Genomic DNA, 144,179 nt, shown 5'->3' on the forward strand with positions numbered 1-144,179 from the left:
AACTCCCCTCACTGTAGATATATTATGTCCACTCGATATAACCATGATTAGTAAGTTAACCGTTCATAGGTTTTTCATAATAACGACTGGATCGAATCTCTATTTTACCCCCGAAATTACCTCTTGTTCCTTAAGTCTCACCAATCCCTAATAAACAATTTATTTGTGACCCAATCAATAAATCGAATCCCTCTCGGGCTAATGAGAGGGTGAGGCCTTTTGTTCAAGACCCAGAATCAGCACTTGAAGGGAAAAACCTCTCTACTAACCCAAATCGGGTAGGAGTGAATTTCGTCTTACACCTATGTCCCCAACTATTCATCCGATCGTATCCCCAAAATGGGAGGCTTATTGAGCAGAGACAGTTGGTCTACTCTCACCGTTTGCTGATCAAAGGATAATCCCGAACAAACAGAAGTTCATAGTTAGCTCAGGATTAAGATCAAGTTACCTAGGTCATCGCTTTAAAATAGTCATACTTAAAAAGTAAACAACGTTATAAAGTACGAATGACTGATTTCGTGGTCCGATCTTGCACAAACTCATTTGCATAAGACACCCCCACGCCTCATGTCCCAACATGCTTGAATTAGAATCACTTTGTATGTAGCACTTTACAACTCTTTGTAATAACTACAAAGTAGGTCGCATCCAATAGTGTTACTAGAATAAGGCACCCAACGTTATTCATATACTATAGATCATTTTGACTATTTACTCGAACCTGATCCACTTGTATGTCTCTACATACTCATATAGTAGTCAAGGGAATTAGGTTTATTGGATTTCTAAAAAACAATATATTCAATAACAACTTATTGAATTTTCAGAATAAATTCTATTGTTTACATACCACGAGTCTTATGACATAAAACCCAATAAACTCCCACTTGGACTAAAACTCCAGTGGTAACTTATGATATATAAGACTGAGTTTCTGAGTTTTATAGAGAAATACAATAAACTAGGGCATCCCATACCCATGGTTTACCATTCGGTATTGATACCATATCCCATACCCGATATTTCTCCCACTTGCCCTAGGTTATTAACCTGGTATTTCTAGTCTTACTAGGTGATTCTCAAACACTTTAGCCAAAAGAATCATTGTAAACATATTAGTGTACAATACCCTTTTTATTAAACTATATAGGGAATGCATTTAATTCTCAATAATTACCAGGAAGCACACTTTCCTCCCACTACATTGAGGTACTCTCAACTCTTTGAGTAAGATACGTCTGACCTGTTTTAACAAATCTTATTAACAGTCAGATCTAGAAATCTTTAAACTTACTATACTTTGATCTTAGCCGTTTTAAATATCTGAATATTTGCAAATGGCTTTTAACAATTTGATTCTTAACAGAAGTTGCTATGAGATAGAACATATATATATATTTCTCTAAAAATGAACATTTCATTCAAAAAAAAAAAAAAATATGTACAATATGTTCATTACATGATCACAAAAGTAGGTAATATCATCATCAGTAGCAACTTCTCCCACTGGTCGAGTTAAGCAAACGGTCCCCAGGAACTAGTTAGTTTGTTTACCTTTCTCTGCTTTCTTCTCAGCAAGATATTTAGAGGAATTTCTCTTCCAGTGCCCTTGTTCGGTACAATGGAAACATTTTCCTTTCTCTGCAGCGGTTTTCTTACTTTTCTTGTCAACAGGCTTCTTCTTCCCTTTCCTCTTGTCTTTCTTCGCTGGAATATTCTTACTTTGAGAATATGAGGCAACATCTGGCTTGGAGGACATTCCTCTCTTTTCAGCAGAAGCAACATTTACTTTTGGTTCTAGACCCTTAGTTCTCAACATAGTTTGGAAAGCCTATAGCTCATTCAGCAGAGTAGTCAAGTTATATTCAATTTTATTCATTATTGCATTTGTACAGAATTGCAGAAAACTCTTTGGAAGATATTCTAGAATAAAATTAATTTGACTTCTCTCATCCATCACAACACTGTTTACTTCAGCCACATTAAAGTGGACCATCATGTCCAGGACATGTTCACAAACTGAGGTTCCCGCTTTCATGCGACTGTTATAAACGTATTTGATAGCGTCATGCCTTAGGATAAAGGACGATTGTCCAAACATCCCTCTCAGAGATTCCATAATCTCTTCAGCAGTACTCATATTCTCGTGTTTTTTTTTGCCAAAACGTCAGACAAGCTGGCGAGAATATAAGCATGAGCTTTATCATTCGTCCTGATCCATCTATTAAATGCTTTGTGAACATTTCGGTTGGAATTAGAGCTAGGAATGGGAAGACATTCCTCCGTTAAGATAAATCTCAAATCGTCTATCATAAGTATCGTGTTCAAATTCGATTTCCATGTCACATAGTTATCCCCGATCAGTTTGTCCGATGCCAACAATTGTATAATTGAACTCGTCATTTTGAAATTATAAACAAAATCTATAAATGAATTATTTTTAAATCCAATCAAGTTTTAACAAAGTGATAATGTACCCATAATCATTATTTTTGCAACGATACTTAAGTGATTTAGAACAATTACTACTGAGGGGCAGTCAAGAATTCCTTCACAAAAGCCAGACAGTTCTTGACTAAATACTATCTCCAGAATAACACATATTCTGATAGTCATTTAGTTATTGTTTTTGGTCAAGATCTTTACTAACACTTAGTAATTCTTGTAAGTGTGGACCCACCATTTTTAGATCTTACAAAACGGTATGAGTATGCCTCCGAAATAGAAGACTAATACCCAAGATGGAACTATAAGACCTTATTCATTTTATTGAAGCCTGGGTTGTTCCGAATCCTATGTTATAACCTTTCGAGGGGATCGTCGTGGTTAATGACTAGCTAGTGCCGCCTAAAAACGACAGCAGACGCAACATAGAAATCTCACTTTTCAAACTAATGGAGGAGACCGTAGGACAATGTTGTCACATTTTCTTCACCCACTTATTATGAACGACTTCCTTCATTCACCTTGTTATTGACCCATACAAACACTTTCCAAATGGAGCAGTCGAGATAAAATCGACACGAAGCCGAGCATGGATCTCACGGTGTTAACTCTTGAGGACATGAGAGCTAATAACAGTTTATTCTCCCACTAAAGTGTTCTAAATGTTTGGGTAAATTTATACTTAGATTCTTTTTGGCTAATAAAAATAACCCTAAGTCTAGATGGTTTATCCATGTATAACATTTATAAATGGATTTAAACCTATGATGTCTATGTGATAAACCATTTTTATTGTCTCACACTACTCACGTATGCTCATAAAACCATTTACCAACGCTCAGTAATTTGGCCATAATCCCCAGGTAGGAGGTGTTCCGTAGACCGTCAACTTAAGTACCCCCAACCTTTGACAAGATTATATACCGGTTGAGTTTGTTGTTGGGGTTTGTGCCCTAAAGTCTCGCGTTCTATAGTTTGTAAACAACTTTGTATAAATGCTTGTGATGTATAATACATATGATATTTTCTTCACTTATTGACTTTGCATATTTAGATGTTTTTATTTTACCACAAACCAATAAACTTAATATCCCTGGTTGTTTTTATGTAACTTAAATATGTATTTAGTGACATACAAGTGGATCATGTCTTAAGTGACAACCAAAATGGTCTGTAGTATATGGATATAAGAGGGAAACCTTATCCTGGTAACACTACGGATGCGGCCCGCTTTGTGGAATAATTACAAGTTTTATGACTTATCACAGATGGTTTGATCCTGATCATTCGTGTATGGGACATGCAAACAGGGGTGTCCTATACAAAGAGTTTGTATAAGACCTGACCTCAAAGTGTTAACATCTCGTCATATAACTCCGTTCATGACAACGACTTCATTTCATTAGGATGACCATTGGTAACGTGAACTCAATCCTGAGTGAGTTGGGAACTCCTACAATTGAGGGCGATATTTTGATTTGCATGGGTGCGAGTGGCCAAAGTTCTGACTCAAACCTACCACTTTGGGGATTTGTCTGATTTGGGAGTTGGGAACTCAGCTTCACAAGATGGAGTTCACTCTTTCCCCGAAGCAGGGGCAAGTAGATAGATTACTCTTTTAAGGGCTGATCTCGGGGCTTGAACGATGTGGCACCACACACCTTCTCATGGCCAGAGAGGTGTTCACACATAGTAGGACTATGTTGTATTGTTCTAGAGGGATCAGTGGTACTTAAGGAGTAAGATGTAACTATAGAGGCAAAACGGTGAATTAGACAACTGTACTTACGAGCATCTGTGAAGGGTCATCGTACTGATGATTGGTTATATCCAATGAACATAGAAATATATCTATAGTAAGAAGAGTTTAACTGTTAGTCTTTAGTGGAATGCTTGGTAGTTAACGGATAGTGGATATCGTGGCTAAAAAGTTTAGTTAGTTATTCACGTATTGTTAAAGCTTCAAGCTATAGGTCCATAAGGTTCCCTTGGTAGCTTAGATACAAATTGAGAATCAGTTTTTGGGTTAGTTTGAAATGTTCAAATTGACAAGAGGGAGTTCGATTATATATGATATAATTGAACTAGTTAATTATATATGATAATAACTTTATGTATGAGATACATTAATTTGGAAGAAATTGGATATAAATATGATTTATATTTAGTGGAGGAAAAATACTATGATTAATATATGATATTAATCCATAGGTTATGAATATGACGACGTCTCTTCTTTTTTCATAACAGATGAGTAAGTTAAAGAATCACTTTGAGATGCTTAAATAGTTCATGGTGTGTTAAGCATTGGATGTGCGGACATTGTGTTGAAGAGTGTCATCGCTTAGCAAAACCTGTGCCTATATGATAGTGCTTGAACGATCACTTACCTATACGATAGTGCTGAGCCATCGCTTAATGCTTACACCCAAGCGCACTATTTACTAAACGATCGTTTAACTTTTCCTAAGCGATCGTTTAGTTCCCGATATTTACTAAACGATCGTATAGATGATCACTTACCTTTTCCTACACGATCGTATACTTCACCTAAACGATCAAGCATTTTGTCTATACGATAGACGAGTCTATCTCCCACTTGCTTGATCGTTGTATACGATCTCCCTTCCTCCTTCCCTCTACCAAATCCAAACAAAGCCCATCCTTTGGATTCTCACTTCAAGAATACTGAGGGCTCTGAGTGGTGGTGTCGTCCATGTTTCCTTTATTTGTGTGGATATTGTTCGAGGTAAACAGTTGGGTTTTGTTGAGCGATAGCTTACCATCTCAGCGAAAGCGAGATTTGCTGCGAAGAATAAGTCTTCAAGTGGTATGATCTCTCGATCTCTTATTTATTGTTCCTTTGAGCATGTCAATAATTTAATATTATGAATGCATATTAGTATGTCTGAATGTATATGTTGAAATTTTGTCATAATGAATTGGAAAGATCCGCTTCCGCTCGTAGGTACTCTTGAATAAGAGTTCCTTCATTTGTAACCCTAGTTTTACAAGTTTAACGACCTATTTTAACTATTAAAATAAGTGGTTAACCTAAGTGAGCATGCAACTGTTCTTTGTTATGGATTTTAAATGTCTAATTCAATTTTATAACAGCTTACAAAATTTTAGACATGCTAAACATCCACGAAAAACAACAAAGGCATTCAATATCTAATATAACTATTATATTAAATAAAGGAAACCCTAACATGCATACTATATATTATAACATTTTATAACATACTTTCAACGCATGTAACATGTTTCCTACGGTGGGATTTTAAATCTACATGGCATACTGTATGCACATACAAGATTTATTTAATTATAACATACATCACATGCATAAATAATTAAACACTAATTGATATGGTTTTAGTTTTGGAAAAAACAAGCAAACAAAAACTTAATTATTACAAAACATGTTCATCGTCTGAACCGCTCGAATAATTAAACATGCTTTCGCTTTCGCTCGAACCACTCAAATAATTATTACAAAATACATCACATGCATAAATAATTAAACACTAACTGCTTCTAGACCGCTCGAACCACTCCAAAACGAACTCAAGTAGCTTGAATCGGACCCGAACTGTCTGAACCAGACAAGCCAAGTATGAACCAAAACAACCAAAAACCATTTGAGGCTGAACTGGACTGGACCACAAGAGAAATGATCGAACCGGTAGCTCTCGCTTTCGCTTAAAATCTCGCTAAGTCTCATCGTTTAGAAATGACGACCATCGTCATGCGTTTTCCTGATTGTTTAGTGTTTGTGTGATTGCTTAGCTACTATTTCATAACTCCTGATCAAGGTATACGATCGTGTAGTGTCTGCGTTCTATCGTATAGTGTCATCGTCTAGTGCCGGAGGGCGTTACACGATCGCTTAGTGTCCAACACTATCGCGCAACTCCATCGTTTAACACAGACAATTACTACACGATCGCTTGGCGCCATCGTTTAACGCCTGGTCTTGATCGTTTAGCGCGTGCTCAAGGTAAGCGATCGCTTAGTGCTTTCGTATAGCAATCAACGCATCGCCCAGTTGCCACACATAGGTAAACGATCGCGTAGTGCTATCTCTTAGCATCTCACCGCATCGCTTAGCTCCCACGAAGTTACAGGATCGTGTAGTGCCATCGCATAGCAATACAATGCATCGCTTAGCTTCTGCAGGTATACAATCGTTCTAGCGTGAAGGATCTCTTACCGAAGAGTTTCATGAGCGCGTTCGGATCGCCACGATCTCACAGTGATCGAAATACAACATTATACATTCATACGAACAGTTATGCAAACAAACACTAATTATCGGCGTGCTAAGAATAAGATAAATAACAAGGGAGAGAGTTTCTTACCCGTTGAAGACAATCTTCAATCTTCAGAACTCAATGCAGCAGAACCCTCCAAGCAATCTACCAACGCCCAACAACAGCGTCAAGAACAGCAGCACGAACAACTACACGAACACGAATGCCTTGGGGACGACACCACTAGTAAAGAGCTCTGGGTATTCTTGGAGTGAAAAACCAAAGGTGGTATTTGGTGAATTTGGTAGAGTAAGGAGGAAAACCAGATCGTGTGCGATAAGCAAGTGGAAGGGAAGAAGACGCTATTGCATAGCAGACTGCTTATTGTTTAGGAGAAGCTACGCTATCGTGTAGGATTTACTAAACGGCCGTTTAGGAAAAGGTATACGATCGTTTAGCTAGGCACACTATACGATCGTTTAGAGAAGCTATGTGATCGTGTAGGCGACAGTGTGTGATCGTTTAGGCTCAAGGAGGATGATCGTTTAGGCAGAGAAGACTATCGTATAGGCTCTTGTTTTACGTAAGCGATCGTTTAGATTTTCACCAATGCGCGCTCGATTTCTTTTGGACGATTTCAACAAAAAATGAAAAGTATTTTCATTTTAATTCATCAGTTACAATAACCGACGCTGCCTCACTAACCCATATCTGAACGTGAATTTTTGGATTAATTATCATATAATTAATCAATTAAAATATTAATAAATATAATCATATTATATTTTTAGCATATAGTTTGATATCACATATCTACTATAGTATTTCTCTTTTACTTGATATAAATCATATTTATATCTAATTTCCTCCAAAATAATGTATCTCATACATTTAGCCAATTATATCATATAATTAACCAGTCCAATTATAACATATATAATCGAACTTCCTCTTGTCAATTTGAACATTTCAAATTAACCCAAATACTGGTTCTCGACTTTATCCAAGCTACCCCGGGGACCTAATGGACCTGTGGCTCGAAGCGCCAATGGTCCGTGAATAGCTGACTAAACTCTTTAGCCACGAGATCTACCATCCGTTAACTGTCAGGCATTCCACTAAATACCAATAACTGAACTCTTCTTACCACAGATATATTTCTATGTCCATAGGATATAACCAATCATGAGTACGATGACCCTTCACAAATGCTCGTAAGTACAGCTGGGCCAAATTACTGTTTTGCCCTTGTAGTTACATCTCACTCCTTAAGTACCACTGATTCCTCTAATGAACAATACAACATAGTCTAACTATGTCTAAACACCACTCAGACCAAGATAAGGTGTGTGGCACCACATCGTTCAAGCCCCAAAATCAACCCTTAAAGGAGCTATCTATCTACTTACCCCTGCCTCATGGAAGAAGTGAATTCCATCTTGTTTAGTTGAGTTCCTAGCTCCAAAATCAGACGAATCCCCAAAATGGTAGGTTTGAATCAGCGATCTGGCCACTCGCACCCATACAAATCAAAAAACCGCCCTCAATGGCAGGAGTTCCCAACTCACTCAGGATTGAGGTCATGTTACCTATGGTCATCCTAGTGAAGTGAAGTCTCTATCATGAATGGTGTTATATAACGAGACATTAACACTTCGTGGTCAGGTCTTATACAAACACTTTGTATAGAATGCCCCCGCTCGCATGTCCCCAACACGAATGATCAGAATCAGATCATCTGTGATTGGTCACAACATTTGTGACCATTCCATAAAGCGGGCCGCATCCGTAGCGTTACCAGGAAAAAGTTTCCCTCCTATATTCATATACTACAGACCATTTTGGTTATCACTCAAGACATGATCCACTTATATGTCACCACATACATGCTTGAGTCACATATAGAAAACCAGGGATTTTATGTTTATTGGTTTGTAGTAAAGCAAATAAAACAAGTAAATGAGCAAAAATACAAGATGTGAAGTAAATATCATATATTAACAACACAAGCATTTGTACAAATTGTTTACAAACTACAGGACATGAGACTTTAGGGCATCAACCTCAACAATCTCCCACTTGTCCTAAAACAAAGTGGGGTGTACAAAAAAACTAGTACAAAACAATAAACTAGGGCATAAAAGCCCAGTACAAGAAAATTTCCCACTTGCCCTAGTCCAGCCGCGGGCGATCCTGTAGACCCATGCTCCGTAGGTGACCCTCAAACACTAGCCGTAAGAGCCTTCATAAATGGGTTAGTAACATTAAAATGGCCTAGGTTAGACTGATCCATCTCATATCCTTAACCTCTTGAGGCGTCTTAGGACACATGTCCTTAGATAAAGTAACTCCATGCCTGAACAGTAGTAGGCCCCTTCTAGAGTCCTATATCGAGTACTTGAGCAACATCTTGTCAATGTACGATGCCTGAAACAGTGCTAGCATTTTATTCTTATGATCCCGAAAGATCTGTATACCTAGAACAAATTGAGCCTCTCCTAAATCTTTCATTTAGAATTGGGTCGCTAGCCAGTTCTTAACTGTAATCAGTAAACCTACATCATTCCTAATAAGTAGGATATCATCTACGTACAACACTAAGAAGACTACTGAAGCATTGGTGATGTTCTTGTAGACACAAGGTTCATCAATGTTTTGGTCAAAGCCATACGACTTGATCGCAGTATCAAATTGTATATTCCAAGATCGAGATGCCTATTTCAGTCCATAAATGGACCGAATCAGTTTGCAAACCTTTTGCTCTTGACCTTGGGCTATAAATCTCCCAGGTTGCACCATATAAATGGTCTCCTCAAGATTCATGGCCTTGACCCATTCTTCCCGGTCAACATCCTCCATTGCCTACTTATAAGATAACAGATCATCAACGTCGCCATCTGCTTCCATAGCAAGGATTTCCGTGAAACCCAGATAGCGAACAGGTGGGTTTGCAATCCTCCCACTACGTCGAGGTTCCCTCAACTTTTGAGGTGGAACTGACCTACTGAATGAACTCCCATCAACAACTCTTATTGATGTAGCAGACTCTTCAACAACTCTTGTTGAAGTTTTAGTAGTTTCATTGGAAAGCTCACGCAATACGACTTTGTTTTGTGGACTGTGCTCTCTTATATGATCTTCCTCCAGGAAAGTAGCATTCGTTGAAACAAACACCCTATTTTCCGTCGGATCATAAAAATAACCCCCTCGTGTATCTTTGGGGTAACCTCGACCGTGGTTCCAACTTCTTGGGATTAGCCTCAAGCACATGTGCAGGGCAACCCCAAATGCGGATGTGACACAAACTAGCTTTATGCCCGCTCCAATACTCCAGAGGTGTTTTTGCAACACTCTTGGAGGAACACAATTGAGTATGTATACCGCAGTCTCCACTACAAACCCCAAAACGAGTTCGGTAAGAAAGCGTAACTCATCCTCGAGCTAACAATGTCTAACACATTCCTATTTCTCCTCTCTGCTACACCATTTTGCTGAGGTGTACCCGGCACTGAGAGTTAGGAAACCGTTCCATGTTCTATCAAATAGTCCTAGAATGCCGAGTCCAAAAACTCTCCACCTCGATTCGATCGAAGTGTTTTAATCCGTCTATCTAATGCGTTTTCCACTTTAGCCTTGAACTCTTTGTACTTTTCAAAGGATTCAGACTTCCGTTGCATAAGATAAACATACTTGTACTTGGAGTAATCATCAGTAAAACTGATAAAATACTCATAGCCACCTCGGGCTCGCACATTCATAGGACCACAAAGGTCAGAATGTACTAACTCAATAGGCTCCTTGGCTCTATAACCTTTTCCAGTAAAAGGTTGTTTAGTCATCTTACCCTCAAGGCAAGATTCGCACACTGATAAAGAATTTTCTTCTAACTCACTTAGAAGTCCATTCTTCACCAATCTCTCAATCCTATTGAGATTGATGTGCCCTAAATATAGGTGCCAAAGATGGGCATTTTCTTTTGGAGAAATTTTTCGACGTTTTGATTGAGTTACGACAGTTCTGAACAATTCAGTATTATGGAGGGTATTAATGGCTAACGGCCTTAGTACATATAAATTTGATTCTAGATTTACTGTGCAAATAAAAACACCATCTTTATGAATAAACGCTTTATCCACATTAAACGAGTAGTATATTTACATTGCAATAAACACTTTACAGAAATGAGGTTCCTCTTTAGTTCAGGAACAATATATACATTATGTAAAACAAGAAACCTATTATGTAAAGCTAACCGGAGTCCTCCCACTGCCACAGCTGAGACGACATGCCTGGTGCCTATTCGCATCGTCATCTTACTAGCCTTCAGCTGTCGCTAAGATCTAATCCCCTGAAAAGAAGAACAACATGGTTAGTGGCGCCTGAATCAATTATCCAGGAAGAATCATCATTCTCCATTAAACAAGTTTCAAGCACAAGTAAGTCACATTTACCTTTATCCGTCTTGGCCTTAGCCTTGGCTGCTTTCTTCTCTTTCAGATATCGAGGACAATTCCTCTTCCAGTGTCCATCTTGGTTGCAGTGGAAACACTTTCCCTTAGCAACCTGTGGATGCCTTCTTAGGGTGACAGGCGGTAGGTTAGTAGGTGCCTTCCCTTTACCCTTACCACCCTTCTTTTTCTTCCCTTTTGCAGAGTTAGAAGTAGAAGGTGTAAACTTCGTTCCTGAGGTCGAACCTCTATGGAATGTCCTGAAGGATGAAGCAACATTTGCCTCACCCTTCTGCCTCTCTTTACTTTTCAGTAAAGATTGGTATGTCTGCAACTCGTTGAGAAGAGTTGTAAGGTTATATTTCACTTTGTTAAGAATCACATTGCTAACAAAATGCAGGAAGCTTTCCCATAAAGAATGCAGGATTATGCTAACCTGGCTGCCCTCATCAATAGTAGGCCCATTCAACTCCGCCACATTAAATGAATCATTATGTTTAGCACATGTTCATGAACAGAGGTGCCTTCTTCCATTTTGGAGTTGAGTATGTATTTAAGAGCCTTATGCATAAGCTGTTCAGACGGTTGTCCAAACATCCCCCCATAGAGACTCTATGATCTCACGCGCTGAGACCATAGGCTCATGTTTCTTTGCCAAGACTTCAGAAAGACTTGCCAAGATGTAGGATTGGGCCTTCTCATTTGCCCTTGTCCATCGCTCGTATGCCTTCCGAACATTTCGAGCATTATTCGGAGCTGGAATAGGAGGACAAGCCTCCGTGAGAGCAAACATGAGATCCTCGATGATCAATATCGTTGTGATCATGTGTTTCCATGTTGCAAAATTATCGCCAGTAAGTTTTTCGGCGCTTAGCAATGCTAACGTAGTTGTTGCCATTTTGAAAATGTTGTTGAAAATATGAATAAAACTTTATTAGATTTTGCTGAACCACTTTTAAACCAATTAGTTTTGTAAAATAGTTTCAAGTACCCTAAGTTATAAACTTCTATTTTGCAATGATGCCCCAGTGAGGTAGGATAAACGTCACCGGTGGGGTGATCAGTTGCCCTTTCGCTAAGATGAGACATTCTCAACCATTAGGCAGAACCAACTCTTGGAACTGAAACTAACAACCACCATTTTTCAGTCCAGAATTGTTAACCTTTAATTATTATGCGTAAGTGTAATCCCTCGCTTTCGGTGCCAGAGTCCCGCTCTAATAAGCCCACCATAGGGAAGAAGTAGATTAGGACAAGAGACTAAGTTACCATATCCTCTTACAGGAGATCAAATAAAGAAACGTGCAAAACTGCCATCCTTTAGGGGGACACTTCCAGGGTGCCTCGAGGCGATGCGCAGTAACTTTACTCAACCTAACGAGGGAGACCGAGGAATGTGCTGTCACACTTCCCGCTCCCACTTACTATGAACACTCTCTCCATCCACCTTGATATTGACCTACCCAAACACCATCCGATGGGGGACACGCAAAAGGTGCCGCGAGGCCGAGGGTAGATCTCATGGTATGGACTATTTAGGAGAAACGTGAAAGGTTTAAGTGAAGCATCTTATGCCCCAAATACCTCCCACTGAATGTTCTACCTAGGGATGCATTAACCTAGACAATCCAGCTACTGATTTTAGTCTAAGTCGTCTTTTTAAACTCTGCTCATAAACAACGTTTGTCTATGAAATATGAACAAGTTCAAGTAGTCACATTTAAACACTTTAATGGACTGTCCTTAACTTGCATGCATGCATCAAATCTATCTAATTCACCTTTTCAGGTAAGTTCCCAGGTAGGGGTATTACGTTTCCATCAACTTAAATACCCCATCCTTGACAGAACCCATCTTAGACAAAAGGTCCCTTATAGATAGATTTGCTACACTTTAACCTTTTATTAGCCAATTTAATCCTATTAAACTTATTAAAAGATTAAAGCCTTAGGGTTGCTAATCATATTAGAACCGTGATCTGAGGTCTATGTGATCCAAGTTTTAAACACTTTAAAACCATGAATTAAACCTAAGTGAGCATGCATGCCTATATTATTTCTTTTAGTTCTAATTTCTCTTTAACTTTTCAAAAGAAACAACTAAAACCATTGTGCACAACGAGGCATTTATAATAGTTATAAAATAACCTATGTGTCATGCTTCATGCAATGTCCGGTCATTACTATATATAACTTTTATATAACGCATAACAACCAAGCAAACATTTTATCATTCACCCTTATACTATAACAATTATAATATAAAGATGATGCATGTCAATGCTTTTTATGCATTCATAAATATAACCCTTATATTATATGATGCATGAGCATGCTCTTACATAATTAAATCATGTTTTTCTAAATTATAACCATTACAATAAAAAGATGATGCATGACCATTGCATAACCTAAGGTGGGATTTACTATATGTGCATACCATATGACATATAAAAAACATACATCGCATGTAATAAATAAAAGATTAATGAACCGGGATGAGCCTTTACAAAAACCGGAATGAAAAAACCCTATCTATTACATTTTTCATCGAGCAAATCGGTTCACAGGTGAACCGGGTCTTGAACTGCTAGGAGGTCTTCATCATGTAGTAAACTCTAGTAGGTAGATGATTGTTCAGCGTGCACTAGACGATAGGAGCATAATTAAACGATCGCATAGACGACGACGAGGCTGCAAAGCCTGATCGTCCATACGATCGTGTAGTGCGACGATAGGTAAATGATTTACCTTGCATTACTAAGCGATCGTTTAGTCAGTTACTAAGCGATGAAGCTTGTTGACTTAAATGATTGTCTAGCGTGCGCGCTTTAAACGATACGTGTGCTTCTCATCGTTTAACCGATGCATGCAACCAGGTAAACGATTTACCTTGCGTTACTAAGAGATCGTTTAGTTAGTTACTAAGCGATGAATCTTGCTGATCTAAACGATTGTCTAGCGCATGCACGTCAAACGATACTCAGTGATCACGTACCCGATCGTTAAAATGAAACGATCAACTGTTGATCGTATACCTCATCGTTTAAACGATGTGTTCATCAGTGATCGCGTACCACATCTTCTGCATGATGCGATCAACTCTAGATCGCTCCTTCTTCGAAGAATAGCAACGCTTGCCCAGAACTTCGATGAACGACTCAAAACTTCAAACAAACTTTGAATACAGACTCGATAACGATTATTAATGCCCAAAAACGCAGGGGCCTTTACAAACAATCGCAAATATAAAAGGATTTAAATCAAATCAAGGCTTATCATCCCCAAAACATCCATTAATCCGCACATCCATAGCAAAGTTTAACTATTAAACAAGTGTAGAATATGCACCCATCATGAATGTAAATCTAATTTCGTTGCAACAAATGAAATCGAAGTATGCTAACCTGGCTATGATACCAATTGAAAGATCTCTTACCGAAGAGTTCTATGAGCGCATTTGGATTGCTCTGGTCTCACAGTGACCAAAATACAATATTATACATTCATACAAACAGTTATGCAAACAAAGACTAATTATCGAGATGCTAAGAACAAGATAAATAACAAGGGACAGAATTTCTTACCAGTTGAAGAAAATCTTCAATCTTTGGAACTCAATACAGGGAAACCCTCCAAAAGATCTACCAACGATTAGCAGCAACGTCAAGAACAGCAGCACGAACAACTGCACGAACACGAATGCCGTGGGGACGATACCACCAGTAAAGAGCCACGAGTATTCTCGGAGTGAAAACTCAAAGGGTGGTCTTTGGTGAATTTGGTAGAGGAAGGAGGAAAACCAGATCGTGTAGGTGATGTGTGTTGTTATACGATGAAATAATGGTACATAATGTAGTTGTGGAATATACATTATGCATGCCAGTTTTCCCAGCAAGACCCAATTATAAATCCTACATAGTTACCTGGTAAGCCCAGGGTCGAACACAGAGACTAAGGAAACAATATGCGATGGTAATTTTAGATCTCTTTGTAGTGGCAAATAAACAATGTGTTGGTTGGTTTGTTGTTTATAGTATAAAGTGTATGCAGCGGAGTTGAGAAAAGAGTTAATAATACGAAAGATACGATGAGTATGCGGGGGAACGGGTTGAGAAGGGGTTTAGCTAACACTTCCTAGGATTAAGTTCATGTTATGCGATCATGCTACATACATACAACAACAAGTCATCTCTCAATGCAAATTCTATGGCTTCTAGTTTTAGAATGCATGCGATGTATGCGATGGTGTCTATAGGACCTACGTTTAAGCATCTATCCTTGTCATGTGATGACGAATGACACACACATACACAAGGCGACCACATACTATCATAACCTATCTCTAGGGTACATGCGATGCATGTTGGCAAATAGAGCTTATCTCTAAGTCTCTATCTCTTGCTTATGTAGATCTAATCTTGCTCTCTTGAGTCTAGATTCTAACCTAGCTCTCTCAAGTTCTAGGTTCTTTGTTTAGAATCTCTCTCGAGTAGCTCTAAAGGGTGATGGGCGCAACATAAGACAAGATGATCACATGCAATGAAGATCCTAGGTCATGTTAGCTAAGTACTTCTCTACTCATTCGACAGTTTTAGCTACTCATGGGTATTTTAAAGAGAGTGAACAGATGTAGAAATGCAAGTTCCATTCTATATATGATGTCAAAATATAGAATGATAATGTGAAAAAAAGATAAAGAGCATGGTAGCAATTTCTTGCTTCCCAAGGCTTTTACACTGTTCTTCTCTACTATGCTCAAAAGATATTCTTGCTTTCACAAGAGTCGGCCCGCTCTCTGTTTTCCACGCTCCTTGGCACTCTCTCGAGCTGACCAGGATTATCTTCCGATGTCTTTTCCCTTTTCTTGCTTCCGTCTTCTAAGTATAAGAAAACTAAGAACAAGGCTAACTATCGTCTATATGGTGAACTCTAAAACTGGGCGAACTGAACGAACTCGGTGAACTCCTTAAACGAAGGTGGCCTTCGGTATTTATAGATCTTCAGGGTGAAGAGCTTTTTCTCTCATATGATTGCACTGATGGGATGACATTAATTCTCTGTCTGATGCGCTGGATAATTGTCACCAAAAAGTTGAGTGTATTTGCTACAATGTCGTTAATAGCTTGTCAACTTAATTCAGAATCGACCATCATCAGCTTTCTGTCCCATCGTGATTTATTAAGCTTTCACCTTGATGCGCTGGCTCTTATGTAGCCACCTTCTTGAGCAAATTTTCGTGAGCGCATATGATCACATAGCCTTGCGGCCGCAATCTCTTAATATTCTTGGACATTAATTTCTTCGGATCGTATTTTCACTTTGCATCAACGCATTTTCTGCACAAAATACATAAGTTAGTTGTTTTAATGCGATGGACGCATGCGATCGCAATGTTTGAACTTAATGCTTTTGGACGCAATATTGTATATTTTTACCATCGCAATCCTGCATTGTTTTATGACTTTGCGCTGTAATAACGTGCATTTCTGCCCGTTATCACGCCCCCAAATTTAAAACAATGCTTGTCCTCAAGCATAAGCTAAAGACTTTCTCTAGCAAATCAACCGCCTTCTTCTTTCCTTGATTTCTCAATGTTGCCTTATTCAAATCCTATGCACCAAAATCTCCTTAATTCTTATCCAGGCCTCTTAAAATATTTCTAAAATTTAGGGACCGCAAGTTTAACCTTCAAAAAGACTTTACTAATTTTCAGGGCATCGCATGATTTATTTCATAAAAAAAACTTTTTCAACTGGGGTATTTTCAAATGATTTTTATCCTTGCGTATTTTAGATATATTTTTTTCTATGACCTTGCGTTGATCCAAGTGCCAAGCCTTCATTTTGCCTTGCCCCCACGTATAACATGCGGACATCCAACTACGAGTAAGGCGCTCTTCCTCAATCTAAACTCATGCCCATTTGGCAGCGGAGTTGTAATCATTTTATTTATGCGTTGATCACGATTCTTACCTTCGTTTTGGCTTGCCCCCATGTGTGTCATGTGGATATCCAACTATGAGTAGGATCCGATCGCAACATTTTTTTTTGTTATACCTAAAAATAGCAAGGTTGAAAAGAGTACCGCACCCCCAAATTTAAACGCAGCAATGTCCTCATTGCTGAAATATTGAAATAAGTCATGCGATGCTCTTAGGAAGTTTAGTAAAAAGTCCATTTGAAAGAAAGCTGGCAGACCACTAACTTTTAGAAATATTTCATGAGATGACTGTCCTAAAATTAAGTTGACTCTAGTATATACGAAAAAATAAAGGCATGCATTTCATCATTGAAATCATAATTGGCAAAGAGAAATAATGTGATGACTTACTAAATTAATCAATGTTAAATGATTGCGCCGACTAAAGAGGATGCGATGATGAAATTTTCAAAGTTAAAATGTGATGCGAGAGTGCAAAATTTGGAATAGAAAAAGTCAAGAAGAGATACAACCCCCAAATTTGCTCTGTCGGCCACATTATTTGTGAACGCATCCTGCTTTGTGGCGAACTGCTCTCTTCGATTGCGGTGACAGAATGAAGTGGATACGTCTTTCGTGTAGCGCCTCTGCAATCGTTCACCACGATCGTTGCAAAGAAAACATCGAGAGGGTCAAATAATAGACAGAGTTAACAAAATCGTTTACCACGATCGTTCAACACGATTGCAGCGCCTTTTTTTTTTAGATGCAAAAAGATAAATAAACGATAACAGAAAAAAGAAAAGTAACGAAAGTTCATGAATCATTGATAGGAAAAAGGATATTCCAAAAGAATTGCGTCCCTGATGAGTTTTAATCGCATAGTAACGTAGGGACTGCTTATTTCCATCTGGGCTTTTTACATCCAAGGCGACTTTCTCTTCTTTTCTCGGTCTTCTGGGATCTTGATTGCCTTAATCTGGAGCTTTTCCCTATTGACGTTCATTACAATCTCCCCCTTGTGCACATCAATTTGAGTGCGACCGATCGAGCGGAACGGTCATCCCAATATGATGGTCGCATCTTCATCCGCTTTATAGTCAGAATGATGAAGTCTGTCAGTAAGGTGAATTTTTCAATTGAGATTGCGGCATCTTTCAACTTTCCCTCGGGATGTATTCGGGATCTGTCCGCAAGCAGGAGAGTCTCTGTCATGGGCGTGAGTTTGCTCATATTCAATCGTTTGAAGATTGATAGCGGTATGACGTTTATACTTGCCTCAAGATCGCATAGTGCTTGACCGATGTAGACCCCTCCAATTGAGCATGGTATCGTGAAGCTTTCTGGGTCGCACATTTTTGGTGGGATCATAGCATTTTGCGTTACTACCATAGCGATCTTTCCTTCATTATTCTGTTTCTTTTTCAATCTTTGCAGGAATGGTGGTAGTTGTACTTCTTCTACCTCGTGTTCTAGAGGCATAAAGGTGGACGCAACTTTTGGGTTTATCTTCTCGGGCTCTTCTGAATCATATGTCAATGGGTCCTCGGTTGTCACCGCATTCGAGTTGGTCATGATGGGTTTTTCCCCTACTTCCATTGTCATTTTTTCACTTAGCAAGGAGACTGCTAGGCATCGTTCCTTTCTCGTACCCCCAGAGTTGCAAGAGAGCTCAGTTGAGCTCGGCAACGATCCTTGCGGTCTATTTTTGAGTTTGCCCGCAATCTGTCCCATATGAATTTCAAGATTGCGGATGGGCGTCGCTTGATATTGAAGCACTATTTCATTCTTTTCAATATATTGCTTCAGCAAACTCTCCAAGGATGAAGATTGCGGCGCCTGCAAACTGCTGGCTTGATTATGCGTTTGACTGTTTGTTCGCGGGAAAAATCCTGATGGCCCTTCTTTTTGCGCCATAGGTTGAAAGTTTTGTTGATTTTTCCACGCGAAGTTAGGGTGATTTCTCCACCCGGGGTTGTACATATCAGAGAAAGGGTTATTCTTTATGAAGCATACTAACTACGGATTCCTTGGGCATTCTTCAATCGGATGTGCTTCTCCACAGATGACACAACTCGTGGTCATTTAAGCAATTGCGTTGACCTGCCCTTTTTACGTTCCCGCGTTATTGATTGCGATGCCTTGTATTAAACTCATCATTGGGATGCGATGGCCTCATTGTTCGCGTCATTGTCTTTGATTCTCAATCTTTGATCGCTTTCTCTCCAGTCCTCATGTTTTTTGGAAATGCGATCATGTATATTTTTTGCCTCGTCATATGTTTTGTCCAGCAGACCACCAGCTGCTGCCGCATTGGCAGCTGTCTACGATGCAGGGTTTAATCCGTGATAAAAAATCTCCATCTTTAAGTAGTCTGGTAAGCCATTATGCGGGCAATCTCTTACCAGCCTCTTAAACCTCGCCCAAGCGTCGCTGAGCGATTTGTCAATTTCCTGTTCAAAATTCATAATTAACTTCCTCCTTCTTGCATTCTCTGTTGGAGGGAAGTATTTCTTCATGAACTTTTTCACTACTTATTCCCACAATGTTATCTCCCCTAGTTCGAGAGAATATGTCCATTTCCTTGCTTGATCACATAAGGAAAATGGGAACAACGTTAATCAAACCTCCTCAGCGGAGATATTTGGGAACACAAAAGTGTTGCAGATTTCAATGAAACTCCGGAGATGGGCGTGCGGATCCTCGCCACGCCTTCCACCAAACTATCTGCTGTTTGAATCATCTGCAACATAGCCGGTTTCATTTCAAACCTCGATCTTTCCAGAGCTGGCCTCATGATTCCTGGGGAGAAATCATATAGGTTGGGCGACGCATAGTCCTTAATGGGTCTAATGCAGTCATTCTCCAGGAGGATGGGGTTGACCATTATATTACTTATGTTTGCCGCCCTCTCTTCCTGTTGTTCTGCCATTCTTGGAATCTTGTCTTGTTATTGGCGGTTATTTCTCAATCTTCATCAGAACGTTCTTTCAATCTCCGGGTCAGAATTCGTTAGAGATTGAAAGCTGCAAAGAAAATAAAAAAATTACTGTCAGCACAATGTATTGTCGTAGTCCCCGGCAATGATGTCAAAAACTTGATGCGTGTTATTATGCGATGAAATAATGGTACAGAATGCGGTGGTGGAATATGCGTTATGCATGCAAGTTTTCCCAGCAAGACCCAAGTATAAATCCTACTGAGTTTCCTGGTAAGCCCAAGGTCGAACACAGGGACTAAGGAAACAATATGCGATGGTAATTTTAGATCTCTTCGCAGTGGAAAATAAACAATGCGTTGGTTGGTTTGTTGTTTACAATATAAAGTGTATGCGGCGGAGTTGAGAAAAGAGTTAATAATACGAAAGATGTGATGAGTATGCGGGGGAACGGGTTGAGAAGGGGTTTAACTAACACTTCCTAGGATTGCGTTCATATTATGCGATCATGCTACACACATACAACATTAAGTCATCTCTCAATGTAAATGTTATGGCTTCTAGTTTTATAACGCATGCGATGTATGCGATGGTGTCTATAGGACCTACATTTAAGCCTCTATTCTTGTCTATGCGATGAAGTATGACACACATATACACAAGGCGGCCACATACTATCATAACCTATTTCTAGGGTACATGCGATGCATGTTCGCAAATAGAGCTTATCTATAAGTCTCTATCTTTTGCTTATGTAGATCTAATCTTGCTCTCTCGAGTCTAGATTCTAAACTAGCTCTCTCAAGTCTTAGGTTCTTTCTAACTCTCTCTCGAGTAGCTCTAAAGGGTGATGGACGCAACATAAGACAAGATGATCACATGCAATGAAGATCCTAGGTCATGTTAGCTAAGTACTTCTCAACCCATTCGACAGTTTTAGCTACTCATGCGTATTTTAAAGAGAGTGAACAAATATAAAAATGCAAGTTCCATTCTATATATGAAATCAAAATATAGAATGACAATGTACAAAAAAAGATAAAGAGCCTGGTAGAAATTTCACTGTTCTTCTCTACTCTGCTCAAAAGATATTCTTGCTCTCGCAAGAGTTGGCCCACTCTCTGTTTTCCATGCTCCTTGGCACTCTCTCGAGCTGGACAGAACGATCTTCCGGCGTCTTTTCCTTTTTCTCGCTTCCGCCTTCCAAGTATATGAAAATTAAGAACAAGGCTAACTATCGTCTATATGGTGAACTCAAAAACTGGGCGAACTGAACGAACTCGGCGAACTCCTTAAACGAAGGTGGCCTTCGATATTTATAGATCTTCAAGGTGAAGAGCTTTTTCTCTCATATGATTGCACTGATGGGATGACATTAATTCTCTGTCTGATGCGCCGGATAATTGTCACCAAAAAGTTGAGTGTACTTGCTACAGTGTCGTTAATGGCTTGTCAACTTAATTCGAAATCGACCGTCATCAGCTTTCTGTCCCATCGTGATTTATTAAGCTTTCACCTTGATGCGTCGGATCTTATGCGGCAACCTTCTTAAGTAGATTTTCGCGAGCGCATATGATTGCATAGCCTTGCGGCCGCAATCTCTTAATGCACTCAGACGCTAATTTCTTCGGATCACATTTCTGCCTTGCGCCAACGCATTTTCTGCACAAAATACATAAGTTCGTTGTTTTAATGCGATGGATGCATGCGATCACAATGTTGTGAACTTAATGCTTTTGGACACAATATTGTATATTTTTACCATCACAATCCTGCATTGTTTTACGACTTTGCACTGTAATAGCGTGCATTTTTGCCCGTTATCAGTAGGTGATAAGCAAGTGGGAAGGAAGATCAGGATCAGATCAATGCCCGTTATCAGTAGTCCCCAACACGAATGATCAGGATCAGATCATCTGTGATAAATCACAACACTTGTGACCATTCTACAAAGCGGGCCGCATCCGTGCGTTACCAGGATAAGGCTTCCCTCCTATATCCATATACTACAGACCATTTTGGTTATCACTCAAGACATGATCCACTTGTATGTAACCACATACATGCTTGAGTCACATACAGATAACTAGGGATTTTATGTTTATTGGTTTGTGGTAAAGCAAATAAAACAAGTAACTGAGCAAAAATACAAGATGTGAAATAGATATCATATATTAACAACACAAGTGTTCGTACAAACTGTTTACAAACTACAGGACACGAGACTTTAGGGCATCAACCCCAACATAGCACACAACACCTCAACGATCAACGCCTAAAGCTACACGATCGTTTAGTTTTTCTTCACATCATCTAATGCATCAAGCTAAACGATGACATTAATAGAGGTTGATTTTCTGGAATCTGCAACTCGACCTCTTCGTTTATTTCTTCAATTTACAGCTTAATTTCAACTCTAATGTCTCCAAATAAATTACAGACTCTTAGGAACACATATAAGCTCATCAAGCAAGAGCCAATTATAAATTTAAATGAGAAATCAAGGAGAAATTAAAAGCCAAAACTCAAAGAACTATATTAGTACAACAGTTTCATATTACTCATATAAAACACCCACCAAACCAAAATTAAACTGAATTGAATGCTTATGATTCTCTAATACCAATTGTTGGAAAATACCATCATGTAGCGGAAGTAACCAGGATCTATAAGCACTCTAATTCATTATATTTGGCAGAAATGAAAGCATGTTATAGCAGAAACAAATGGGTTTCAAGACATACTTTTGTAGAACTTCCTCAAAGCTTGAAACCAGCTGTTAATCTTCTCTGAATCTTATTGTATACCACCCCAAGATCTTCCTTACTATCCTCTTGGTGCTCTAGATTGAGTAGTGAGACTCAAAATAAGCCTGAATTAAGGGAATTCAGAGACAAGCTCACAGTTGTAACCCAAATGAAGAACACCTTTCTTCTCTCGATTTTTTTCAGAAAAAATTGATTGGTTGTCTTGGTGCTCTAGATACAGCTCTTACTTGGAGTTAATGAAGCTTGAAGATGGTGGGTTGTTAGTGAGCTACTTGAAGAAGTAATGGAAAATGTCAATTTTCCATTTATTGTGATTTTTTCTTCTTTTTTCAATTTTTTCAAATATTGATTTCATAAATCAATTCTTTTAATAAAATTAAAAATATTATTAATTCTACAAAATTAATTTTCTTAATAAAATTAATAAATAATTATTTAAATAATTTAAATAATTCTAATTAATTTAATATCAAATTTTAAATTAATTTTTACACAATTCCAATTGTAAATATTTAAATTATATTTCTCTAATTTTATTTAATTCTAATTTGAACGTTTTAAATTAACTTATCACGCTACTTTAGAGTTATCCATTTACGAGCTAGTAGAGGGACCTCGTGGACCTACAGATCATGGGCTCCAACAATCCGAGATTAATTGGCTAAACTCATTAGACCGAACTAACCCCTATTCATTAACTAATGGGTGATTCCACTAAAGCCCATAGCTGAACTCTCCTTACTGTAGATATATTATGTCCACTCGATATAACCATGATTAGTAAGTTAATCCTTTACAGGTTGTTCGTAATAACGACGGGGTCGAATCTCTGTTTTACCACCCAAATTACCTCTTGTTCCTTAAGTCCCACTGATCCCCTAATGAACAATTGATTTGTGATCCAATCAAAAAATTGAATCCCTCTCGAGCCAATGAGAGGGTGAGGCCTCTTGTTCAAGACCCAGAATCATTTCTTGCACAAAACTCATTTGCACAGGACGCCCCCACTTCTCATGTTCCAACATGCACGAATTAGGATTACTTCGTATGTAGCACTTTACAACTCTTTGTAACAACTACAGAGTAGGCGGCATCCAATGGTGTTACCAGAATAAGGCATCCAACCTTATTCATATACTATAGATCATTTTGACTATTTACTTAAACCTGATTCACTTGTATGTCTCTATATAATGTTCAAGTACTCATATAATAGTCAAAGGACTTAGATTTATTGGATTTCTAAAAACCAATATATTCAATAACAACTTATTGAATTTTCAGAATAAGTTCTATTGTTTACATACCACGAGTTTTAGGACATAAAACCCAACAGGATCAACGCATTCCACCCACTCTTTGCGATCATACTTCTACGATGGTTATCACTGTAGTTGCGGCAGTGCATGCGACCAAATTTTCTTCATTAAGATCAACGCATGTAGTCGACTTCTGCGATAACTACAAAATAGACATTTTGATGCAAGATAACGCATGATATAGGGTTGTGGGAATCTTCAGTGCTAATCGACGCAAGCTCATTTTTGCACATGAATCCTTAGTAATATTAACGAATATTCTGCTCATCAACCCTCATAACTCTAAAGAAAAGGCTGCAATAGCTTGTATTTCTACAAGCTATTAGTGAGAGTGGTCAGATTACCTACTCAACAAGCCTACCATTTTGAGGATTCGTCTGATTGTGGAGCTAGGAACACAATTACACAAGATGGAATTCACTCCTTCCCCGAAGCAAGGGTAAGTAGATAAATTGCTCCCTTAAGGGCTGATTTCGGGTCTTGAACAATATGGCGCCACACCCTTTTCTGGCTCGAGAGGGGTTTAGTCATAGTAGGACTATGATCTATTGTTCATTAGTGGAATCATTGGTACTTAAGAAGTTAGATGTAACTACATGGGCAAAACGATAATTTGGTTCAACTGTACTTACGAGCAATTTGTGAAGGGTCATCATACTATTGATTGGTTATATCCAATGGACACAAAAATATATCTATAATGTGAAGAGTGCAGCTGTCGGTCTTTAGTGGAGTGCCGACAGTTAATGGATGGTGAATAGTGTAATTAAAGAGTTTAATTAATTATTCATGTACCGTTGGAGCTTCAAGCTACAGGTCCATAAGGTCTCCTTGGTAGCTCAATAGGATTTAGTTGAGAATTAGTTTTTAGATTAATTTGAATTGTTCAAATTAATAGAGGGATTTAATTATATATGATATAATTAAATTGTTTCAATTATATGTGATATAATTGTCATAATGTATTTGATACATTATAACTATAATATATTATTTATATTTAATGTCATATAATAAATGTGATTCATAGTTGTTAAATTTATTATAAATATGATTTATATTAAATGTCATATAATAAAGAAAAGAAACTATAGTTTATATTGTATGTGATACAATATTAAAACTATAGGTTTATGTTATATTTGATATAACATATAATTTAATATAAATATAATATGATAAGTTAGTTATCATATTTATTTATAATATATTATTATTATTATTTGAATAATAAGGAAGGGAACTCCCTTCCCCATCTTTTCTCTCCACCCACTTTAGTGGGAGTGGTTATTCTTTATGGCAAGAAGAATAGAAGAAAATCGTTTTCTTCTTCTTCTTCTACGTTGGTGCTAAACGATTGAGAGATTTACAAAAGTGTTCTGTGAGTTTGCCTTGTGTGAAAAAAGTTCTCAATCTTCTTCTTCCTCCACATAAAAGTTTTCCTCCTAACCAAAATAGTCAAAACCCACTACTCTTGGGTTCTCACCCTGAAAATACCAAGGTTTCACTGTGGTAGTGTTCGGATTTTTTGTTCGAGGTTATCTTGAAGAAGGTCTTCAAGTTGTACGTGACTGTTCGAGGGAATTTCGTGAAGAAAAGGTTCTACAAAGATGAGGTTTCTTGAAACCCATTTCCATTTATAGCATGTTGTAATTTAATTTTAAATGCATATCTATTAGTATGTTTACTGTAAACTTTGTATTCAATAATTAATGGAATTTGGTCGATCCACTTCCACTCAAGGTTCTCCTCATACGAGTTCCTTCAATTTGATGCATTACCAAGTGTTTCATGTGTGTATTTAGCTAAAAATAAGTAATTCTAATGTAAATTGATTATGAAATTTTGATGTGTAAGTTCGTTGTAGCATAAAATTAAACCTATATATAGGATATAATAATAGTATTAAGAAAATGTCATATATGTTAAAGATATCATTAATAAAATGTTGTTATATGGTAAAGATAACACTAAAAAAAGGTTATTATATAGAAAAGATAGCATTACGAACAAGTTATTATTCATTAATGATAGCCTTAATAACTAAGGCTATGAAATGTTTTTGTAGCAATGTATATATGTTATATCTTCTTACTCCATTATAGTATTTGTTATAGCCATACAAAAACGCTATAAAAAGTCTTAGACTTTTAATATCTTCTTACTCTATTATAACATTCATGTGCAATTTTAAATATTACTTTTTAAACTATTATATTAAAGATATTAAAAGTGGATTAGTTATTTTATTGTATTTTGTTATTTTTGAAGGTTGTTATTTAGTTACAACCTACTTTCTCTCTTCAATTATATAAATACTATTGCTTCATTAATTAATAAGATAAGTGAGTCATGTATATTGAATTCCATTGTTTAATATGGTATCAGTCGCTTTTAACTAATAGGTTTCTTTCTTTTTCACTTTCCTCTTTTCTTCGTCTTCAACCTCAGGAAACCCTAGTGAAGTTTCCCTTATGTCTAATTTGCCTCCACCTTTGAATTCCTTTGAAATTCCTGTTCCTCCTACCACATTACCACCAAAAAATGTTGAAATTCATTCTACAACCTCATTGCAACCTTCGTACAATCAAATATTTATCATAATCATAACGATAATACCAACTTACTATTAGTCATAGAGCTCTTAATCGAAGAGAACTACGTTTAATGGAGTTGTTCTATGGTGATTGTTTTATCTGTTAAAAATAAGCTCGGCTTTATCGATGATACTCTTCCCCATCCATCTGGTGATCTTATTCCTTCATGGATTCAAATCAATAACATTGTCATTTCCTGGATTCTCAACTCTATTTTCAAGCCAATATCTGCTAGCTTCCTTTTTCCGATTCTGCTAGGTCCATTTGGCTTGATTTACAGGAACGATTTCAAAAGAAAAATGTTTCGTGGATCCTTCAACTCAAAAGAGCTCTTGTGACTCTTACTCAAAATCAAGATTTGATAAGCATGTATTTTGCCAAATTCAAGACTCTCAATGATGAACTCAATACTTACCGACCTGGTTACACTTGTGGTACTTGTCGCTGATGCGTTATTTTATGCGGTGAATTAATGAAAGTAATTGTGGTGATGGAAAAATGCATTATGCAACAAGTTTTCTCAGTAGGACACAAGTATAAATCCTACTGAGTTTCCTGCTAAGTCCAGGGTCGAAATCAGGGACTAAGGAAAACAATATGCGACAATAATTTTTAAGATCACTTTGCGGTAACAGATAGATTAATGGATTGGTTGGTTTATTGGTTAAAGTATAAAAATGTATGCGGTGGAGTTAAGAAAAGAGTTAATATTATGGAAGATGCGATGAATATGCAGGAGAACGGGTTGAGAAGGGATTCAGCTAACACTTCCTAAGATTGCGTTCATGTTATGTGATTATGCTACACACATACAATAGCAAATCATCTCTCAGTGCAAATGCTACGGCTTCTAGTTTTAGAACGCATGCAATATATGCGATGATGTCTATAGGACCTACACATAAGCATCTATTCTTGTTCATGCGATGACGAATGACACACATACATACAAGGCGACCACATATTACCATAACCTATCTCTAGGGTGCATGCGATGCATGTAGGCAAACAGAGATTATCTCTAAGTCCCTATCTCTTGCTTATACAGATCTAATCTTGCTCTCTCGAGTCTAGATTCTAACCTAGCTCTCTTAAGTCTTAGGTTATTTCTTTAGACTCTCTCTCGAGTAGCTCTAAAGGGGTGTTGGGCGCAACATAAGACAAGATTATCGCATGCAATGAAAATCCTAGGTCATGTTAGCTAAGTTCTTCTCAACTCATTCGATAAATTTAGCTACTCATGCGTGCTTTTAAGAGAGTGAACAGATGTAGATAAGCAAGTTCCATTTTATAGATATAGAATTTAAATACAGAATAATAATGCGGAATAAGAATAAAGAGCCTGGTAGCAATCTCTTGCTTCCCAAGGCTTTTACACCATTCTCCTCTACTCTGCTCCAAAGATAATCTTGCTCTCGCAAGGGTAGGCCCTCTCTCTGTTTTTCTACGCCTCCTGGGTTCAAGCTGAATAGGGCGATCTTCCGGTGTCTCTTCCCTTCTCTTGCTCTGCCTTCTAAGTATAAGAAACTATGAATACTTCTATCTAAGGAAAAATTATCTAATTGTCAAACTGAACGAATTCCTTCACTGAAGGTGGCCTCTAGTATTTATAGAGCTTTAGGGTGAAAGGCTTCTTCTCTCTTATGATGGTACTAATGTGATGGCATTAGTTCTCTGTCTGATGCATCGAATATTTGTTACCGAAAAGTTGAGTGTACCTACTACAGTAGTTCGTTAATGGCTTGTCAACTTAATTCGGAATCGACCGTTATCATATTTCTGTCCCATCATGATTTATTACGCTTTTCACCCAGATGCGCCCACCAAGATGTGCTGGCTCTATGCGGCAACCTTCTTGAGCAGATATTCGCGAGCGTAAATGATCGCATAGCCTTGCGTTAACGCAATCTCTTAATGCGCTCGACCGTTGATTTCTTTGGATCACATTTTCCGCCTTGCGTCAACGCAAATTCTGCACAAAAATACATTAGTTAACTGTTTTAATGCGATGGACGCATGCGACCGCAATATTGTGAATTTAATGCTTTTGGACGCAATCTTGTATATTTTTATCATTGCAATCCTACATTGTTTAATAACTTAGCACTGTAATAACGTGCATTTCTGTCCGTTATCACACCCCAAATTTAAATAATGCTTGTCCTCAAGCATAAGCTAAAGATTTCCTTTAGAAAGTCGACCGCCTTCTCTTTCTTAGATTTCTCAAGGATGCCTTATTCAAATCCTATACACCAAAATTTCCTTAATTCTTATCCAGGTCTCTTCTTAAAATATTTCTAAACTTTAGGGACCGCAAGTTTAACCTTAAAAAATGCTTACTAGATTCCAGGACATCACATGCTTACTAGACATTTTTTTTTTTCCCTCGACCTTGCATTGATTCAAGTGCCTCGCCTTCGTTTTGGCTTGCCCCCACGTGTGTCATGCGGACATCCAACTACGAGCAAGACGCTCTTTCTCAGACTAAACTCATGCCCATTTGGCAGTGGAGTTGTGATCATTTATTTCTGCGTTGATCACGATTCCTACCTTCATTTTGGCTTGCCCCTACGGGTTTTATGCAGACATCCAATTACGAGTAGGATCCGATTGCAACGTTATGCAAATTTATTTTTAAGTAAGGCTAAAAATAGCAAGGTCAAAAAATGAATACCGCACCCCTAAATTTAAAATGTGGCAATGTTCTCATTGCTACACGATTGAAAGAAGTCATGTGATGCTCTTAAGAAGTTTCGTAAAGGGTCAGTTTTAAAGAAAGCTAACAGACCACTAAGTTTCGTTATTTTATGTAGTGAATTAATGAAAGAAATTGCGGTGATGGAAAAATGCGTTGTGCAACAAGTTTTCTTAGCAGAATCCAAGTATAAATCCTACTGAGTTTCCTGGTAAGTCTAGGGTTGAACTCAGGGACTAAGGAAAACAATATGCGACAATAATTTTTAAGATCACTTTGCGGTAACAGATAAATTAATGGGCTGGTTGGTTTGTTGGTTAAAGTATAAAAATGTATGCGGCGGAGTTAAGAAAAGAGTTAATAGTACGGAAGATGCGCTGAATATACGGGGGAACGGGTTGAGAAGGGACTCAGCTAACACTTCCTAGGATTGCGTTCATGTTATGCGATCATGCTACACATATACAATAGCAAATCATCTCTCACTGCAAATGCTATGGCTTCTAGTTTTAGAATTCATGCGATATATGCGATGATGTCTATAAGACCTACACATAAGCCTCTATTCTTGTTCATGCGATGACGAATGACACACACACATACAAGGCGACCACATATTACCATAACCTATCTATAGGGTGCATGCGATGCATGTAGGCAAACAAAGCTTATCTCTAAGTCCTTATCTTTTGCTTATGCAGATCTAATCTTGCTCTCTCGAGTCTAGATTCTAACCTAGCTCTCTCAAGTCTTAGGTTATTTCTTTAGACTCTCTTTCGAGTAGCTCTAAAGGGGCGTTGGGCGCAACATAAGACAAGATGATCGCATGCAATGAAAATCCTAGGTTATGTTAGCTAAGTTCTTTTCAACCCATTCGATAAATTTAGCTACTCATGCGTGCTTTTAAGAGAGTGAACAGATGTAGATAAGCAAGTTCCATTTTATAGATATAGAATTGAAATACAGAATAACAATGCGGAATAAGAATAAAGAGCCTGGTAGCAATCTCTTGCTTCCCAAGGCTTTTACACTATTCTTCTCTACTCTGCTCCAAAGATAATCTTGCTCTCGCAAGAGTTAGCCCTCTTTCTGTTTTTCTATGCCTCTTGGGTTCTTTCTCGAGCTGACCAGGGCGATCTTCCGACGTCTCTTCCCTTCTCTCGCTTCGCCTTCTAAGTATAAGAAACTATGAACAAGGCTACTTCTATCTAAGGAAAAATTATCTAACTGTCGAACTGAACGAACTCCTTCACTGAAGGTGGCCTCTGGTATTTATAGAGCTTTGGGGTGAAAGGATTCTTCTCTCTTATGATTGCACTGATGGGATGACATTAATTCTCTGTCTGATGCATCGAATATTTGTCACCGAAAAGTTGAGTGTACCTGCTACAGTAGTTCGTTAACGGCTTGTGAACTTAATTCGAATCGACCGTCATCAACTTTTTGTCTCATTGTGATTTATTATGCTTTTCACCCAGATGCACCCACCAAGATGCGCCAACTCTATGCGGCAACCTTCTTGAGCAGATATTCGCAAGCACAAATGATTGCATAGCCTTGCGTTAACCCAATCTCTTAATGCGGTCGACCATTGATTTCTTTGGATCACATTTTCCGACTTGCGTCAACGCATATTCTGCACAAAAATACATAAGTTAACTGCTTTAATGTGATGGACACATGCGACCACAATAGTGTGAACTTAATGCTTTTGGACGCAATCTTGTATATTTTTATCATCGTAATCCTACATTGTTTAATAACTTAGCACTGTAATAACGTGCATTTCTGCCCGTTATCAGTCCCTGTGGAGCTCTTCGTGATATGGCAGAGTTTTTGCAAATGAAATATCTCATGGAATTTCTTATGGGACTTAATGAGTCTTTCTCCCACACTTGAGCTTAATTACTTCTCATGGATTCTCTTTCATCTCTTACTCGTGCTTTTTCTCTTCTTCTTCAAGAAGAAAAACAACGATCTATCAGTTCTTTTCCTTCTTTGCCACCCGCTATTGCATTTGTAGTGACTACAAATTCACAGAAAAATTCATCCTTTAACAAATAGCATAAAGAATGGGCAAAATGCCCGCATTGTGGAATTCTTGGCCACATAGTTGATCGTTGCTATAAAGTTCATGGCTATCCACTTAGATACAAAACCAAATGACAACAACGAACAAACAATACAGATTCTTCTGCCAATACTATTAATTCAGTGATTAATCAGTTCGCTGATGCTAATAGTTCTTCTCAAACTACTATTGACGCTCTGTTACAGTACCAGAGCGCCCTTACTCGACTTTAATCTCAACTATCTGTTGTGGCTTTTAATAATCCTTCTACAAGTGGTTCTGCCTCGCATATTGTAGGTTTTAGCCCCTTTACTTCTTGGATTATTGATTCAGGTGCTTCCACACATATCTACTATTCAAAAGAAATGTTTATGTCTATGATTCCTTGCTTTGCTTCCATTAGTCTGCCTGATGAGCAATCTTTTGAAGTTAAATTTGTTGGCTCTATTTGCATATCACAATCACTAGTACTTAACAATGTACTTTATATACCTAAATTTTCCTTCAGTCTTCTCTCGGTTAGTGCTCTTACAAGGGAATCACCAGTCATTGTTAAGTTTTCTACTAATGATTCTACGATTAAAGACAAGTTCACTTTAAAGAAGATTGGCAATGCTAAGCTTCATCATGGCTTGTACCTATCTGATTTACATACTCTGCCCCTGTTACACAGTCGGTGTGCTGTCACAGATAATAAAGCTTCTCTACGGCATCAAAGGCTTGGTCATCCATCCTCTGAATGCTTAAGCTCTCTAAAAGATGCTCTGCATCTTTCTTCTTTTTTGTTTGGTAAAACTTGTTCTTCATGTAATGTTTGTCCATTAGCTAAACATAGACGTTTGCCTTTTCATTCTAAAACATTTGTCTCCCAATCCCTTTGATCTTATTCATATAGATATTTGGGGACCTTTTTCCACTGTAACACATGCTAGATATTCATTCTTTCTCACAATTGTTGATAATGTTACTATTTACATGGATTTTTCTCCTCAAACACAAATCTGATGTCTCCTTGAATATTCCTTAGTTTTTAAAACTAATTGATACTCAATATGGCAAGCCAATTAAACAATTCAGATCCAATAATGCCTCTAAATTGAGATTTATTGAATTTTTCAAGGAAAGATGAGTTATTCATCAATATTCATGTGTGAATTGTGCTCAACAGAACTCGATCGTCGAAAGAAAACATCAACTGTTAGGATTTATGTCCTAAATCTCATAGTCTGTGTAATTTTGTAAATAAAGTGTTTGTTTAATTAATGAAATTTAATTAATGAAGTATTATTACTTTACTTTGCATAATTAAAAATCCAATAAACTAAGATTCGGGGTTATTGATTGTAACTTGAACAGTATGTGCTTGACATACAACTGGATCGTGCTTAAAGAATAACTTGAAAGGTCTATAGTATATGGATAAGCTCAAAGAATAACGTGAAAGGTCTATAGTATATGGATAAGGTTGGGTACCTTATCTTGGTAACACTATGGATACGACCCACTTTGTAAATATTACAACAGTTGTAAGGGTTACAGATGATTTGATCCAAATCGTTCGTATGATGACATGCAAGTGGAGGTATTCTATATATTGAGTTTGTATAAGACTGAACCACAATATATAATCTCTCTTTATAACACCGTTAATTGAAGAGATTTATATTTCAAATGATAACCATGTAACTTGATCTTAATCCTAAATGAGTTATGAACTTCTGTTCATAAGGGTTGTACTTTATATTGTATTAGTAGGAGTGGCCTTAGCTGTCGACTCAATATGCCTACCATTTTGAAGACGATACCGAGTGAAGAGTTGGGAATATAGCTACATGGGATGAAATTCGCTCCTTCCTGACTTTAGGGAAAGTAGACAAATTGTTCTCTTAAGTGCTGACTCTGAGACTTGAACAATGAGGTCTCACTCTCTTACTGGCTTGAGAGGGACTTTGTTTATGTAAGGACCATAAACATAATTGTTCATTAGTGGATCAGTAGTACTTAAAGTACAATAGGTAACTACAGGGGTAAAATGGTAATTTGACCCAACTGTAATAACGAAAATTTGTGAAGGGATGACTTACGAAAAATGGTTAATTCAATGAACACATAAATATACTGTAGTTTATAGAAGTGCAACTATAGGTTGTTAGTGGAGTGCTCTATAGTCAATGAATGACTATTAACTTAATTAAAGAGTTTAATTAATTAATCATGAATCATTGGAGCTTATAACTCTAAGTCCATTAGGTCCCTCTGCTAACTCATAAATAGATTAAACAAGGATTTTAAGTGTGAAAAAGTACTAGAGTGACTCGCCACTCGTTATATGGATGTTAAACAAAAAGCACTGATAACCACTGAAACAACAAAAATACTAACAACAAGTAAATAAGTAGAGACACATAGAAGTTGGTAACCTAGTTCGGTGATGGACCACCTATGTCTGGGGGGCAGTGTGCCCAGGAAAGATAATCCACTAATATTAAAGAGTTAAGTAGTTTACAAGATAGTACTTATTTGTAATACACGCCCACTACAGTGAGCCAAACTCACTGATCACCTAGGCTCCCTCTAGATGTGAGACTCCCTCTCAAGTGAACTTAGGCTCCCCCTAAATTAGTGGTTATCACCTCAGCTTTCAACGATAATTGAGACTCCTCTTACTATGTTATCTTTTCTCAAGTCAGCGAACTCCCTTCACTGGTGAATCTTGGGATCCCCTTAAGATGGAGAACTTCTTCTTCGAAGCTGAATCTTAGGCTCCTCTTAAGACTGAGAATTCCTTCTTTGGCAGCATGGCTTAGGCTTCTCCTAAAAACGTGATTTTTCTTAAAGTGTTGCGTTTCAATGAATGAAGAACTTGCATAGTGGACTGGTGAACAGCAAGCAAGAACACAAAGATGCACAACAATGGTCGTAGAGCAGAAAACGTCTTGCTTGGTCAATAAAAGCATCAACCCTAAAGATCAAAATAATTCTTCTTTAATAATTGAATCCAATAAAAGAAACAGATCCATATTTAGAAAAAAAAAATATCGCACTTTGATAAAGAAAACTATCAGACAAAATGTTATACCCTGATATTTTCAGATAAGGAAAATATTCTACATGAAGATACTCTAATGTTACAGACAGATGTTAAGACTTTATTTGAGAAATCTGCAAAAACCTTTTCCTTAAGAAAATATAAAGCCAACTAAACAAATCCCAACAAACTCCCCCTTTGGCTTATATTTTTTATTATTATTTTGTTTTTTTTACTGGTAGAATAAAAGCAACCACCCATATATCAATAAGAAAATGATGTCTAAAATAAAGGCTTAATAAAAAGTATAACACCATCGGTAACAACACAAAACAAGCCCAAACAACAAGGGCTTCCAGAGCCAATAAAAAAACATAAACCATAAGTCCAGAATAGCATCATACACAAAACAGAAGCACAACCAAACTCAGCACAACCATACAACCAAAATATCCCTCTTTCTGGCTATATAAAAAATCAACTCCTTAGTTGAGACGAAGACGCGCCAGAAGATCTTGCCAAAGTTACACGCATTGTCTACAGCATCCCAACAACAATCTCTCTACGCACCTAAAGTTTCAGATCATGATCATTAATGTCATTGACTTTAGAAGACAGATGATGCAGTACACGACTACCAAAAGAAAACTTAATGAAAGCCTGACTTAGCCCATCAACACAAGTTTCAATAGAAGTAACAACAAGATCTGGAACATAAAGGTTTTGTAGAAGCTTAGGGTGGATTGAAATGAGGGCGGGAGCAGCACCAATAGGCTCATCAGCATTACCTAGATCTGGTTTCTGAGCAAGCAGGACTCCAAAAATCAGGCGAGGATGGCATATGGGTAACTTCAATGCTTGAAACCCAATGTGCCGTTTGATTTGATTGAGAACAAAATGTCTAAAATCAAAAAGAATTTTAGTACTAATATGAAATAATAGTATAGCAAAAGAAATAGACAGGCCAGATTTGTGGGAGGAAGGACACCATGTGAAGATTCAAATTCTATAAAGTACAACATATTTGGAGCTCAAAAACAGCAGTGGATAATTATCCTTTCTTTGGCCAAGACGACCTTGCCCCTTTGGTTAATTAAAAAACCAACTCTCTCAAAGAAGGTCATTTCTCATAAACATCAGCAGGCACTATTCGATTGAGGTATTTATTTATAAGGTTTACAGTGAAGATAAATGGACATCTACACACATGAACTTTGTGAAAGTCAAGACTATTTGGATTGTCAAAATATGGAGAGAGGTTGACAATAAATTCTCGTAATAGCTGTGGGTGGAAAAGACCCAAATTGGGCACAGTCCTATTAAGTTGAGCTTGAAGAATTAGATTAACAAGATCAAAGCAGTCCCGAGTTCTATCATAGAGTTCCTTTTTATCAACAATTTTCCTTTGAACCACAAATTTCCACATGGTAGCTCCTAACTCTGTATGAAAATACACACCATCCAATGGAACATATAACACATTCAATGAAGCTGATATAGAGGAAACAACTTTCTTCCCTCTAGATTTGATAGAAGCTCGAGTGACCTAACTTGGAGTAGACTTGTCAACAAGAAGAACTCTTCAGATCATTGTCTTCTGAAGAATCAAGAATGTCCTTAAACTCATCTTGATTAGACTTAGACTCAGATGTCTCAAAAGATCCATTGCCAACACTTATGAAAGCCTCGGTCTTTTTACCAGTAAGTTCAGACAAAGGAACATTATCATCAGAGTCAGATTCGTGGAAAGTCTTGAAAACATTCTCCTTCTCAGTGCTTATTTCACAAGACTAATGATCAGCAACAGACTGAACACCATTTTTCAAACCTTCATTAGTGTGAGAAACCACTGGAACACCATCCATTTCAGAATGCACAACATCCTGATCAGTCGAAGCAACTGCCTCGAGGAAGATGATGATACCTTCTCAATAGATTTTACAAAGTCATGTGTTCATGGTTGCGTGATGTGTGCTAAGAGTGTATAATGAGTGGAAATGGAAGATAAGATTGATGTGAATGAAGATGAATGGTGAATGACTTATCTAGGTGAGAATAATGGATGATGCGTTACACTCATGGATGATACGTACAAGCTTTACCTGAGCTAGATCCAAGTATAAATCTAATTCAGGTTCCTGGTAAGTCCAAGGTCAAACACAGGGATTTAGGTCAGACTTACACAAGCCTTGCATTGCACTGATGTAGAGGGGTTCTAAATAAATGCTGGAAAATGTTATCTATATTACTTTAACTATAAACATACGAGAAGAAACAGGAGTTCAAGTGAAATATAGGGTTCAATGAAGGAATGATGCTAAGTGATAAGTGAATACGTTGATCCAAGTGGGATGGACAAGAAATAGTGGGTAAGAATGAGGATGAAGGATGCGTGTTTACAATTGTGTATGTCAATGCATTGGGTTTCTGTCTAACTAATCATTTAACATTTCTCAATGCAAATTCCACATGTTCCTATCTCTAGGGTGCATGCATTGGATACAGAAAACAGTAAACCACAAGTATCTCTATCTCTAAAGCTACTGTTCATTCTGACTTGATGCGTTTCTAACTATCCTATTCTCTCGAATAGTTTAGCTGAGATAACTTCCACCGAAATGATCAGAATGATTAAAGCATTTAGAGTTTTAGCATGCACAAAGTCACAAACACATTTAACACAACAGATTGTAAGTAGAGGTAAGTGGATGGATTAAATGCACGATTTTATAAAGATTGAAACTGTCTTTACAATAAAACACTTAATCGCACGAATGATGAATGGAAATAAAGTAAAAAAGAGAAGAGTCAAGCCATAGAGTTCAATTTTTTGTCCTCTTTGGCTTGATCTTAATGTGTGTACAACCAACTTGTTAAAGAATTGAAGAAAAGTCCTCTCTCGAGCTTGGTTCTCTTCAATTCTCCTTGATCAACAATGGTAATGGTTCTTTTCCTTATGTGATCTTCTTGCAGCAGTAGCACTACTAAATTCTAAGCTCTCTATGTTATGCTATGCTATGCTTTTTACGCTATGTGTTTTATTTTTCGAGTGCAAGTCTCTATTTATAAGCGTTCTCCCTCAGCAACTTGTGATATGACAGCATTAATTTTCATACCCTGGTCAGTCGCATGCCATTTCAGTTGCTTTTCAGACGCTGACATTCAAATACCTATACTTGCAATTAGTGATTTTGAAGGATCTCTTACCGAAGAGTTCCATGAGCGCGTTCGAATCGCTCCGATCTCACCATGACCGAAATACACAATATACATTCAAACGTACAGTTATGCAAACAAATAGTCAATTAAAGGCATGCTTTGAATAATAATAAACAAGGGAGAGAGTTGTCATACCAGTTGAAGATGTTCTTCAAACCTTGGAACTCAATGCAGCGGAAACCTCTACTCGATCAACCACGCCCGAACAACCGCACGAACACGAACGCCGTGGAGACGACAACACCAGAAAAGAGCCCCGGGTATTCTCAGAGTGAGAACCCAAACTATGGTCTTTGGTGAATTTGGTAGAGGAAGGAGGAAGCACGGATTGTATAGGGCAATAAGCAAGTGGGAGGGAAAAAGGCGCTATCATATAGCAAAATACTTATCGTTTAGGAGAAGCTACACGATCGTATAGATTTTACTGAACGACCATTTAGGAAAAGGTATACGATCGTTTAGCTAACACGACACACTATACAATCGTTTAGGGAAGCTTTCCGATCGTTTAGGACTTAGTATGCGATCGTTTAGGTGCGAAGTGGGCGATCGTCTAGGCGTAGAGTGACTATCGTATAGGCTCTCAAAATACTTAAGCGATCGTTTACGATTCACCAGCACGTTCTCTCACTTTTTCGGACGACTTTGACGAACGATTCAAAAATGAAACCAATTTCATTTTAATTCACCGGTTACAATAACCGACGCATTCCCACTATCCTACATTCGAACGTGATTTTTGGCTTAATTATCATATAATTAACCAACTAAAATATTAATAAATATAATCATATTATATTTTTAACCTATAGTTTGATATCACATATCTACTATTGTATTTTCTTCTATACTTGATATAAATCATATTTATATCTAATTTCCTCCAAAATAATGTATCTCATACATTTAGCCAATTATATCATATATAATTAACCAGTCCAATTATATTATATATAATTGAACTTCCTTTTGTCAATTTGAACATTACAAATTAACCCAAACACCGATTCTCAACTTTATCCCAGCTACCCAGGGGACCTAATAGACCTGTGGCTCGAAGCTTCAACGGTCCGTGAATAGCTGACTAAACTCTTTAGCTACGAGATCCACCATCTATTAACTGTCAGGCATTCTATTAAAGACCAACAACTGAACTCTTCTTACCACAGATATATTTTTGTGTCCATCGAATATAACCAATCATGAATATGATGACCCTTCACAGATGCTCGTAAGTACAGCTGAACCAAATTACCATTTTACCCCTGTAGTTACATCTCACTCCTTAAGTACCATTGATTCCTCTATTGAACAATACAACATAGTCCAACTATGTGTGAGCACCTCTCGGGCCAAGAGAAGGTGTGTGGCACCACATCGTTCAAGCCCTGGAATCAGCCCTTAAGGGAGCTATCTATCTACTTATCCCTGCTTCGGGGAATGAGTGAATTCCATCTTGTGTAGTTGAGTTCCCAACTCCCAAATCAGACGAAACCTCAAAATGGTAGGATTGAATCGGCGACTTGGCCACTCGCATCCATACAAATCAATGGACCGCCCTCAATGGCAAGAGTTCCCAACTTACTCAGGATTGAGGTCATGTTACCTATGGTCATCCTAGTGAAGTGAAGTCTCTATTATGAACGGTGTTATATAACGAGACGATAACACTTCATGGTCAGGTCTTATACAAACTCTTTGTATAGGACGCCCCCGCTCGCATGTTCTCAACGTGAATGATCAGGATCAGACCATCTGTGACAAGTCACAACACTTGTGACCATTCCATAAAGCGGGCCGCATCCGTAGCGTTACCAGAATAAGGTTTCCCTACTATATCCGTATACTACAAACCATTTTGGTTACCATTCAATATATGATCCGCTCGTATGTCACCACATACATGCTTGAGTCACATATAGATAACCAAGAATTTTATGTTTATTGGTTTGTGGTAAAGCAAATAAAACAAGCAACTGAGCAAAATACAAGATGTGAAGTAAATATCATATATTATAATACACAAGCATTCGTACAAACTGTTTACAAACTACCGGACATGAGACTTTAAGGCATCAACCCCAACAATCTCCCACTTATCCTAAAGCGAAGTGGGGTGTACGATAAACTAGTACAAAACAATAAACTAGGGCATAAAAGCCCAGTACAAGAAAATCTCCCATTTGCTCTAGTCCAGTCGAGTGCAATCCTGTAGACCCTTACTCCGTAGGTGACCCTTAAACACTATAGCCGCGAGAGCCTTTGTAAACAGATCAGCAACATTGTGCTTCCGAAGCGATCTTCGTGACGATCACATCCCCTCGATGCACTATCTTGCGGATCAGATGATACTTTCGTTCTATGTGTTTATCGCGCCTGTGACTCCTCGGCTCCTTGGAATTCGCCACTGCCCCACTATTATCATAATAGAGGGTAATGGGCCTAGACATATCTGGAACAACTTTCAGTTCTGTCAATAACTTTCTGAGCCAGACGACCTTTTTAGCAACTTCGCAAGCTGCTATGTGCTTCGCCTCCATAGTGGAGTCGGCGATGCACCTTTGCTTAGTGCTTTGCCACACTACAGCTCCTCCATTAAGAGTAAAGACTGGCCCTGATGTGGACTTGTAAGAGTCCTTATTAGTTTGAAAGTCAGAATTCGTGTATCCAATAAGGATCAAATCCTTAGAACCATACACGAGCATGTAGCCCTTCATTCTCCGAAGATACTTGAAGATGTTCTTCACTGCGGTCCAATGACCCTGGCCTGGGTTAGACTGATACCTACTGACTATGCCCACTGCATAGCAGATGTCCGGACGAGTACAGAGCATCACATACATAAAACTGCTAACGGCAGATGCATATGGGACCCGTCTCATCTCATTAACCTCTTGAGGCGTCTTAGGACACATGTCCTTAGACAAAGTGACTCCATGCCTGAATGGCAGTAGGTCCCTCTTAGAGTCCTACATTGAGTACTTGAGCAACATTTTGTCAATGTACGATGCCTGAGACAGTGCTAGCACTTTGTTCTTACGATCCCAAAAGATTTGTATGCCTAGAACAAACTGGCCTCTCCCAAATCTTTCATTTGGAATTGGGTCGCTAGCTAGTTTTTAACTGTAGTCAGTAGACCTACATCATTCTCAATGAGTAGGATATCGTCTACGTACAACACTAAGAAGACTACTGAAGCGTTGATGATCTTCTTGTAAACACAAGGTTCATCAACGTTTTGGTTAATGCCATATGACTTGATCACAAAATCAGACCGTATGTTCTAAGATTGAGATGCCTGTTTTAGTCCATAATAGACTGATTCAGTTTGCAAACCTTTTACTCTTGACCTTGGGCTATGAATCCCTCGGGTTGCACTACGTAAATGGTCTTCTCAAGATTGCCATTCAGAAAGGTCGTCTTGACGTCCATTTTTCATATCTCATAATTATAATAAGCTGCAATGGACAGGAGGATGTGGATTGACTTTAACATGACAACACGAGAAAGTCTCCTCATAGTCAACTCCCTCTACCTGGCTAGAACCCTTTACCACAAGTCAAGCCTTGAAGGTCTGTACCTTTCCATCAGTACCCCATTTGCACTTGTAGATCCATTTACATCCTATAGGTCTTACCCCATCAGGCTGATCTACAAGATCTCATACATAGTTGAAGTACATCAACTCCATTTCGAGATCCATGGCCTTGACCCATTCATCCTGGTCAACATCCTCCATTGCCTTCCGATAAGAAAACAGATCCTCAATGTCTCCATCTGCTACCATAGCAAGGATTTCTATGAAACCCATATAGCGAACGGGTGGATTCACAACCCTCCTACTACGTTGAGGTTCTCTCAACTTTTGAGGTGGAAGTGACCTACTGGATGAATGCCCATCAACAAATCTTGCTGATGTAGTAGGCTCTTCAACAACTCTTATTGAAGTTTCAGTAGTTTCATTGGAAAACTCACGCAACATGACTTTGCTTCGTGGATTGTGCTCCCTTATATGATTCTCCTCCAGGAAAGTAGCATTTGTTGAAACAAACACCCTACTTTCCGTCGGATCATAAAAATAATCCCTTCATGTACCTTTGGGATAGCCTACAAAGAGGCATAACCTCGACCGTGGTTCCAACTTATTGGGATTAACCTCAAGCACATGTGCAGGGCAACCCCAAATGCGGAAGTGACGCAAACTAGCTTTACGCCCATTCCATAACTCCAGAGGTGTTCTCGCAATATTCTTGAAGGGAACACAGTTGAGTATGTATACCACAGTCTCCACTGCGAAACCCAAAACGAGTCCGGTAAGAAAGCGTAACTCATCATCGAGAGAACCATGTCTAACAAGGTCCTATTTCTTCTCTCCGCTACACCATTCTGCTGAGGTGTACCCGACGCTGAGAGTTGGGAAACAATTCCATGTTCTATCAAATAGTCTTGGAATGTCGAGTCCAAAAACTCTCCACCTCGATCTGATCGAAGTGTTTTAATCCGTCTATCTAATGCGTTTTTAACTTCAGCTCTGAACTTTTTGAACTTTTCAAAGGATTCAAACTTTCGTTGCATAAGAGAAACATACCCATACCTTGAGTAATCATCAGTGAAATTGATAAAATACTCATAGCCACCTCGGGCTCGCACATTCATAGGACCACAAAGATCAGAATGTACTAACTCAAGAGGCCTCTTGACTTTATTGTTAGATCGATATGGCAACCCTAGAGGAGGGGGGAAGAGATGAATAGGGTTTAATTAAACTTTTTTTTCTAAATTAACCCAATTAAACTAATTAATACACTTTTTATAAATAATAAGAAAAATTCAAATTATGCAACAAATAAGATGACAAAAAATGTGATAATTTAATTCTATCAAATTTTAGCAAATAAATAAGAACAAACTAAAACATACAATAAATTGCTTAAATTAATTGCAAAAATAAAAAGAAAAGAGTTAGAGAAGAAGACACCGTAATTTTTATAGTGGTTCGGTCAAACTAGACCTACTTTTACTCTACGGTTACAAGATGCAAGAGCAAACCCGATCCTTTCCACGTTTAGGATCAAACCGTTACAAATGTTGGAATTTTTGAAGAACACAATACAACTCTCACTAGAGTGGATTTACAAGTTTAAGCACTCAACAAGTTTATCCTCACAATACAATAACACTCTCTCAAGAATAAGATGAAAAGAAAAAATTGGGAACTTAGAGAGAGCAATAATGGAACTTTTGAGTTTTGGAGGATTATGAAATGTAAAATTTGTTTGTTTAAAATTTGGAGAGGAAGATGGTTTATATAGAGATGGAAAAATTTTTAGAAACCACAATTAATTTGGACCATTGGATTTTGGAAAAGAAAAATCAATGGTGGAGATTTTAAACTAAACTAGTCGTTAGATACAAACAAAATATAATATTAAATTCCTTTTCTTTTGAAATTCATTTTCTTTTTAAAATTAGTCCAAAAAATAAAAAAAAAAACATACCATGTGTCAAAAACTAGCCGTTAGACACAAACATAAAATAATATTAAATTCATTTTCCTTTTAATTCATTTTCTTTTTAAATTCATTCTCTTTAGAGTCAATCCAAAAATAAAAAATATACCATGTGTAAAAAACTAGCCGTTAGACACAAACATAAAATAATATTAAATTTATTTTCCTTTTAAATTTCTTTTTAATTTCAATTTTTTTATTTTAAATCAATCCAAAAATCAAAAGTCCATCATATGTTAATCTTCCACCATTTAATATACTACCACATGTCAACATGCAAATGGTCTGGTTATGCTATGTCATCTACCACGGTATTTTCTCTATAGACTTGTTTCGGTCATATCATCTTCGTTTTAGCTCCGATTTGAGTGATTCAAGAGGTGTTGGAATCGTTGTTCCGAGCTCTACGCTATGGACATATTAAAACACTAAGATTTTCAGTAATTAAAAATTGAGTTTGTTATCATCAAAACATTGATTAATTAATTAATTAAAATTAATTAATTTGAGATTAAGGGCCAAAAGGCCAACATCTACAACCTTTTCCTGTAAAAGGTCGTTTAGCCATCTTGCCCTCAAGGCAAGATTCACACACTGGTAAAGAATTTTCTTCTAACTCACTTAGAAGTCCATTCTTCACCAATCTCTCAATCCTATTAAGATTGATGTGTCCTAAATGAAGATGCCAAAGATGGGCATTTTCTTTTGGAGAAATTTGTCGACGTTTTGATTGAGTTACGACAGTTCTGAACAATTCAGTATTATGGAGGGAATTAATGGCTAATAGCCTTAGCATGTATAAATTCGATTCCAGATTTACTGTGCAAATAAAAACACCATATTTATGAATAAACGTTTTATCCACATTAAAAGAGATGGTATATTTACATTGCAATAAACACTTTATAGAAATGAGGTTCCTTTTTAGTTTAGAAACAATATATACATCATTTAAAATAAGAAACCTATTCTGTAAAGCTAACTGGAGTCCTCCCACTGCCACAGCTGAGACGACGTGTCGGTGCCTACTCGCATCGTCATCTCACCAGCCTTCAGCTGTCATCAAGATCTAATCCCCTAAAAAGAAGAAAAACATGGTTAGTTGCGCCCGAATCAATTATCCAGGCAGAATCATCATTCTCCGCTAAATACGTTTCAAGAACAAGTAAATCACATTTACCTTTATCAGCCTTAGCCTTAGCCTTGGCTGCTTTCTTCTCTTTCAAATACCGAGGAAAGTTCCTCTTCCAGTGTCCATCTTGGTTGCAATGGAAACACTTTCCCTTAGCAAGCTGTGGACGCCTCCTTGGGGCAACATGCGGTAGGTTAGCAAGTGCCTTCCCTTTTTCCTTACCACCCTTCTTCTTCTTCCCCTTTACAGAGTTAGAAATAAGACTTCTTCACCTTTCCTATATTAGACTGTTCTTCAAATTTTTGCTCAACAAAAACTTGTTGGAGTTGGTGCCCTAAATCTCGTAGGGTCCTATAGTTTGTAATTGTAATGTACAAATATTTTATTTATTTAATAAAATATGAGATGTTTTATTTGACATTTAGTAGCATTAAACCCACAAACCAATAAATTAACATCCAAGATTATCGTCTGTATCTTAAGTATGTGTGTAGAGACATACAAGTGGATCATGTTTAAGTGATAACCTAAATGGTTTATAGTAGATGAATTAGGTTGGATAGCTTATCCTGGTGGCACTACGAGTACGACCTGTTTTATAGGTGTTACAATTTTTGTAAAATGCTACAAATGATTTGATCATGATCATTCATGTGGAGACAACGGGGGTATTTATACAAAGGATTTTGTATAAGACTAGACCACGAAACGATTAGTCTCATTATTTAACACCATTCATAATAGAGACTTAAATTTCACCAAGATGACCATAGGTGACATGACCTGAATCCTGAGTGAGTTATAAATTCCTGCCTATGAAGGAGATCCTTTGATTTGTATAGATGAGAGTAGCCACATTGTCGATTCAACGGGCCTACCATTTTTAGGATTCGTCTGATTGGGGAGCTAAGAACACAACTACACAAGATGGAATTCACTGCTTCCCCGAGGTAGGGGTAAATAGATAAATTGTTCTCTTAAAGGTTGATTCCGGGGCTTGAACAATGTAGTGCCACACCCTCTCCTGGCCCGAGAGGGGTTTTGTCATAGTTGAACTATGATTTATTATTTATTAGAGAGATCAATAGTACTTAAGGAGTTAGATGTAACTATAGGGGGAAAACGATAATTTTGCCCAGCTGTACTTACGAGCAATTTGTGAAAGGTCGTTGCACTGTTGATTGGTTATATCCAATAAACACAGAAATATATCTATAGTGTGAAGAGTGTAGCTATCAGTCTTTAGTGAAGCTCTCGACAGTTAATGGATGTTGAGTAAATTAATTAGAGAGTAATTAATTATTCAAGTACCATTGAAGCTTCAAGCTACAGGTTCATGAGGTCCCCTCTGTAGCTCAACGAGGATTTATGAGAATCAAATTTGGATTAATTTGAATAGTTCAAATTAATTGAGGGAACTAATTATATGTGCTATAATTAATTTAATTTAATTATCTATATGATATAATTACTATAATGTATTTGATACATTATAACATAAAGTTTATTTGAGAAATAAATATGTGAATATGATTCAAATATTAATTATGTGAATTGGATTCATATAAATACAAATGGGATTTATAATAAATATCATTGTTGAAAACTATAGGTTATATTGTATTGGATACAATATTAAACTATAGGTTATATGTTATATTTGATATAACATATAGTTTAATATATATTATATGATGAAGTGATTACCATATAAATATATATTAATGTTTTTATTAAAATTAATTTTATTTTTGAAAAATAATTTTAGGGAGGCTTCCCCTATTTCTCTCTACAACATACAAAGTGGTTTTAGTGATGACCTAATTCTTCTCAATTGAGTTAGAAAGTGAAGAACACAGAAAAATTACTCTGAGAAAAGTTCTTAGAATCTCACATTCTCAATTTCTCCTCTCTCAATTCTTTCCCTCACCAAAAAGTTAGATCTCACACATTCCTGGATTTTCATTCCAGAGAATATAGAGGAAATCAAGTGGTGGTGTCCATTGTGGGGTTTCGAGTTCGTGATTTTTTTAGAGAGGATAAACGTGAAGAAATTGTCCTTTAAGGGTTAGTTTTCATCTCCTTGTTCTCTTTTATTTTTCCTTTAAGCATGTTGTAATTTATCTTAAATGCATAATATTCTGTTTCTTCTGTAAAATTTTGGGATTTGGGTCCGATCCCGTTTCTGCTCAAAGACCTTCAACAGTTCCTTCAGAACCCACATTTTATCATGAAGCTGTCCCTTTTGAACATTGGCGTTCTATGAAGGCTAAATTAAACGCTTTGGAGTCAAATAGCACATGGAGCATAGTCCCCTTACAAGTTGAGAAGAACTCTGTTGGTTGTTGATGGATCTACAAAATTAAACACAAAGTCAATGGATCAATCGAACATTACAAGGCAAGACTTGTTGCCAAAGGATACGCCCAACAGGAGGGATTAGACTACTTTGAAACCTTCTCATCCGTAGCTAAAATGGTGACTGTTAAAACCCTTCTCACCATAGCAATCTAAAAATTGGCCTCTTATACAATTAGACGTCAACAATACTTTTCTTCTTGGGGACTTGTTTGAGGAAGTTTATATGGATTTACCATTGGGATATAAGCTTGATGTTTCAGTTCAAGGAACTCCATGAATCAATCTATGGACTCAAATAAGCATCGAGACAGTGGTTTACCAAGTTTTCAACATTTCTTATTTCTTTGGGTTTTCATCAGTCAAAAGTCGATTATTATCTTTTCATAAAAGGGAAAGATGAAACGTTCTTAGCATTTCTAGTCTACATAGATGACATTATCATCACTGAAGCAAGTAATTTCTATATTCAGCATCTCAAAACAGTTTTGAATGAACAATTTCGCCTCAAGGATTTGGGGTCTTTCCAGTTCTTCCTTGGATTGGAATTAACAAGGTCATCGTCTAGTCTTTTTCTATCCCAAAGACACTATGCTTTATAGTTGGTTGAGGATGTTGGACTACTAGGAGCTAAACCAAATGCTATTCCAATGGATCAATAACATCCTTTGCTAAAATTGTCTTTCTCAAACAATGATGTTCTTCGTGACGTTTCAAGTTATCGAAGATTGATTGGCAGGCTGTTATATCTGACCATTTCACAGCCAGACATTACTTTTGCAGTACATAAGTTAAGTCAATTTATGTCCATATAGGGGGATAGGGCTAAGCGGAGCGAAAAGGGTTAAGTATCTACAAGCAGTTAATCATCTGCTTCGTTACATAAAATGGTCCTCTGGTAAAGGAATTTTTATTCCAAAAGTTCAGGATTATTCCATACAAGCATTTGCAAATGCAGACTGAGGCTCATGCCTTGATACTGGAAGATCAGTTACTACTTTTTGTGTTTTCTTTAGGGACTCATTGATTTCCTGGAAATCTGAGAAACAACAGACAGTTTCACGCTCGTCTGCAGAGGCCGAATATCATGCGATGGTTGTGGCTTCATGTGAGATTATTTGGCTTCAAAGTCTACAATGTACATCGTATCAAATCTAATGTTTCATGAAAAAACCAAACACATAGAGCTCGATTGCCATTTCATTTGAGATCTTGTTATTGATGATTCAATCAAGCTACTGTTAGTTCGATCTTCTGATCAATTAACGGATGTTTTCACTAAGCCACTTTCTGCTGCATCTTTATTTCCACTTCTTAGCAAGATGGGTGTTTGAGACATTTATTCCCCATCTTGACGGGAATATTAAAGATATTAAAAGTGAATTAGTTATTTTGTTGTATTTTGTTATTTTTATTAAATGTTGTTCTTTAGTTACAACCTACTTTCTCTCTTCAATTGTATAAATACCATTAGTTCATTCATTAATAAGATAAGAGAATCATTTATATTGAATTTCATTGCTCAATATATTACTTTCTCGCTCGTCGCTACTAATGGGGTCTCAATTGATCTCCCTTCCTTTAGCTACTCAAATATTTCAGTTCGCTAAGTTTGGGTCATTGAACTTGTTAGGAATATGATAAAAGACCCACATCAATTAAATAAGGGGATGGGCCTAGGTTTATAAGGGAGGACAACTATCTCCAATGGTGTGAGATCTTTTGGATGGAACCAAAAGCAAAGCTACAAGGGTGTATGTTCAAATTGTATGATATTTGGAGGTTTGTTGTCTATAACAAAAACAATTACTTTTGATTTTGGTTAATTTGGGTTCATATTCTTTTTAATCTCTATACTTTCAAAATTTTCATTTTGATAATTATACTTTTAAAAGGTCAACGTTTTAGTCTATTCATTTTCAATTTTTAAGGAACCAAAATAATCATTTTTTAAAAATCAACTAAAATGAACCAAAATTGGAAGTATAAGATTAAAATGAATATTTTAAAAGTATTTAGTCAAAATGAATCAAATTTTAAAAGCGTTAAAACAAAATAAACCACTTAAAAATATGGAACCAAAATAAATCAAAATCAAAATACATGGACAAAAGAATTATTTAAATTATTATAAATATGTTAAATTAGGTGTAATGTAGATGTCCATTAGCCATGTATCACTTATTTATTAGTCTATGTGTTATCCATGTATCTCTAGATTAGATACTATTATGTCTATGTCATCCACCTCTTACCTACCAAATGACCTATAAATAAATAGTGGCATTTGATGGATTTTGGAAGACACATATTCAGTAAATTTCATGAAAATCAGAGAAAATAAAGAATTTAGGAAGACACATATTCAGTAAATTTCATGAAAATCAGAGAAAATAAAGAATTTAGAAAAATTTCTTATCTTATATTTTGTTAATTTATTCTATTTTGTTTTTATTATTATATTATATTTTATCGATATACGTGTTAAGTCTCTCAAGTTCACAACGTAAACCAATTTTTAAAAAACATTCACATCAGACCAAATTTTCATAAGGAGTCTTGTTCACAAAATTCAAACAAAAGGGAAAAAAAGAAAAAAATCAGCGTCAAACTAGTGAAAATTGCAGGGAGCAAAAGGAAAAGAAGCGAAGCCGCCGGCGAACGGAGCCAAGGGGCGTTGCGAGAATCGAACTCACGACCTCTCGCACCCGAAGCGAGAATCATACCACTAGACCAAACGCCCTATACAACTCAATCTCCTAATTTCGCTAGTTAACATGTGATTTCACATTTGGTGTTCTTCTATTTTCGAATCAATTCATGATACTTCCTTTTTTTTGTTATTGATTTTCTCTGAGATTTTCTTTTCAGAAGAATCCAATCTGAGTTTCGGTAGTTAGGTCAAGGTTTTTTTGGTCAGCGATGGCTCATACCAGCAATACTGTGAGTTTCGTTTTAAACCCTAACTTACTGATATTCTATCCCAACTAGATATCTCTGAGTGGTTCTGGTTTTGGTTTTGGTTTGAGAAAAATAATTAAGAATAATCAATAATCTTTACTTTTTCTTTTTGGGATTTTGATGAGATTTGTATTGCAATTAATTTCGGTCGATTTCTTATATATAGGCAGCTGGAGTTGATAATACTTTTAGAAGGAAATTTGATCGGGAGGAGTATTTGGAACGAGCTCGTGAGCGTGAAAAACAGGTTAGGGCTTTTGGAATTTCTCGTTTTCATCGTCACCTTAATGCTTATTTCTACGAGTGTTCTACAAATGTTTCTAATTTTGCTGATTCTGGTGTCTTTAATCTGTATTTCAGGAGGTTGAGAGGGTTAAGTCGAAATGTAAGTGTTTCTTTTCGTGTCTTTTTTATTGTATTTTGCTTTTGTTCACTTGTAATTATTGAAACTAGATTATGTAAACTTGGTTAGATCGTTCAGAAGGATTTAATTTGCCATCTTTCTTCAGTGAAAGGTCCACCAGTGCAAAGAAAACCATTGAAACACAGAGATTATGAGGTAGACCTTGAGTCCAGATTGGGAAAAACCCAGGTTAGTCAGGCTATTTCTCTTTCTGTTCCTTAAAACATCTCGAGTCCATGTGTATATTGGTCACTTTGATGGAGAAACTGTATTGTACTTCTCTTTTGTATTTCTGTAGTGAAGTTAAGGCTGTCTTGAGTTGCTAATTGTTCGTATTTTCATTAACTTTCAAAATTTGTAGTATATTAACTTTGAGGTTATCAAATTTTGGCCTCTGGCCTCTGGATGGATGTTGCTGTAGATTCAAGTTCTATGTGGCATTATTATTTGACATATAAGACTTATTTCTTATTACCTGTACTGCATATAGTTAACTGGCCAGCATGTTAGATTTCCTCTGCAAGACATTTTTATGATGATGGGGAATGACTTTTGTAAATTCACTTTATAGTTTGTCTTTCCGCTGATAGTGATGGAAAAACATTTAAAAGGTTATATTCATCTGCCCTGTCTTGCACACGTTAATGTAATTTTCTCAATCTTAGATTCCAGTTGATGTGATCAATGTCTTATGATTCTGACCTGCTTCATTCTTGTATTGATCGTTAATTCATTCTTGTGCAGGTTGTCACTCCTGTTGCACCTCTAAGCCAGCAGGTATCACACCTGATCATCTTTTCTCTTAGAATTGCTGCAGTTAAATCTTGAATTACATTTGAGCAATTTCAATTTTTAACGACTGTATAACTTGTTGACTTGAAAAGAAAAACTGGAGGAAAAATGAAGGTGGCTTTTCATCTATGGTTTTGGTTAATGTGCTCTTCAATTGAGTGTCCATTGGTGCTGTGTGGTGAAATATAATATCTTATTGCTTATTTTCTTCTTTATATTAATGAATTCTTTTTCAGGCTGGATACTACTGTTCTGTTTGTGAATGTGTCGTCAAGGATTCTGCAAATTACTTGGATCACATAAATGGAAAGAAACGTATGGTATCCCTTTTGCCACAACATTAGCCAATTAAGTGTGAAATATTCAGGTTTTTTATTTTCTTCACCTTTTTTTTCTATTGGTCCTATGCTGTAGATCAGAGAGCCTTGGGTATGTCCATGCGGGTTGAACGAGCATCTCTTGAACAGGTACCACCCTAAATACTCAGAAAGATGAAATTATTTGTCCTCTCTGTTATTGTATATATTTGTGAAATCTCAGTGTTCAAGGGGCTGAAAGTAGCTTTATGTGAAATAGGTGCAGGAGCGGTTTGAAGTTCTTAAAAAGAGAAAAACGCCAGGAAGCTTCACAGAGCAAGGTAAAGCTTAAGAATTCAGAGTTAGTTTTGATGGGGGAAAGAATAGGATTTTCCTCTCCATGCTAATTTCATTGATGGATGACACTATTATTACCATGCCATGCTTTTGACTGCACAAATATATTATTAGCATTAGCATCCAATATTATCACTATTCTTTGTCTCATTTTTTAAAATTATGTTTTATGTACTGATGTTATCTCCTGTTTTTCCTATAGATCTTGAAGAGCGTATACTAAAGCAACAACAAGAAGAAGAACAACGAAAGCGCGAGCGTCGAGAAAGGAAGAAAGAAAAGAAGGTTAGTACTATAATGTCATGATTTTGGTATCATGTTGGCAAATCAATTTCTATCATGGAAAGAGAGGATCACATTTTACACTTTTGTTATCCTTTCGGAGTGTAGAAAGAGAAGGCTGCAGAAGAGGAACCTGAAGTAGATCCTGATGTTGCAGCAATGATGGGATTTGGAGGCTTCCGTTCATCCAAGAAGTGAAAATTATAGGTTCATCTTCTTGAACTTGAGGCCTGAGCTTCTCCCTTGTGATCCTTATGGAGTTCTTAAAATTTGAATTGATGTGCAAGGGAAGTTCTAAACTTGTGCTTCGCGGCCTCTTGGACTATAAGTTGTATGTTTTGAAGATTTTAGATATGAAGAATGAAGAATTAGAAGAGCTTAATATGGCCTTTTTATGTAACATTAAATTCATATGTTACATACAATGTTTCTTCATGTCTGGGGATGAAATTAGTTGCTGGGGTAGATTTGAGATGAACTTGATCCCAAAAATGAAAGAAAGTATATACATATTCTTGTGTTTTTTGTTTTAGGTTCTTCAAATTGGCTGTGCACAACCTTTGTGAGGTTGGGTGGGTGCAAAGGTGAGTGATGTTCAAGAAAATTTTCTATACATGTGTTTTTTGTACAAAGAATGTGGGGGTTTGGAGGTGGTCAAGTGGGCTTTGAATCCCATTTCAACCAAATCTCAATATTGAAAATTGAAATCTCATAATCTGATCAGTATATTCGTAATATTGAAATTTCAATCTTTGCTGGTCTATCTATTATAGGTTAGAGTAAGGATCACAAAAGATAATTTTTATCGGCTTTCAAGTATAGTTTTATTCTTTGAGTTAATAGTTACAGATCTAGTAAGAAGATAAATTGACGTCCATTGGAAAACTTAAGTTTACGGTTTTGGAAAAAAAAAAAAAAAAAAAAGGACGATCCGAGGAAAAAAAAATGTAGGAGGGGCCTTAGGGCTACGGATCTAATGAGAAAAAAAACATATAGACGTCCATGGATGCCTTAATTGATAGGATTTTTATAGGATGACCTGAATGGTGGAGAAACAATGAAATTCGCTTCACTTTTTTAAAATGAGGTTTTTTTTTTATCCTTTGTTGATAACAAATTCTAGTAAAATTATTAGTATGAAACCCTCGTGCACGTAGATTGACTCTCTCACTCTTACTCTCTTCCCTTTCTTCACAATCTCGTTATCCTCTCTCCTTTCTCGCTTGATCTTATTCTTAGATCTCGCTTTTTGGCGTTTAGTCTCGTTCTATAATACAAACTAAAATAAGGGAGAGAAAAATACTCGTTGGATCTAGAGGAAGCTGGTCGTGCATGTTGGATTTGGTTGCTCTTCGTTGGAGAAGAAAATGTGAGGAAGAGATAAAGAAAGTGGGGGTAGTTTTGAAATTTGCAAGGTTAAAAAACTTAACTTTTAAAAAGTGTGGCAAAAATCATTTTAGATTTGAGAAATGAGTCTTTTAATCAATATCTCTACATCGATATTGAACTTGATACTTCAAACATAGAGTTAGACTTGATAATTCAACTCTACCTAACTCAACTCAGAGGGTAAAATCAAAATGAAACAAACTCGAAGTTGAACATCAAATAAGAATGGTCTAAAGAAAAAAAAATAAAATATTGAGAGGGTATTTCGGGCACTGAGTTGAATTATGAAATCTAGAATTAATAGGCTGGTGTTAGGAAATTTTTGTTTGGGTTGCCGAGTTGTAAGATGAAGTTCTTCAATCAATGTACAAAGTAGATAAATGAAAAGTAAAAGTAAAGTTACTCAATAAATGTATCACTTTTAATAATGATTAAGTTTAAATGCTTCTTTGATCACTATGTTTTTAACTTTAGCTCACTTTGGTCTCTACTTTCAAAATGTTCATTTTGGTTCTTGTTCTTTCAAAAGTGACCATTTTTGCCACTTCCTTCTCATTTTTTCTTTATTTTTAGGATATCAAAATGATCACCTTTTGAAAGTATCAAAATGAACATTCTGAAAGTATATGGACTAAAATAAACTAAAATTAAAATTATAAAGACCAAAATAATTTTTTAAAAAAATACATGAACTAAAATGAACCAAAATCAAAAGTCAAAAGTGTAGTATTGAAATAAGTATCAGAACTAAATAAGATCGTTGGACTTCCCAAATCCAATTGGATCCGGTGGATGGATGACCCAAAAGTTGGGCAAAAGATGTGAAATGCCCTAGTTTTTTAAAAAAATGTCGAACGACCCTTTGTTGACGTCAAATTGGGGTAAAATTACCAAAATATACTCACACGCACACGAAAAAGCAATCTCGCTCTTGCACGCAGAAAAGACCCATTTTTCTTTCCCTTCTCGCTAGTCTCGCTCTTCCATTTTTCACTGGTTTCGCTCTTCCTTTCCTCACACAGTTTTGCCAGGCACTCGACATCAACAATCACTCTCCTCAGAGCTGCTCGTGTGAACTCACTGTACCGAAGAAGAAAAAAATGCAACAGAGAATAAGTTGGAGAAGAAGATGCAACGGAAGAAGTCGGGAGAAAGGACGAGGAAAAAGAAAAAGGAAAAAAGGAAAAAAGAAACATGGAGAAAACAAGAAAACAAGAGACAATATTGTAATTTCACATCATTATAATATCATCAAAGAGTCATTTGATATTTTCTTTCAAAATTTAGATCATTTGACATTTTGGAGCTTTGACAATTATCTCAATTCCACTCCCCGCCAATTTTCATACTTTGTAATTCTCTTCTTCTTCTTCTCTCCAAATCCCGTTAGCAATCTCTATAACATGAACAAGAACTGTCTGGAGATCGAGCGGAGAATCCTCCGCCTCCTTCACGGCGAAAAATCCCGAACCCATCTCACTGAAATCCACGCCCACTTCCTCCGCCATGGCCTCCACCAATCCAACCAAATCCTCGCCCATTTCATCTCCATTTGCGCCGCTTTCAATCACATTTCCTATGCCAGTCGCCTCTTTTCACAATCCCATAACCCCAACATCTTCCTCTTCAATTCCATCATCAAAGCCCACTCCCTCTGCCCCCCCTTCCAACAATCCCTTCTCCTGTTTTCCTCTATGAAGAATCACAGGATTGTTCCTGACGAGTACACTTTTGCGCCGCTGCTTAAATCCTGTGCGAATCTTCGTGAGTATAGTCTTGGTCAGTGTGTGATTGCTGAAGTTTTGCGTCGTGGGTTTTACTGTTTTGGGTCTATTCGTATTGGGGTTGTTGAGTTGTATGTTTGTTGTGAAAGGATGGAGGATGCGCGGAAGGTGTTTGATGAAATGCCTCATAGGGATGTGGTTGTTTGGAACTTGATGATTCGTGGGTTTTGCAAGATGGGTAATGTTGATTTTGGCTTGTATCTCTTTAGGCAAATGAATGAACGTAGCCTAATTTCTTGGAACACTATGTTATCCTGTTTAGCTCAAAGTAGATGCGATGCTGAAGCTTTGGAACTCTTTCAACAGATGGAAGAATGTGGTTTTAAACCTGATGAGGTTACTGTGGTCACAATGTTGCCTGTATGTTCTCGTTTGGGAGCTCTTGATGTTGGACAAAGAATCCATAATTATGCAAGTTCTAAGGGAGATATGGTAGATAATACAACCATTGGGAATTCGCTTGTCGATTTTTACTGTAAATGTGGGAATGTAGAAAGGGCTTACAACATTTTTCAGAAAATGACTTGCAAAAGTGTTGTCTCTTGGAATACAATGATTTTGGGTTTTGCTTTAAATGGGAATGGGGAATTTGCTATTGACCTTTTTATGAAGATGGGAAAAGAGGATGTGAAGCCTAATGATGCAACATTTGTAGCTGTCTTGACCGCTTGTGTTCACTCGGGATTGTTAGAAAAGGGTCGAGAGCTATTTTCTTCAATGGCTGATAAGTATGAAATCCAGCCAAAACTCGAACATTTTGGTTGTATGGTTGATCTTTTGGGACGTGGTGGATGTTTGGAGGAGGCTCATAACTTGATTAAAAGCATGCCAATGCAACCAAATGCCACTTTATGGGGTGCTTTGCTTGGCGCTTGCCGAACTCATGGTAACTTGAAACTTGCAGAAATGGCAGTGAAAGAGCTTTCCAGTCTTGAACCATGGAACTCTGGTAATTATGTATTGTTGTCAAATATGTTGGCAGAAGAAGGAAGATGGGAAGATGTTGAGAATGTCAGACGTTGGATGAAAGGAAAGAGCGTCAAGAAAGCACCTGGACAGAGTGCAAGTGGGTAACTATTAATCTTGATACTTATACCTCTTCAATGGGTTGTAACATACAGGCCTTGAGTTCGGTTCAAGCCATAATGTTGAAAATATCTGTTGAATTAGATTGGAGTTCAGCATTTTCAGCCATCTCGACCTGCACTGCTCCAACGTGCTTAGTAATGCATAAACTCTAAAGCGAAAGTAGTCATTGACTATGGATTCCTCTCAATTCGTATGCCGAACTTGTCTCAATCAAATGGAAGAGAAGAGAAACCTCTATGGAAATTGGAATCCCTTCTCTAGTCCATGTTTAAGTTAGACATGGTAAAGCTTCTAGTGCTGTTTCATGCTAAGTACAAAGCTTTTACCTTCGAGATCCACTGGATTGTTTCTCTATAGAAGATTGATCTCAGAGGCTCAAGAGTCAAGAAGGGTAAGTAAGAAAGAAGAAGAGCAAGAAGTAAATGGGAACACGTTCTTACATGTAAAAAAGAAGTTTCCTCGTTGAAACTTCAAACTTTGACCCAGAATGTAATGGATTGGTACTTTGTAGAGTTCAATAAGTAGACTTTTAATTTTCAGTTTTCTCCCGTTAGGTAATTTTGACCCAAACCATATCAATTAAATTACCTTTTAATTATTGTTATTTTTTTCTTTTTGGTTTTGGGTCCTGAGTCCTGATGATGCTGAATGAAGCTGACAAAAAAAAAAAAAAAATGGAGTTGCAGGGTATCGACATCCATACATCTCACATGCTAAGTAGCGTTTTACCATTTATGGTGATTTAGATCCCCATCACTTTTTATCCAACTTTATGACTAACAACATCAATTTCATATTTTTTTTTCTTTTGAGTGATGGTGATGGGTACGAAAATATGACAATAAAAAACATTTGGAGATGTGGGGTATCGATCCCTATACCTCTCACATGCTAAGTGAGCACTCTACCATCTGAGCTACATTCCCATTGTGTTGAGTTGGATCAACATTTTTATTATCTAATTTTAACACACATAATATAATTTACCCTGCAGCTTTTCTTTTGAGTTGGTCAATGATGGTGATGGGACAAAGATAAAGGTGTTCACGGTTTGGTTCGGTTCGGTTCGGTAACCACAGATTTTAAAGTGTATTTTCTGAAATCGAACCAATCGCATGTTTCGTTCTACAGTTTTTGTATGTTTTTTCATATTTTCTAAATTATAAGTGGTTCGATTATGTTTGATTTCAAGTTTTTTTTTATTTTTTTATTTTTTTATACTTTTTCATATTTTCTATATTATATATATATTGTTGGGTGAAAATTTAACTTTCAAAACAAAGAGAGAACCAACCTTTTTCGTTGGAGAATCCTACATTGGAAAATTTGGTGTTAAAAGTCTCATTTTATGTATTCCAATCTTGAGTTTTGGGCTTGGGTCCCAAGGGGTATCCATGTTTTAGAGGGAGTGAGGAGATAGACCAATATGGGTTCGGTGGACATCCGACATGCGCGCCGTCGTCCGGTCGGGCGTGGCGAGGCACGTGTGTGTGTGATGATTATTTTTAATAAAAATATTACTTTATTTATTATTATTTTTTTTATATTTTTTAATCGAAAAAGAGGAGGAAATGGTTCGTTCTGTTCCGTCGCATTCGTCCGCCTGTTCTGGTTCGTCCGCCCATTCCGTTCCGTCCGCGCACGTTCTGTGGCGGAGAGCACTTCTCGCTCCCTACGGTTCATCACTGAAGGCCTGTAAAAGGTCTGGCCTTCAGCAGTTCGAGGAGCACAATTGTTTCTTCACTTATCATTTCTTTTCCTCTCCCTCTCCTCCTCCATCTTAGCTTTCTGAGAAGTGAGTTTAGAAAGGGTGTGTGTTCCGATCGGTTATGGTGCATTTCCGATCGGGTTCTTTGGTTGTTTTATCCTGGGGACGACATGGCAATTTTCAGACCTGCTTGCACACTTGGGCAGAGCCGCGAAACGTCTTAAAGAGAGCGAGTTCTGCGACTCAGCCTATAACGAGCTTTTGTTTTGCAGGTTTTGCCCTTCACTTGACCACTATGTCTTGACGGTTCACTGTTCGTCGTTCTGAGGGTCCTGTCGTTTCCAACAATTTTAAGACGCTTTGCCACATCATCAATGGCCCTTAGTAGCAACAATGACGTTATGATATCCAATCTCAACCGTCCATTCCGGTTCGAAGGAGTGAACTTCAAGCGGTGGAAGCAAAAGATGATGTTCTTCCTCACCGTCAAGAAAATTATCAAAACTTGTACCAGCGCTAAGTCGATTGTCCTTTTAGAAGAACCAACCGAACAACAGATAAAAGAAGCTGCTGACTGGGAGGAGAAAGATTTTCTTTGTAAGAATTTCATTTTAAATGATTTAACTGATTATCTGTATGACTACTACAGTACAATGAAGACAACGAAGGAGGTCTGGGATGCCCAGCAAAATAAGTATGACACCGAGGAGGCCGGGTCGAAGAAATATGTTGTCACCCGTTATCTCAAGTTCCAGATAATGGATGACAAATCCGTAGAGGCCCAATCCCATGAACTCTAGAAGATATCTCAAGTTCCAAATAATTTATGTGAATGACTGAATAAAGCGATGAACACTGCAAGGTCCTTATTGACTTGCGTGTTTGATGAATTAAAAGGAAAAATTGGTATGCATTGCGATGATGGGTGCATCTTGTGATAACAAGATACCCTTTGCGTCCATCCAACCCAAATGCATTGTGCTTAGGGGTGTGTTGCGCTCGTATGTATTTTTCGCCCCTCCTTAACGAAGACGTACTAAGTTGAGGTAGTGTTGTGCTAGTAGAAATACCGTGCGCTTGTCCTCTAGAAATGCGTTGAATTAAGGGGTGTGTTGCATTGATACATGCGTCGTTGCCCATCTTCTGCAAAGATGCATTTGCGTTAATGGAAGTGTGGTGTTAATTTTCAATCATGCACCCGTCTGAATCAAATACAAAAGATAAATTCTTCATTCTTTTTCTACATATAGAAGCTAATTCTTGATTCTTTGTACATGCTTTTGTATTGCGTTATTTGTAATTCTTTGTATACTTGGTTAATTTTTAATACAACTGAGTAACAATTCTTTTTGTATGCGTTAGCCTCTTCTTTATCATCCTTTGTCAATTATTGCGATGTTCTTTATCTTTTATCTTGTGTTATTCATTGCGTTGCCATGATGACTTACATGCATACACTTAGTAACATTTCCCACACTTTGTATTTTCTGACTAACACTTAAATAATTCGTAGCAATAGCACTACTTTACCTTTTATCCTTCAAAATTCTGCTCAAACCTTCGTTTCAAAATTTTGACTAAGTGTTTGTGTATTATGTCCAAAACGACACAATGAGGGCCTTGCGCATCTCTAAATTTAGGGGTGGGAAAGGTCTGAGCAGATGCGATCATTAAGAAAATGCATCCATTATAAAAATTTAAAAAAAAAAAAAAAAAACATAAAAAACATACGAAACTCCAATGTCAGCGTAAGAGAAATTCCAAAACATTCCCAACCTGATAAGAGTTAGTTGTGAAAGGAACCTGCTCGTAGTTGGATGTTCGCATGATACTCGTGGGAGCAAGCTAAAACGAAGGTAGGTTTCCAAGAACGATGCAATATGAAAAGAGAAAAAAAAATGAGAGAAAAATAAAAGAATATAAGAGACAACTCCTCTGACCAGCAAAAGTTAAACTTAGCTGAAAATCAAGAGTTGAAGTTGAGATTGGCACACAACCGTAGTTGGATGTTCACATGACACCCGTGGGAACAAGCCAAAACGAAGGGTGTAACCATGATCAATAGACTCTAATAAAACAACGCAACCCGACCACCGCATTTAAGACGCATCAAGTTATTTTTGCAAGAAGAGGTAAACATTCTTTTCAAAACTAGAAGGGAATTTTTGAGTAGAGATTTGTTGTATAGAAGAATAAAGTAGGGCATATTTAGGAATTATCAAGGATAGAAAAAAATTGCGTTGTTAAGTAATGTTGCCTAGGTGGAGCATTTGGAGCAACCAATCGACGCAAAAATTTAGGATAAGAACTGAACAATATTTCCTTAGTAGAAGATATGCTTGAGGACAAGCATATTGTAACGTTGGAGTTATGTTATACGATGCACGCACGGTTTAAGCCAATTGATATACAACAATGCCCTGACTTGACTCAATTCATGTAATACTACTTCTAGATATGCGTTATTCATGGATGTTCCGGTAGTATTCTGTGCATTGTCACAAGTTTTCTTACGTTGAAACCAAGTATAATTTCATCGCAAGTTTCTCCGTATGATCCGAGGTCGAACACAGGGACTGTTTGAGGTTATTACGTTATGTTTATGATACATGCGACCAGGTTTTTCAATCTTTAAAAGTATAGTTTGTGCAAGTATATAAAAATTGTGATAAAGTAAAGAAAAGCAGTAAAAATGCGATAATAAAATAAAGTGCAGTAACCTAAGCTAAGATGGTACAAGATACAGGCTTCATGATACAAGATACTGAGGTCAAGACTAGTTGTGAAGATTCTACAAAGATCATGTAATGCAGCGGCAAGTCTTATGTATGAAACTGAACAGAAAGATAACTAATATAACCATCGCAAGTTCTTAATTGCGTTGAAATGATAAGTACGGTTCTGTTTTTCCCTTAGTGTACACCTTTCAGTGATCGGCCGCGTTCCCATATGTCTGTGGTGAAACAAAGACGAACGTAATGAACGCAAGGTTGCTTCCTTGTCTGGAAGTACTACTCGCTCTAGTTAACGCATTCTTCTGACATTCTCTCGATAGATCAGAACGACATCTTCACATCTGCTCTCACAGGTGAAGATGTCCTCTAGCATGCCTTAGCTAAACGCAATTTATCTCTTTAACACAGATTAAGTACTCGTTTAATTCATATTAACTACCAGGGAATTAAGAACACATCATGAAGAAAGCGATAAACGGAGGAACGGAAATAGACAGAAAAGTGGTGATGAAAGCGATCAAAACATTCAATATATCTATTTAGCGTCTGATACATGGTGTGTGAATGTAGAGATAAAGAAGATGAACTATAATGATGAAAATAGATAGAATAGATACAAATAGCACCAATGTCTCGGCACCAATTTGGATTGGATGGGTTGGACAGATGGATGAGCTTCCCTCTCAGGCTTGCTCAACTGGTAGCAAGGATCTGAGTAAAAGAGCTTCGCGGCGGGGATCTGGCAGATGAACACTAAGACTCACCTCTCGGTTTTGCCTCTTCTTCTTCCCGGATTTCTTCAATTTAACACTAAGCTCAGCCTTTTTCTCAATATAATAGCAGCAATTAGCCCCGTATCGAGTAACCTTTTTTCCTGTGAATTCTATGGGGTATTTATAGGTGAAGATCTTTGACTCCGACCTTGTGGTCCCCACTTGTTGTTATGGAAATTCCGAAGATGGAGGGATATTATTCCTTTTGTTATGCAATCAGACCATCGAATCTGCACAACCGTTAGTTGTACACGTGTCACAATCCTCCGCTTTTGTGTTGCTCAACTGCATCTTTCGATCGAGTGTTTGCATGCGGTGTTGTTTTTATTACCGCATGCGGTTGAAAGTCAGCTCTGGATCAACTGTCGCATTACGCCGTCATTGCGTTTTATCGTCATTTCAATGTTGATTGATGGGCGCAATGTGACAAAGATGCGTTGGTCAGTTCTTCTTGAGCTTTGATCGCAAGCAGTGACTTGGTTTCCTACAAAACATAGTAGAAATCTTCTTTTCTTCCATCTTAATGATGTTAGTGGGTGTAATTGCAATAATTCAGAATTATTGTATTTCTAAGCTAATTTTCATACAATTGGGGCATATTTAATCTCTTTTGGCCGCAATATCTAGATAAGGCAGTACAAAAAACTTGTATTTCTACAAGTTATCACACCCCCAAATTTAGATATATTCTTGTCCTTAAGTATATCTTCTAATAAGGCAATAAAGCTCAATTCCTATCCTATATTTCTGCGTCAATTGGTTGCTCCGAATGTTACACTTAGGCACATTACTTAACATCGCAATTTCTTCCTATCCTTGCTAATTCTTAACAAGCCCTACTTTATTCTTCTATATAACAAAATTCTGCTCAAAGGTACTTTTCTAGTTTTTTTTTTTTTTTCAAAATGGAATGTTTATTTCTTCTTGTCAAAACACTTGATATATCTACATACAGTTCAAAACTTTTGCGTCATTTACTAGAGACAGTTGGTCATGGTTACATTCTTCGTTTTGGCCTGCCCCTACGGGTGTCATACAAACATCCAACTACGAGCAGGCTCCTTTCACAACTAGACTCTTATCAGGTTGGGAACATTTTATTTTTCCCTTGCGCTGACATTGGAGTTTAGCATAAAAAGTTTCTTTTTTTTTTAAAAAAAAAAAAACAGAAAATGAATGCATTTTCTTAAATACTGCACATTTTTTATTTTATCTGCTCAGACCTTCCCCACCCTCAAATTTAAAGATGAGCAAGGTTCTCATTGCGTTGTTTGGATAGACTAGACAAACACTTAGAAGAAAATTTTCAAAAAGAAGGTTTGAGCAGAACTTTGAAAGATAAAAAGGTAAAGTACTGCTAAACTAAAAATTAACTAAGTGTTAGTCAGAATTTATAAAGTATGGGAAATGTTTCTAAGTATAAACATATATTACATCATAGCAACGCAATGAAGAACATAAAAGTAAAAGATTCAGAATATTGCAAATATTGACAAAGGATGATAAGGAGAAAGGCACAGGCAAAAAGTGGAGTGAATATGTACTCATTGTATTGAATATTAACAAAATATGCAAATAATTACAAATTAACGCAATACAAAATTGTGTGCCTGTACAAGAATCAAAGAATTTAATTAACTAATAAAAGAATAAATGAATTGAAAAGAATACATAATGGTTGCATAGATAAAAGAAAAAAATTATGGGAGGATTATTGCTGAGGGGCTGGCGGGTCTGATGGAGGATTTTGAGGTGGTGCTGGAGAAGCTTGTTCAAAATTTAAGTGTTTCCGGAGATGTGGAGATACCATTGGACCATGAAGATATACAGTGAGAAAGTTAAAGTATTCTTGATTACACTCCGCAATCAATCTCTGGTGCATATGGACCTTATAAATGTTGCGATGCATGTTGATCAGCGCCTCTCTTGATGTGGCAGCATTGCATTGAATATCATCAATCTGCTCCATTACCACTTCAAATCTTTAGTTGAAGAAGTGTTGTTGTTGTTGAGAGAAAAGGGATCTCATTTCTACTAACTCAGCATCCATGGAGGTGATGGAGGGTTGTGCCTACGATGTCTCGCCAGCATCGTTTTGGGGTTGGGCAAAGGTGCCTTCACCTAAAATGTGTGGGTCATCAACTTGCGGCAGTGGAATGGGGGGTTGCGGTGATGATGCTATTGGTGAAGGTGGGGCTGCTGGGTAAACAAAGGAGGAGGTTGGGACAAGGAGGAGATTGGTAAAATGTTCGTGTAATGGAGAAAAAGGTTGTGCAAGTGGAGAAAAAGATCGGTAAACTTGCAACGCATTCAAATCGATCGCGGGCCTCTTTGCTAGCAGCTCGGGCCAGTGTGGGGAGTCTTTGAGGAGCAGCCTCAAGATCTTGATGTTGATGAGGTCGTGGACTTCTGGCATGGGCTTCTCATCAATGCCTACACCCATGGATAGGCACAGACTTGAAACGATACACGGGAAGAAGTACTGCCCTTAGATATGCCCCACTAATGATCTGATCTGCCTTGCGATCAACTGCCCTACGTTGATAGAAATGCCGCGTGCGATGCAGTATGCGGCCATGACCCGATCCCTTGATATAGTTCTGTCATTCGTTGTTGGGATCAGCCACTTTTTGACCAAGTAAACCCAGGGTCTTCCCTCCGGAAGCAAGGACTTGGACTCTAGGGTGCGGATGCCTTTGAGCGAAACCGACCACTTTGTGCCCGGTTGCGCTAATACCCTTAGCACATCTTCCATCTGTTGCTCCGTGGGATCATCAATAATCTTGTTCCCTAGTGCATCAGAGTTGTCCTTCATCTGATATATTTCGTTTATGTCCCTTGCGTTGAAGGATACTGGTTCTCTTTTAAAGGTCACCGCATCCCTGTTTCCATGTAGATGTCCATGATAGAAGTCCCGCACCACCTGAGGCACAATGATGGGTGGGCATTGGCAGAATGTATCCCACCTATGTTCCACAATCACGCTTGTGATGAGGTCAGGTAGTGGTGTCAGCACAGGATAGAAGCCCATCTCAATCAACATGTCATCATTCTCCTTTCTTTTTTTATGAACGCTTCCTGGCCGATGCGGGCTCGCTGCTCTCCGCAATTGCCTTGCATTTTTTCTTAATCAACGCAAGGTGGGTTGCTTGTCTTTGTTTCTTCTCTCGCTCTTTGCGTTGATCCTTCTTCTCACGCTCTGCGAGTTCTTTGCCCTTTTTCTTCATTAAGCGCCGCATATTAGCTTCGCGCTTTTTCTCCTTTTCTTCCAATAATGTCCTCTCATCTTCCTCCTTTTTCCTTCTCTCCTCTTTTTCTTCTTCTTGTTCTTCCCTCGCAAACTCTTCTTCAAATTTCTCAGAGGCCAGCAATAGATGTTGTTCCTTCTCGCACCTCCATATCCCTTCAAGTCTTGCAAGCTCATTATTGCTTCGCATTTCTTCGAACTCCAATCTTCTTCTTCTATTTCCTTCTGCGATGATAAGCTTTCCCCTCTCCATTTTTTCTTGCTTCTCCTTCTCTTCTTTTCTTTTTCTTTCTTTTTATTCCATTGCGATAATTAATCTTTGCGAGTCAATAGTGGACCCTTGCAACGCATTCTCCCTGCGACGCTGCATCAGGGGGCTTCTTCTGCTTCTTCTCCTTCATCGGCTGCAACCATTTGCATTATTTCGGGTTGCGCCGATTCCATCAACTGTGCCGTTTCCCCCCTATCTTCCTTCACGGAGGTTGATTCCATTCTTCTGCGGGCTCGCAACCCTCTACTTTTCTTCTTCTGTCATTTTTAGGTGTCTCTCTTCACGCCAGCGCATTTTCTTTTCTTCCTTCTCCTTCTTCTTTTTTTCCTTCTTGGCCTCCACATCTTCATCATCATCCTTTTTCTCTTTGTTCTTTCTCTCCTTGCGATGATGGAAAGATTTAGCCTCTCCCGCCTTCCTTCCTTTTTTTTTTCTTCTTCTTCTTTTTCTTCTCAGCCACTTCTGGTTGTGCCTCCCCTACAACCTCCTCCATCACAACGTCAGAGGTCTCTAACGCAACTTCAGCCTCCTTGGCCTCCTCCACCGCAATCTCTTCCTCCGCAATTTCGGGAGGTCCGTCATAGGCTTCTGCGTTGACAGTCACCTCGGGAATCTCTGGGGCCAGAACGCCTCTTCCAGTTTCTTCTTCAATTACCACTGCATCCTCCTCCACCACTCCTCCTGTCACTGCCACTGTCTCCTTCTCCGTAGACAGTGGTTGATTTACAACCCCTGCCTCGGGTAGTCCACCTTCTAGCTCTAAGTTACTCAGAATGTTGCTAAACACCTCCGTATCATCGCGTCTCTTCCTTTCACTCTCAGTGGAGACGGCAGGTGTTGGAACAAGTATGTTTTCAGTGCTTCCTCCCCTTTTGAACAAAGGAGGTCTAATGGCCAAGGGGTTTCTCTAGGCTCTCCTGGAGAGTCTGGGGGTAGTGTGGGCTTGGGCGACGAGTCTACGACTGGCAGCCAGAAATTTCGCCTCTCGCATGGCGACTTGGTCAGAGGTAGGGGTGGATGGTAAAGCCGAGTGGTTGGAAGTTTGGTCAGCCATGGAAGCTAGCTCGAAAGAACTGGTAAAATGTAGGGATGCTGGGAAAGAAGAAAATCCGTATGCTATGGCGCTAGGGTTTCTGATTGCAAAGATGAGGTAACATTTCCAAAATGAGGTAAGGATTCTATTTATAGGTTTGGTCGTAGTGGGCCCAACGCGATTTTTGCAGCGACAGGCCTCAAGACACTCAAAAGGTGCGTCGCTCGACTTTCTTCATTTATGGGATTTCAAAAAAAAAATGTCCTTTCGTCCGCCGAATCATCATTATTTTGAAATACTAAACGAGTGGACTTCCCCACATTACAAAAAGAATTTTCTTTAATATTTTATTCGAATGGACGCAAGATAAAGATTAACGCAATGTGCTCACCAACGCAAATGCATCTTCGCAGAGGACAGGCAACAACGTATACATCCCCGCAACACACCCCTTAACCAAACACATTTCTGGAGGATACCTCAACATAGTGCATTTAGCTAAGGCGGGCAAAGGTCATATGCGAGCGCAACACACCCCTCAGCTCAATACAGTTGAGTTGGGTGAACGCAAACGTATCTTATTGGTTCAAAATGTGTCCATTGTTGTCTTGCATACTTGTTGTTGATTATATGATTTTATATTTTTTTTTTCATCAACGCAAGTACTATGGCTTGCAGCAATCAATTTTTCTTTATTACTCAATCATTCACCATTTAAAGCTCAACACATTAATTATGGAAAAGCTTAAAGAATTAAAGACTATACGGAAATAAATGCCAAGGAAATAAATGAAGAATTAAAGTCATAAAACCAATAACGAATTAAATAAGCAAGTGAAGACAAAATTCAAGAATTTAAAGAGATAGAAATTTAAGAAAGCATTAAACATAGTGGTGAGATATGGACCGACATATGCGTTTCTTGAATGAGCGCAATCCACATCTCCGTAGGTGTTCCTACTTGCCTGCCCAATATCCTAGGGACATTGCTCCTTTCCTGTAGATCCCGGGGCTTCTAAATTGCTGGGCAACGTTCCTGGTGCTCTGCTTCTCAGCTCGGAAGCTAGCTGACCCACCTAGTCTCCAAATTTCTAATTGAAGACGCCCCCGCTTGCATCACTGTGTCATTTTTATCCATATATTGCTTCAGCAGTGTCTCCAAAGAGCTTTCAGAAGTGTTAGAAGATGAGGGTTGCTGGTGATGCGACTATCTCGGCTGCCCTTGATTTGAATTTTGGTGAAAAGGGGGATTCCCTCGACTGCCACTTTGATGGTTGATTGGCCCCCCTTGGTTGGGATTTCCTCCTCAACCGAAGTTAGGATGGCTTCTCCAGCCAAGATTATAGGTGTTGTTGAAGGGATTGTTCTAGATGGTTGTTGGATGTTCGATGGGCACATTTCAACTGCATGAGCCCCTCAACAATTGACGCAACTTATTGCGGCCACTTGAGCCGACGCAAGAGATTATGCTGATTGTTGAGGGATGACTCCTTTATTAATTGCCATTGATTAGAGGATAAAAGTCATCGCGACCATTTGTGCGGCCAACATGGTCATTGTCTCTGCAGGGACAATGGCAGTTTCATTCTTTCGTCTATCGATGCTTCAGCCTCCATATCCATCATCGATTCAATAGTCCAAGATGACCTTAGCCTCTGTGTATGTTTTATACATAAGACCTCCTACCGCGGAGGAATCAGCAATAGTCTGCGTTGATCTGTTCAGACCGTTATAAAAAGTTTCCATCAGGACACAATCGGGGATCCCGATATGCGGGCAATTTTTCACCAGTCTTCTAAAACGCACCCAGGCGGTGCTCAGGGTCTCATTCTTCTTCTGGTCGAAGTTCAGCACGTCCTTCCGTCGCCTTGCGTTGACGGCTGGTAGGAAGAACTTCTTCATAAATCGCTCCACCAATTGGTCCCACGATGTTATCTCATTTGGCTCCAATGAGTGAGCCCACTTCTTGGCCTCATCCCTCAAAGTGTAAGGGAACAAATATAGTCTTATATTCTTCGGGCTTACGCCAGGTAGAGAGAAGTTGTTGTACATTTCGGCAAAGCTGGTCAGGTGGGCGTGTGGGTCTTCACCTTACAGCCCCTAAATTGCCCGACATTTTGGATCATCTGAAGCATGACCAGCTTAATTTCAAACCTTGCATTCTCCTCAACAGTAGGCCTCGAAATCCCAGGCGAAAAGTCATACAGGTTGGGTGTTACGTAATTCCTCATGGGAATGTTGTGGTTAGCTGCCAAGAAGAAAGGATCATGCGCTAGTCGAACAGCTCCTTAATTCACTACCGATACCGCATTATCGTTATTGTCTGCCATACTTGCTGCCTTCTTTTTCCTAATTCGATTCTGACGTGCCCATGCACGAAAGGTACACTTGATCTCAGGGTCAGCTTCGAATTCTGGTTTAGCACCAGTACTTATAAACTGTCAAGCTGTTTTTCGCGTTGAATAGTCAGTACAATGAGATCTGTCCTACAAAATACCACAAACACACTTAAATAATAAACCGTTAACCATATCCTCAGCAACGGCACCATAAACTTATAACGTTGGAGTTATGCTATACGATGCACGCACAGTTCAAGCCGATTGATATACAACAATGCCCTGACTTGACTAAATTCATGCAATACTACTTCTAGATATGCGTTATTCATAGATGTTCTAGTAGTATTCTATGCGTTGTCACAAGTTTCCTTACGTTGGAACCAAGTATAATTCCATCGCAAGTTTCTCGATGCGATCCGAGGTCGAACACAGGGACTGTTTGAGGTTATTGCATTATGTTTATGATACATGCGACCAGGTTTTTCAATCTTTAAAAGTATAGGTTGTGCAAGTATATAAAAATTGCAATAAAGTAAAGGAAAGCAGTAAAAATGCGATATTAAAATAAAGTGCAGTAAACCTAAGCTAAGATGGTACAAGATACAGACTTCATGATAAAAGATACTGAGGTCAAGGTTGGCTGTGAAGATTCTACAAAGATCATGTAATGCGGCGGCAAGTCTTATGTATGAAACAGAATAGAAAGATAACTAATATAACTATCGCAAGTTCTTAATTGCATTGAAGTGATAAGTACAGTTCCGTTTTTCCCTTAGCATACACCTTTCAGTGATCGGCCGATTTCCCACATGTCTGTGGTGAAACAGAGACGAACGTAATGAACGCAAGGTTACTTCCTTGTTTGGAAGTACTACTCGCTCTAGTTAACGCATTCTTCTGACATTCTCTCGATAAATTAGAACGACATCTTCACTTCTGCTCTCACAGGTGAAGAGGTCGTCTAGCATGCCTTAACTAAACGCAATTTATCTCTTTAACACAAATTAAGTACTCGTTTAATTCATATTAACTACCAAGGGATTAAGAACATATCATGAAGAAAGCGATAAAATGAGGAACGGAAATAGACAGAAAAGTGGTGATGAAAGCGATCAAGACATTCAATAAATCTAGCGTCTGATACATGGTGTGTGAATATAGAGATAAAGAAGATGAACTACGATGATGAAAAGAGATAGAACATATACAAATAGCAGCAACATCTCAGCACCGATTTAGATTGAGACCTGCTTGTCGGATTGGATGGATTGGACGGATGGATGAGCTTCCCTCTCAGGCTTGCTCAACCGATAGCAAGGATCTGAGTAAAAGAGCTTCGCGGCAGGGATCTGGCAAATGAAAACTGAGACTCACCTCTTGGTCTTGCCTCTTCTTCTTCCCGGATTTCTTCAATTTAACACTAAGCTCAGCCTTTTTCTCAATATAATAGCAACAATTAGCCCCGTATCGAGTAACCTCTTTTCCTGTAAATTCTATGGGGTATTTATAGGTGAAGATCTTTGACTCCGGCCTTGTGGTCCCCACTTATTGTCATGGAAATTCCAAAGATTGAGGGATATTATTCCTTCTGTTATGCAATCAGACCGTCGAATCTATACAACCGTTAGTTGTACACGTGTCACAATCCTCTGCTTTTGCATTGCTCAGCTGCATCTTTCAATCGAGTGTTTGCATGCGGTATTGTTTTTATTACTGCATGCGGTTGAAAGTCAGCTCTGGATCGACTGTCGCATTGCGCCGTCATTGCGTTAATCATCTTTTCAGTATTGATTGATGGGCGCAATGTGACAAAGATGCGTTGGTCAGTTCTTCTTGAGCCTTGATCACAAGCGGTGACTTGGTTTCCTACAAAACAGAGTAGAAATCTCCTTTTCTTCCATCTTAACAATGTTAATGGATGTAATTGCGATAATTCACAATTATTGTATTTCTAAGCTAATTTCCATACAATTGGCGCATATTTAATCTCTTTTGACCGCAATATCTAGATAAAGCAGTACAAAAAACTTGTATTTCTACAAGTTATAACATATATCTAAATTTAGATATATGCTTGTCCTCAAGCATATCTTTTACTAAATCAATAACACTGCATGCGGCGATCAATCGAATATGTAAAGAGCAACACATTTGCGGAGGATTCGGACGGATGTACAGCTTTCAGTTGTGCATTTTTGATGGGTTGATTGCATTTCAGAAGGAATATTTACTTCGCCATTTCAGGAACTACCATAACCATAAAGTGGGGACCACGAAGTCAAAGAGCCAAGCTTCATCTATAAATAGCTTATACAAATTCACTGAGAAATATACTTGAATACATAGAGACGTGTATATACTGATCTGAGAGACAGATTGGTCTGAAGCAGTTTCCAGAGTAGATCCGGGATAATCACGAGATAAGATCAAGAGGTGAGTCTCCGAGCAAAGAATCCTTTCCAACCCAAATGCATTGTGCTTAGGGGTGTGTTGTGCTCGTATGTATTTTTCGCCCGTCCTTAACGAAGACGTACTAAGTTGAGGTAGTGTTGTGCTAGTAGAAATACCGTGCGTTTGTCCTCTAGAAATGTGTTGAATTAAGGGGTGTGTTGCATTGATACATGCGTCGTTGCCCATCTTCTGCAAAGATGCATTTGCGTTAATGGAAGTGTGGTGTTAATTTTCAATCGTGCACCCGTCTGAATCAAATACAAAAGATAAATTCTTCATTCTTTTTCTACATATAGAAGCTAATTCTTGATTCTTTGTACATGCTTTTGTATTGCGTTATTTGTAATTCTTTGTATACTTGGTTAATTTTTAATACAACTGAGTAACAATTCTTTCTGTATGCGTTAGCCTCTTCTTTATCGTCCTTTGTCAATTATTGCGATGTTCTTTATCTTTTATCTTGTGTTATTCATTGCGTTGCCATGATGACTTACATGCATACACTTAGTAACATTTCCCACACTTTGTATTTTCTGACTAACACTTAAATAATTCGTAGCAATAGCACTACTTTACCTTTTATCCTTCAAAATTCTGCTCAAACCTTCGTTTCAAAATTTTGACTAAGTGTTTGTGTATTATGTCCAAATCGACGCAATGAGGACCTTGCGCATCTCTAAATTTAGGGGTGGGAAAGGTCTGAGCAGATGCGATCATTAAGAAAATGCATCCATTATAAAAAAAAAAAAAAAAAAAAAAAAAAAAAAAAAAAACATAAAAAACATACGAAACTCCAATGTCAGCGTAAGGGAAATTCCAAAACATTCCCAACCTGATAAGAGTTAGTTGTGAAAGGAACCAGCTCGTAGTTGGATGTCTACATGATACCCGTGGGAGTAAGCCAAAACGAAGGTGGGTTTCCAAGAACGACACAATATGAAAAGAGAAAAAAAAATGAGAGAAAAATAAAAGAATATAAGAGATAACTCCTCTGACCAGCAAAAGTTAAACTTAGCTGAAAATCAAGAGTTGAAGTTGAGATTAGCACACAACCGTAGTTGGATGTTCGCATGACACCCGTGGGAACAAGCCAAAACGAAGGGTGTAACCATGATCAAAAGTCTTTAATAAAACAATGCAACCCGACCATCGCATTCAAGACGCATCAAGTTGTTTTTGCAAGAAGAGGTAAAGATTCTTTTCAAAACTAGAAGGAAATTTTTTAGTAGAGATCTGTTGTATAGAAAAATAAAGTAAGGCATGTTTAGGAATTATCAAGGATAGAAAGAAATTGCGTTGTTAAGTAATATTGCCTAGGTAGAGCATTCGAAGCAACCAATCGACACAAAAATTTAGGATAAGAACTGAACAATATTGCCTTAGTAGAAGATATGCTTGAGGACAAGCATGTATCTAAATTTGGGGGTATGATAACTTGTAGAAATACAAGTTATTTATACTGTTTTATTTAGATATTGCGCCTAAAAGAAAGAAAAGTTGTGTCGATAGTATAGAAATTGGTTAAGAAATGCGAGAATTATAAAATGTCGTCAATACACCCACTAACACCATTGCGATGGTAGAATAGAGTGTTTTAATTTCTGTTTTGCAGGAAATCAATCATCACATGCGTTAATGGCTCAAAGATAAAAGAAACAACGCATCTACGTCGCATTGCACCCATCATTCAGGAATGAAGAGATGATCAACGCAATGACGGCGCATGCGATAATCGATCAAGAGCTTAGCGATCAATGCAAATTCAACCACATGTGGTAATAAAAAATAACACCACATGCGGCGATCGATCGAAGATGTAAAGAGTAATGCATTTGCGGAGGATTCAGACGGATGTACAACTTTCAATTGTGCATTTCTGACGGGTTGATTGCGTAACAGAAGGAATATTCACTCCGCCATTTCAGGAACTACCATAACCATAAAATGGGAACCACGAAGTCAAAGAGCCAAGCTTCATCTTTAAATAGATTCTGCAAATTCACTGAGAAATATACTTGAATACATAGAGACGTGTATATACTGATTTGAAAGAAAGACTAGTCTGGCTCGATTTCCAGAGTAGATCTGAGATAATCATGAGATAAGGCTGAGAGGTGAGTCTCCGAGCAAAGAATCCTTCCAATCCCCGCTGTTGAAGCTCTGTACAAAGGTCATTTCTACCAAAAGAGCAAGCCTGAGAGGGAAGCTCTCCTCTCCATTTCTACCACACGCCGGCAAGCAAAACCTCCGTTCAGAATCTGTGTCAAGACATTGATACTTTTCTATATTTGTTTCTAATCTCTATTTCATCACTTGTATTCATCTTCTTAATCTTTCATTCACACCATGTATTGAATGCTTAATCTTAGTATTAAATGTTATGATCATTACCATTGTCATCTCTCTGTCTATTTCCGTTCATCCATAATCCATTTTCTCCATGATGTTTTCCTAATTCCCTGGGTAAATAGCAAGAATTAAGCAAGTAAATTAATTTGTGTTAAGGAAATAATTATGTTTAGTTAAAGCATGCTCGATGGCATCTTCACCTGTGAGAGCAGAAGTGAAGATGTTATTCTGCCTATCGAGAGAAGGTTGGAAGAATGTGTTAACTAAAGCGAGAAGTACTTCCAGAGATGGAAGCAACCTTGCGTTCATCACGTTCATCCCTGTTTTACCATAGAGATGTGGGAACGCAGCCAATCACCGAAAGGTGTATGCCAAGGGAAAGCGGAACCTTAGTTACATCTTTAACGCAATTAACAAACTTGCGATGTTTTTACTATTCATTCCTTCTATTTTTAATTCATCCATAAAGACTTGCCATCACATACCACGATCCTTTGTATAACTTCACAACCAGTCTCGAACTCAATATCATGTATCTTGTATCTTGTATCATATTAGGTTAGGATTTTATTTTCAATGCAATTTATTTTATCAACGCATTTTATTTCATCGCACTTTAAATTCTTGTATAAACCAATTCTTTATTAATTGTAAAAACCGGTCGCATGTATCACAAAAGTAATGCATTAACGAAAACAACCCCTGTGTTCGACCTCGAATTATTCTGAGAAACTTGCGTTGGAATTATACTTGGTTTCAGGACAAGGAAACTTATGACACGCATTACTCTATCCTATACTACAAGCAAATCATTAACAACGCATATTTAGAAGTAGTATCGCATAAAGAATAAAGATATAAAAACATCGTGTCAAGTTCATGGCATAGTGCACGCATAATAAAGAAAACCATCTTTAGCGTTTACAAGTTTATGGCGCCGTTGCTGGGAACATGAGCTTGTATGACTTATTCTTTCATCAGTAGTGTGCATAAGCTATAACACAGCATAACATTCCATTTTTAACATTACAATCACTACTCCACAAAAGTTGCTGGAAACGGCGAGGTGGAACTGAAGTTTACCTCTGGGAATAGTCTCACATTGAAGGACGTTTTGCACACTCCGGAGATAAGAAATAATTTGGTTTCGGACTATCTCCTCAACAAAGTCAAGTTTACTCAAACTATAGGGGCAGACTTATATACCCTTACCAAAAATAATGTATTTGTAGAAAAAGGGTATGCTACTGAGGAAATGTTCAAATTAAATTTAGACCTTAATAAAATGAAATCTTCTGTGTATATGTTGTGTTCTATGAATATTTGGCATTCTAGACTCTGTCATGTGAATAAGAATTTAATTAGTAATATGATTAGGCTGGAAATGATACCTAAGTTATCCACGATTGATTTTGATAAATGCAAGTATTGTAGTCAGGCTAAAATTCCTAAAACTCCGCACAAATCTGTACTTAGGAATTCTGAGCCTCTAGATTTGATTCATTTTGATGTTTGTGAATTTGATGGCATCTTGATAGGAACAGTAAAAGATATTTCATTACTTTTATTGACGACTGCTCTGATTTTACTTTTGTATACTTGCTGAAAAACAAAAGTGATGCTTTTGATGCATTCAAACTTTTTGTTTCTGAAATAGAGAATCAGTTTAATAGAAAGGTTAAAAGGCTTCGTAGTGATAGGGGAACCGAGTACGACTCGGACAGTTTTAATGAGTTTTTTAACTCACATGGAATAATACACGAAAAAAACCGACCTTACTCTCCTAAAATGAATGGAAAAGCCGAAAGGAAAAATAGAACTTTAGCTGAGCTAGTAGTTGCTATTTTACTTAGTTTAGGAGTCGCGTCTTATTGGTGGGGTGAAATCATCCTTACCGTGTGTTATGTCCTAAATAGAATCCCAAAATATAAAAACAAAACTTCACCTTACGAAATTCTCAAGAATAAGAAAGCAAACTTTTCCTACTTTAGAACTTGGGGTTGTCTAGCCTTTGTAAAGATTCTTGACCCAAAAAGGAGAAAGTTTGCTAGTAAAGCTTACGAGTGTGTCTTTATAGGTCATGCCTTAAATAGTAAAGCCTACAGGTTCTATGATCTAAGAAACCAAGTGAACATTGAGTCAAATGATGTCGACTACTTTGAAGATAGAATTCCCTTTAAATCAAGAAATAGTGGGGGCTTTGGATCAAATAGTATAACCCTAGTTAGAAATCCTAACCGTAGAGAGGAAACTAACCCATAACCTAGAAGAAGCAAAAGAGCAAGAACCACCAAAGATTTCATAAATAACTTCCTGACCTACAATGTAGAAGAAGACCCTAAAGATCTGAGAGTTGCCTTGTCCTCAATAGATGCCAACCTATGGCAAGAAGCCATAAATAATGAGATGGACTCACTTGAGTCAAATAGGACTTGGCACTTAGTAGATCTACCCCCAGGATGTAAGACAATAGGGTGAAAATGGATCTTGAGGAGGAAACTTAGACCTAATGGGACTGTCGATAAATTTAAAGCCAGGTTAGTAACAAAAGGCTCTAGACAAAGAGAAAACGTAGATTTCTTTGACACCTTATCCTCTGTCACTAGAATTACCTCCATCTGTGTCTTATGGAGTTCTTAAGCAAACTCTCTAGAGCATTCACTAAACCAGGATTCACGTGCTAAACCTTAAAGCACGGGCTTTCGTACTACACCCTAATAATACTCTGTGTGAGATGCTGTTAGAGATAGAGTTCAAAACCAAGGGTTACTCTAGTATATTATGAATCATCTACACTATATAAAGGTTCAAGTCGTAAGACACCTTTGCTTATACACAGTGTTGTATAGACTGAAACTGTTCGATGAAAATCTTTTCTCTCTTTTTCTTTTTGTTTAAATTTCCAAATGGGGGATTGTTGGCTGAAAATTTAACTTTCAAAACAAAGAGGGAACCAACCTTTTTGGTTGGAGAATCCCACATTGAAAAATTTGGTGTTGGAAGTCTCTTTTATGTACTCCAATCTTGAGTTTTGGGTTTGGGCCCTAAAGGGTACCCATGTTTTAGAGGGAGTGAGGAGATAGATCAATGTAGGTTCGGTGGACGTCCCACACGTGCGCCGCCCCCCAGTCGAGCGTGGCGAGGTGTGTGATGATTATATTGAATAAAAATATTATTTTATTTTATTATTGTTGTTTTTCTATTTTTTAACCGAAAAAAAAAAAGAGGAAACGGTCCTTCCATTCCGTCCGCGCACGTTCTGTGGCAGAGAGCACTTCTCGCTCCCTACGGTTCATCATTGAAGGCCTATAAAAGTTCTGGCCTTCAGCAATTCGAGGGGCACAATCGTTTCCTCCTCCATTTTAGCTTTCAGAACAGTGAGTTTTGAAAGGATGTGTGTTCCGATCAGTTACAGTGCATTTTCGATCGGGTTCTTTTAGTTGTTTTATCCTGGGGACAACATGGAAATTTTCAGACCTACTTGCACACTTGGACAGAGCCGTGAAACGTCTTAAAGAGAGCGAGCTCCACGACTCAGCCTATAACGAGTTTCTGTTTTGCAAGTTTTGCTCTTTGCTTGACCGCCATGTCTTAACGGTTCACTGTTCGTCGTTCCGAGGATCCTACCATTTCTAATGGTTCAATAAATAGATCTTAACGGTTCACTGTTCAGAGGATCCTACCATTTCCAACGGTTCAATAAGTAGACTTTTAATTTTTCAGTTTTCTCCCATTAGGTAAATTTTGACCCAAACCATATCAATTAAATTACCTTTTAATTATTGTTATTTTTTTCTTTTTGGTTTTGGGTCCTTAGTCCTGATGATGCAGAATGAAGCTAACAAAAAAAAAAAATGGAGTTGCAGGGTATCGGCCCCATACCTCTCACATGCTAAGTGAGCGTTTTACCATTTATGGTGATTTAGATCCCCATCACTTTTTATCCAACTTTGTGACTAACAACATCAATTTCATTTTTTTTTTCTTTTGGGTGATGGTGATGAGTACGAAAATATGACAAAAAAAACATTTGGAGATGCAGGGTATCGATCCCCGTACCTCTCGCATGCTAAGCGAGCGCTCTACCATCTGAGCTACATCCCCATTGTGTTGAGTTGAATCTCCATATAAAATACAAGGTTGTTGACTCTAATTTCAACAAAATACATACATATATATATATAATCTCGTTGCCATATTTGTAAATTTATCGTATAAAAAATTAATTTACAAATATAACATCAAAAAATTGTGTACATATTTATATTTATATGTAATTATCTTTTTATTCAAGTATGTTGGTAGATGATTATCATTGATATACCAAGAACATGATTAAACTATTAACCTTTAAAAAGATAATCAATGTTTTGGTATTATGTAAGGTGGAAGACTAAAATCTTAAACTTCATGTTTGGTCGAGCTATCATTATTAAATACTATAATTAACTCATTGTCTATTTTATGTACATATGTGATAGACTTTTATCACACGTCCTTTAATGGGTCTTTTCAACAACTTAAACGTCAGTAAATTGTTGTGTCTTGCTATTATTTTGAGCCACACTGCTGGGCACACAACTCCACCTATCTTACGGGGTGAGACCAACAATCAACTAAAAGAACTCAAATTAATTCATGTTAATTTTCTTCCAATTGTTTAATCAAAATACTTATTGTCGTTATTCACGTGCAATCAACTTCAATAATTTTTTTAAGAACATTTGAGTGATATGTATCAACCAAACCGAGTTTGATGAATAAAGCACTAATTATCAATCCTAAAGGTCAATCTTCCAATATCTCACCCTGCAATATTTTAAATCAAAAGAAAGAATTTTTTTTTAAAAAAAAAAAAAAAAAAAAAAAAAAAAAAAAAAAAAAAAAAAAAAACCCAATGTGAGAGAGAAATGTCCACTGTCCACAAGTGTATGGGGAGAGAAGCAATGATGAATAGAGTAGCCAGTTCACTACAACATTTATAATCAAATTTTGGTGTGGGGGGAGTTTCAATTGGAAATGAAAAAGGTAAAAAACAGATCTTACCACTCATAGATTCATACCAACAGAATGACAGGTAAAAGGTTGAACAAATAATTTGTTTCTCAGCACAAAGAAATAAAATCTACTTAATGTACTGAGAAAGCCATTTGAAACCATCCCCATAACCCATTTTCCTGACAATGCTACACATGAAAACCTCCAGAGGGCGAACATTTGAGTCAACCAGGCTTACCTTGCCCTTGCCAGTGGTGAAGTTTGTCAGGCCTAAGTTGTACCGTAACTCGTCTTCTGATGCAGCATATGGAATATCAATCTTATTGCCTAGAATCAGAAATGGAACATCGGCTAATGCTTCATCGGAGAGGAGAGCGTCCAACTCTTTCTTTGACTCTACAAATCTCTCCTTGTCATGTGCATCGACCAGATAAACTACTGCATCCACCTTCACACGACGACACAGCATTTTCAGTAAAAGATGTTGACATGTTAAGGAACTATACAATCCGAGCAACACAAGGCTAGACGAACCCAGCCGCCAATGGCATATAAGATCCTATGACAGACCATAAACACAGCTCTAAACAGAGCTTGTCCTTTACAAAGATAGTGTCGAAAAACAAATGATTTGAAACTTGTTAAAGGCCATCTTATAGCCATAGTTTCACAAAGGTAGATGAATTCAACATATATGTTAAACCATAGTTAGCATTTGGAAGCAAAGGTTACTATTTCTCCTCCTTGCACAAGCCATTATAGTAATCAAGTACTTAAGATCTCAAATAAGTTAAAAAGGCATAAGATATCAGTAGGTAAAATTTATAGTTGAAGAATGGTTTTAGTGACAAGAAAAATTTGCGGTCACATACTAAAAGCAGACCCTTTCAATGAGAAGATATGCTATCAGCGAATAACCATGTAATTTCCACCTCCCATGAATCAGAAAAACACAAAAACTGTTTGGCTGGGATTATGAAGGCGGGAAAACATTTTTAAAACAATGAGCATTTTCAGAATTTAGGCAAAATCAATGTATGTTCAAACCCAATTCTCGATCTTTCCTCTACCAAGCAGGCAATACGAAAGCTCAGAACTTGGGATCTTGGGTATGGAAAATGTCATACATAAAATCAACATATAATTTAACTTCCGAAGATTGGTTCCATCAATGAGGAAAATGTATGGTTATGTACTAAAAGCAAACCGTTTCCAGTAGAAGATGTACTATCAGCGAATAACCATGTGATCTCTGCCTTCCATGAATCAGAAAAACACAAAAAATGGTTTGTCTGGGATTATGAAGGCATTATGAAAGCACTAAGATGGTTCAAAGTTCACAAAACTGCAAAGGGAGACAAAACGATGTATGATATTGATAACTGTAGGTAATATTTGAAAGTAAAGCTTTCGGTCCTTTCCACAAAGAAGACAATATTGTAATTCAGCACATTGGACGTCAAATATGGTAAATGTCTTTAAGAATATTGAGTGGGAACAATTATAGTTCCAGAATAGTTTCAATGACAAGAAAAATGTACGGTTATTTACTAAAAGCAGACCCTTTTCAATGAGAAGATATGCTATCAGCGAATAACCATATAATTTCTGCCTCCCATGAATCAGAAAAACACAGAATTTTGTCTGGGATTATGAAGGCAGAACATTTTGAAGAAAGCTAGACAATTCAAACTTCAAAGGTAGACAAAATGGTAAGTCCAGTAACGAAGCGAAAAATGTGCAGTAATGTACTAAAAACAAAAATGTATGGTTATGTACTAAAAGCAGACCCTTTCAATGAGAAGACATGCTATCAGCGAACAACCATATAATTTATGCCTCCCATGAATCAGAAAAACAAAAGGAGGTTAATCCGGGATTATGAAGGCAGAGAAACATTTTGAACATGATGAAATGGCCTAGAGTTAAAATAAACGCAAAGGTGGTCGATAAAATCAATGTATATTAAAATTGTGGGTAGCATTTTGAAGCTAAGGTTTCAATCTTTCCATCACGCCAAAGCCAAAACAGCAATGAGGTACTTGAGATTTCAAATCTAGTAAAAGAGGTATAACATATGCAGTCAATATGACTTGCAAGTAAATGGTTTAAAGGATGAAACAATGTATGGTTATGAACTATAAGCAGATCTTTTAAAAAAGATGTGCTATCAGCGAATAACCATGTAATATTTGCCTCCCATGAATCAGAAAAATACAAAAAGTTTGTCTGCGATTATGAAGGCAAGGAAACATTTTGAGAATGGTAAGAAAGTACATTTAGAGGAACTCAATGTGTTGAAACCATAGTGAGCCTTTGGAAGCAAAGATGTTGATCTTTCCTCGATGGACATGTGTTAACCCAGTACTTTGGATCTCAAATATGTTACATGATGAACGAGTATTCAGCAAGGATTATGAAGGCACAGAAGGGATGCAATAATAATTACAGATTTTCTGCCTCCCATGAATCAGAAAAAAAAGGAAAGCACTCTCTAGGATTATGAAGGCACAGAAACATTTCAAATCTGGTGAGATAGTTCAGAGTTCAAATAGACTTCACAACATCTTGAGTTAAAAATAACACGGAGTGGAAGAATTGCATATCTCAAGAAATTCAACCCTCCTATATGCAGAAAACTATTCATTCCGTCAAATGAAACTTTCAACTCAAATAAAATACAACCACTAAATGGGTGGTTCGACCCATGTAGTTCTCGATATCGGTTTTAAACATCCAGAATCGGGAAGATCAAATAAAGGAGGAGAACAAAATATACCTTAGCATAGTAATCTTTCCAAACTCGGCGAGCAATCTGATGCCCTCCAAGGTCAAAGGCCTTGAACTTGATCTTACCAATACTCAACTCTTCGGAAGTTGGATGCTGGGTCGGCTGGTGTTGAACTAATCTCTGCAATATGACAACAGGTTAACCAAATGAACTCTTTAATTAGCCTTCTAGTAAATCTAAGCAACAAATCAGATTTCAAAAACATCGAGAAATAGGGAAAAGCAACCATTTTACGCTTTCTGAATTCTAAATCCAAACATCTTGTTTCCCTCGAAGGAAAAGATTTCCATATATCCCGTCATGTGGGAAATGATCCGGAACTAAAATATAATCTAGAAACAACAATCAATCAAGATTCGAGACTTGCGGCATTGCTATTTTGCCATGGAATGCATTTCATCGATTTCCAATCATGTACACTGATTGAACAAAATGAATTGAGAAATTAAACTTAAGAGTCATAAAGAAATGTACCTCATCTTTCAACATATGAAGCAAGGTCGTTTTGCCAGCATTGTCGAGCCCTAAGAAAAGGATCTTGGCCTCCTTTTGCCACAACCCAAGGGATGCAAGAACTCCATAGAACCAATCGACCAAAAACATTTTCTAACTTCCGACAGAAAGCAAGCCAACAAAAAGGACCTCGAAAAGCTGCAAAATTTGACCGTAAACCCACCAGATCAAGCCCCTAAAATCCCCAAAAACCAGAGCAGCTTAGCAGTTCTAGGGATTTAGAATAGTACAAATCAAAAAAAATTGAATCTGGAAAACGTAGATATTAACATAATAAGTAGGTGAGAGAGGAGATGGAGGAGAGGAGAACTGTGGCCGCCATTTCAGTTGGAACTTGAAGGAAATGAAGCCCTAGACAGGCCCGCATGAAGGTTTAATGGGCCTGGGACAGGCCCGCATGAAGGTTTAATAGGCCTGGGACAGGCCCACATGGAGGTTGAATGGGCCTATCCCCTTCCCTCGTTGTAGGAGCTAGGCCCATATTTTTGTCAGCTTCCACTTGATATATATTTTGGAGGTGGTAAGAAAAAAGACTACTAGATAAATAGCAAAATTTAAGTTTTTATTGGATAAATAGCAAAAAAAATTTTAAAACTAAAAAAATAGCAAAATGGATTATAAAATTAGAAAATAATTATTCACAATTGTCAAAACTACCCTACATAGAATTTTAAAGGTGTGAGAGTTTCAAAACCGTTTGAAAACAACAAATACACTTTACCTAGACAACTATCACACACTAAACAATGCATTCCGACAAAGTGTCTAATCCACGTGTACAAGAAATAAACTGTTTTCTTCAATACAAACTTACTCTTAAAAAGTAAATCTACTCTAGTGGGAATACAAGATTGAAAGAAATTGAAATCTTGGAAATCAACGATTTCAGTGTTGCCCTCAAGAGGTTGGGAAGAATGAACAATATCTGCTAATTCATTATTCAAATCATAGTGTACTTTCAGTGTTCGTGACAACAGACGAGACATGGTCAACCACTACACATAAATCAATTTGGGGGGACTCTGTTAAAACTAACATCAACCACAAAATATCTTTATCTTCAACAATTGATGACGAAAATTAGTAAACGCAATACACGATGCATGTCTTAGATTATGCGTTGATTCTCATGCATCGGTGGTCCTGCGTTGGAATGAAACTATGCGTTAACGAATGTATACGATGACCATGCATTCCCATCACAAGTTTTCTTGCGCTCACACCAAGTATAACGCGAACGCAAGTTTCTCGGGTGATCTGAGGTCGAACTCAGGGACTTGTAACTAAATGTATGCGGTAATGTGTTTGCGACGGATAAATAAAAGAATGATGGAGGGTATAAGCTACAAACTACTCCTACTCCTAACTAACAGATTAAGCGGTGAGAATACGAATGAGAGGTAGAGATACGACAACTGTTGACGCGTAGTAAATGCGTGGAAAAACAGATAAAATATGGGATGTCTTCATCGCAAACCTAGCTTGACTGCAAGGGAAACCCCAGCCAATGCGTTCATGCCATACACGCCCGTCGTAAATGCACGTGGTTTGTATTAGCAAACGGAACTTAATTCTAAGTCTCCATTCTTGCTTATGCGATCTTAATCTAGCTTTCCCAAGCATCGATTCTAACCTAGCTCTCTCAAGTCTTAGGTTCTTTCTTTAAACTCTCTCTCAAGTAGCTCTAAAGGTGTGATGGACGCATACATAAGACAAGGTAATCGCAAAAGCCTAGTTGACGTAAGATTATTCCTATCTCTAATGAACACTTGCTTACACTGCTTAATGCGACCAACCACTTACCCTCCCAGGAAGTTGGTTGTTGTTGATTTTACTCATAGACAAGTATTGCGTCTGCTTATAAATAAGCGTTTGCTACAGCTTCACACTAAGTAAATAAGGTTTTCTCACAACACTCACGCAACGCACACCTCCCGGTGGTTTGCTACATGCTTCATATTCCTATGCCACATGACTAAGTATGCGATACTTTAACAGTCTCACTAAGTGATGCGATAAAAGTTAAGGATGCTAAGTAAAGGAAGATGGAGATGGAATCGAAGGAAATATAGAAATGCATTGAATCTTGGATGATCTGAAGTTATGCTCAGCGGCTTCTATTTATAGAGCTTGATCGCTGACATCATTAATAGACCTACTCTAATTTTGACCTTCATGATGTGATGGTCCTTTTCTGAATCTCTGCTACTAACGGCGTGGTAGGTGAAACGTCAACATCATCTTTTGATTTTCTCGAGATATGCGTTGATGCTTTCATTCCACCAACCTTGCGTTCATCCCTCTATTATGGTTATCATCGTGTAGCTGCAATCTTGCAATGACCGCATTCTCTTGATTACCACAACTTCTACACGATGACCGCAATCGCTTGACGATCACAACTCCTATGCAATGGACGCATGCGGTCGATTACCGCATTACCCATGCATTGAACGTATGCGTTCGCGTTTGCGATGGAGAATTTCTCCGCATGCGGTCATCTATACGATAGCCCGACTTTCGCATCTGCGTCTGCTTTTTGCATTAATTATAAAGATAGACAATTTAACGCATAATAACGCATAATATTGGGTTAGCCGAAATTCTTGATGCTGAACAACGCAAACTCATTTTCTCATGAATTCCTAACATAATTGTCGCATATTCTACTTAACAGCCTTCATAATTCTAAATAAAAGGCCTAAGATGATGTGTATTTCTGCATATTATCACACCCCCAACTTAGAATCATGCTTGTCCTCAAGCATGCGTATACTCAAGAAATTCTAACTCACCTTCCGACTTTCCTTTGAGATGACCAACCTCTCAGAATATAATTAACCATACCACTGACCATGCCCGCAACACTCTCCTCAACTTCAGCTGCTTCTTCAAAAAGATATTTTCTAAGTTTAAATCTGGCAAGCCTTTGCTCAAAAACTTTTTATCCTTTCACCGCAACTTTGCGTTCAGTTTTTGAGAATGCATTCGTTCAAAACAATTCAAAACTTTGCGATTACTTATTCGAATGCGGTGTTGAACTTGGTTATCCTCTTCGTTTTAGCTTACCCCCACTTGTGTCATGCGGGCATCCAACTTCAGTTGTGTTCCATATTCAACTCAACTCTTGTCTTGCTTAATTCGGCTTGCGCCGAACAGAGGAGTTGCGCTTATGCGTTGATCCTGACGACTTACCTTCGTTTTGCTTGCCCCCACGTGTGTCATGCGGACATCCAACTACGGGTAAGTTCCATTCACAATTTAACTCTTATCAACATGGGTTTCCCCATTGTGTTGACAGTGGAATTGCTATTCTCAAAATATTTTTTTAATTATTTTTTTAACATAGAAATGATCGCAATGTAATGAACACAATTCTCCGATATCACTGCCACCCCCAAACTTAGAGGTTGACAGTGCTCTCACCGCAAAGCTAAAAACAAATTCAACAGGAATGCGGTAATAAATGTTTGAGCAAAGCTTTGCACATAATAAAACTTAAAACTTTCAAATTTTGAAGAAGCTATTAAAAGTAGGGAGTGCCTTGCTTAGTTAGCAGATGCGGTGAATTATACGTACCATCATAGATGCATCACAAAGGAACACAATCGGACAAGGAGAATTTCAAAAGGATAATGCATAAACGATAACAAGAAAAGAACCTTAGGGGGAATAACGCATGTGACCATGCTTTGGAATTCATGCGATTGAAGCCACGCGTTGAAGGATGGAGGGAATTCTTCCGTTGTAATGCACACTGAGGAGAATTATTTTCGCACCTACAAGGAGCAAACACACCACAACCAAGGAAGCAGCCGCATATCCAAAATAACAATAATAAAAATAAACTAAACTAAGAAAGTAAGGTAAAGATAGAGCATAAGACGTCCTTGGAGAAATTGGAGTGATGTTACCATAAGAAGTCTCCCATGCAGAAGGTTGCTCTCAACTGCTTAGGTCAAGAGCTTGCCCTGACCATTGGAACTTTCGGCAATTGTTGGGCGCATATTGCCCACCATGTGCTTAAAATTACCTTCAGCTCATGCGACTAATTTCCCTTCTACTTAGGGTCAATATTGGCTTTCGGTGCATCGCCTACACTTCAATATTGTTTCCAACTTGGTCACACAAGCTACAATAATCCCAAGATAAAAAGGTTGCCTGCAGAGACACAAAACTCAACAAACAATTAGCTTCTAAGTCCCCGGCAACAGCGCCAAAAACTTGATGACGAAAATTAGTAAAAGCAATACGCGATGCATGTCTTAGATTATACGTTGATTCTCATGTGTCGGTGGTCATGCGTTGGAATGAAACTATGTGTTAATGAATGTATGCGATTACTATGCGTTCCCGTCACAAGTTTTCTTGCGCTCACGCCAAGTATAATGTGAACGCAAGTTTCTCAAGTGATCCGAGGTCGAACTCAGGGATTAGTAACTAAATATATGCGGTAATGTGTTTGCGGCAGATAAATAAAAGAATGATGGAGGGTATAAGCTACAAACTACTTCTACTCCTAACTAACAGATTAAGTGATGAGAATACGAATGAGAGGTAGAGATACGACAACTGTTGACACATAGTAAATGTCTGGAAAAATAGATAAAATGTGGGATGTCTTCATCGCAACCCTAGCTTGGCCGCAAGGGTAAACCCAGCCAACGCCAACTAATGTGTTCATGCCAACCCTAGCTTGACCGCAAGGAAGTTGGTTGTTGTTGATTTTACTCATAGACAAGTATTGCGTCTGCTTATAGACAAGCGTTGCTACAGCTTCACACTAAGTAAATAAGGTTTTCTCACAACACTCACACAACGCACACCTCCCGGTGGTTTGCTACATGCTTCATATTCCTATGCCACATGACTAAATATGCGATACTTTAACAGTCTCACTAAGTGATGCGATAAAAGTTAAGGATGCTAAGTAAAGGAAGATGGAGATGGAATCGAAGGAAATATAAAAATGCATTGAACACACAATGTATTAATTTCTTAATCCAAAATGTAACACAATACAATATAAGAAAATGAGAGAAATGGAAAAGGCTAGTGGAAGCAATGTCTTACTTCCAGCAGATGTATGTCAAGGCTACCGGTGGTGCCATCGAAGGGTGATGGAGCTGACTCTCTCAGGATCTAACTCCGACAAAGACTTTGGTCGTCACTCAGAATGGAGGAAGGAGATGAAGAACTCTCAAACTTTCTTCTCATGCATTTGTCTGGATCGTAAGGATCCATCTGAAGGTAGGAACCCTTGGATGATCTGAAGTTATGCTCAACGGCTTCTATTTATAGAGCTTGATCACCGACAGCATTAATAGACTTGCTCTTATTTTGACATTCGCCGCAATCTTGCAATGACCGCATTCGCTTGATTACCGCAACTTCTACACGATGACCGCAATCGCTTGACGATCGCAACTCCTATGTGATGGACGCATGCGGTCGATTACCACATTACCCATGCGTATGCGTTCGCGTTTGCGATGGAGAATTTCTCCGCATGCGGTCGTCTATACGATAGCCCGACTTCCGCATCTGCGTCTGGTTTTTGCGTTAACTACAAAGATAGACAATTTAATGTATAATATTGGGTTAGCCGAAATTCTTAATGCTCAACAACGCAAACTCATTTTCTCATGAATTCCTAACATAATTGCCGCATATTCTGCTTAACAGCCTTCATAATTCTAAATAAAAGGGCTAAGATGACGTGCATTTCTGCATGTCATCAACAATCTTAATAAGATTCAAATTGGCAGAACCAATCTGGTACATTGTCAAACGAGATATAGTTAACTGAGGGAAAAATTTACCTTGGATATATTCCAAAAATTGTTGGACCCATAAATTTGATGGAATATGCGCCTTGAAATTTCACAAATCATGGTAGTGAGAATTCTCATCCCATCAACCATCAAAGATGAGTCTAATCCATTATAAAGTCATAGCAAAAATCGTAGCTTATTGAAGAAACCACAACTAAACCTAAATCGATGAACACTTTGTGTGAGTAACAAAAATTATGATCATTTCCTACAAAGTGATATTTCTTTTTTCCAGATTGTTAAAATTATAGCAAAAACAGTATATAAAACTAATTTATTAAAATATGATAATGTACAGCTAATTTATTAAAAATGTATGTATAAAATTATAAAAAAACAATTCAAAAATTTGAATAAAATTGAATATGTATAAAGTAATGAAAAACCATTCAAAGATTTGAATAAAATATATGGATAAAATAAAATTTAATAATATGTGGAGATTTAAAATATAAATTTGGTAGAAAAATCTGGATATTTAATTAAGGTGAGATTAATTCGAAAAGTGGTTACACAAAATCTAAAATAATAATAAAATATAGATATTATGTTAACTATATGAGCAAAATTAGAAGGGTAGTTGTTAAGGAATATCAACAATTACCTGTAAACATAACTCAACCTTGTTCTCAACCTTGTTTTTGTTAAGGAATATCAACAATTACCTGTAAACATAACTCAACCTTGTTCTCAACCTTGTTTTTTATTCTACAATTACCTTTAGTTTCATCAATTTGGAGACTCTGATAAACTTACATCAACCACAAAATATCTTTATCTTCAACAATATCTGAATTGGAATACATTATCAAATGAACAGTTAACTCAACCGAGGAAAAATTTTACCTTGTATATATTCCACAAATTGTTGGAACGATGAATTTGATGAAATATGCACCTCAAAATTTCGAAAATCATCGTAGTGAGAATTCTAATCCCATTGACCATTAAAGAGGAGTTTAATCCGTTGTAAAGTCATAGCAAAAATAGTAGCTTGTTAAAGAAACCATAACAAAACCTAAATCGATGAACACTTTGTGTGAGTAACAAAAGTTATGTCCATTTTTTATGGGTGATATTTCTTTTTTTTAAATAATAGTAAAAACAATATATAAAACTAATTTATTAAGAATATGAGAATGTACAACTAATTTGTTAAGAAAGTAGTATAAAATTATGAAAAACAATTCAAAGATTTGAATAAGTTGAATATGTATAAAGTAATGAAAAACCATTCAAAGATTTGAATAAAATATATGGATAAAGTAAAATTTAATAATATATAGATATTTAAAATATAAATTTGGTAGAAAAATCTGGATATTTAATTAAGGTGAGATTAATTTGAAAATGGTTAAACATAATCTAAAATAATAATAAAATATGGAGATTATGTTAACTACATGCAAAATTAGGGGGGCAATTATTGTTAAGGAATATCAGTGATTATCCTGTATACTTAACTCGACTATACTCGACCTTGTTCTTATTCTAGAATTACCTGGTATTTGTAGTTTCATCAACTTGGGGATTTTGATAAAGCTGACATCAACCACAAAATTATTCAAATTGGCCGAACCAATCCTCAAAATTTTGAAAATCATGGTAGTGAGAATTCTCTTCCCATCGACCATCAAAGGAGTTTCTATTCAGTTGGAAAGCCATAGAAAAAAATAGTAGTTTGTTAAAGAAACCACAACAAAACCTAGAAAAAATAGTAGCTTGTTAAAGAAACCACAACAAAACCTAAATTGATGAACACTTGTGTAATAAAAGCTGACCCTTTTTTTCGAAGTGATATTTCTTTTTTTCAAATCATTAAAATAATAACAAAAACAGTATATAAAACTAATTTATTAAGAATATGATAAATATACAACTATTTTATTAAGAATATATATAACAAAAATTATGAAAAAAATTCAAATATTTGAATAAAATTGAATACATATAAAGTAATGAAAAATCATTCAAAGTTTTGAATAAAATATATAAAGATAAAATAAAATTTAATAATATGTGGATTAAAATATAATTTGGTAGAAAAATCTAGATATTTAATTAATGTGAGATTAATTGAAAAGTGGTTAAACAGAATCTAAAATAATAATAAAATATGGAGATTATGTTAACGCAAAATTAGGAGGGCAGTTGTTCTTGAGGAATATTAGCAATTACTATGTATACATAACTCGACCTTAACCAGATAAGGGCAAATTAGGGATTTAGAAATTTGTGGCCATGTGCATGTGACTTACCATAAATCTTATTTCTGGGTGGTTTTGCCATTTTTGAGAATGAAATCTTAAATTGTCATACGCTCCAATTCCCCTAAGAAAAACAAAATAACAATGTTTGTTTATTTCATGAGCTTTGTTAATATAATATCGTATAGAATGAAAAAAGTAAATCTTTAACTTTAAGATCGATAGTACAAATTTTGTATTAGATGAGTTGTGCTCATTTCGAGTAGTTTATGAGCTTTGGGCTCATTTCAAGTAGTTTATGAGCTTTGGGATTTGAATTTTATGGAATAATTGTACTGATGACCTAAAAATTGGACCCAAAATGTCAAATGACCCAAATTTTCAAAAAAAGTCAAATGACCTTTATTTTGGTTTCTTTTCCTTTTTCTCTAGATCTCATCTCCTCTGCATGTCTTCTTCTTCGACACGGTGAGTCCACGTGAACAGCTCCAATGCAGCCAACTTTGGTGAGCAAGAGCGCAAGAGAGAAGTGATTTTGTGAGTGAGGAAAGGAAGAGAGAGAGCGAGAGAGATCGAGACTGAGAGAGAGCGAGAGAGATCGAGACTGAGAGAGAGCGAGAGGGACCGAGACCGAGATTTAAGCGAGAGACATAAAGAGAATAGTGATTTGTGAGTGGGAAAAAGAAGAGAGAGAGGGATACCAAGTGAGAGAGCAAGAACGAGGTGCTTTTTTGCGTGCAGACGAGTATATTTTAGTAATTTCACCTCAATTTGACGTCAGCAAAAGTCACTTGACATTTTCTTCAAAGACTGGGTCATTTAACATTTTTTACCAATTTCATTTGTACAAATTTCCTGAATTTTATTTCTATTTTAAAATATTTTACCCATACATTTAAAGTTTAGTTTATATTTGATCAATTTGTTACACTTTTACTCTTGAGTTTAGTTTTTTTTTTTTTTTTTTTTTAATTCTAAAATGTTTTATTTACTCATGAGTTTTCATAAAATGTTGGTTTTTGGGCTTTGAAGCAACTATTTGTGATCCTTGTGGAATGTTAAATACGATGTTGACGTGATTATTTAATATTAGTTTATATTACTTATTTGCAGTTGATGACGGGATATTGGAAGTCAATTTTACTCGACAACCAACTTCCCTTGGACGTGGTATGCGACACATGTTCCTAAGATATGCGTTGATAGTCATGCGTCGATGGTCATGCGTTGGACTGAAAAATGCGTTAATCGAATGTATGCGATGACCATGCGTCCTGCCACAAGTTGATGACGGGATATTGGAAGTCAATTTTACTCAACAACCAACTTCCCTTGGACGCGGTATGCGATGCATGTTCCTAAGATATGCGTTGATAGTCATGCGTTAGACTAAAAAATGCGTTAATGGAATGTATGTGTGGACCATGCATCCTGCCACAAGTTTTCTTACATTCACACTAATTATAACATGAACACAAGTTTCTCAGTTAATCTGAGGTCGAACACAGGGACTTGTAGCTATATATTTGCGATGATTGTGCATGCGGCGATTGAATAAAATAATAGAGTGGATGTTGTTAAGTTAATCCTACTCCTACTCCTATCTATCAGACAACGCAATGAGAATATGCATGAAAGGTAGAGATGCAACAACCTTGACATGAAATAAATGTATGAGAAAATAGATAAAATGCGGAGATGTTTTCATTGCAAAACTTAAGAGTGACCGCAAGGGCAACCCTAGTCAACACAAACTAATGCGATCATGCAACACTCATACAATAGTAAACCACCTCTCGGTGCGAATACTACGGCTTCTAATGCTAGAACGCATGCGATGTAACTGTAAAGGTGTCTATAGGGCCTACACATAAGCCTCTAATTCTTGTCTATGCGATGATACACGAACAAGGCAACCACATATCATCATTCCTATTCCTAGGGTGCACGCGATGCAGTGTTGACAAACAGAGCTTTTCTCTAAGTCCCTATCTCTTGCTTATGTCGATCTAATCTCGCTCTCCCGAGTCTAGATTCTAACCTAGCTCTCTTGAGCCATTAGGTTCTTTCTTTAAAATCTCTTTCGAGTAGCTCTAAAGGGTTGTGAGCACAACATAAGACAAGACAAACGCATGAACTTAGTTGACGCAAGATTGTTACTATCCCTAGTGAACAACACATACTTTGCTTAATGCATCCAACCACTTCATTCATAGACAAGCAATGCGTTAGCCTATAGATAGGTGTTGCAGCAGCTTTACACTAAGCAAATAAGGTTACTCACACACTCGTGCAACGCACACCTCTCGGTGGGTTGCTACATGTTTCATATTCCTAATCCACATGACTAAGTATGCAATACCCAAGTAATCCCACTAAGTGTTGCAATGAAAGTAAAGATGCTAAGCAAGAAGATGGTGATGGAGTCGAAGGAATAGATAAATGCATTGAAAACACATTGTATTAATTTCTTAATTCAAAATGTCATACAATACAATAGAGAAAAAGAAAGAAAAAGAAATGACCAGCTGGAAGCAAAACTTTGCTTCCAGCGGATGCGAGTCAAGGCTGCCGATGGGGCCATGGATGGGTGGAGGAGCTAACTCTCTCGAGATCTAACTCCGATTGAAGGCTCCGGCCGTCACTCAGAATGGATGAAGGAGGTGAATAACTCTCAGCCATCTTCTCACGCGTTTGTCTGGATCGAGGGGAAAATCCTTAGTTGAGGGATAATCTTCGGATGATTGAATTTCAGCTCATCGGCCTCTATTTATAGAGCTTGGGTTGCCGACAGCATTAATTGGACTGCTCTAATTCTAAGATTCGGCATGTATGTCCTTTCTGAACCTCTGCCACTAATAGTGTGGTAGGTGAAATGTCAACATCATCTTTGGATTTTCTCGAGGTAGATGCGTTGATGCGTTCATTCCACCTACCTTACGTTGATCCAATTAGAATGCGTTGTCGCATAGACACAATCATTCAATGGACACATTCGCTTAACACCGCAACTCTACATGATGACCGCAATCGCTTGACGAGCACAACTTCTATGCGACGGACGAATACAGCTGAGTACTGCAACATCCATGTGTTGATCGATGCGTTTGCCTTGCGATGGAGTGTTTCTTTGCATGCGGTTGTCTATGTGATGGTCCGGTTTTCGCGTTTGCATTCATTTCTTGTATTAGCTACAAAGATAGAACATTGAACGAATAATTAACGCAAAATAACGGGTAGCTGAGATTCATCATGATGATCGACGCAAGCTCATATTCTTGTGAATTCTATCATGATCGACGAATATTCTGCCTAACAACCTTCATAATTCTAAGTAAAAGGCCTAAGATGACATGCATTTCTACATGTCATTAGTAGTCTACAGATGAAAATATTAAATTTTTTAATATTTCTATAGGTGAAAAATACACATGGTTGGGTATGAAGACTTTGGAGTCTAAATTTGAGTTGCCTAATTCTTCGACCAATATAATCAAATCTTTGAAATTAGGAAAAGTAATATGTGTAGTGTTCACTAAGTTATATTTGAGTTTGATTTTAAAAATTACGAGTGTGTTTGAAATACATTTTCAAGTATTTAATTGAAAAAAAAATCATTTAAAAATAAATGGAAGTGTTTGACAACTCAAAATAGTTTTTCAACTATATTTTAATCCGTTTTTATTATAAATGTTTATAAAAAAAAATGATTTTTTCGAAAAACATTTTTTCTCAAATCAATTCAAACAGACCCCAAGTATTTTGTACTTATATAAGATCTTAGGGCCCGTTTGAGGGTCTAAGTTGAGAAGACATATCATGTGGGTGACTTACATGCCACCGTTTGGGCCACCAACATCCTAACTAAAGGAACTCTTAACAAAGAGCATCCATGAGCGCATTTAGATCTTTCCGATTTCATTGTGACCAAAATACCACACACACATTCTAATCATCAGTTATGTAAATTACACTAATTAACGGCATGCTTTAATAAATAAAATACAAAGGATTGAGCCAGTTGAAGACTCTCTTCAATTTTGAACTCAACGCAGCGGAAGATCCTCGTTCTCTATTGCCCAATAAAATCGTCGACTACGGCAGCATGATCGTCTACACGAACGGCAGCAACAAGAACAAGCACGAACAAGTAGAAGTGGGGACGACACCATCACTTAGAGCCCTTGGTATTCTCAGAGTGAGAATCTAAAGCGTGATCTTTGTTGAATTTAGTAGCGGTCGAAGGAACGGGCTGATCGTGTAGACGATAAGCAAGTGGAAGAGAAAGCTATTGTATAGCTGGGATGTTTATCGTTTAGACAAAGCTACACGATCATGTAGGTTTACTAAGCGATCGTCTAGTAATAGGTAAACGATCGTTTAGAAAACGCGGCACGCTAAGCAATCGTTTAGAGAAAGGCGTGCAATCGTTTAGACGTGGATGTGCGATCGTTTAAGCGATGAAACTATATTGTGTAGCTCTCAGCTAAGCGATCAAGACGTTTTCACACCGATTGCGAATTTTTACGAACTCTTTACAAAATGAAACAAATTTTCATTTTATTCTTCAGTTACAATAACCGAATACTGAATTTCCCACTAACGCAATATCGATGAGAATATTTCAGCCAATTATCACATAATTAACCAATTTAATTAATAAGTGAATATAATCATATTATATTCTTATCCTATAGTTTGATATCATATATCTACTATAGTAATTTCTTCTCCACTTGATATAAATCATATTTATATATAATTTCCTCTAAAAACAATGTATTTCATACATTTGGTCAATTATATCATATATAATTAACCAGTTCAATTATATCATATATAATCGAACTCCCTCTTGTTAATTTGAACATTTCAAACTAGCCCAAAAATTGATTATTGACTTTGTCCAAGCTACCTAGGGGAACTTATGGACCTATGGCTCGAAGCTCCGACGATACGTGAATAGCTGACTAAACTCTTTAGCCATGAGATCCATCATCTGTTAGCTGTCAGACATTCCACTAAAGACCAACGGCTGAACTCTTCTTACCACAAATATATTTTTGTGTCCATCGGATATAACCAATCATGAGTACGATGACCCTTCATAGATGCTCGTAAGTATAGCTGGGCTAATTTACCGTTTCTCACTTCTTAAGTACCACTGATTCCTTTAATGAACAATACAACATAGTCCAATTATGTGTGAACACCTCTCGGGTTAAGAGAAGGTGTGTGGTGCCACATCGTTCAAGCCCTGAAATCAGTCCTTAAGGGAGTTATCTATCTACTTGCCCCTGCCTCAGGGAATGAATGAATTCCATCTTGTGTAGTTGAGTTCCCAACTCCCAAATCAGACGAATCCCCAAAATGGTAGGTTTGAATCGGCGATCTGGCCACTTGCACCCATACAAATCAAAGAACCGCCCTCAATGGCAGAAGTTCCCAACTCACTCAGGATTGAGGTCATGTTACCTATGGTCATCCTAGTAAAGTGATGTCTTAGTCATGAATGGTGTTATATAACGAGACGTTAACACTTCATGATCAAGTCTTATACAAACTCTTTGTATAGAACGTCCCCGCTCCCATGCCCCCTACACAAATGATTAGGATCAGATCATCTGTGACAAATCACAACATTTGTGACCATTCCACAAAGCGGGCCACATCCATAGCGCTATCAGGATAAGGTTTCCCTCCTATATCCATATACTTACAGACTATTTTGGTTATCACTTAAGACATGATCCACTTGTATGTCACCATATACATGCTTAAGTTACATACAAATAACCAGGGATTTTATGTTTATTGGTTTATGATAAAGCAAATAAACAACTGAGTAAAATCAATATGTGAAGTAAAATATCAAATATTATACAACAGAACGTTCATACAAACTGTTTACAAACTACAGGACACGAGACTTTAGGGCATCAATCCCAACACCAACTACCCATATCTGATCTCCCACATCCCCACAGTGCTAGGTTTTGCCCATCGATATCACATCTCATCTCCGCACATCACTCGTCTTCCCACCCTCTGTTTAGTTCTCTCATTTCTCTCTCCTCAAACACTTTTTAGCATTGATTCCTCCATGCAGAAAGGTTTCCTTTCTCCAATCCAATGCATGATCTATTGGTTCTTCAATGGAGAAGGGTTTCCATGGAATTGGTGTTCGACTTCGAGTTTAGTGGAGGTTTCCTTTTTCAGATATGTTGATTCTTTCGTTCTTTCTTTTTCTCACCCTCTGAAATCGTTTCAATTCCTCGTCGTTGGTTCTTCCATGGAGAAAGGTTTCCTTTCTTTTTCTCACCGTTTCAATGAAAACCTGAAACCAATCTTTTGTCGATTCCATGGTCCTCTCTTCACCTATGACCCATTCTATGTATGGTTTGTGGGGCTCAATGCATGTTACTTCTCAAATCTTCAACATTGAAGTCTTGGTAGGGGATCGATTTTAGTCATTGGAGCTTAGTGGGGAAGAATACCATTGAGGTTTGTTTTCTAAACCCCAGTCAGCCGATGATGAGTACCATCCCCTTTTCACCCTTGCTGCTTCAATGAAAACCTGAAACCAATCTCTTACCGAATCGATGGTCCTCTAAGAACCTATGGCCCATTCTATGTTTGGTTTGTGGGGCTCAATGCATGTTGCTTCTCGAATGTTTGGCATTGAAGTATTGGTGGGGGACTGATTCTAGTCATTGAAGCTTGGTGGAGGAGAATACCATCCAGGTTTATTTTCTAAACCTCAGTCGGCCGATGATGAGTACCTATCCATGAATTTTTGTTCAAAAATTTCGATGATGAGTACTGATAACGGGCAAAAATGCACGTTATCATATTGCTAAGTTCTTAAATAATTCGGATTACGTTGATGAAATATGTTAATTTGCGTCCATTAAGCATCAATTTCATAATATTGCGGTCGCATGCGTTCATTGCATTAGAACAGTTGATTTTTATATTTTTGTGTAGAATATGCATTGACGCAATGCAAGAATTGCGATCATAGGACGAGTAGAAAACAGTGTAAATGCCTGGACAACAAGAGATTGCTACCAGGCCCTTTATTCTATACTTGCATTGTTATTTTGTACTTCATCTTTATATTTATACAATGGAAATTCTATTTATACATCTGTACACTCTCTTAGCACACATGAGTAGCTAAACTAGTCGAATGGGTTGAGAAGAACTAAGCTAACATGACCTAGACAGTTCATTGCTTGCGATTGTCTTGTTTTATGCTGTGCAAAATACCCTTTAGAGTTATTCGAGAAAGAGTCTAAAGAAAGAACCTAATGTCTTGATAGAGCTAGGTTAGAAATCTGGACTCGAGAGAGCAAGATTAGAACCGCATAAACAAGAGATAGGGACTTAGAGATAAGCTCTGTTTGTCAACTTGCATCGCATGCATCATAGAGATGGGAATGATATTATGTGCTCGCCTTATTTGTGTGTCTGCTATCCTGTCATCGCATAAATAAGAATAGAATATTATGTGTAGGTTCTATAGATTTATCGCATATATCGTATGCGTTCTAGCCTTAGAAGCCGTAGCATTCGCATCGAGAGGTGATTTACTATTATATGCATGTTGCATGATCGCAAAGCATGAACTCATTCTAGGAAGTGTTGGGCGAAACCCTTCTCAACCCGTTCACCGCATACACATCGCATCTTCCATTTACCAACTCTTTTCAAACTCCGCCGCAATTGTTATTTTTCTTCATTAAAGTAATCAACAACAAACCAATAATTTATTTATTCGGTTACCGCAAGGTTTTCATAAAAATTACCAACGCAATCTGTTTTCACAAGTCCCTATGTTCGACCCTAGACTTACCAAGAAACTCAGAGGAATTTACACTTGGATTCCGCTGGGGAAATTTGAGTGCACAACACAATTTCATCAACGCATATCATCCACATTTCCACTTCATAAAACCAAGCATCAAGTACCTATTATGATTTCTTATGAAATTTCTTCACTATTTTCATATTCGGTATGTTTTTCTTTATTCCTTTTCATTCATTTAGTTTCAATCTCTTACCGATTCGTTGGTCCTCTGTCCAGATAAGATTTGTTTGAATGAGTTTCATACGTATCTTATGGTATGTGTTTTATTGCACATTTGTTCTGTGGAGATTTGTTTAAATCAGTTTCATACGTATTTGTTTAAATTAGTTTCATTTTCTATTTGTTCATTTCAATTCGTTCTCATTTGTTCTGTAATTTAGACTAAGTTCTCTTTAATCCCTATCAGTATGTGTTGATTGCACATTTACTCCACGTAAACAATTTCTTCGATCACTTCATTAATGTGACTTGCTTCTGTTGATTGCCTCTGTTTGCTAACTGACTTGCTTGTGTTTTTACACTTAATTAATGACTCAACCACTTCAATAATGGGATTCGGTTCTTTTATTCATGAACATAAAATAAAATTAATGGGAGGCTGGTTCCTTTTTCACCATTGTTCTGATTATTTTATCTATTGATGTAATATTGAACTACTTCTATTACTCTCCATTATTACGATGGGTGAATAACCACCCCCTCTCACTTCTCTCCCTCTATAAAACGACTTCTGTCCAACTTAAATTGACTTGAGAATCCTCCATTGTTTTCTATTTTTTCTTAAGTGGGTGAGTTATTTCCAAACTTACTTCTCTTCTACTTTCTTGTTCTCTATCATTTATTGGGGTTTCATTTATTAATGTGGTAGTGGTTTGATTTTCCACGGTTCTATTTGCAAATATTTTCTATTGATACTTTAGTATTTTAAAAGTATTTGTCTGAGTTGTTTTCTGCTTGTATGTGTGAACTTGTACTGTATTTCCTATATCATGGTGTCAACTATCCAATGTTTATTTTTTTCGTACTCATGAATTACATGTCATGGATGTTTGAGGCCGGCTATATTTATACATATTCTACCTGAGTTTAAATGTGGTCCATCACATCTATTCTCCTAAAAATCACTTGTATCCCACATTGTGTACACTTGATGAATCTCTACAATCCACAACCCTCTTTGTTAGTCTAGTGAGTTATTCCTTACTGTCATTGTTTTTGGATTATATACATTTTCTTCCTATTCACTTATGCTTATCTATGTGTTCATAGTTTATTTGATGGGCACTAACGGCGACACCATTTAAGTGCTAGAGTTAATCCAGTGGTTCATAGCTAAATGGCAGGACGTGAGAAAATGACAAAAACACATTTGGACAAAGGTTGAAGATGCACGATTAGTGAATCCACTATTGATCTTGGTAAAAACAGGTTGGCAAGCTGATAATGGAACATTCAAGCCTAGCTATCTACAATAGCTACAACGTCTACTTACGGAAAAAATTCCTAGTTGTTCCATCGGGCTGTCGACAATAGAGTGCAAGGTTAGATTTTTAAAGCGACAATATTGTGCAATCGCTGAGATGCTGAGTATTAGCATGTAGTGGATTCGGTTGGAACGACGAGTTCAAATGTGTGGAAGTAGAGAAAGAAGTTTTTGATGTATGGATTCGAGTAAGAGAACACATTATAGTATTATTATCTTACAATGGTGATCTCTTTCTAATATAATATTATGTTTTAACATAATATACGTTCCTGATTGTATTCCCATCCCAACGTGAAGGGTTTGAGACACGAACCATTCTCCCACTATGATGCGCTTTCAATCGTATTTGGGAAAGATAGGGCCACTGGTGAAGGCAATGAAACCCCGTACGATCAAGCATCTGCAACATATGAACATTTTGAGGATATTCGATTGGGATCACAGGTTAATGAGCAACAAAAAAGTATACCTGACATGAACATACTAACCGCTGATGGGATGGATGAGGTTTTCCCTGATACACCCATCATAGGCATACTAGATCAAGTAATGATACGAGAGGAACGAAACGCAAGAGGACTCCCTTCCAATATGAAATGCTTGACATATACACACAACAATGGACATGCAGGAAAGTAAAATGGAGAAACTTGTACAATGGCAAAAAGAGAAATATGTATTGGAGCTCAAGAGGCGTTAGAAGGTCATCGAATAGATCTACCAAGTTGAGGGTTTAGAGGAGGATGATTAGCTGACCCTCATAAATTTGTTGGTGAATGATATTCAGCAAACAGACAGTTTTCTAGCCATTCCACCACCATTAAGGAAAAGGTATTGCATGCGTTTGTTGGGCAATACTAACTAATTTTTTTGTCGGTGTTTACAAGTTGGTTTGTTATTATTTTTTGTAACTTCCCCAGTCTTTTATTCCACTGGTTTTTAATATTTGTTGATTTTTCGTGACATGTACAAATGACCCGTGGTATATGGCCCTTGGATATGGATGAAAATATTTCGAACCAAGTTGTGAAATAGTCATGTATAGGACCAAATTATGTAAAATATTTTGAGGGGAATGAATTTAATGAATTTCTTATCCGGTCTAATTTAGTGGAATGAATTTAATTAATTTCATATCTGGTCTAAATTAACACTATTTTGTAAAACCATTTGGCTTTCTTTGATGAGAAGTTTGAAATGAATAACATAAAATTGAACTGTATACCATATTTTGAGATTGGAAAGAATAAAAAAAAATGCAATCAATGTCTTATTCCAAATATGATGGATACAATAATTGGATTATAAGATTAAAAAAAGTGTTCATACAGACAAATTATTATAGAGTACAAAAACTAAACTAGATAGCACTGACATAACAACTCTGCACACCCAAACACAGACATCAGAACTCTCCAGACATTAGAACTCCCCACATCCTATATCATCTCAGCGCCCTAAACAGTCCCTTTATTATACGAATCTTTCTCCTTTAAAAGATTATTCTTTTAAAAATATGAGTGAAAATATAACTTATAATAATCAGAATTTGATAAATAGTGGATTTGAGCTAAGAGTAGGCCAAATCTAACACAATCTTTACCAATATAGGTTTGAAAGAAATATATACGACTAATGTCATAATCATCCTTTTCTTTTCTTATTAAACCAAACAAATATTACATAATTTGTGAATTCCATGAAATATTAATTGTCATTTCCAAAGGTCCCCGATTCATCCCACTCTAAAAAATGATAAATTTTATCCCAAATGACAATCATATAGAAATTAACTAAATAAGTCAACCACAATTCTCAAAACAAATTTTAAATTGTTCTAAAATCAATTTTGATTTCTAGTTTTAAACTTTTAAATTTAATTTTCATATTATTAAAATTAACTTTTGAATGATGGAAAATACTTCAAGACAAAAGTGAAGGATTTTAACCGTCTTAAATATGTTCTCAAATAGAAAAGTAGATTGTGATTGTTGAGAAAGAAAAAAACAAATAAGAATTCAAGGCTCTAACTTTAAAATTTCATAATATTTATCTATAATATTAAATTAGAGACAGTTTAGTGTCATATTCTTAACTTGGTGTGTTATTTATGGTTTTAAAATGCTAGAGATCCCCACCTTTTATTATTCTCCATTAATTTTATAGTTTTATTGTTAAACTTTTTTTTTAAAAAAATAAAGACAAATATCTCTTTTAAAAAACAAATTAATAAAGAATCCTAAAGTAATTCTAACCTTCATGATTAAACACAATTAAATTATAGGTGAAGATTTATCTTCTTCTTCTTCTTCTTTTTTTTTTTTTAATTGAAAAATGAACAAGGAGTATCATTTGTTTATAGTATTTGATTTTTTTTAGGAAGTTATTGTATTTGAATTAGTATTAAACAATAAGAAACATTACAAGATATTTATATTAATAAATTAAAATTTCTTTCTTATTTTGAACTTTCATATCTATTCTAATTTGATCATAAAACTTTAGATAAATTATTGTTAACGTTATTATTACTTTAACAATTATTTAATAAATGAAACCACACGAGATAGTATACATATTTGGTTGAGACAAATATTGGGTGGGTTAAAATTTTGATTAAACTTAACTAATATATAATAATAAATAAAAATAGGTTAAGTACTTTAAACTTACCTAATATACTTAAAAAAAAAAAAAGAGGCTAAATTATACATTTAGTTATTGGATGTTGATCTTTTAGAGACTGTTTGAGGCGCTGAAATGATATAGGATATCAGGAGTTCTAATATTTGTGTTTGGGTGCGCAGAATTGTTATGTCTGAGTTGATATGTCTGTGTTTAGGTGTGCAGAGTTGTTATTCTGAATTCATATGTCTGTGTTTGGGTGTGTAGAGTTCATATGTCAGTACTATCTGGTTCAGTTTTTGTACTCTATGATAATTTGTCTGTATGAACCCTATTTTTAAAAAAAAACTTAGAATTCAATTATTATATCCATCCTATTTGGAATAAGACATTGATAGCATTTTTTTTTAATTTTTTCTAATCTCAAGGTATGGTATACAGTTCAATTTTATATCATTCATTTCAAATTCTCATTAAAGAAAGCCAAATGGTTTTACAAAATAGTATTAATTTAGACCGAATATGAAATTCATTAAATTCATTCCACTGATAAAAAAATTAGATCGGATATGAAATTCATTAAATTCATTCCCCTCAAAAGATTTTACATAATTTGATGGTCTTACACATAACCATTTTATAACTTACTTAGAAAAATTTGCATTCATATCTAAGGGCCACATGCCACAGGCCCTTAGATATGAATGCAAATTTTGGAATGAATGATACCTATGGAATAAGAGACTAGGGGAAGCTACAAAAAACAATAACAAATCAACTTGCAAACACCGAGAACGCAATTAGTTAGTCTTGCCAACAAACGCATGCAATACCTTTTCTTAATGGTGGTAGAATGGCTAGAAAACCGTATGTTCGCTGAATGTCATTCACCAACAAATCTATAAGGGTCAACAGATCGTCCTCCTCTAAACCCTCTGTTGGGTTTTATGTCCTAAAACTTGTGGTTTGTAAACATTAGAACTTATTCTGAGAATTTGATAAAGTTGTTGTTGAATATATTATTTTTTAGAAATCCAATAAACCAAAGTCCCTTTACTATTATATGAGTACTTGAACTTTATGTAGAGACATACAAGTGGATAAGGTTCAAGTAAATAGTCAAAATGATCTATAGTATATGAATAAGGTTGGGTACCTTATTCTGGTAACACTATTGGATGCGGCCTACTCTGTCATTGTTACAGAGTGTTGTAAAGTGCTACATACGAAGTGATCCTAATTCATGCATGTTGAGACATGAGAAGTGGGGATGTCCTGTACAAATGAGTTTTGTGCAAGATCGGACCAAGAAACCTGTCACTCTTACTTTATAACGTTGTTTACTGTTTAAGACTGACTATTTCAAAGTGATGACCTAGGTAACTTAACCGTAATCCTGAGCTAACTATGAACTCCTGTTTGTTCGGGATTATCCTTTAATCTACAAACAATGAGACTAAACCAATCGCCTCTGCTCAATAAGCTTACCATTTTGGGGATAAGACCGGATGAATAGCTAGAAACATAGGGTGCAAGAGGGAATTCAATCCTACCCGATTAGGGTTAGTAGAGAGATTGTTCCCTTCAAGTGCTAATTTTGGGTCTTGAACAAAAGGCCTCACCCTCTCTTTGATCTGAGAGGGATTCGATTTGTTGATTGGATCACAAATCATTTGTTCATTAGAAGATCAGTGGAACTTAAGAAACAAGAGATAATTTCGGGGGTAAAACAGAAATTCGACCCAGTCGTTATTAAGAGCAACTTGTGAAGGGTTAACTTACTAATCATGGTTATATCGAGTGGACATAATATATCTACAGTGAGGGGAATTCAGCTATGGGCTTTAGTAGAACCACCCATTAGTTAACGAATGGGGATTAGATCGGTCTAATGAGTTTAGTCGATTAATCTCAGATCGTTGGAGCCTATGATCTGTAGGTCCGCGAGGTCCTCCTACTAACTCGTAAATGGGTAAGCTTTAGGGTAGCTTGAGAAATTAATTTGAAACGTTCAAATTAAATGAAACAAGAGAGTAAATATTTAAATATGATTTAAATATATGAAAATGATTATTGAGCAAAAATTAATTTAATATTTGATATTAAATTAATTAATTTTAAAATTAATTTAAGAAAATAAATTTTGAATTAAAATGATTTAAAAGTCATTTTTTGTTTTAAAAATAAAAAGGAAATTCGTTTGCATGTTGCACAAAATGGAAAGTGGGTTTTCTCCATTATCATCATCTTTATGCTCACACACAAACCATTATCTTCTCTAATTTGATTCTCCAAGCATGAGCTGTAAGCCATGCACTCCATCACTTTGCATGTTCATCTAAATATATAAATAAGATTGGAGTCATTGGAGAACAAGAGGGATACAGAATTCGGAGAGAAAAACTACTGTGAAGAAGAAACTGTCTTCTTCAATTTGCTGCTATGAGCTTTCTTATTTCTTGACATCTTCAAGCTGTTCTTAAGTCCCACAACTCTGCCTAAAGCTCCAAGAGTATAGTAGGGAAGGCTTTGAGGTAGTTCACATTGATATCAAGTGAAGACAACAACTAAACAGACGTTTTCTTGGACAGTTCATTAAATGTATGTTCTAAAAACCCATTTTTTATGAAGAGCATGATTTAGTTTTTGTCAAAACTTGTGAATTAGAATGCTTGTGGATCCTTGATACTTCCGCTGCATGTTGTTTAACTCTTACACCCTCAACTTGGTAGATTTGTTCGATGACCTCTTGACGCCTTTTGAGCTCCAATTCATATTTCTTTTTCTACCATTGTACAAGTTTCTCCATTTTACTTTCTTGCAACTCCATTGTTGTGCATACAATGTCAAGAATTTCATATTGGAAGGGACTCTGCTTGTGTTTCATTCCTCTCGTATTTAGGAAAATCTCATTCATCCCATCAACGGTCGGTATGTTCATGTCAGGTGTATTCATGTCAGGTATACTTTCTTGTTGCTCATTAACCTGTGATCCCAACCGAATATCCTCCAAATATTCATATGTTGTAGATGCTTGATCGTATGGGGTTTCATTGCCTTCACCAGTGGCCCTATCTTTCCCAAATACGATTGAAAGCTCATCATAGTGGGGGAATGGTTTGTGTCTCAAATCCTTCGCATTGGGATGGGACTACAAATAGGAACGTAAATTATGTTAGAACATAATATATATTAGAAAGATTTCACCATTGTAAGATAATAATACTATAATGTGTTCTCTTACCTAAACCCATACTTCGAAAACCTCTTTCTCTACTTCCACACATTTGAACTTGTCGTTCCAACCAAATCCACTGCATGCTAATACTCAGCATCTCAGCGATTGCACAATATTGTCGCTTTAAACATCTAACCTAGCACTCTATTGTCGATAGCCCAATGGAACAACTAGGAATTTTTTCCATAAGTAGACGTTGTAGCTATTGTAGATAGCCAGGCTTGAATGTTCCATTATCAGCTTGCCAGCCTGTTTCTACCAAGTGCAATAGTGACTCCACTGATCGTGCATCTTCAACCTTTGTCCATGTGTTTTGTCATTTTCTCACATCCTGCCATTTAGCTACATACATACGTATAACTTAATAAAATAAATTGGGCATAGTTAGATAAACAAAGTTTGAGTACGAATAGCGTAAAACATGTTTCATCATTCACATGAACCAATTAACACAACATAAATTAAGATAATTCAATACAGTAGATTGTTTGAACCGAAAGATAACATAATCTAAAAGTAGGAGGAAGTTATTCATAATAAAACTAATTGAACAAGAAACATTAGGCTCATGATGCTTGTTCCCATTCATCGAGCATTCGCATCGCTAACTCATCCCTGAAATTGGTCCATTTGTCGGATGTTTCAATAAATTGTATATTTTCATTGTCGAGCTCGTTAGATGTAGAATCTTTATCATCCGCTGTTCCGAACATTGTAGTTTGGCCCATCTCTTTCATTATCAGGTTGAGCAGTAGGCAACATGCCGTTATTGTCCTACATTGGATCTTAACTGGGTAGTAGGACTTCCCACGTAGTATCACCCAACAACCTTTGAGTACGCCAAATGCTCTTTCTATGTAGTTTCTAGCGGATGAATGTTTTTTGTTGAAAAAATTTCTGGATTAGTCAGTTTATTTCCAGCACCACGCCATTCTGAAAGATGGTACCGCTCTCCCCTATATGGTGCCAAAAATCTCTCGGCACTGGGATATCCAGTATCACATAGGTAATAATAACCTAGGCATGATATACACATAATTAATTGATAAACTATTTGCTCTTGAATCCAAACAGTGTAATCACAGAAGTCTATACCATTGGGAATCTTCAACCCGTGTGGTTGAGAAATTGCTTCCCTAAGCACTCTAGAATCTACTGCAGATCTTTCCCACCCTGGCAGCACAAATATGAACTCACCAGTTGGAGAACAGACGGCAAGCACATTTGTGGCTATCTCATCTTTTCGGGTACGATATCGGGGACGATCGCCTGCACTTACATTGACCTTGATGTATGTGCCATCCAATGCACCTAGACAGTTTTGTATGGGATCATACATTAGCAAAGGGAACATTTCCTAATTTCATAAAAATCTAGAACTTAATATTTAACTAAGAGTGGAATTCAAATTGTTGTAATACCTCAAACCACTTCCACTTACTATTAGTGTAGTCACTCGTGATAGGCTCTGGTTTTTCAGCAGTAACTCATGAAGTTGTAATACTGCAGTTAGAACGGACTTAAAATGCCTCAAAACAGTTTCTCCAGACCGTGCGAATTGTCGTCCAACTACTTGGTTCTTAACGTCGTGTGCCAAAATGTGGAGGAAAATTGTCACCATCTTTTGGATGTCAATGCATTGAGTAGGTGTCAGCCGATCGGTCGTCCTAAGCATGTACCAGAGGATGGCAAAAGTTTGTCTATCCATTTGCGTGCTCTTGTAACAAAAAACGTCATTCTCATAAATAAGCCGAAAGAAGTTTAACTATCTAATCCATTGTCTAATGTGGGAGTGTTGATTCTCTATTTTACGATGGTCATTTAGTAATAGAGTCAATGTTAGGAATAGTTGTCGTTGAGACGTGATGATGATTGAAATGATAGTAAAGACTTCTTCTTCTTTATTTTCCATATTTTGGGATGGAAACCTAAATCCCTAGGATACAAAAGGAAAAATAGTTTTTATCAGGGATTGGGTCTGAATTGAAATACATTACTACAACTTCATGAGTTATTTGAGGGTTTAACTAGTAGATTGGTAAATTAATCATCTCATCCTTAAATATAAAAAAGGGGTAAGAATTGACATTTGAATTATATTAAAAATATATGATTTGAATGAAATTTAAAAAATAAAGACTAGCAAGTAGCATGGTCTTTTTTATGATTTATATTAAAACTCTATGATTTAAATGAAATCTATTTATTTATTTTTATTATTCTTTTCATAAGTTGGTCAAAGGTATGTGAAAATTGTTGCATTAGCCAAAGTTGGTAGAAAGTTTGTATTAGTTTCAAAACTTTACTCGGAAGGAGACGTTTCAAAGATTAATTATTAAAATAAATAAATAATTTTTTAACTAAACATGATTATATTAATTACTAAAAATGAATAAATAAATAAATTAGAATATAATTGACCATAATTTATATTAAAATAATTTATATTAAAATAATTAAAAATGATTACATTGACAATTTATATTAAAATAATTAAAAATTATTATATTAATTACTGAAATTTATTAAGTCTAAGTAATATATTTATATTTATTAATTAATTAAGCTATATTTTTATTGTTCAATCTTCCAAAAATAAAAATCTCACATTTTTGCAAGGTAACTTATGTAATTTCAATATTAAGAAGCATGTATACATTAAAAATAAATAAAGATAATGCAATTACTCATAAAAATTTTAAAAATTAATAAACAGTCAAACAATCCGTGTAATATCCATTGTAGAAGGAGGAAACACAAAAAAATACAACTGAAATGGAATATAGGGAATACAAAAAAAAGTAACAAACCAACCTCAAACTAATTGAATATTCCATATTAGTTTGGGCTGCATAACAAAACAATAAAAAGAAGTTAGAAAAAATCTAGAAATACTTAAAATATAGGAAGAGAACTAGTTCGAATAGAGAAGTACCTATGTTACTTCTATGAAGTACGATATGGATGGAGAGTCCACGGGTTGCCAGATCAAAACACAATGAGGCACCCTACCATCCACCAAACAACCAAAAGTTAGAAACTTAATAGTATGAAAATAACATAACCAAACATTAGAAAGTAGAGAAGGAAAAACCGAAGTTAAACAACTTATCGGGTTGACAAAATAAATCTTGGACTATGGAGGCTCTCAACAAATAGAGTAGGACCAATGTTGTTATATAGGAAAAGTAAAGGGAGATGGTGGTTGTTGAATATTAATAACAACCCCAACAAATATTAAAAAAAAAAGTGTGACTAGCCTTAGAATATTAAATTTACATCATGGGTAAATGAACTCAAATCCAGTTAATAAATTGGTTGAGTCATTAATGAAGTGGTTGAATGGTAGTGGAGATACGCAAGTGGAATAAAATCAGCAAACAATCAGAACAGTCGTTAATAAAGTTGGTAGACAATTTAATGAATGAAGTAATTAATAATGCATAATATTGAAAACGTGCAAAAAATTAATAAATGGGACTAACACAATTAAAGATTCATCAGGGCATTAGAATTAGAATTACACAGAACAATATTAAAAATGAAACAAGACACAAGACATGGAATCAGTAGGTCGCATGTTTAGAAAAATTAAACTTGGCATGGAAAAACAAAACAAGCCATGAAAATGAAAATTTGAAGAGAAAGACACAGAACAAGACTCAGTATTAAAAGCAAAACAAGAAACAGAACGGAGAATCAATAGGTTGCATGTTTAGAAAAAATAATCATGGCATGGAAAATCAAAACAAGACATAAAATTGAAATTTTGAAGAGAAAGACACAAAATAAGACACAATATTAAAAACGAAACAAGACAAAGAATAGAGGTTGCATAATTGATTATTGTCAAGAGAAAGACACAGAACAAAACACAATATTAAAAACGAAACAAGAAATAGAACAGTTTCATCAATAGGTTGCATGTTTAGAAAAATTAAACATGGCTGAAAATCAAAACAAGGCATGAAATTGACTATTGTCAAGAGAAAGACACAAAACAAATAGTATTAAAAACGAAACAAGAAACAGAACAGTCTCATCAATAGGTTGCATGTTTAGAAAAATTAAACATGGTTGGAAAATCAAAACAAGACATGAAATTGACTATTGTCAAGAGAAATACACAAAACAATACACAATATTAAAAACAAAATAAGAAACAGAATAGTCTCATCAATAGGTTGCATGTTTAGAAAAATTAAACATGACTGAAAAATCAAAACAAGGCATGAAATTGACTATTATCAAGAGAAAGATACAAAACAAGAACAGTATTAAAAACGAATCAAGAAACAGAACAAAGAATCAATAGGTTGCATGTTCAGAAAAATTAATCATGGCATGGAAAATCAAACCAAGGCATGAAATTGACTATTGTCAAGAGAAAGACACAAAACAAGACACAATATTAAAAATGAATCAAGAAACAGAACAGAGAATCAATAGGTTGTATGTTCAGAAAAATTAATCATGGCATGGAAAATCAAATCAAGGCATGAAATTGAAAATTTTAGGAGAAAGACTCATCATTGGCCGATATAGGGTTTAGAAAACGAACCTGAAGTGGACAGTGTTCTCCCCCACCAAACTGCAATTTCTTCAACTAGTTCCTCCCATGCATTTAACGATCGACGACTGAAGCAACACTGAGGACCAAAAACAAACCGTACAATGAGTTATGGGTGAACGGAGGGCCGCCAAAGTGGAAAGGACGTGGTTGAGGACAAGATTGAAGTGGCAAAGGTGGAAAGGGAAAACACCAGATCTGTGAGAAAACAACAGATCTGTGAAGAAAACAACAGATTTGTGAAGAAAACAACAGATCTGTGAAGGAAAATGAAACGGTGACATACGATACTTATGAGAGAGAGACGTGGTTGAGGACAATCTTGAGGAGAAGATTGAAGCGGCTAGGGTTTCAGAGGATGGTTGAGAGAATGGTTGAGAGAGACGTGAGAGAGAGGACTATCGATACACATGAAGTGGAAGGAAAATGAAACGTGACATACGATACGCGGAGGAAAATGAAACAGTGAGCTACGAAAGCGTGAAGCAACATGGGCCCACAAACAATTCAAATCGGTGGATAGGATAATGGACCCATAAGCACTGAAATGATATACAAACCCATGTTATACCATCTTATGTTGAGCCCCAAACAACCCCTTAAATTTTTTTAAAAATAAATAGATCCACTATATACATAAAATTGAAAATTTTAAAAATTCAAATACCAAATAAATTGCAAACCTCAAAGTTTATGAACTATATTTCTATTTAACCTACAAAAATATCTACGATAGTCTCACCACCTCATGACACAATAGTCTCAATACAAATTTCCTATTCTACCACAACATAAGCAAAAATGAGGGAAGCATTCTACCACACCACAAGACTTTCTTAATGTTAGAGTACTTGCACTATATTTGTGAACTATATTTGCAAGACTTTTTAATGTTAGAGTATTTGCACTATATTTGTGAACTATATTTGCAAGACTTTCTTAATGATTCTTATGCAATTGATTTCCTAAGGGAAGGTTCTTCGATTTCTCTATTGTGCTCTCTCCATTCTCCCCAAGCGACTCATCGAGCCTTCCAAACTAGGAAATATTGATCTCGTCGCAGAGTTCATTGAAATGTATATAACCACTGCTTGGATTTCCTAGAATCTTTAAGGTCATAGCTTATAACTTGTAGAAATGCAAGTTATTGTAGTTGATAATAAAAAATATTTGAGAAGGATTTCGTTAGAATTAGTAGGTTAATAGAGCAAAATATTCCCTATGTGTTGAATGAGCTAAAACTAGAAAACTGATTAAATGAAAATTCCAACCGTCTAAAATTGTAGGAAATAGAAGAAAAGATTGAAGGAAGATAAAGATGCTTTGCACCCAGACCAACCTTGCGGTGAATAAACTATGCAATAAACTACTGACCTCCTAATGCAAGCTGAAAGGGGACCATCCAACAGAAGTAGAGCGTGACGTGGAAAGAGCCTTCCATCTCATATTATTTTACCAAAGCGATAGAGAATGTTCGCTACCTCTACCTATAGGTACCTTACACTTAATGAGAAAAAGAAGACAAGCGTGACTAAGTATAAGCATATACTGTTGAAGAAGTAATAATCTCGGAGTATTTTGAGTATCAAACCCATAACACTAGTATGTTGAGTTATGTTCTAAAACTCGTGGTTTGTAAACAATAGAACTTATTCTGAAAATTCAATAAAGTATTATTAAATAGATGTTTTGCTTAATAGAAATCCAATAAATATAAAAGCCCTTGACTATTGGATGAGTACTTGAACTTTATGTGGAGACATAAAGGTGGATTATGTTCGAGTAAATAGTTAAAATGATCTATAGTATATGAATAAGATTGGGTACCTTATTTTGGTAACATTATTAGATACGGCCTGCTCTGTAGTTGTTACAAAAAGTTGTAAAGTGCTACAAACGAAGTGATCCTAATTCGTTCATGTTGGGACATGAGGAGTGGGGTGTCCTTGTGCAAAAGGGTTTGTACAAGATCGGACAACGAAATTAGTCACTCTTACTTTATAACGGTGTTTACTGTTTAAGACTAACTATTTCAAAGCGATGATCTAAGTAACTTGACCTTAATCCTAAGTTAACTATGAACACCTGTTTATTTGGAATTATCCTTAGATTTTCATAGGTGAAGGTTCGCTCAACAACGTCGGCTCAATAAACCTCCCATTTCAGGAGTAAGACTGGATAGATAGCTGGGGACATAATGTGCAAACTAGTCAAACTAGTCAATCTTCTTAAACTGATCAAAATATCAACAGTGAGGATAGTGCAACTATCGAGCTATAGTGGTGTGTCTTGATAGTTAATGAATAGTAATTAATTCGATTAAAGAGTTTTAACGAATTAATTATAGATCATTGGAGCTCATGATCTGCAGGTCCATAAGGTCCCTCTACTAGCTCATTAAATTGGAATAACAAATTGAGTATTGATGTATGAAATTAGGGTTATGATATTAAAATGTTCAAAATCATTTTTTGTTGGATTTTATGTCCTAAAACTCGTAGTTTGTAAAATGATAAACATTTTCTATAATCAGTAAACTTATTATTGATTTTTATAAATTGTATATATGAAAGTCTAAATCCAATAAACTAAGACCCATGACTATTATATGAGCATTTGAACTTTATGTGGAGACATAAGAGTGGATCAGGTTCGAGTAAATAGTCAAAATGATCTATAGTACATGAATAGGGTTGAGTACCTTATTCTAGTAACACTATTGGATGCGGCCTACTCTGTAGTTGTTACAAAGAGTTGTAAAGTGCTACATACAATGTGATCCTAATTTGTACATGTTATGACATGAGGAGTGAGGGTGTCCTATGCAATGAGTTTGCATAAGATTGAACCAAGAGATAAGTCACTCTTACTTTATAACGTTGTTTATTGTATAAAACTGACTATTTCACTTAGATGGCCTAGGTAACTCAATCTTAATCCTAAGCTAACTATGAACTCCTGTTTATTCGGAATTATTCTTAAATTTGCATAGGTGAGGGTTGGCTCAACAGCGTTGGCTCAATAAGCCTCCTATTTCAAAGGTAAGACCTAATAGATAGCTGGGGACATAGGGTGCAAGATGGAGTTCACACCTACCCGATTTAGGGATAGGAGAAAGGTTGCTCTCTCAAGTACTGAATCTAGGTCTTGAACAAAGGGCCCCACCCTCTCACTGGGCTGAGAGAGTTTGGTTTAGTGATTGGATCATAAACCAGTTGTTCATTAGAGGATCAGTGGGAACTTAAGGAATAAGTCGTAATCTCGGGAGTAAAATAGATATGTGACTCAAACATTATTACGAACAACCTGTGAAGGGTCGATTTGTTGATTATGGTTAAATCATGTTAATATAAAATATCTACAGTGAGAGGAGTGCAACTATGGGTTTTAGTGGAGTGACCCATTAGTTAACGAATGAGGGTTAATTTGGTCTAATGAGTTTAACCAATTAATCTCGGATCGTTGAAGCCCATAATCTGTAGGTCTGCGAAGTCCCCCTATTAGCTCGTAATTGGATTAGCTTTGTTGGAACGTACCATTGCACAGCGGAAGTGACCAGGATCCATAAGCGCTCTAACATTAATTTTGGTAGAAATGAAAGCATGCTTCAGCAGAAGTAAATAGGTTTCTTGACATACCTTTGTAGAATTTCCTCTAAGCTCGAAACCAGCTGCTAATCTCCTCTGAATCTTGTTGTAGACCACCCCAAGATCTTTCCTACTATCCTCTCGGTGCTCTAAATTGAGTAGTGAGTCTCAAAATAAGCCTGAATTAAGGGAATTCAGAGACAAACTTACAGCTGCAACCCAAATGAAGAACATCTTTCTTCACCTGATTTTTTAAGAAAAAATTGATCGATTGCCTTGCTTCAAAACACCTCAATCTCTTCAATATATTGCAGACATTCATGGAAAGATATTTGCTGCATGAGATGCAATTCATGCTTGGAGTTAATGAAACTTGAAGAAGTGGGTTGTTAGTGAGCTACTTGATGAAGACAATGGAAAATGCCAATTTTCAAACTTTGTGATTTTCCTTCATTTTCAATTTATCAAATATTGATTTCAAAAGTCAATTCTTTTAATAAAATTGAAAAAATTATTATTTTTACAAAATTAATTTCATAAATTAATTTTCTTAATAAAATTAATAAATAATTATTTAAACAATTTAAATCATTTTAATTAAATTAATATCAAATATTAAATTAATTTTTACACAATTCCATCTTCAAATGTTTAAATCATATTTAAATATTATTTCTCCAATTTCACTTATTTGTAATTTGAACACTTCAAATTAACTTATCACCTACACTAGAGCTAATCCATTTACAAGCTAGTAGGGGGACCTCGCGGACCTACAGATCATGGGCTCCAACAATCCGAGATTAATCGGGTAAACTCATTAGACTGATCTAACCCCCATTTGTTAACTAATGGGTGATTCTACTAAAGTCCATAGTTTAACTCCCCTCACTGTAGACATATTATGTCCACTCGATATAACCATGATTAGTAAATTAACCCTTCATAGGTTGCTCATAATAACGGTTGGGTCGAATCTCTGTTTTACCCCCGAAATTACCTCTTGTTCCTTAAGTCCCACTAATCCCATAATGAACAATTGATTTGTGATCCAATCAACAAATAAAATCCCTCTCGGACCAATGAGAGGATGAGGCCTCTTGTTCAAGACCCAGAATTAACACTTGAAGGGAACAACCTCTCTACTAACCCTAATCAGGTAGGAGTGAATTCATTCTTGTACCCTATGTCCCCAGCTATTCATCCGATCTTATCCCCAAAATGGGAGGCTTATTGAGCAGAGACAGTTGGCCTACTCTCACCGTTTGTAGATCAAAGGATAATCCTAAACAAACAGGAGTTCATAGTTAACTCAGGATTAAAGCCAAGTTACCTAGGTCATCGCTTTGAAATAGTCAATCTTAAACAGTAAACAACGTTATAAAGTAAGAGTGACTGGTTTCGTGGTCCGATCTTGTACAAAACTCATTTGCACAGGACACCCCCACTCCTCACGTCCCAACATGAACGAATTAGGATCACTTCGTTTGTAGTACTTTACAACTCTTTGTAATAACTACAGAGTAGGCCGCATCCAATAGTTTTACTAGAATGAGACACCCAACCTTATTCATATACTATAGATCATTTTGACTATTTACTCGAACCTGATCCACTTGTATGTCTTCACATAAAGTTCAATTACTCATGTAATAGTCAACAGACTTAGGTTTATTGGATTTCTAAAAAAACAATATATTCAATAACAACTTATTGAATTTTCAGAATAAGTTCTATTATTTACAAACTACAAGTTTTAGGACATAAAATCCAACAAGCTCTAGAGTAGCATGATAAGTTAATTTGAAACGTTCAAATTAGAATTAAAGGAATTAGTAATTATACGAGATATAATTACTTGTTTAATTTGAGAATTAAACAGAATAAGAGAATTTATATTTAAATATGATTTAAATATATAAAGATGGATATGTGTACAAATTAATTTAATATTTGATATTAAATTAATTAGTTTTATTTTAAAATTAATTTATGAAATTAATAAAATTTTCAGTTTTAAAATCAAAATTGATTTTGAAATTGATTTTGATGGAAATTGAAATTTTGGCATAATGGACAAATGAAAAAACAAGTTTTTCCATTATCCATCTTCTACTTGCTCACACAAGATCCATCACCATTACCTTTAATCACTCCAAGCATGAGCTGCAGCTCTCTTCCTTGCATGATGGTCTGCATTATATTGAAAAGATTGGAGTGAATTTGGGGCATGCAATCAAGAGAATTTTAGTTGAAAATTCGTGGTGAAGAAAGTGTTCTTCAACAAGATTGCTGTTGTGAGCAATTCTCCATAATCCTTTTATTCAGGCTTGTTTTGAGTCCCACGACTCAATCTAGAGCACCAAGAGAATAGCGAGAAAGATCTTAAGGTGGTATGCAACGAGGTTTAGAGAAGATTGCAGCTGGAGATCGAGCTTTGAAGAAGTTTACAAAGGTATGTCATGAAACTCACTTATTTCTGCAAGAGCATGCTTTATATTTTGCCAAAATTAATGAATTAAAGTGCTTAAATGATCTTTGTTACTTCCGCGGTTGCTGATACAATCCTACATTTTTAGGGTTTTCTATTGATTGTATATGATACAATAAAAAAAACGTTTAATTTAATTGAAATTAACGAAATTGGAAAATCAATTGATATTTAAATTATGATTTAAATATAAAATTGATTTATTGGTGATATTGATATTTTATTAATTTAATATTAGATATAATTTTAACTAAAAAGTTTGATTTAAAAATCAATTAAAATTAGTTTTATTTAAATTAACTATTTTGAATTAATTTTATAAAATTAATTTAATCAAATGATTTTTTAAATCATTTTAGGTTAGTGGATTTTTCCAATTTTTGGGAAAAATCCACTAACCACATTATGTTGGATAGTCACCAAAATCCATTTCTAGTTGATGATGATCTTCAAGTTGGAGCTGCTCTTCATGCAACCATGTACATTTGCATGAATTCTACCTATAAATAGAAGCTCCATGCATGAAGAACAAAAAAACATTATGAGTTATACTTGCTGAAGTAATAACCAGAAAACTCTACATACCCCTCTCTTGTTCTTCATCAATTCAACTTGATTTAAGTGTTTTCACCACACGTTCCAGCTTGAGCATAGTAGAGAAGATCTTGGTGGTAGTCCTTTTGAAGTTTCAAGCTCTATCTTGGTGAATTTCAGCTGAATTTGCGAAGAAAATCTTCAAAGGTAATTTGTGTTTCAAACCCTTTTATGAATATCATATGAATAGCATGCTTAAAACTCAAATTAAATGTAGTTTAAGTGCTCATTGATTTTGTAATCTTCCGTTGCATGATATATCATTCCTTCAATCGATACCAGAGCATGATTTAAGTGCTTAACTATTGTTAATTTCAGTTTGGTGGGTGCTTTTTCATGAATTGCATGAAATAGTATGCTGATATAGTTTTTCTAGTGTTTTAACATTTTAATCCTTTCAATTATGTTGTTTCTCTTGTAATTGGCTTTTGTTTGATGGGACTTAATGTAAGTTTAAGAGTCTATAATTCATATAGAATCATTAGAAGTTGAAATTAGAATGTAATTGAAGAAAGAAGTGAAGGAGGCCGAGCTGTAGTTTTCTAGTTCTTCAGCTACTATTTGAATTTCCAACGAGATTGGACCAAGTTCGAGCGAGATTTTGAATCAAGGTTGAGCGAGATTCTAATGGAAGTCCTAGCGAGATTTCAAGTTCAAACCAGATTTCAAGCAAGGAGCGAGATTCTGATGGTTTGAGCGAGATTTCAATGAGCCAGCGAGAGATCAAGTTTTGAGCAAGATTTCAACCGACAGAGAGAGATCAATATTGAGCCAGATTTCAACATGGAGCGAGATCATGTTAAAACCAAGCGAGATCTCGGTCCATCAGCAAGATCCGGCTTATCCAAGCGAGATTCTTAAACCGGTTTAAGAAGATTGACTAGTTTAACCGATTTTCTTCAAACTTGACTCGGTTCATTCTCAAAATTGTTTTGATTGGCCTGGTTTAGGTGGTTCACATCTGGTTCAAGTAATTTTGGGTCCGGTTTGGAGCTGTTCGAGTGGTCAAGAAGCGGTTTGGAGCTATCATCAGTTTTTTTGTTGTTGTAATACATAGGTTTTTGTTTACTTAAAAATGCCAAAACTAAAAACTGTATCAGTATGTGTTTAATTATTTATGCATGTAATGTATGTTATAATTAAAAAAAAAAAATCTTGTACATGCATACAGTATGCCATGTAGATTTAAAATCCCATCGTAGGAAGCATGTTACATGCATTGAAAGTATGTTAAATTGTTATGATATATAGTATGCATGTTTAGGGTTCCTTTTAATATAAATGTTATATTAAATGCCTTTGATGAATGTTGTGGATGTTTAGCATGTCTAATTTTTGTAAGTTGTTATAAAATGTAATTAGACTTTAAAATCCATAACGAAGATACACCATGCTCACTTAGGTTAACAACCAGTTTTAAACTGTTAAAATAAGATTGTTACCTTATAAAATTTTGTTATAAACTCAAAATCAGTTCATAAACCTGTCTAAGGCTGGGGGTACTTAAGTTGACGATATATATAACACCTTCTATCTTGGGATTATGACCGAAAGATTGAGCGTTGTTAACTGATTTTATGAGCTTGTGTGAGCGATGTAAGGTTTAAAACTAGTTTAAACGCTTAGACATCGTGGGTTTTATCCAAATATAAATGCTATACTTGGATAAAAATGATATAAACTTAGGTTATTTAAAAAGTTAGCCGTTTTTAACCTAAGTAAATAGATACTCAAACATTAGAACACTTCAGTAGGAGATTAATAATATATTTGATATATAGTTATTAGCTCTCACATCCTTAAGAGTTCACACCGTGAGATCCATGCTCGGCTTCGTGTCGCTTTTACCGCGACTACTCCTGTAACAACCCGACCCCTAGGACTTAAGTTAGGCCGTTACTAAATACATGCATGCATGGAACTTAAAACGACACTTTTTTATGGTGAAATAAATGCTAAATAAGTAAGGTAAGTGCAAAAGACTTTCATTAAATCCAAATATTAAAAACAACAATAGGGTACCCATAAATCATAAATGATAATAAATAAGTCTGAAAACGATTCTTAATAGTAAGTTTCAAACATCAAAACTGAAAGTTAAGAAAAACATGAAAAGAAATCTAAATCTCATGAGCGAAAGCATAAAACTAGTCCCAGTGGCTTGATCACAAATTCCGCTTGTCCATCGCCGGTGCATCTCTACCCTTACCTGAAACAAAAATATGAGAAAGAATGAGTATAAAATACTCAGTAAGTAACCCCACTACTGGGGTCAGGTTAGACATCTATGTCCTCTAGATGCCTACCTCTGGTGGAACATATAAACTGTCCTAGTCCTCATGGGACACATCCATACATGAAAAACTGAGTTCTATCCTACTGTAGCTAAATATGCCCACTACCTCTGGTGAATCCCAAAGGAAACACAATCTAGTGAATCCCAAAGGAAACACAAACTGGTGAATCCCGAAGGAAACACAATATTTGGTGAATCCTGAAGGAAACACAATATCTGGTGAATCCCGAAGGAAACACAATATCTGGTGAATCCCGAAGGAAACAAAAACTGGTGAATCTCAAAGGAAACACAAACTGGTGAATCCCGAAGGAAACACAAACTGGTGGGCATTCTAACTAATCAGTAAAATCACTATCACAATCTCGGACATCACAATCTCAACATGATTCTATAACATACATATACATCTCATCATCATGATTCTACAATATACATATAAATTTCTTCATCATAGCTTTACAACATATGTATGCATCTCATCCTCCTCAGATTCAGCAGGATCTCTAATAAAAATAATATACTCAAATCAAACTAGTATTCAAACATCTCTATGCGCAACTAGCCTTTTAAACTCTCATATCAGCAAGGCATACATAAACATCAAACTATCAATATATCCTCAGTAAATCATATTTGTCAATTCCTGACTCCAATCATTTCAAACCTCAGTCAATGAAGGCAAACATAAATATCATGCTAACTAATAATCCTAAATAAATCATAATTATCATTGTCGGGCACTAGGGCAGTTCCAGTAGTAAGATTAATTACCTCGACTTGGTAAAAAAACGCAGAAAAAAAATCTCCTTAGAACTTCTTTAGCACACTTGAATCAACCTAAAGTTGTGGCTTGGTCCAAGACAAATTCCAATACTCAATTTAATTATCCAATCGATCTTCACCAATTTTCTGCAAAACAAAATGGTATCTAGCTTGATGGTCAATGCCTCAAAACTTACAAACCTTGAATTCATGATTTTCCTCAAAATTCCGGCAAAGATCGAAGCAATGGCGGGCGACGGCGCGTCACTTGTGGCTGCCATAGATAGGCAGTGTGCGTTGCTGTCGGACGGCATAAATTGTTTAGGCTAGCAGCTGGTAGTGAGGGTCTTGTATGAGGAGGGTTTGCGAGAGTGGGAGAGAAGGGGAATTTCTAGTTTACAGATTTTATTCAGCAGTGATTACGAACCAACCAGAGCTTCAAACAACGATCCAACCGTTCAAAATGAAATTCTATATGTCTCGAATAGACTGACCAAATTTGAGTACGATCCAACAGTTCAAACTTTGGTAATCAACAATTTTGCGAAAGATATCGCTGAAAAACCAAATTGCTTTCTCCTCAATTTTCTTTTCACTCCCATTTAATTTCGAAAAAATCTCAATTCTTTTATTTTTTCTAAATTTTGAAAAGATAAATAAAATATTTTATCACAATATCTCCAAAATCTCCTAAGATTCTATTAAATTTAGAAATCAATTAACTTTTCAAATTATCTTAATTTAGGCTTCAAAAACCAAAATTAAAGGGCATAAGATCCATCAATTTGATACAAATTAAATCCTTCCAAATATTTAAATCAATTCAAAATCACATGAAATTAATTATCTTCTTCTTCTTTTCTTTCTTTTTTTTTTTTTTTTAAGATGGCCCTAAAATCCAAAATCAAAGGGAAGCAAAATTCAATATTTTCAAGATAATCAGTTCGAATATCTAATCAATTAAATTCAATTTAACAAATAAATTTTTTTCAATTATTTCAATTTAACCCCAATTTTTCAAATGAAAAGGAAATTTAAACTCAATAATTTTAGATAATTAACTTAAATTTTCCTAAAATTCGGGATGTTACAACTCCATTCGGAAGGTGTTTGCATGGGTCAATAACAAGGTAAATGGGGGAAGTAGTTCATAGTAAGTGGGTGAAGGAAATGTGTCAATATTGTCCTATGGTCTGCTCCATTAGTTTGAACTATGTTGCGCTTGTTGTTATTTTTAGGCGACACTAGCTAATCGTTAACCACGGCGATCCCCAGGAAGGGTTGTAACATAGGATTCGGAATAATCCAAGCTCCAGTAACGAATAGGGTCTTATAGTTCCGTCTTGTGTACTGTCTTCCATCTCAAGGGCATATTCATACTGTTTTATAGGATCTGAAAATGGCAAGTCACACTTACAAGAATTATTAATTGTTAGTAAAGATCTTGACCGAAAACAATAACCAAAAGAACTATAGGAGTAAATAGTTATTCTTATATAGTATTTGGTCAAGAATTTTCTTGCTTCAGTGAAAGAATTGTTTATTGCCCCACTGTGGCAACTGTTTTAAATCATTAAAGTATCGTAGCAAATAAATAAATATTTATTGGGTACTATATTAATTTTGCTAAAATTTGGATTTATATGCATAAAATTTAATATAATTTTTCAGCAATTTCGAATTCAATTATACAACTGCTAGCTTCCGATAATTTAACGGTGAAGGATATTCAAACTGAAAATCCAACATCAATACGATATTAGTTGTGGATGATTTGAGGTTTGTGTTGACGGATGAATGTCTTCCGATTCCCAATACAACAGCGAACCGAAATATTCGGGACATCTATGATCGGTGGGTTAGGGCTAATGAAAAAGTTCGAGCCTACATCTTAACAAGTATATCAGATGTACTTAATAAGAAACATGAGGTAATATCCACCGCCCATAAGATAATGGCGTCACTTCAGGAGATGTTCAGGTAACCATCATCCTCTGTTCGACATGAAGCCATTAAGTATGTCTATAGTACTCGCATGAAAGATGGTTCCAACATTAGAGAACATGTTCTCGATATGATGGCCCATTTTAATGTTGCTGAGGCTCATGGGGTGGTGATAGATGAGATAAGTCAAGTAAGTATGATATTAGAATCTCTCCCAGAGAGTTATCAGCCTTTCAGAACCAATGTTGTTATGAACAAAATTACTTATAATTTGACCACATTGTTGAACGAGTTACAGACATATCAGTCTATGATGAAACTTAAGAAAAAAAAAAGTAAATATTATTTCCAAATCTAAGAAGTTTTTTAAGAGGTCGATGATTGGAACAAGACCCACTGATAACAAGAAGTCTGCTCCCTCTTCTTCAAAAGACAAATTTGTACAAATGAAGAAAGGTAAAGGGAATAAGAAAACCACTGCTAAGAAAAACAAAAACAAAAACAAGACTCCCAAAGGAAAGTGTTTCCATTGCGAGATGATGGACACTAGAAGCATAACTGCCCAAAATATTTGGTGAAAAAGAAAGCGGAAAGGGTGAAACAAGGTAAATCAGATTTACTAGTAGTTGAAATATGTCTAGTGGAGAATACTCACCTAACTTGGATGTTAGATTCAGGCATCACTAATCATGTTTGCATTTTTCTACAAGAAACTAGTTCTTGGAGAGAACTTTCTGAGCAGGAAATGACTTTCAAGGTGGGAACGGGTGAAGTCATTTTAGCTCATGCAGTGGGAGATGTCAAGCTATTTTTTGGAGAGTCTTTCATCTTACTTAGGAATGTGTATTATGTACCTAGGATGAAAAGAAACTTAATCTCCATTTCCTGTCTGCTAGAAAATATATACATAATATCTTTTGAATCTAATGAAGTGTTTTTGTTTTTCAAGAGGTGTTCATATTTTTTCTGCAAGACTAAAAAATAACTTGTACATATTAAAACCAACTGAAGCAAAGGTCATTCTAAATGTAGAGATGTTTAAAACGGCTGAGACTCAAAATAAAAAATAGAAAATTTCTCCTAACACATATCTTTGGCACCTCAGACTTGGTCATATTAATCTCAACAGAATTGAGAGAATAGTAAAAACCGGTCACCTAAGTCAGTTAGAAGATAGCTCTTTACCTCCATGTGAAACATGTCTTGAGGGAAAAATGACAAAAAGATATTTTTCTGACAAAGGTCTTCGTGCCAAAGAGCCTCTTGAACTTATACATTCAGACCTATGTGGTCCGATGAGTGTAAAACACGAGGAGGCTATCAATATTTTGTCAGTTTTATTGATGATTACTCAAGATATGGTTGTATTTACTTAATTAGTCACAAGTCTAAAACTCTTGAAAATTTCAAAGAATTTAAGACCAAGACAGAAAAGTTGTTAAGTAAAAGAATTAAAACACTTCGATCTGATCGAGGTGGTGAGTATATAGATTTACAGTTCCAGAACTATCTAGTAGATCATGGAATTCAATCCTCCCAGCTCACAGCACCTGGAACACCATAACAAAACGGTGTTGCAGAAAGGAGAAATCGAATCTTGTTAGACATGGTCCGATCAATGATGAGTTATGTTCAGTTACCTCAATCCTTTTGGGGATATACAGTGCAGATTGCAGTATTTATTCTAAACATTGTTCCTTCAAAAAGTGTTTCAAAAACATCATATGAATTATGGAAAGGACGCAAAACTAGTTTACGTCATTTCCGTATTTGGGGTTGTCCAACACATGTGTTGGTACAAAATCCTAAGAAACTGGAAATACGTTCGAAATTATGCCTCTTTGTAGGATACTCTAAAGAAACAAAAGGAGGGTCGTTCTATGATCCCCAAGAAGACAAAGTGTTTGTATCGACAAATGCTACATTCTTTGAATAATATCATATAAAAAATCATCTATCTCGCAGTAAACTAATATTGCAAGAAATGACCAAAGATGCTATAGAAACATCAACAAGAGTTGTTGATCAAGCTGGTCCATCAACAACTGTTGTTGTCCCGTCACGTCTGTCTCAAGAGTTGAGTATGCCTCGACGTAGTGGGAGGATTATTCAACAACCTGAATGCTATATGGGTTTAACATAAACTCAAAACATCATACATGATGATGGATTAGAGGATCCCTTAACCTTTAAAAAGGCAATGGAAGATGTTGACAAGGAACAATGGATAAAAGCCATGGACGTTGAAATGGAGTCTATGTACTTCAACTCTGTTTGGAAGCTAGTAGATCAACCACATGGGGTTAAATCTATAGGTTGTAAATGGATCTACAAAAGAAAACAAGACCAAACTGGCAAGGTGTAAACCTATGAAGCCAGACTTGTGGTAAAAGGTTTTACCTAAAGAGAAGAGGTTAATTATGAAGAAACTTTTTTTTTCCTGTTGCCATGATAAAATAAATTAGAATACTTCTATCCATTTTCACATATTATGACTATGAAATATGGAAAATGGATGTCAAGACAGCTTTTTTGAATGACCATCTTGATGAAAGTTTTTTATGTCTCAACCAGAAGGGTTCATCGAACAAGGATAGAAACATAAAGTCTGTAAGCTTAAACGATCCATTTATGGGTTAAAACAAGCTTCAAGATCTTGGAATATAAGATTTGATACTGCAATCAAATCTTATGGCTTTGAGCAGAATGTTGATGAACCTTGTGTATACAAGAAGATAGTCAACAAGACTGTAGCATTCTTAGTTCTTTATGTTGATGATATCTTGCTCATTGGGAATGAGGCAAGCTTCCTTGCTGATGTAAAGAGATGGTTAGCAACACAGTTCTAAATGAAATATTTGGGTGATTCTCAATACGTTCTAGGAATACAAATCTTTCAAAATTGAAAGAATAGAACCGTAACACTATCTCAGGCATCTTATATTGACAAGATGTTATCAAGATATAATAAGCAAAATTCTGAGAAAGGTATGCTACCTTTTAGACATGGAATTCATTTTTCAAAGGAAAAGTGTCTTAGGACACCTCGAGATGTTGAAGAAATGACAAGAGTTCATATGTATTTGCAGTTGAGAGTTTGATGTACGCAATGTTATGTACACGTCCTGACATATGCTTTGAAGTTGGAATCGTCAGTAGGTTCCAATCCAATCCAGGACACAGTCATTGGACTGCTGTCAAAAACATCCTCAAGTATCTAAGGAGAACGAGGGACTATATACTTGTGTATAGACCTAAGGATTTGATCCTTATCGGATACACTGATTCTGATTTCCAGACTGACGTGGATTCAAGGAAATCTACTTCAGGATCAATTTTCACTTTCAATAGAGGAGTTATAGTATGGAGAAGCATTAAGCAAAGTTGTATCGCTGACTCCACAGTGGAAGAAAAATATGTAGCCGCATGTGAAGCCGCTAAAGAAGCAGTATGGCTACGCAAATTCTTGGCTGACTTGGAAGTTGTTCCAGATATGCACCTGCCTATCACACTGTATTGTGACAATAATGGTGTTGTTGCCAACTTGAAAGAACCAAGGAGTCACAAACGTGAAAAACATATTGAGAGAAAGTACCATCTCATCATAGAGATAGTACACAAAGAAGACGTGATCGTCACGAAGATAGCCTCTGAAGACAACCTTTCTGATCCATTTACGAAGGTCCTCTTGACTAAAGTGTTCGAAGGCCACTTATGTTAGGGTTGATGCCCTAAAGTCTCGTGTCCTATAGTTTGTAAATAGTTTGTACCAATGCTTGTGATGTATAATATATGATATTTTACTTAACTTCTTGATTTTGCTCAGTTGAATGTTTTATTTGCTTTACCACAAACCAATAAATCTTAAATCCCTGGTTGTCTGTATGTAACTTAAGCATGTATGTGGTGACATACAAGTGGATCATGTCTTAAGTGATAACCAATATGGTTTGTAGTATATGGATATAGGAGAGAAACCTTATCCTGGTAACGCTACGAATGTGACTCGCTTTGTGGAATGGTCACAAGTGTTGTGACTTGTCACAGATGATCTAATCCTGATCATTCGTGTAGGGGACATGCAAGTGGGGGCATCCTATACAAAGAGTTTGTATGAAATCTGACCCCGAAGTGTTAACGTCTCATTATATAACATCGTTCATGATAGAAACTTCACTTCACTAGGATGACTATAGGTAACATGACCTCAATCCTAAGTGAGTTGGGAACTCCTACCATTGAGGGCGGTTCTTTGATTTGCATGGGTGCGAGTGGCCAGACCGCTGACTGAAACCTACCACTTTGGGGATTCGTCTGATTTGGGAGCTGTGAACTCAGTTACACAAGATGGAATTCACTCCTTCCCCAAAGTAGGGGCAAGTAGATAGATAGCTCCCTTAAGGGTTGATTCTAGGGCTTGAGCGATGTGGTGCCACATACCTTCTCTTAGCTCGAGAGGTGTTCACACATAGTTGGACTATGTTGTATTGTTCATTAAAGGGATCAGTGGTATTTAAGGAGTGAGATGTAAATACAAGGGTAAAATGGTAAATTGGTCCAACTGTACTTATGAGCATCTGTGAAGGGTCATCGTACTCATGATTGGTTATATCCAATGGACACAAAAATATATCTATGGTAAGAAGAGTTCAATTATTGGTCTTTAGTGGAATGTCTGGTAGTTAACGGATGGTGGATCTCGTGGCTAAAGAGTTTAGTCAGCTATTCACGTACCGTTAGAGCTTCGAGCCATAGGTTCATAAGGTTCCCTTGGTAGCTTAGATAAAGTTGAGAATCAGTTTTTGAGTCAGTTTGAAATGTTCAAATTGACAAGAGGGAGTTTGATTATATATGATATAATTGAACTGGTTAATTATATATGATATGATAGACTAAATGTATGATATACATTATTTTGGAGGAAATTGAATATAAATATGATTTATATCAAGTAGAGGAGAAAATACTATAGTAGATATATGATATCAAACCATAGGTTAAGAATATAATATAATTATATTCATTATTTAATTAATTAGGCGGTTATGAGATAATTGGTCGAGAATTTCTTCGGAATCGTGCGAAAGTGGGAAGTTTGAATTCAGTTCTTGTAACTGAAGAATAAAATGAAAATTGTTTTCATTTTTTACATACACACAAAAAGATCCGAAAAATCTCTCACGATGTGTTTCTATACGATCACATAGCATTGAGAGCCTATACGATAGTACCCATCTTCCTAAACGATCGCACACCCGCGCACTAAACGATCGCCCACGATTTCTAAACGATCGCTTACTTTTTCTACACAATCGCTTAGCGCGCTGAGTAGACCTAAACGATCGATTAGCTATACCTACACGATCGTATACCTTTTTCTAAACGACAAGCACCCGACTATACGATAGTCTTCTACTATCTCGCACTTGCTCGTTTGTTCAACACGATCGTTTTTTCCTCCTCCCTCTACCAATTCCATCAAAGTCCACCCTTTGGATTGTCACTCCGAGAATACCGATGGCTTCTAGTGGTGGTGTCGGCCCTGATTGTTGTTGGTTCGTGTACTGCGGAATGTGTAGACGACCGTGGTGTTGTTAGGCAACTGTTTGCTGGGCGATAAGAAGCATGGAGGAGTTCGCTTCCATTGGACTAAGTTTGATTGAAGATTGTCTTCAATTGGTACATTTACTCAGTCTTTATATATTTTATTTTTTAAAGCATGCCAGTAATTAGAGTTACAATGCATATTTGTATGGTAGAAGGTATGTGTGGTAATTCTATCACAATGAAATCAGAAAGATCCGCATATGCTCATGGATATTCTTGTTTAAGATTTTTTTCACCTAGTTAGACTAGGAGTCTGAGCAATGTAATCTAAGGCAAGTGGGAGAATATTTATGGTATTAGAGATGCCCTAGTTTATTGTATTTCCCCTTTATGTTTCTTAACATTTTATTGTATATATTTGTTCTCATTGGAGTTTTAGTCCAAGTGGGAGATTATTGGGAATGTCATAAAACCCGCAGTTCGTAAATTTTGTGTTAAACATTCTATTTATCAATAAAATATTATTGAGTATCTTACTCAATACAGTTGTTGATTTTGCATTCTATTATGGAAATCCAATAAACATATTCATGGTTATAGTATGAATACTTTAACTTTATATGGAGACATAAACAAGATCAAGTTAATAGTATATAGCCTAAATGGTCTATAAGTATATGAATGAAATTAGGTATCTCATTCTGGTAATACTATTGGATGCGGCCCATTTTGTATAGGTAATACAAATGATGTAATCCCCAGATCATTCATGTAGAGACATGTGAATAGGGGTATCCACTCTGTCTCCATTAGATATAACTAGTCAACAATGCGACGACCCTTCACAAATTGCTCGTAAGTACAGTTGGGCCAAAATTATCGTTTTGCCCCTGTAGTTACATCTAACTCCTTAAATACCACTGAAACAATAGGTCAGAGTCCAGCTATGACCAAACCCCTCTCAGGCCAAGAGAGAGGGTGTGGCACCATATTGTTTAAGCCCCGGAATCAGTCCTTAAGGAAATAATTTATCTATTTACCCCAACATTAGGAAAAGAGTGAGTAGTTGTGTTCCCAACTCCCCAATCAGATGGATCCCCAAAATGGTAGGCATATTGAGTTGGCGATCTGGCCACTCTCACCCATGCAAATCAATGGACTGCCTTCATAGGTAGGTGTTCACAACTCACTCAAGATTCAGGTCATGTCACCTATGATCATCCTGGTGAAATGTAATTCTCTATTATTAACGATATTATATAATGAGACTATTCATTTCGTGGTTTGATCCTATATAAACCCTTTTTGTATAGAACACCCCCGCTCACATGTCTCTACATGAATGATCAGGATCGGATCATTTGTAGAACTTTGCAACATCTACAAAACAGGTCGTATTCGTAGTGTAACTAGGATAAGGTACCTAGCCTCATCCATCTACTACAGACCATTTAGGTTATCACTTAAACATGATCCAACTGTATGTCTCTACGTACATGTTTAAGCTACAGAAGATAACCTTGCTGTTAGTTTATAGGTTTTGTGGGTTAATGCTATTACATGTCAAATAAAATACATCAAATTTTATTAAATAAATCAATTGTTTGTACATTATAATTATAAACTATAGGACCCACGAGATTTAGGGCATCAACCCCAACAGTATGTTGTTGTTGAATGTATTGTTTTTTTTTTCTTCTTGTCGTCCTCTGTTCTTAGATATCTTCTGATCATTTTCATTTATTTAAAAGTGAGGATGATGGAAAAACACACACACACACAGATATATATAACTTTCTTAATGGTATGTTTCTCCACCTTTCTCCCAATCCCACATTTCTCTCCATTCTCTCTCTTGAACTAACCAAATTTTATTATAAACTCTTAATATTAATCAAACTTGAATATAAAAAATTTCTATTTATTATTTGCAAAAATATTAGAGTTCTACTTTTTACATTAAATTTACCATAACTTATAAATTAAGATAAATACATAAATTTTAGAAGTAATTTATAGACATGAATAAAACATACAACTAAATCATTCCATTCCCACATAAATTTCATAAATAAAATCTTTGTATCAAAACTTCTCCATTCGCACCTAAATTAAATTCTCTCGCCACTTACACATAAATATCATAAATAAGCCATATAAAAATTTAAAATTTTAGTAGTTTTATAATTTTTACAACAAAGACATAAAAAACCAATGAAATTATTATCATTTAATTATTGGATATGAGATTAATTATCATTTAATTATTGGATATGAAAAGGTTTAGAATTTCAAAAAAAAATTGTAACCTCTCCTTTTCCCTTTTTTTTTTCCCCCCATAATACAACCTCTTCCTTTTCTAGCATTATAATTCTTCTACTCATTTCCATCAACATTTTGTGAATTTTTCTCTTGTTCATTTTTATATTTTTCTTATTTGTTTTTAAGGTTATCCCTTTCAATTTTGATGAAGTAGAGTTGTTTAACTTCAAACTTGTGATAGATAAATCAATTTTTAAATTTTTTTAAAGTTATATAATACAAAAACCACGATTTCCTCCTTAATAATTGCTACTTTTGTTAATTAAAAATTTATTAAAAATATATAATTAATTAAGTTTCACAATTTTTTATCACTTTTAAAATTAAATTTAAATTTTCAATTCATACTTAATTTTCATTCATTAATAAAAATTAACATAAAAAAATTAATGAAAAATGAAGTAAAAAATAGTAAAATCTTAAAATCTAAGGACCAGATTGAAACAAAATTCAAATCTTATTGATAAAATTATAATATTTTTAAACTTATGAATTAAATCGAAACAAAACTCAAAACTTAAAATTAAATATGTAAATTATAAAATCTAAGAACAAAATAAAAACTAGATCTAAAACCACCAAAAATATATATTTTTTCCATTTAAAAAAACTCCGTATAATAGGAAAAAAAAAACATGGTATATTTACATGTATGTTTTTAGGAGAGATAGTAAGTAGGCAACCACGTGGCAGACATTAATTATATATATATTTTTAAAAGATAAAAGAGATAGATAAGTTCGAAATTTGAATTAATCCAAAAGAATAAATCAAAGTGGGGTCCATTTCAATATTCCTCAACCAGCTTATAGCGTTTAAATAATAAATTAATAATATGTAAATATCTCTTCTTTTTTAAAAACAAATAAATACAAAAAAAATGGCCCACAGATTTATCTTTTTCCAGACCCAAAAAACCGGAACCCCAAACCCAAAACCGGCAATGGTTTTTCATGTTTACTTAAAAAAAAAAAAAGAAAAAAGAAATTTTAACTTGTCTCCCTCTTTCTCTGCTATAAATATCGCCGGTGGTTTGGACTCTGATAAGCAAACTGCCTACATCGCTTGTAGAACTGAGAATTTGCAACCGTTTTTGGAGATACCATATTGGCCGTTGGATAATTGTCCGATCATCAGATGGGTGACGTGTCAGAACGTGAGAGGAAGATCCTTGTGGCCGTCGATGAAGGGGAGGAGAGCTTGTACGCGCTGTCTTGGTGTTTGAAGAATGTAATTTCTCAAAATTCCAAAGATACCCTTATCCTCCTCTACGCCCGACCACCTCGTCCCATTTATACCGCCTTGGATGGCACAGGTTCGTCAATTTAGATCCATCAACACACACTTTTTCTTTACCAACTTATCAAGCCAAGCTTTTGTCTTTTGTTTTTTGTTTTTTTGTTTTTTCTTAATTTTTTAGGATTTGCATTTTTGTTAGGTAAAATAATTTATTTTTTTACTCAAATTCTAAAATCAAAATTAAATTTTTTTTTTTTTTTTTTTTAGTTTTCGAAACTTTAACTTGATTTTATATATACCTCAACAATACTTGTATCAAATAATTAAAGCGGACTAAATGGTTACTTATTTAGTTAGAATAAATTGTTGCATACTTTTATGGTTAAAAATAATTTTTTAACCATTCAAATTTGTATGAAATAAATTATTAGATGATGGATTTCAAACTTTGCATCCAACAGAAGAACGATCAGGTTGATAAGTTTTTTCTTTTTCTTTTTCTTTTTTTTTTTTCTTTTTTCTTTTTATCGGTTCAGGTTGTTTTGGTAATTTTACATTTTCTTTTTGTAGGGTATTTGTTTTCTGCGGATATAATGGCCACGTTGGATAGGTATAGTTATGACGTGGCAGAGGCCGTGGTGGAGAAGGCCAAGAGGCTATGTAAGGATCTAAACAATGTGAGTCCCTTCTTCTTTTTCCCTAATTTGTTCATGTTCAATGTCTTATTTTTAATATTATTTTTATACCAAAACTATTTAATATGTCTATAGTTTAAAATTTTAAGTGAAAATATTGTTGTGCTCAAAATTCGACAAAAAAAAAAAAAAATTAGAAATACATCGAAATGAAAGATATTGTTCAATTGATATTCTTTTTCTTGAGATTTATTTTTTAAGATATTTTATGAGTTTTTTTTTTTTTTTGGACAAATATCCATTTATATTCTAAATTGATAATTTTATCGATTTAAATTTATTTAAATTTTGAACATTGAAAGGTATATCAATTTATATAATTTTTTTAATTTAGTTGAAAAATACAATGCTGATATATTGATTTAGAAGTTTTATTAGGATTATATGTGAAACGGTGGATAGATTTCTATAAATGGCAATTTAATGAAATTAACGATTGATTCACTTATTTATTTAAGTTTAAAGGTTAAATTGGAATAAATTCATATTTGTGTCTGTTTTTTAAACTTTATAAAAAAAGTGTAAATGAGAAAAATGAGATTGTGACAAACAGGTGAAAGTGGAGAGTCGAGTGGAAAGTGGAGATGCAAGGGATGTGATATGTCAAATGGTGGAGAAATTGGGTGCTGACGTGTTGGTTATGGGTAGCCATGGCTATGGTCCAATCAAAAGGTGACTATTAACACCATTCTTTTTTTCCTTTTTTTTTTTTCTTCTTCATCTCAAAAGTTTGAATTTTACAAAGAAACCTTGGAATTTAGATATATTGGGTAACTATTTTCTTTTTTGTGTTTTTTTTAAATTAAATTTATTTTTTTAATCTATTTTTTATCAATAATTTAAAAAATTGAGAGAATTTTCAATAATAGAAAAATAAGAAAAACTATTTATACAAAATAGTAAAATTTTAATCTTTTGTGATTGAGGCCGATAGAAATCTTCTTTTTTAAATAATTTGACATTTTTTTATCGGTAAAAATATTTTTTTAAAAAAAGTAGTTTTTAAAATTTTTTGTTTTTAGAATTTGGCTAAGAATTCGATCATTGGACTTTTGCATTTCTAGAATGAATTTTTAAAAACCAAAAATATGAAATGAGATGGTTACTAAACCGAGTCTTAGTAATATAAATAGTGTTTATGTCTTTTTTTTTTAAAAAAAAAAAATAAAATAATTGTGTTTACAATTATCTGGTTGTTAGTTGATAAAATCAAAACTAGATCATTGTGTGTTGAAGACTTTTAGTATACTTATAACTTTTCAATCTAAAATAACTAGAATATCTTATCTTCTTTGTAAGCCAGCTTGAGCTTGTACTGGGATAAAGGTCACAGATTGATTGCAAGTTATTTTCAACCTATTTTGGTGGTTATTTAGATTTAAAAAATTAAATTTATAAATACTACTTTTAAAAAATCATTTAAATTTTAGGAACTAAAAAAAATAATTTTTCTTTTGAGTACTTAACTAAAAATTTAAGGGTTTTTTTTTTTAATCAAGGGTGTTTGATTATGGGAAGAAAACAAATATAAATTTTAAAAACAGAAAATTAAAAATAAATTATTATCAAATGGGACTGTTGTTTTTAAAAACTTGTTTTGTTTTTGAAATTTTACAAAGAAGTCAAACATTTATTTAAGAAAGGTGAAATTCATAGAGATGATAAATTATTTTCAAACCGAGCTAAAAGAAAATATTTTCAAATTTTGCATAATGTTAACAAAAGTCTACCCAAAGATTATGTGTCACACATTGGTCTATGAGATATCTTTAAAGAATTAAATTATAAGTTTTGTTCCTCGATTTATAAATCTGGATAGAACCGATCTTATTCTTAAAAGTGTCAATAATTTTTAAATTTTTTGTCGATCAAGGTGTAACAGTCCGAACCTCTCATTTTAAAATAAGAGAGTACAAAATTAATGCATCTAACTTATCTATTAGAACTAAATTTGATTTTTTTTTTTTTTCTTAATATTTGAGACTAAATTTTAAAGTTTGTAATAGGGATGCAATGGAAAATATTAAGGTTAAGCACTAAAATATGTTTTGAACTTCAAAATTTTGCAGGGCATTTATTGGGAGTGTGAGCAACCATTGTGCAAAGAGTGTGAAGTGCCCTGTTTTGATTGTAAAGAAGCCCAAAAACTCAACACCACCTTCTTCAAATTAATAAATTTCTTTCCATTTCTCTCTTTTATTTTCTTCCCCTCTCATTTTGTATAAACTTTTTTCTTTTTAATTTATAATATATGTGAAGTTTGTGTAACTATAAATTATCAGAGAAATTAAAATTATTGATTTACATAATCATTTCAGTCGACTAGTAAATGACAATAAAAATTAATATTGATATGAGTATAATTCAACTCATATATATAATATGAACTTTCGATAAAAAAGAAAAAAAAATTAGTTGTTTGAATTATGATGAATGTTTAAAATTAATTTATTACTATTAAATAAAAGATAGATAAGTCAAAGCGAGTATAGTTGGTTGAAATGAAAGAACAATAATATTAATTACAAATGTTATTAGATTTTGTGTTACTAATATAGAGTTATGGAACATAATTGAACTAAAAAATTATTAATCCCTGAATTTTAAGTCTAATTCTATTTTGGTTTCTAAAGTTTCTAAATTTAGAGTTTCAATTTTGAATATCATAAAGTGATTTTCTATAAGAGATTTCAAAAATTATTTTTGGATAAAGAAGCTGAAAATCCAAGGCCTTTATCAAGATAGATTTGTTGAAGAACTAATCATCAACCTCAACTTTCCTTAACAAAATCCATCATTATACTCCTCAAATGTTGCTGGGATGAACACCACAGTTCCATTTTCAACTATCCAAATTTCATCCTTTCTCCTACTCCTCAAAATGATTAGATTTTTTTATTGTTCAAAAGTTTTTTAAGGAGTTATTCAAAGTCGTTGAATCTTATATTTTGTCTAAGACCAATTTTGACTAATTTGTGACTACTAGATTTTTCACATTATTCTGAATTTGCTTGATAGCTAGTTTCTGCGGAGACCCATGGTTGTCAAATTATCTTAAAATTCCAGATCAAATAAGTTATGAGATAAAATAGAGTCTTCTTATAAGAGAGCTTATTATTTGTTATAAAAGAAAGTTTGTAACTCATTTTATATAGTGGAATTCTTCGATCCTTATCCATGATTTTTACCTTATTTTGTTTAGGGGTTTTCCATTATTATTATTCTCAAATTATTTTAGCTGCAATCTCACTCTATTCGATAGATGTTCTACTTATATATCCAAGTAATTTGTGGATTCATCTAACAATAAAACGTAAGGTTTAACATGGAAATTGAGGTAGATACAACTTTAGCATTTTACCCACTAAATAACTTGGCAATGAGAGTAAGATGATTGTGACTTAGCAGTCCGAATTCCACGAACAACCTCCTTTTTACTCAGATCATCTAGATTAGGATAAAGATGGACCAAGTTGATAAAACTGTTTATTCTCTCTACTTGTGAATGTAGGATAAGGTAACATAGGAAACCACGTAAATCTATTTTGATAAAACTGTTTCTTCTCTCCACTTGTCCACAAAAACAGTTTTGTTCTGGTTCCTTATATTTTTGTGGTCAACAAAGTTCTATGAGTACCCTCCCAGTCTACAATTTCCAACTCCGACGAAGTTCACCTTTAGTCGGTACCAAATCACCTAAAAGGAGATTCAAGAAAGTAGATTTCCCTGGCCCCTACTCCATTAAGTGAGGCCAACAATGGCAACCATATAAACTCCCACATGAACATTAGAAAGCCTATAATCTTCTCTCTTTGGATAGCCAAGCCAAAGTAGACATCAGGCAACTGTAATAACCACCGTTAGACTCGTTTCACTATTTTAAACTGTTGTTACTATTTAGCACTATTATGACAATACTCTAATCGAAACAATATCAAAGAAAAATATCAACGTCCTTGAATATTCCCAACAAGCATAAGATCTTATCACAAATACCTTAATTGGCAAGTACTTTAAAAATGATATAATGTTTTTCCCTCTTTATTCTGTAGCAGGTTATATTCCTTTCAAACTCACCATTAATTTCAAGGTCCACTATTTATGGATCAATACTGATACTGCATATAGATTTCTGAGCTCCACAAACCACAAATAGTAAAAGTTTGTCCTTCAAATCATCTATTAAATTCCGCTGTTTAAAGTCGTGGCAAAGGTTGTTTTGTTAGGTGCTCAAGAAAATGCTTTTAGATGGCCAAAAAGTGCTTTAAACTACAAATCATATAATAATCAAAGTCCAAAGAGATAATGAGAGAAGTTAAAAATTAGGGATCCAAACAAGAGAATATAATATTTTTGCAAGAGAACTCAATTTAAAATCCAGCACAGAACCCCACATCGATTCATAAAATTGTCCTATTTTTTTCTTATCTCTTTTCCTAATGGCGGCTGAAACAAAAACTGAAATTATAAGCAAATCAGTCATTCATTTCATGCATGAAAGCAAATCAAGAAGACTGTTTCTTTTCTGCAAGGGATAATTCTACACCTAGAAAAACAAAAACAAAAAACAAAGGGGGACAAAGGGAAAATTTCTTCAAGCGAACTCCACCTCTTCTCCCTTACAGTTCATCCTGAACGCAATAAAATCATCAATTGTAAGGTCAGAACGCATAAATTCGGATTGTAAATTATTCAATAGGAAATAAAGAAGGGGAAAAAACCCTACATGTTTGTCGTCATCCTTGTCCTCACCATCATCGTCCTTTTTGTCCAAATCTGCCTCTACGTCAGAGTCATCTGCATCCTCTGATTTGTCTTCGTCTTCATCCTCGACCTAGTAGAAAGAAAGCATACATCATCAAAATTATATCACAGAGGAAATCATCTTCAAAGTTGTAGTTTTCAAGACGGGAAGATTCTCTTTATGATTACTTACATCTGATTCAGCTGGATCATTCTTGGCTTCCTAGTGAATGAAACAAAATCAACAGTTAAATGGACATTCCAAAAGAACTTCTCGAAAAGGATTTATATTAAAGAATTCCAATTCAGGACAGAATGTTTTAAGTTAAATAGTTAGAAACAAAAAAGTTACCTCCTCTTCTCTTTTCTTCTCTGCCACCTCAAATGCAGCTTTCTCCACCTTAAAAGATACATGAAATTCAATCAAAATCAAGTAGATAAAATACGGGGAAAGAAAGGCAACTGCAAGAAAGTTTAAAATGTACCTCCTTGTGCTTGCCCCATGTTTCTTCGGCAACCTTCTTGGCGTATTCTGGATCGTCAGTAATCAAGACATTGTCGAACAAGGTGCCAGATTTCACCTGATTTCCAATCATTTGGACCATTAATGTATTATGAAGGCATAAACAAGATATATAAACAGAAATGTTTGTGAAGAAAAATGAGGGAAGTTGTACCTGCCACAACTCAATACCAACATATTTCAAGTTGGGGTAAACATAGAGCTCGGGGTCATCCTTAAAGTCTGCAAAGAGATCAAGATAATCAGCAACAAAGTTATTAAACAGAATAATGATTGTCAAAATACAGCTGAGATTTAATAATATCAATTGAAACCAACCTGGGTTGTCAATCAATGGTGCCTTCCATTTCCCCTTGTAGTTAGGGTTCTTAATTTTCTGAAAAGAACAAGGATAATATTTAAAATCTTCCAACAGAAAATAGAAAGCTAGCATCAAGCAAAAACAACATAAACCAACCTTAGGCTCCCATGGGCCTTTGTATTCAGGATTGGGAATGGTTGGGGCCACCCATTCACCATCTTCCTCATCATCCCAGTCTTGGGGCTGAAACAGGTAGCTTGGCTCATTAATAACAGAGATTATCCTTAAAGAGATGGCTAAAAGGGAAATTTTCAATAGCTACCTTAGTGGCATCAGGATCCGTTATCTCTTTAGGGATGTCATCATACCCCTGTTACACAAAACAAGTGAATTTCAGAATACATATACTCAAGATATATGTTACAAATTTCGCTACCAGGCAGGATCTAGATAACTAGGGCATCATTACCTCTGGCTTCTTATCTTCTGGATCAGGAATGTACTCTTTGTCATCCCAATCCTCAGGCTGCAAGTAATCATACATAAAGACATCAATAAAAATCCACAACGTCAAACGTCATTGTAAAATGGCTTCCTCATTACTGTGCTCATTGAGTCCTTACCTTCTTGGCTTCGGGATCCTTGATCTTCTTTGGAGGGAGGAGGCTCCAATCACTGTACAAACTACCTGTTTGCTTCTCTACATTGTCGATGAGGATGCTGTAAGTTGCATCAGGACGAATGACAAAGGTGTAAACATGAGTGAGTTGGTCAGTCTCACAGGGAACTTCCTTCTTGATCAAGTGATTAGTGTTGTTATAGTTGAGAATAGCATGCACTTTCTTGGTACTGTAGCCACAGATATCTGGGCCAAACATGATGCTGCAGGGAATAAATAACACATAATCATAAAGAAAGTTGTACATTATTTATAATACATAATAAAAAATAAATGAATTAAAATCGACACTTCTCTGAGTTCAGTATTAACCTGTAAGGAGTTTCACCACCGAATTTCTTCTGATCAACCTCACCACTAAGTAACTTCATGTATCCACCTCCACAATCAAGCTTCTGTTCGTGCTTGACGGAAAATTGGAAAACAAGAATGTTATCTTTGTTGCTGAATTCAGGGAACTCGGCTGAAATAGCATAGAATCTGTAATCTTCGCTAGTTTGGATACCTATGACATCCAAAGAAAAGAGCAATTAAATATTCGAAACCATTCAAACATAGGTATGCACCCCACTAGTACATACGGGAAGTCTCAATAATAAGGAAAATTAAAACTAATGTTAAACAATTGACTCAATAAGAGCTTTACCTTTGTCATTAGCATCTCCGTGCCATTTTCCAGAGGTGTAGTTCCATTCTCCCGCTAAACTTTCGTCTCTTTTCCAGTCGGATTTAACCCACCTCTTCTCCCATCCATCTTCAATATTACCAACACAGTCAGAATTCGAAATCAAACCAAACCAAATAGCAACTGCTGATAAATCGATATAGATACAACGGAAGACATTTGAGACAACAAGTTCAACACAAGTTTCATATTCTAAAACCTCTGGAAATGTATCAGAGAGTGACGATCAAAACAAATTTCATCGATTAAATACCATAACAACAGTTGGCGTCTAGTCGACCCAAGGAAACAACAATATCCTAACAACATCCAGCACCAAAATTTCGCTTAAGATCATTTCGAAAGGTAAATCATTACAATGCATCACAATTCAGTATATCAAAAGCCTTAATCAAAGAGCACCAAAATTATCAACATACATCAGATTAAAAAAAAAATCAAAGCATTTCGTGATTCTAAAACGATGAAACACAAATAAACGAAACGGATCTATGCTGAACAGTCTACATTGTAACCTGAACATCAATTTTTCACACAAACACATTTAGATCAGTAACAGATCGAACAAAGCAACCGATCCAACGCAATAAAACAAATTCAACTTGAACAGTCTAAACACACATTCTATATTCATTAACGTATGAAAATGCACGCAAATTAATGAACCAAAAACAATGGATCTGGAAATTATACAAAACAAAGCGGAGTAAGAGAACGATATCATACCATCAAAACGCTCCTCGAAAAACACCTTAGCCGAAGCGATAGCAACGAGAGATAGAAGGATCAAGGAAAGTAAATTAGGATTTCGAACCCTAAACGCCATGGCTTCAAGCTTTACAAAGCTTCTCTGCGAGAGAGAGAGAGTTAGGAAAGGAGAAACGAACTGGCGAAGTTGGGGGAACGAAATGAGAAGCACTGGGGACTATATAGGGAGTCGACGTCATAAATTTCACAATGGATCTTGAAAATTAATTAAAAAGAAAATATATTCTGACGTGGACATATTAGCCAATAGAAAGATACCAACTAGACGCTTGTGATACGTGGCGTTTTTTTATTGGTGACTACACGAATTGTTAGGGGTTTTTATTGGACGTTACACGTGTGTAGAGTTGGAATTGATTTCATTGGACTGATCTATATGACTTGGTAAAGGGTTGAAGATTGACACGTGGAGATATTTTAGTGGGTATTTTTAAAAAGAAATGTGTAGTGGTGTTGCACTGGATTTCTGCTCGGGATTTCCCACATTTGAAATTTGTAATTTTTCTTCGATGGAATTATCCAGAGGACAAAATGAATGCCGCTTGAATAATTTAATGTATGAGTAGGTTGTTTAATTAATTTTAAGAAAGAGATAAACGTATAAATTATGATGCCGAATTTTTCTTTTTTCTAATTTTAAAATTATATTGAGGGCAAATACCGTTGTAGTTCCAAGTTTTTTTTTTCTGTTTGTTCTCTCAACATCCAAATCTTCTAGTCATGTTTTGATTCGGGATCAAAACAAAAATGAATTATTCTATTAAACAATATCCGAAAACACGATTATTTCAATTTAAAATTTTGAAATTTGAATTCAAAATTTAAAATTTGTGTTTGGGTCTGAATTTGAAAATGTAAGAGAAGATTAATTTATATTTAGTAAAATTCGTTATTTTAGATTATAAAAAGCTAATTTAGTATAGCCTTTTGTTATTGCAGTGAATTTTTATTGATAATAAGGGAAAGAAAATAGCAGAGAATGATTACATAATGCAGAAAAATGATAAAATGTACAAAGAGAATAAAGAAATTTTTTATGAGAAAATAATATAAATAATTTCCATTAAGATAAAGTAAAAAATAAACCGTTTACTAAAAAAGGAATATCCTACAAATTTGTAGGGTCAATATTGATAAGATGTTAAAATTAGTGGTATATTCATCTTTCGTAAGATGTTTTACAATAATAATAAAAGCTTTTCATTAAAAATTGATAAGATATACAAATTTTAGAATTAGGAGCAGACTTTTCGATTTTGAGGACGTAATATTCAATTTGTAATTTTTGTAGTTTGACATAAATTGCTTTTCAAGACGTGTATTATGTGTTCATAATTTCTAAAAACAAATGTTGAAAACAAAAAAAAACGACAATTTATTATTTTTGAAAATTGACTATTTTAAGGGTTGTTCTCAAAAACCATTTTTGAAAATAAGTATATCAAACACATTTTAATTGTTTTCCTCATATTTTTTGTTTCTGAAACAAGGAAATAAATTTTTATTGTTTTTTAAAATGGATTATTTTAAGGGTTGTTCTCAAAATCGTTTTTTTAAAATAAGTATATCAAACATATTTTAATTATTTTTTTTGTATTTTTTATTTTTCAAAACATAAAAACGAAAATGAATGGCAAACATATTTTAATTATTTTTTTTGTATTTTTTATTTTTCAAAACATAAAAACGAAAATGAATCGTGAACCAAGCGGGACCTATATATTTACTATTATATTTTAAGTTTAAGTTTCTATTTGATCCAATGCTAGCTTTTAATCCATGTTGTTAGCTCTTAATTAATGAATTTAAATCATTATGGTGTGATTTTTAAAAATTAATCTTAATAATGATAAAAATTTTAAAAAAATTAATTTAAATTATTTTAAATTAATGAATGAAAAATTAACATAAAGAACTCAAAGTAGGATTTAGTAAAAATTCAAGAGTAAAAATGTTAACTCTCAAAGTATATGGATCAAGTGAAAACTAGATATAAATACAACCATTTGAAATTGATTGACCAAATAAAAGCTAAACTCAAATTTCAAAGTAAAGTTGTAATATTTCAAACATATGGACCAAATAAAAATAACCCAAAGACAACAAATATTTTCACTCAGAGACCATTTGGTTTAAGGCTTTATAGATATCTGTAAATAAATGATATTTGGGAATAGAATACCTAAGGAATAGGATGTTTGGAATCAAATATGACCGTGTGTTTGGTTGTGTATGATAAATGATATCATAATTTTATGAACAAAAATTATGTTTGTATTTAATTTATGAAATTAAGCATAAAAATCTTATATATTTTTAATAGATTAATTACTAAATAATAAATATCATTCAATATATTGATAAATTTAATTAATTAAGAATTAATAGTAATTGTGATTATAAATATTTAAAAATTGAGTAATTTATAATTAAAATTAACCAATTAATATATTTAAGGAACACTATATTAATTATAATCTAATACTTAATAACTTTTATAATTAATTAAATTTAATAATCTTGAATTTAATTAAATAATATAAGAAAATATATTTTAATAAACAATATATTATATAAAAAGTGAAACATGAAATAAAAATATGATATATTAATAGAGAATACTTTAAAAAAAGTTTTACAAATATGATATGTTAATAATAAATGAAGTAATACAAACTAATTACAATAAATAATTAACTGATTATAAATAATCAATAGGGAATTTTTTATAAATAGAAAAATCTAAAAATATTTACGCTTTATATTTTTGAAACTTTTTGCTAGGAAGTATAAACATTTTTAAATATGTTCATAAAAGGGATTAAATTAAAATTAGTCTTTAAAAAAAATTTATTAATTATTAAAAAATAAAATAATAAATTATTATTAAAAATGAATTTATGTACCAACTAAATTTAACTAATTTAGTTTACTAAATATATTTAAGATATTGTTAGTTAGTTAATTAATTAATTATTGATGTAAAAAAAGTAATTGCATTCCTTTAAAAAAAATTGATTGTAAAAGTAAGTTAAGTAAATATTTTAATAGATTATTGTTGATTTATTGAAACAAATATTTATATTAATTTTGTTAAATTGATATCAATTAATTAATTATATTTCAAATAAAATTATATATAAAATGAAATAATAGATGGAGAGGGGAAAAGAAAAAACCCACAGATAATAGAAAACCCTATGGAAAATAAGGATGTGTGAGAATAGCGTATATACTGACGAAGGGTTCAAAACTTTGAAATGGTCATTTCTAGAATAAGAGGTTAAAACTTTTGAAACAATCATAGATTTGGATACCTGTGTCATTTCTATGCAGAAAACACTCAAACCAAAGGACCGCTTATATTTATTTATTAAAACATATCTTCAATTTTCTAATATTATTTTCTAGAAAGATTTTTTAAAAGATTTTTGTGTGTATTATTTTAAAATGTTAAAATAATTAATAAATTATTTTTTTAATAAATGAACTTATGTACTAACTACATCCAGATTGTTAGCTAAATAATTGATTATTGATCTAAAAAAGGTAATTGTATTCATTTAATAAATTTTTATTGTAAAAATAAGTTAAGTAAATATTTTAATAGATTATTGTTGACTTATTGAAATACATTTTCATATTATTTTTTTAATTAGCATTAATTCATTAATTATATTCCAAATGAAATTGTATATAAAATGAAATAACATATGGAGAGGGGAAGAAAGAAAATCCACAGCAAATAGAAAACCCTTGTGTATGGAAATAAGGATGAATAGCTTATTTCCAATTGAAAACTTTGAAACAAGATAAAGGATCCAAAATTTTGAAACAATTATGGATTTGGATGTGCAGAAAACACTCCAACCAAACAACCCCATATATTTATTTGTTAAAATATTTCTTTAATTTTTTTTGGGAAGATTTTTTTTTTTAAAAAAAATTTGTGTGTATTCTTTTAAAATTTTGACTAAAATTTAAAAAATATTTTTGAGAAATGAAAAACTAAACCAAGAAGAAATAGTTGTGAATTCAAATGGGAAGGTATATATATTTATATATTTCAATTTTTAATTCGATTAAATTTTCAAACGTATTAACAACTATTGGTTTGGCACGATAGGTAGATTTAAAAAAAACTAATTAAAGAAAGTTTTTCAAACTTAAAATTTGGAAAAGATTGCAAATCTAAAACTAATTCATAAACTGAGATATCAGATTTGAGTTTGTTATTAAAAAAAAAATGAAATCAAAATAACCCACAAATGCAGTTAAATATTACATGTAGAGAAAATAAGTGGTTTCAAAATAATTATGTCAATTAAGAAAATAAAGCAAAACTACTCAACTAACCTAAAATTTGCACGGTGGTAAATATCAGACTCTCAAACTTCTACAGGATTAAAATTGGACCATCGAACTTACAACATTTATAGAAATTCAATCCCAGATGATAAAAAATTGAAGCCAATTTGTCATAATTTCTATAATTATATAAATTTAAAGGTCCAATTTTAAGTATAAATTTCAAATCTTGATTTTTGTAATTAAAAATTTGAGTTTATAATTACAATTACTATCATACTTTTAGCGGTGGTTGTTACAATTTATCAAAAATAATTAGGTAGAAAGAAAGAAATCATGAGGACATATTTATAATGCAAATTGCTATTATATATACATAATTAAATATAAGAATGGCCTTTTAAAAAAGGAAATTGAATGCATATAGCAAGTGCTTTATAAAATATGTAATCCAATGGGGAAATATATGATTAGGGATTTGAAAATGGTTTAACGGTGAGATCATGAAATGTTGAGGCAAGAGGCACGTAGCATTAGAGGTGGCAAAATTCTTCGTGGGTCGGGTCCCTGTGGGGTCTGCCTCTTTCGGGACGGAAAATCCTCTATTTGATGTAGGTAAGATTAAATTGGGAACGGGGCTGGGATGAGGAGGTATCCTCGACCCATTCCCAACCTAGATCCGACCTTGATTAGATTTTAGTTTGGGCTCCTAGAATATGGCGCCCTTGGAGCTTTCTAGTCGCTCATTCAAGAACGAAAAATTTGATTTATCTAATGAGTATAATGTATTTTATATATATTATGCATTTTAACTTTTTATATTTAGCCTATTTTCATTTAGCTCAACCTAAATTTAATTAAAGTGTCCAAGGTGAGAATTTTAGGATTTTTTTTTAAAAAAAAAATTCCATGGAATAAAAGGGGAAACGGGGAAACGAGTCCCCACAAGGACCTATTCCCTGCCCTTGTCCTCGTGTAAATTCTCCATTGAGGATGGAGAACTCGCTTCAGTCCCATTACCAACCCTACAAAGTACCATAAAATATGCCCAAATGTTGTTTGAAAATTATTATATAAGTAAGGTTGCCACTCATTCATACCACATTCCTTTGGATCTTTTGGATGCTTAAATTGGAAGTCAATCAAAGATTAACTTTTTAGAAATATTTATTTATTTATTTATTTTTGTCAAAAGTATAATTTTGAGTGAGAGTTTTTTTTTTCTTTTCTTCTTTTTATTTTTATTTTTTTAAAAAACATTATATCACACTATGTTGAACTACTTGAGTTTAATAAGTTAACCTATTAACAGTAAATAATAATATTTTTATAGGTTAAATTGTCATTCTGATTCTTATAGTTCAAGTTCTATTTTATTTTAGCTTTTATATTTTCCGTTGTCTAATTTTAGTCATTATATTTTAAACAAATCGTATATTTAATTTATGTATTTTCAATAAATATTAAATTTCATTATTTAAAATTAATTGTTATCAAAATTGGTTGGATGCTAATAATAACTTTTATCCAAGAAAAGATGGTTGAATGCATAAGGGAAGTACACACATTTGTGAAACCTTAGTTCAA

General features: G+C 35.6%; 5 protein-coding genes and 7 non-coding genes across 16 annotated transcripts; 3 read left to right on the plus strand and 9 right to left on the minus strand.

Annotated features, from left to right (window-relative positions):
* The first annotated feature begins 49,194 nt into the window (after nt 1-49,194).
* On the plus strand, nt 49,195-52,309 carry LOC120079383 (C2H2 and C2HC zinc fingers superfamily protein). Of its 3 annotated transcripts, none has more exons than XM_039033546.2 (11): nt 49,195-49,487; nt 49,580-49,651; nt 49,836-49,916; nt 50,030-50,054; nt 50,179-50,261; nt 50,817-50,849; nt 51,101-51,179; nt 51,279-51,331; nt 51,441-51,501; nt 51,720-51,802; nt 51,908-52,309. In XM_039033546.2, exons 2-11 carry the CDS (start codon nt 49,631-49,633, stop codon nt 51,995-51,997), a joined length of 609 nt encoding a protein of 202 aa, XP_038889474.1. In that variant the 5' UTR covers nt 49,195-49,487; nt 49,580-49,630; the 3' UTR covers nt 51,998-52,309. The 3 variants fall into 3 exon arrangements, with proteins under 3 accessions (XP_038889474.1, XP_038889475.1, XP_038889476.1); XM_039033547.2 differs by having other exon boundaries at nt 49,262-49,487; nt 49,583-49,651; XM_039033548.2 differs by lacking the exon at nt 49,195-49,487 and having other exon boundaries at nt 49,494-49,651.
* TRNAP-CGG (transfer RNA proline (anticodon CGG)) lies at nt 49,380-49,451 on the minus strand. Its single transcript has one exon. It is a non-coding gene; the product is annotated as a tRNA-Pro (tRNA).
* Nucleotides 52,310-54,438: 2,129 nt separating the features above from the next.
* On the plus strand, nt 54,439-56,665 carry LOC120080046 (Tetratricopeptide repeat (TPR)-like superfamily protein). The gene has a single exon (XM_039034588.2). The coding sequence runs from the start codon at nt 54,592-54,594 to the stop codon at nt 56,044-56,046; it is 1,455 nt and encodes a 484-aa protein (XP_038890516.1). The 5' UTR covers nt 54,439-54,591; the 3' UTR covers nt 56,047-56,665.
* A 20,336-nt stretch (nt 56,666-77,001) lies between these two features.
* TRNAA-AGC (transfer RNA alanine (anticodon AGC)) lies at nt 77,002-77,074 on the minus strand. The gene has a single exon. It is a non-coding gene; the product is annotated as a tRNA-Ala (tRNA).
* Nucleotides 77,075-77,864: 790 nt separating this feature from the next.
* LOC120080452 (small COPII coat GTPase SAR1A-like) lies at nt 77,865-81,622 on the minus strand. Its single transcript, XM_090314670.1, has 3 exons — nt 81,234-81,622; nt 80,748-80,879; nt 77,865-78,416 (listed from the first exon to the last, which is right to left on the minus strand). The coding sequence occupies exons 1-3, from the start codon at nt 81,360-81,362 to the stop codon at nt 78,096-78,098; spliced, it is 582 nt and encodes a 193-aa protein (XP_090170796.1). The 5' UTR covers nt 81,363-81,622; the 3' UTR covers nt 77,865-78,095.
* LOC120080640 (small nucleolar RNA snoR83) lies at nt 78,823-78,942 on the minus strand. The gene has a single exon (XR_005482594.1). It is a non-coding gene; the product is annotated as a small nucleolar RNA snoR83 (small nucleolar RNA).
* Nucleotides 79,147-79,267, minus strand: LOC120080642 (small nucleolar RNA snoR83). Its single transcript, XR_005482596.1, has one exon. It is a non-coding gene; the product is annotated as a small nucleolar RNA snoR83 (small nucleolar RNA).
* LOC120080638 (small nucleolar RNA snoR83) lies at nt 79,502-79,619 on the minus strand. Its single transcript, XR_005482592.1, has one exon. It is a non-coding gene; the product is annotated as a small nucleolar RNA snoR83 (small nucleolar RNA).
* LOC120080639 (small nucleolar RNA snoR83) lies at nt 79,730-79,848 on the minus strand. The gene has a single exon (XR_005482593.1). It is a non-coding gene; the product is annotated as a small nucleolar RNA snoR83 (small nucleolar RNA).
* On the minus strand, nt 80,090-80,204 carry LOC120080641 (small nucleolar RNA snoR83). Its single transcript, XR_005482595.1, has one exon. It is a non-coding gene; the product is annotated as a small nucleolar RNA snoR83 (small nucleolar RNA).
* A 47,928-nt stretch (nt 81,623-129,550) lies between the features above and the next one.
* Nucleotides 129,551-132,894, plus strand: LOC120079864 (universal stress protein A-like protein). 3 transcript variants are annotated; one of them, XM_039034311.2, is made up of 5 exons: nt 129,615-129,966; nt 130,322-130,363; nt 130,461-130,567; nt 131,139-131,257; nt 132,655-132,894. In XM_039034311.2, the coding sequence occupies exons 1-5, from the start codon at nt 129,789-129,791 to the stop codon at nt 132,755-132,757; spliced, it is 549 nt and encodes a 182-aa protein (XP_038890239.1). In that variant the 5' UTR covers nt 129,615-129,788; the 3' UTR covers nt 132,758-132,894. The 3 variants fall into 3 exon arrangements, with proteins under 3 accessions (XP_038890240.1, XP_038890239.1, XP_090171052.1); XM_090314926.1 differs by having other exon boundaries at nt 129,664-129,966; nt 130,352-130,363; XM_039034312.2 differs by lacking the exon at nt 130,322-130,363 and having other exon boundaries at nt 129,551-129,966.
* A 2,013-nt stretch (nt 132,895-134,907) lies between these two features.
* Nucleotides 134,908-138,463, minus strand: CRT1A (calreticulin 1a). The gene is made up of 14 exons (XM_039034310.2): nt 138,243-138,463; nt 137,478-137,585; nt 137,144-137,336; nt 136,776-137,034; nt 136,622-136,678; nt 136,475-136,522; nt 136,309-136,395; nt 136,170-136,227; nt 136,006-136,073; nt 135,814-135,909; nt 135,681-135,728; nt 135,522-135,551; nt 135,312-135,419; nt 134,908-135,216 (listed from the first exon to the last, which is right to left on the minus strand). Exons 1-14 carry the CDS (start codon nt 138,340-138,342, stop codon nt 135,205-135,207), a joined length of 1,272 nt encoding a protein of 423 aa, XP_038890238.1. The 5' UTR covers nt 138,343-138,463; the 3' UTR covers nt 134,908-135,204.
* Between the last annotated feature and the right edge of the window lie 5,716 nt (nt 138,464-144,179).

The sequence above is a fragment of the Benincasa hispida genome, chromosome 6, assembly GCF_027475165.1.
Source record: "Benincasa hispida cultivar pf3 chromosome 6, pf3_genome.v1.1, whole genome shotgun sequence".
Classification (NCBI taxonomy): domain Eukaryota; kingdom Viridiplantae; phylum Streptophyta; class Magnoliopsida; order Cucurbitales; family Cucurbitaceae; genus Benincasa; species Benincasa hispida.

Bases quoted from the DNA above. Each gene is read 5' to 3' on its own strand.
- LOC120079383 (XM_039033546.2), top strand. From the start codon at position 49,631: ATGGCTCATACCAGCAATACT. The intron at 50,850-51,100 runs GTATCACACCTG...ATTCTTTTTCAG, and splicing joins TTGCACCTCTAAGCCAGCAG to GCTGGATACTACTGTTCTGT. The intron at 51,803-51,907 runs GTTAGTACTATA...TTCGGAGTGTAG, and splicing joins AAAGGAAGAAAGAAAAGAAG to AAAGAGAAGGCTGCAGAAGA.
- LOC120080452 (XM_090314670.1), bottom strand. From the start codon at position 81,362: ATGTTTTTGGTCGATTGGTTCTATGGAGTTCTTGCATCCCTTGGGTTG. The intron at 80,880-81,233 runs GTACATTTCTTT...GTCATATTGCAG, and splicing joins TTCATATGTTGAAAGATGAG to AGATTAGTTCAACACCAGCC. The intron at 78,417-80,747 runs GTATATTTTGTT...CGTCGTGTGAAG, and splicing joins GGAAAGATTACTATGCTAAG to GTGGATGCAGTAGTTTATCT.
- CRT1A (XM_039034310.2), bottom strand. From the start codon at position 138,342: ATGGCGTTTAGGGTTCGAAATCCTAATTTACTTTCCTTGATCCTTCTA. The intron at 137,337-137,477 runs GTAAAGCTCTTA...TGGATGTCATAG, and splicing joins CGGAGATGCTAATGACAAAG to GTATCCAAACTAGCGAAGAT. The intron at 135,420-135,521 runs GTAAGTAATCAT...TCTTTCTACTAG, and splicing joins ATGATCCAGCTGAATCAGAT to GTCGAGGATGAAGACGAAGA.
- LOC120080046 (XM_039034588.2), top strand. From the start codon at position 54,592: ATGAACAAGAACTGTCTGGAGATCGAGCGGAGAATCCTCCGCCTCCTT.
- LOC120079864 (XM_039034311.2), top strand. From the start codon at position 129,789: ATGGGTGACGTGTCAGAACGTGAGAGGAAGATCCTTGTGGCCGTCGAT. The intron at 129,967-130,321 runs GTTCGTCAATTT...ATAAATTATTAG, and splicing joins TACCGCCTTGGATGGCACAG to ATGATGGATTTCAAACTTTG. The intron at 131,258-132,654 runs GTGACTATTAAC...AAAATTTTGCAG, and splicing joins GGCTATGGTCCAATCAAAAG to GGCATTTATTGGGAGTGTGA.